The following is a 111,228-nucleotide window of genomic DNA, read 5'->3' as shown; positions in this document are numbered from 1 at the left end:
TGGTCTCCTGGACTAATAAAGGAGGTATGAGCTGCTGCACTGATGGTGTGAAGACATGATTGGAATCAAGTCTTCAAGTGGGAGAATTGTAAGGTAAGAATTTAATGAGGTGGGACCCACATTAAATTGAATAATAAAAAAAACGTATCCCACGTCGAAAGAATTTACAAAACTGAACGAATTAATCAATTATAAATATAGCTCAATTCCTTCATTTATTGCATCCCAAAATCAAAAGCTTTTCAGCTTTGATAAAAAGAGAGTACATAGGAAAAAAAAGAGTGTATTTTTTTCTTGAGTGCGGGAATTCTCTTTTGTGAGTTAGAGTAATTATTTTCTCGGTATACTCGGGGTTGGGATCAAGAGATATTGAGTGTATTGGTGTATACACTTGTTGTAGTATTTCTTCCCGTTATAAAAGTTGCAGTGCTCCGTGGACGTAGCCTATATTGGATGAACCACGTAAATCTTTGTGTTCTTGTTGATTATTTATTCCGCATATTTGGGTACTATTATCATCATTATCGGCATCGCTTCGAGATAATTCCCCAACAGATAATGGATCATATTCAGTTCCCTTAACCTTAAAAAAAAAAATTTGTAAAGATGGTTAGTTTTGAGGATGTTTTTTTTCCTGTTAACTTGGTATGTTTTTGTGTATTTCATGGCGTTAAATTTAATATTTGGCCGCTATTAATTATATCACGAACAAGATGTGTGTGATATAAACTGCACGCATGCATCACTCGTCGCATGGCTTGTTCAGGGGATCGGAAACTGCAGTGTGATTTCGGTATGATGCATGCAATTTATAACAACAAGGGGTTGGGACGACTTTGGGTAGCTGATTATGATTTCGAGACATGCTGGAACGATTAGTTTCGATCCCAACCATTCATCTTCTATTGATATTAGGATTGAGTTATGCAAATCTTAATCTTTTAACACACACTTGTACTTCGATGAATTCATATGGATTATTTCTTGTAATAAATATTCAAATTCGTCTAAAGATTTGTAAAAGTTCGATCTCTTGGGAACTGCGAGAAGAAGAAGATATGACGCATGATTTGTTTTCTAAAAATATATAATTTCCTTTTTGGGTTTCAAAGAAGGATAAAATAAAAGTTTTAGCACAACATATAATTCCTCCTCGGAAGTCTAAATTTGCAATCCTCATGCATAGATATTCGAGCCAGATTTCAGATCCCGAGATCGGAATCATTCTAGAATAACATTAAATTATTCTAAAGTGTGGGTAGATTTCGTCCCATATCTCCGATCTTAGTCTCATCCACGTCCTTCCCTACTCGAATTTATATAATATTTCTGACTCACTTCCATGGCTTTTCGATCGATTCAAAATATGTCTAATTTTTATAGAGTAGGTTTCTATCTCACGAATTTTTATCTGTGAGACGGGTTAACCTACCGATATTTACAATAAAAAATAATACTCTTAGCATAAAAAGTAATATTTTTCATTGATAACTCAAATAAGAGATCTGTATCACAAAATACGACATGTAAGAACGTCTCACACAAATTTTTGTCATTTTTATATTTAATAATTTTTTCTTTTTAATTTAATATGAAATAAAAACAAAATAGAATTTTTGTTGTAAACTTTTTTATAATTATTTTTTTAATATATATGATTTGCCACAAAATTTAAATTCGTATTATCTATAAATATAATGCGTGTAATAGTGAATACAATTAAATCTACAGGGAACATAAAATTTATTTTTTCTGAAAAAAACAATTAAAAATTGATGATTTGTTTGATAATGATTAAATAAATCATAAAACTAAATTATTGAGTAAGGAAAAATAATAATAATCTTACCAAGTTCTGATTTAAATGACTGCACTTTTTAATTATATATCATTTGTCAGTGGACGACAAATTATTAATTCATGTAGTTACGAGCAATTATCTTAGAATTATATGGATAATCGTTAAAATCTTTGTGTTTTCTTGATTTAATTGTCCAAACTTAACATCCATTTAAAACTAATAAATAATTAATCGGGCGCAATAGTGTTCCATATTAATTAAAAATATCATTTTTCGTTTTTTTGAAAATAGTTAATCTTAAAATATAACAAGCAAAATAGCTACAATTGATAAATTTTCATTTCACAACACACATAATCTATCGTTATTCATATACCAATAATTCATGACAATTACGGATCACTGAATTCATTGATAGTAGTAGAAAATTATATATCGAATTAAATTATCGGATTAATCAACATGCAACTTTCGTATAAATAAATCATAAACCAACAAATACTTGAACAAATTAAAAATATTAAATTTAAGCGCAAATACCTCACAGTGATAAAATTGAAATAATATAAATATGTCTTGAATAAAAAATAAAAATTTAGCTAAAATTATGGAAAAAAGATGGCTTCTCATTTTTCACGTTGAAGAGAGAAGTATAAAGATAAAAAAAAACTAAAATAAACCTAGTAATACTAGGAAGATATTATTTTTATAAATAAGAAAACTAGAGTTTTTATTGAGTAAAACTATATCAAATATTTCATTTTATCAATTATAAATATCTCTAACTAAAAGCCTTCAATGAATTAAATAACACAATTATGACTTCTAAAAAAATATGGTATTATCATAATAATTTTCGAGCTCTATATGAAGCACAAGATAGCTGCGAAGCAGTCACAACGAGTGATGACACCTTTTTCTGGATTCTCTTTTGTTTTGATCCTTCTGTTACAATTTCATCTTGATAACTTCAAATATGATTAAAAAAATCACTTTTTTAGCTCAAAATTGATTCAAGACTACAAAACTTCCCTCTCCAACAAAATAACACAAAAATATATCAATTAAACATGTTGGAAATAAAAACAATAAAAAATTTGATTACAAAAATACGAACTATTACGATCTTATCAATCTGAAAAACAACAAACGAGTCAAACGTCACAAAACCCTTATAAGATCGTCTCGACGATCAATTTTATGAGAAAAATCTCCAATTTGATCCGGTTCAGTAAGATCGTGTCTTGGAACCAAAATGACTGTGATAAATTATAAATTATTGTCTGGAGATTAATTTCCCTAAACGGATTTGTACCATCAAAATAAAATTAATAATGAATTATTTAAATTTCAACAATAGCAAATTGATCCTTTGGAGCTCCTGGAAAACGTGGTGGATCCCCACTCCAATTTCGTTCGATCCCTTGCCCATTGCTTATACAGTACATTCATTTATTTATTGAAATTTAATTATGGAAAAGAAAACAACAGACTGAATATAAGTAAATGATCAAAATATTCGGAATTCCCACCGACAGTCAATTAAAAAATAAAACGTAATTTTGATTCTGGTTTACATTTTAATAAGACTAAATAAAATATCGAGTTAAGTAAATAATTTCGTAAAACTCCCAAGCGACCCTATCAGGTTCGATATATTTCAAGTTAAAAATTTGTGTGAGACGGTCTCACGGGTCGTATTTGTGATAAATATATATTATTTGGATTATCTATGAAAAAGTATTACTTTTTATGCTAAAAGTATTATTTTTTATTGTGAATATGAGTAGGGTTGACCTGTCTCACAGATTATGATCCGTGAGACAGTCTCATATGAGACCCACTCATATTTCAAATATATTTTTTATTAAAAAAACAAGAATGTAAATTTCAAATTTATCATTTTCATGTTAATTCAGATTAATTATGATGTCATTTGAAATCCTATAAGTTTTCTGCAACGAACATGTAAATAAGTAAGATACGGAGTTAAAATTTAATATAATCGATGAATTTCAAATTATCTATCTAACCATTAAAGCAATATTCACAACTATTATATCGCGGGATTTTACAGTTATATCACGGGATCTTGTATTTAATATGTAGTGAGATTTTGACAAATTGAATTTTTATATTAAATTTTTTATGTCATACGAATTAATATACAAATATAAATATACACGTAGCATCACTAGTGCACCCAAACATTACTTTATTTCATTTTATCCATGGTATGTACGATGAATCTACATCATCGTATTAATTAAAAGAAAACCACAAATGGTGACCACACAAATTTTTGATGTGATTTGTTTTTCGATTCTTTTTGAAGTATCTTTTACGATAACTGCGCAATTGAAAATATTATTTAATTTCACATCAATTCCTTCGTACAACTATTTCATTTAATGAACATTATATTAAGATATAAACATCAAAAAATGACTTATTCCAAAAAATAAAAAAAATTCGCAATAATTTTGTTAAATTGTAGCTTAATATTTTGAATAAAGAAATTCTATTTTTTTGTTGGAGTTTTATGCACATACATGTGTGTGTTTGTACGTGTTAGAGTACTGAGCTAGTACAATTGATGTGAAACCAATGCGGTGTTTGAAGTCAATACGGATGTGCATAAATTGAAACTTGTGTGGAGTTGTCTCTTCTCTCTTTTATCCGTTGGTATTCTGATTATATGCTTATCCCATGTATACACACACACACACACATATATATATACAGTAGATCTTTTGTGATACGGTCTCACGAATTTTTATCTGTGAGACGATCAATTCTACCGATATTCACAATAAAAAGTAATACTTTTAGCATAAAAAATAATATTTTTTCATGAGAAACCCAAATAAGAAATATGTCTCACAAAATACGACTCGTGATATCGTCTCACACAAATTTTTGTCATATATATATGAGTTATAGACGTGGAGTTGTTGCTAACCAAGCCTTTTGATTACGATTTTGAGAATAAATCATGTATTTAATAAAATAACACATTAGGAAGTATCGATTATTTGTTTTGGCAGTGGCTAAATGTATCCTTTCAGTGTCTATTATTTGTTTTTATAAATGATGATAAGAGTGTACCGTAACCCTCACAACTTGAAATTTTTCATGTGCGATGAAGTTGCCAGCGGACCCACCAATTTTGTCCAACTTTTTCTGTACTGTACTTAGGATGACAATTTCTCCAAGGTTGGAAGACTTTTTTAAATTTTCGAAATAGTTCCATGCATATGATGATATTGTTTTTATCTCCAAACTCTCTCTCAAAATAATAATAATAATAATATAATAATTATTATTATTATTAATATTAATGTTATCATTAATATATAATAATAAATTTATGTTTAGAGAATCTCCGAACCCGCTCCAATCCATTAATATTTTTTAAACGTGGATGAGTTAGGATGTAGATTTTATCCTTGAACCCGAAAAAGCGAGGATTGAGATGTGTATGAGCATCCCACCCCCATTAATATTCATATCGAATCGAGATGAATATTAGTAAAATTTTAAAAGTCGAATTAAGTATATTCGAGTTAGATTAGAAGCTCGATTTTTTATTTTTTTGGTTCGAGTTCTCCTCGAAAGGAAGTTTGAGTTCGGTTCAATATTCATACATATTCATAAGCAATTCGAACTATTGTTCGGATAATAAGGTTCGAAAACAAAAGTTTCAAAGCTCGAAAACTTGAAATTTGTATATAATTAATATTATATCAATAAAATATTAATATTCGCGAATTATCGAACAAATAATTTGATCTCGATTTTGGCTCGAAAAAAGTTCTAACACACTCGAGTTCAGCTCGAGTTCCATAAATTCAAATACGAATTAAATATTTATCGAATCGATTCGAAACGTTCACGAACCGACTCGATTCATTTACAAGGTAAACGGAGACTATTCCCACCAATAATTTATGTTAGATTTATTATAGATATTAAAAATATGATCGTGGCTGATCATGCGTTTTGCTCTTGATCAAATTAAATACTTCTTCGTTTTAAAATTAAATTATTGATATTACAAAATGGTATCTCGATCAGCTAACTTTTTAGATCATGTATATATTTAGAATGGAATAATTCGCCCATAAGGAGGATTATCGATTATTAATTAACGGGTAGAAAACACACATATATTCGTGGTGTGTGTATGTTTGAACGTACATATGACGTGTAGGTTGCGAAGAAAATAGTATTGGATACTATTGGGACATCGTGTTCTCGCACCCAATACACAACGGAAGTTAAAAACTTTTGTTCTTGGGCATCGTGTGTTTAGATACATCATATGCGTTTAGAATTATATTTTTGTGTTCTAAACGCTGGACTCCAAACTATTCAGGATATTACGCAGAAATAATCTTTCTTGTAAATCCCTACGAATCACTCTTTAAGTTTGATAGCCTAGTTAGGTCCACGATCGAAAGCTTTGTCCTTCGCTTGAATTGCGCTAAAAATCGCAAGCTATTTGTGCGTTGAGACTATAGGCTCCGAATTTCCAAAATCCGGAGACGGTACAGCGATGGTGGCGCGGCGGTTATAGAAGGAACAAGATGGCCGAAATTTTCCCTTGATAATCTCAAGGAAGGGAATTTTGACTTTTTGTGCAAAAATTAGGTCAGTAATTATGAGTCTCAGTGGTGCGTATATAGAGCGAAACTCCTCTCCCACAAGGACTCTAATAATTTCATTATATTTAAACTCTCATCTAATTAATATATAATGTATTTATTAACCTTTAGTAATACATGATATAGATATCATATATACGTTTTATATTACCATATAAAATATAAATATGTATATGTATATTAAATTAAATAATAATTATTTTATTTATAAACTAAATTCTTGGTTAATTTAATTTAGACTCCTCTAGAACATATATGATAATTTGTGCATGCAGTCACCATTACTAGCACATTTATTTAATTAGTAAATTCCAAATTCATAAAAAAAATGATTTCGAACTCATTATAACCCTAATCGACGACCCAAGAGCACCGATGTACCAAATATATAAATCTTGTTCATATGATTAAAATTGAAAATTTCGAATTCATTTACCAAATTTGGAACTTACCATATATGGCGGTTACCATATTGACAACTATCAGCTTTGTAAACTCCTTTACTAAAACATGCAGTTCCATTCTCCTTCCTTACTTAGCAACCAAGCTAACTTCCATTTCTTCTATCCTATGAAATTGTTAGAGTAGGTGCCCGTCGAGCCAAGTGTTGGCCGAGTGTTCACAATGAAACTCTATGTATAAGCAATTTTTATTTTAATAATATTTGAAATTATTATTTTGGCAAATCTTTATCTGTATACCCATGCTAGCTGCATAGATAAAGCCCTTGAATATACAAATAGTAGAAAGAATATGAGATGCTCATATGATGAGTATCATGAAACTCATATTTGGAATACTGTATATTCTAAACCGTTCCTAGTCGATTCAGCCGCCACTAAGAAGGATAAAGGCCGCTCGAGTTAGAGACTAGTATCTGCGATGTGAGTACCATGTTTCATTGGTAGGGGACATTGTGATGTCCGAGCATGCAGATAGGTGCTCCTGGTAGAGTGCACTGAACAACCCTCCATAAAAGGACATTTCAAGTGGTTCTCACTTATCGAGTGGAAAAGTCCTGGTTTATGGTTGTACAGAATTAGTCCTTATGACCCGGGACAACATTGAGACTCTATGTGCTAGCGTTTCACTTTGACTTGTTTACCGACTCTTATGGGGTCATTAGGTGGCAAGATTGGGTGTTACGGCGAAACATATAGGAGTCGATGCATTGTAGTCGGGGATTCACCGCTTACCTTCGGGTATGGATATCCTATGTGTTTTTCATGTATATGTGGGTTGAAATCTCTGATCAGAGTATGGTGGTAATTATGAAAGGGGTTTCATAGATTACACCATCGATGCAACCACAACATGACACATAGTATCGATTCATTGACAACTCTCGATAAACCAATAGTTGTCGAATCGGTCGGGATATATGAGTTGAAGGGACCGTACTGTACGCTAACCATAATTGAATGGTTCTTGCAGGCACTATCATGTGATACCTAGGGAATCACGTAAGCGATGCTGCTAGGCGTTTAACGTGATTGGTTGGGTACTATCAGACTTGAGTTCTGACGTTCTTACTATCAAGGAGTTGATAAGTAAGAATGGAGCAATTGGGGTATGCTCGAATAAGGACATTTTTAGTCCGAATCACATAGAGATGTGAACCCACGGCTAGTTGTATCAATGAACCATTGAGGGCCACACAAGTACTAGCTTTGTAAATCCCGATGAGAAATAAAAATAGTTCAATGTGTTGAACGGCTTATAAAGGAGTTTATAAGCGTAAGGAAAATTAGAAGTATGACTTCTATAAAGGAGAAAATGGTTCAATGTGTTGAACGGCTTATAAATGTGTTTATAAGCGTAAAGAAAAATAGAAGTATGACTTCTAAGAGAGAAATATAAATTTTAATTTATGGAAGTGTTCCTAAGATTAAAATTTGGCCAAGTAAATAATGTATTTGAAAATTGTGATTTTCATAAACATTAATATGGACTAAATTAAATCAATTCAAGTGTTGAATTAATTAAACACTAGTGGGCCTAGTAGAGTCCAAATAATTAAATTAATTCAAGTGTTGGATTAATTAAATAACATTGGGCCTTGTAGAGCCCAATTGGAATTAATTATTTAACTAGTGGGCTTGAGTAAAATCAAGTAAAATATAATTGGGCTCAAATGTGTTTGAGACAATTAGAAAAGAGTCCATGGGCCTTGCAAAAGTTGCAAGTCCACTAGGGTTTGCATGCTTGGAAGATCAAGGGTCTTGAATACTTTTTAATAAAATAATGCATGGCATGTGGATCAACTTTTTGCAACCCCAAGACTCATTCTCCCTCCCTCATTCCATGAGATGGCCGAATTTTTCCTCACATTTTTTTCTCTCATTTTTCTTCTCTCTTTTGTTCTTCAAGTGTTGGAGAATAAAAGTCTTCTCATTGAAAAATCCTCTTGATTTTCTAGTGCAAATCAAGAGGGGATTTACCTAGTTGGTGGTGGGCTTAATTTTGGAGTAAGGAGGAGCTTGTAGATCTTCATCCATCAAGAGCTAAAGTGTTTACACTTTAGTTGGAGCCAAACATCAACCTCAAGAGGTTGATAGGTAAATTTCTTAAACATCATATGCATGTTTTTGGAGTTTTTGTAAATATTACACCTAAACCTAGGGTGGCCGAAATTTTAGTGATTAAATTTAAAATTTTTGACTTCCGTTGCGCTTCCGGCCACCGTAACCGGTCCGCTTTCAAGTGGTATCCGAGCTATGGTTACGGTTTTTGTGTAATATTTGCATAATATTATGTTGAGATCAATTTCTAACCGTTTGAGATTTTTGTGCAACAAAAACATCAAGGCCGAAAATTTGAAGAAGCAAAACAAAAAAAAAAAATAATTTTTCGGGCAGCATGTTGCTGCCCGAGCTGCCCTGAAATTTCGGGCAGCAAAGGGCAGCCCGAGGGGCTACCCGGAAAAAGTCCAGTTTTTAAAAATAAAAAAAAAAAAATTTTTTGTTGTTGCCGGAATCCGGCGACGGAGCTCCGGCGACGGCGATGACGGCTAGGGTTTCCAAAAGTGTTTTGGATAATCTTAGTGTCATGGGCCTTGTGTTGTTGGGCCATTAGATGGTCAACATATTTTGTGAAATTTAAATGGGCCAAAATATTTTTGGTGAAAAATGGTTTTTGGGCCTTTAATTTTAAATTTACAATTGTTGCACATATTTTCTCATCAAATAAATAATTGAAGTAGGACTTTAATTATTTATAGTAAATTGTGATTTACAAGAAATTCGATTATAAATAAATTAATTTGAAAGTAGACAAAGGTGTTTGTATACTTTGTTAATTTAATTTATAATTGTGGCGGTTAGTGATTGGATCAAGATATATAATATTAGATCAATTAATTATAGTGATAATTAATTGATGGTGTATGATATGTGATATTATGCATGAAGGATGATCAAAAGCCCAAGCCCAATTTGCTAGGTGTATGCTAGGATATTTGTGTTGTATGATTGTAATAATTATCAATTTAAAGTGGGCTTGGTTTATGGCCCGTTCCCACCCCATGAGATGTATCCCTATGTGCCATGGATATTTAATTGTAAATATTAGAATAGGGGAAGATCAAGATTGGAAGATGGTGGCCTTGGTGATTATGAAGATCGAAGACATGTAATATTGGATGCTAATGTAATAATTTAGTTGCATTGCATCCCGTGCATTTACCCTAGGATTGGACCTAGGCCCGTGTTTAGCTCACACGGGCCATTAGTACTTGGGGCGATTGATCATCCTTGTATTGTTTTCTATTTATAATATATGCATGATATGTTATAAATAATGAGTATGTGCGTTATTATTATGATAATAACAAAGTTGCATGAATCCGGCAAACATACGATCAAACATGGCGAGCTTTTAAAATAAAATTAATGATGAGACCTTTCAAAATTAAAAACCCTCATTTTGAATAAGATTCAAAATTAATATCAAGTCCGAAAAGGGGAATTATAAATTTGTTTATAATTTCCTTGTCTTCCATCGACAATGGGTGCATGATGAACGCTACCCGTACTCGGGGCTCGGCTCATATTATTGGGGGAGCTTTGGGTGCCGGAAAGCTGTGACATCCATTGACATAGTGATGTGAACTACGTGGAACTCCCATGATTTCGGCTCATATTATTGAGGGAACTCATGGCGACCGTCCATTAAGATTCAATATCGATGGGTTAGGCTTGACACGTAAAGATGAACGACGTCATATTATTGGGTCCTAATCAAACGTGAGACAAAAGTATACGTAGAGGGTTGCATGGCGATGCAATTGGAAACTACCTTTTAGGAATTGTGATGGCCGATATTATTCGAGATCACAATTCGCTAATTGGACCTTACGTACCTTCTGAGGAAAGTGTTTCCCGTTTTCACTAGAGGGTAGTGAAAATGTCAAAACAGTGGGAGCAAATATTTATGAAGTAAAAGTCCAAACTTCATATCTTACTAAATATTTAAAATAGTCATCAACATTTATCTATTTTTACTTTTCAGTACAAATCGACAATGTCTTCGATGCGCAATCCGATATCTATAATACTCGACAAACACATATTAACTGGACCTAATTACCTCACTTGGCTAAGAAACCTGAAAATCGTCTTGAATTCGGAAAATGTAGCATATACACTGACTGAGTCGCCCCCTGTTGAGGCTCCGACTGACTGCAATCCTGAGGAATTGCAGGCTTACAAGGAATGGTGTGACCATGACTTGATAGCCAGGTGTTATATGCTGACTTCTATGAATGATGAGCTGCAGAGGCGTTTTGAGGGTGCAAAGAGTGCTGCTGACATTCATTTGCACCTCAAGGAGCTCTTTGGAGAGCAAACGCGTCCTCTTAGGCATGCTACCGTCAAGGAGCTGATCACTTTGCGCATGCGAGATGGGGCCTCGGTCCATGAGCATGGCCTAAAGGTGATCGGGCTCGTGGACAAGCTCGTTGGCATGGATATGATCTTGCCTTCGGAGTTGACCACCGACGTGTTGCTGTTATCGCTGCCTAGCTTTTGATCCTTTTGTGGTGAACTTCAACATGAACAAGATGGAACCAACCCTTGAGGAGTTGGTGAATATGCTTGTTACCTTTGAGTCCACTATCAAGAAAGAGAAGTCGGTTCTTTATGTGGGTTCTTCATCTGGTACGAAGATTGATCCACATGGGAATGGAAAGAAGAGTTCTTTCCAACGTCCCAAGAAGAACGTGCCCTTGATGAGGCAATCTCCGAATCCCGTTAAGGCAGCCAGACCAGTTAAGGCTGACAAGACTGGTGATGTTTGTCATCACTGCAAGAAGCCTGGACATTGGAAGCGAAATTGCAAGGAATATCTGGCCCAGAAGTGTTCTGGAAACGGTATGTTCTAAATTTAAGTAAACATTTCAATTAACTCTACTTCTTGGGTATTAGATACCAGTTGTGACTCACATCTCTGTAATGGGTTACAGGTGATGAGAAGAAGTAGGAAGCTTAAGGAAGGTGTGACCTTCTTTAGGATGGACAATGGAGCAAGAGTTGCTGCCAAGGCTATTAAGGATGTTTACTTATTATTGAACAATAGTTTAAGTTAATTTTATGAGATGTTTTGTTTGTACCTAATTTTGTAAAAACATTGTTTCCATTTCTATGCTGATAAAAATGGATATTCTTGTTTATTTTGCAAAGGTGTTTGCAACATTTACATGAATGAATGTTTGATTGGTACTGGTGAACTTGAAAAACGATCTCTATAACTTAAAATTAAAAGATATTCCATTAAATGTCCATTCAAAGGCGGACACCATATGAGATATGGATGGGTAAGCCTCCCAAATATTCTTATCTTAGAATATGGGGAGCCCTGCTAATGTAAAGCAGGTAGTGGGAGATAAAATTGGACTGTTGATCCATTTTATGTTACTTTGTGGGATATTCAAAGAATTAAGTTGGATATTATTTCTATCATCCCCAAGAAACAAAGGTGTTTGTTTCTAGGAATGCAACCTTTTTGGAAAAAGATTTTCTATTGGATAGAAAAAGGGAGATGATAGAACTCGAAGAGGTTCGAGAGAAACCCGCAATTATAGAACCCACACCCGATGAGCCAAGAGAGGAGATAAAAGCTCCTAGCAGATACGAGAAAGTCTCGAGACCACCTATGAGGTATGGTCAGCTTCTTGAAAAGGGCCATGATGAGCCTAACCATGGATGTGATCCAAGGACCTTCAAGGAAGCATTATCTGATGCCGATTCATTCAAGTGGCTTGAAGCAATGGAATCTGAGTTGAATTCCATGCATTCGAACCAAGTATAGGATCTTGTGGATCCACCTGAGGGAACTGTTCCCACAGGGACTTGGGGCGGATGGGAAGGTATTGACCTTCAAGGCGCGATTGGTGGTAAAAGGATGTACTCAAAGACAAGGAGTTGACCTTGAGGAAACCTTTTCCCAGTCGCAATGTTCAAGTCCATAAGGATTTTGCTTGCCATAGCTGCATGGTATGCCTATGAGATATGGCAGATGGATGTTAAGACAGTCTTTCTTAAATGGGGATTTTAAGAAAGTGATTTACATGTCTCAACCTGAAGGGTTTACATCTGTCGGAAGTGAGCATTTGGTATGTAAACTTCAGAGATCTATTTATGGTTTAAAGCAGGCATCAAGGAGTTGGAACCTTAGATTCGATAGTACAATCAAAGAGTTTGATTTACTAAGAATCCTGAGGGACCCTATGTGTATAAGAAGGTCAGTGGGAGTGTTGTGACATTCCTGGTGTTGTATGTTGATGACATTCTACTCATTGGGAATGATGTAGGAATGTTGCAATCAACTAAGATATGGTTAGCGAGTAAGTTCTCGATGCAGGACTTGGGTGAAGCATCTTTTGTATTGGGATACAGATCTATAGAGATAGATCGAAAAGATGGCTTGGTCTCACCCAGTCCACATACATGATACCATCGTGAAGCAGTTCTCGATGGATGAGTCCATGAGAGGACATCTACCAATGTGTCATGGCGTGTCCCTATCCAAGTCTGTCTCCCAAGACAGATGCAGAGATAGTAGCGATGACACGCATTCCGTATGCTTCGGCAATTGGTAACATCATGTATGGGATGATATCTACACGTCCTGACGTGGCGTTTGCACTATGTGTAGTGAAAAGATATCAATCGAACCCTGGTCTTCCACACTAGAAAGCTGTGAAAGACATCCTCAAGTAGTTGAGAAGGACCAATAAATTGTTCTTGATCTATGGGGTGGAGAACTAAAATTGGAAGGTTATACCGACTTTAGCTTCCAAAGCGATATCGATGACTCGAAGTCAACCTCTGGTTTTGTATTCATGCTCTATGGTGCTGCTGTCTCTTGGAAGAGTTCCAAGCGAGACAATACTACGGATTCCAGCACAGAGGCCGAATACATTGCTGCATTAGATGCAGCAAGGGAGGCTGTTTGGATAAGAAATTTCGTCTAAGAGTCGGACGTCATTCCTAATGGAATTGCTCCTGTCCCGGTGTTGTGTGACAACACGGGAGATTTAGCTCAAGCAAAGGAGCCAAGGTCTCATCAGAAGTCCAAACATGTATTGAGAAAGTACCACATCCTCGGAGAGATTGTGGGAAAAGGAGAAGTGTCGATTGACACAGTCGGCTCCGCAGACAATGTTGTTGATCCACTAGCTAAGCCTTTACCTGGACCATTATTCGACAAGCATCGCGAATCAATGGATTTGAAAGTATATGGGTAGTTGGCTCTAGTGCAAGTGGGAGATTGTTAGAGTAGGTGCCCGTCGAGCCAAGTGTTGGCCGAGTGTTCACAATGAAACTCTATGTATAAGCAATCTTTATTTTAATAATATTTGAAATTATTATTTTGGCAAATCTTTATCTGTATACCCATGCTAGCTGCATAGATAAAGCCCTTGAATATACAAATAGTAGAAAGAATATGAGATGCTCATATGATGAGTATCATGAAACTCATATTTGGAATACTGTATATTCTAAACCGTTCCTAGTCGATTCAGCCGCCACTAAGAAGGATAAAGGCCGCTCGAGTTAGAGACTAGTATCTGCGATGTGAGTACCATGTTTCATTGGTAGGGGACATTGTGATGTCCGAGCATGCAGATATGTGCTCCTGGTAGAGTGCACTGAACAACCCTCCATAAAAGGACTTTCCAAGTGGTTCTCACTTATCGAGTGGAAAAGTCCTGGTTTATGGTTGTACAGAATTAGTCCTTATGACCCGGGACAACATTGAGACTCTATGTGCTAGCGTTTCACTTTGACTTGTTTACCGACTCTTATGGGGTCATTAGGTGGCAAGATTGGGTGTTACGGCGAAACATATAGGAGTCGATGCATTGTAGTCGGGGATTCACCGCTTACCTTCGGGTATGGATATCCTATGTGTTTTTCATGTATATGTGGGTTGAAATCTCTGATCAGAGTATGGTGGTAATTATGAAAGGGGTTTCATAGATTACACCATCGATGCAACCACAACATGACACATAGTATCGATTCATTGACAACTCTCGATAAACCAATAGTTGTTGAATCGGTCGGGATATATGAGTTGAAGGGACCGTACTGTACGCTAACCATAATTGAATGGTTCTTGCAGGCACTATCATGTGATACCTAGGGAATCACGTAAGCGATGCTGCTAGGCGTTTAACGTGATTGGTTGGGTACTATCAGACTTGAGTTCTGACGTTCTTACTATCAAGGAGTTGATAAGTAAGAATGGAGCAATTGGGGTATGCTCGAATAAGGACATGTTTAGTCCGAATCACATAGAGATGTGAACCCACGGCTAGTTGTATCAATGAACCATTGAGGGCCACACAAGTACTAGCTTTGTAAATCCCGATGAGAAATAAAAATAGTTCAATGTGTTGAACGGCTTATAAAGGAGTTTATAAGCGTAAGGAAAATTAGAAGTATGACTTCTATAAAGGAGAAAATGGTTCAATGTGTTGAACGGCTTATAAATGTGTTTATAAGCGTAAAGAAAAATAGAAGTATGACTTCTAAGAGAGAAATATAAATTTTAATTTATGAAAGTGTTCCTAAGATTAAAATTTGGCCAAGTAAATAATGTATTTGAAAATTGTGATTTTCATAAACATTAATATGGACTAAATTAAATCAATTCAAGTGTTGAATTAATTAAACACTAGTGGGCCTAGTAGAGTCCAAATAATTAAATTAATTCAAGTGTTGGATTAATTAAATAACATTGGGCCTTGTAGAGCCCAATTGGAATTAATTATTTAACTAGTGGGCTTGAGTAAAATCAAGTAAAATATAATTGGGCTCAAATGTGTTTGAGACAATTAGAAAATCATGTTTGAGTCCATGGGCCTTGCAAAAGTTGCAAGCCCACTAGGGTTTGCATGCTTGGAAGATCAAGGGTCTTGAATACTTTTTAATAAAATAATGCATGACATGTGGATCAACTTTTTGCAACCCCAAGACTCATTCTCCCTCCCTCATTCCATGAGATGGCCGAATTTTTCCTCACATTTTTTTCTCTCATTTTTCTTCTCTCTTTTGTTCTTCAAGTGTTGGAGAATAAAAGTCTTCTCATTGAAAAATCCTCTTGATTTTCTAGTGCAAATCAAGAGGGGATTTACCTAGTTGGTGGTGGGCTTAATTTTGGAGTAAGGAGGAGCTTGTAGATCTTCATCCATCAAGAGCTAAAGTGTTTACACTTTAGTTGGAGCCAAACATCAACCTCAAGAGGTTGATAGGTAAATTTCTTAAACATCCTATGCATGTTTTTGGAGTTTTTGTAAATATTACACCTAAACCTAGGGTGGCCGAAATTTTAGTGATTAAATTTAAAATTTTTGACTTCCGTTGCGCTTCCGGCCACCGTAACCGGTCCGCTTTCAGAAATAACCACATAAACTCCTTTATAGCCGTAGGTTCATATCTCCATGTGATCCAGAATAACTTTTATTCTTATTCGGGTTTACCCTAGTTAACCTCATTTTTTCATCATCTCCTTGATCAAGTATGTCAGAACTCATTTCTGATTGCACCTAACAGATCATGGTAAGAGTGTCTAGTAGCATCGCCACGCCTGCAATAATCTTTAGTCATGGTTAGCTTACAGTACAGTCCCTTTATCACATATATCCCGGTCGAATCTGCAACCACTTGTATATCGAGAGTTGCATATGAATTCGATAACGATGTCATTTCTTTGAGTACTAACAGTAGCATGGTATGTACAAATTCGATAACAATATGATTTATCTTTGAGTACTAATAGTGACATGGTATGTGCAACTAGGAAAACACATTTCCTTAGAGCACATTTCTTGCTCTGACCAGAGACTCCTTGCACTATTAAATCATCGTATCACATAGGATATCTTCACCCATAGGCGAACGATGAATCTCCGACCACAATGCATTTACTCATACGTATTTCGAAACTACATCCAACATCGATACCTGATGACTTTAAATGGAGTCGGAAAACGGATCAAAGTGCATGCTAGTATGTACAGGCTCTACATTGTCTCGGGTCAAAGGACTAATGGTGTACAACCATAACTGCGGACTAATATACTCAATGAGAACCACTTGAACAGTCTGAGGAAGGGTTGTTCAGTGCATCGTCACATGATCACTCGTCTGTGTGAATGGACATCTCCATGTCATTGCTAATGAAACATGTCGTTTACACCACAGATACTAGTCTCAAGCTCGAGTGACATTTATCCTTGTTTTAAACGGCTGATTCGACTAGGAACTTGTTTAAAATAAACGATATACTTCCTAGTGAGTTCCACGATCTTACGTTGTGACGCAGATCTCATAGTACATATTGTATATTCAATCACTTTATCTATGCAGCTTGCATGAGTATACATGTAAAGTATAATGACATAATCGAATAAAATCGTAAAATATTATTAAAATAAAGATTGGTTTACATCAGAGTCAATAAAATCAAAACCACAAGTTGACTTATCGGACACTTACTCTAACAATTTGATAGTTTATCCGAGATCAAGATTTCGAATTCGAGATGAAATATCGGATTCTGATAAAAATTTATAACAAAACCTGTCGAGAAAATAATAATCAAATTAAGGACAAATACAGATAAGTTGGTGGTGGACAACGAGGATATGAATTCGGATAAACAAGAGTTGACGTGTACGTTTTGCTTGAGATCATACGGATAAACAAGTTGACGTGTACGCTTTATGAATATATATTAATTTTTAAAAATTTAGATTCATAAATATTGCAAATTATAAGTAGGCAGGAGAGGTTGGGCTGCACGACTAGTCAAACCAAGAGAGCGTAATAGCTTATCAATTCTTTCCAAGAGTTAATCGTTTAAGGTATGCGGAATATATTAATATTTGACTTAATAATAGTAATATGTTTAGAAGAAATTATTTTTTTAGATTAAAATAAAATAACGTGTTTGACTTCATAATCATATATTACTAAAACTTGAAAAGTTTTCTTTTTTTGATTAAAAAAAGAAAAGAAAAGAAAAGAAAATTTTATTTTGTTGACATGTTTGATGAGAAGATAAAATAAAAGAAAAAAAAGAAAAATTTATTTTGTGGACAAGTTTGATGAGAAGAAAAAAAAAATGAAAAAAAAAAATTTTATTTTGTGGACAAGTTTGATGAGTAGATACAAGGAACCTATTTGGATGCTTTAAATTCAACCATTGTGATCTTGAATTGGTTTATAATCTTGATTTTGACATTTTTTGTGAAAGGAACATACCCATATCATTATGGTCACATTCTCAGATACCTTGTAAAATAAAAAAATATAAATTATTCTCTTCCATTCATAAATTATTCACTTTGGTAAGATTGATTATATGTTGTTTTAAGAAAGTTATGATAATGATAATAATGTAATTCAAATATTTTAAATTGTATAGCAGTTCAAACACTATAGTTCTATTTAAAAGAGACAATTATTGTATCCAACAATCTCTCTCAATAATTGTACTCATTCCAATCAATGAGAATCGAATCCGTGATATTGGCTGTGATACAAATTATAAGACCGAATATTTGTCGTTTTACCAAAAATTATAATCAATATTAATGATGCAATTCAAATCTTTTAAAAATATAACATATAATGTATTTAACAAAGAAAATTATTGCTCACGTCTTTTTTATTGTTATTATTCCACTTGCATCTCCAATTTTTGTTAAAAAATTGAAAGTGGGACATCCTACCAGCCTCGAAATTAATTGTGTTACATATATTTGTTAGGCTCACCAGATATGTATTTAATTTTATTATTTATGATGGGGTACATAAGTGATAAAGAAATAATTAATGCATTATAAAAAACATTAAATTTATATTTATATAAAAAGCAAATCCCCCAGGTAACATCTTAAGCTTATATTAAATTTAGAATAAAGAATTAATCACCGATCCAAAAGAATTAATTAAAATTTTATAAAAGAGCATGAAACACACTTTTTTTTTTATTTTAAAAAAAGGTTGATTAAAATAATTTTAGGTGGTCACATTAGAGTAGGTGGGGTGCTTTAACCCCGAATTCATCGTAGTTGGCAGCAAGGACCGAAATGAGCTGGACGATTAAAAATTATTTTCAGCGGGACCATTTTTCATATTAATTAATACAATAAAACTAGGAAAAGTGTATAATTAATATTTTAAAAATGTTTAAAATATAAGCAAAAAGAGTGATTTAGTCGAATTCCCCCTAGATTCTTTTAATTAAATTTTTTTAATTATAATTAACACATAAATAAATTACAAATGGGTTTTAATAAATTAGAATATGTATCTTATTAGACGGTTTTACATATTTTTATTTTCGAGAAATGCTAACTATGTTAATATTTACAATAAAAGTAATATTTTTGACATAAAAAAGTAATGTTTTTTATGATCGAGCAAAATAAATATATATGTCTCACAAAATTAATCTGTAAGATCGTCTCACATAAGTTTTGTGTTATAAATTATACTTGATGTGGATAACATTATGAAATTCCGTGTTAATTTGTACTTAAGGGTCTTAATTATAAATGTTCAGAATTATCACGGCGAGCAATATTTCTAGAAAAGGGCAATGAAATAACGTGCATAAGATTTTTTTCTACCTTATAATAATAATATTAAAAAGAAGAAAACGAGGCAAAAACGTAAAAAGATGAACGAAAATAAATCAAAATTAATCTCCAAGACACTAATTAATTTTATATATCTTAATTTAATGCATAGAGACATCATTCTACATGTGCAATAACCATCATGGTCATAATAAAGAAAACATAAAATTTGGGAATATATTACCGTCGAAAACATACGAAGAAAGTTATTTTTTAAACCAAATAATAATTTATATAAACAAATTAATAAAGATATTATATCATCATAAATTGTAAAAAAAAAAAATCAAAATAAAAAAGCTGACCCCATTCGTTGAGATAAATTCTTTTACGTGTAAAATGCGTGTATAAAGGCCATCGATTTTGACCCTTTCTTAAACAACAAAGTTATCAATCAAACTCGAAATAATTGAAAATATCAGCTGCAAAAAATTAGCTATGAATTGCGGAAATTAATTATTGATTGAGATCAATGACGGAGACATGGATACAACACTGTCCGAATTAAAATTTTAAACTCTAATTTTTTTTAATATTTTAAATTGATTTACTCGAACTAATATCAAATTTATCCAAAATTATAAATATAATTGTTTTTTTTAAAAAAAAAAATTTAGGACAATCCAAACTTTGGCAACGACTGTGGCTCCGCCACTGATCGAGACAGTTGTAAGTACAAGAAAACCAACGCACAAGTTTTAAAAAATTCATACACTGAGAAACAAACTTCACATGGACACCAACCGGCTAGATTTGCTACTCAACCATACCCAGACTAGGCTAATTAACCACACGCAAAACACGTTAGTCTTAGCCACCGATCCCCATAATTAACTCAAAGGTAAAAATTTGTGTGAGACAGTCTCACGGATAGTATTTATGAGACGGATATCTTATTTGGGTCATCCATGATAACATATTATTTTTTATGCTAAAAGTATTATTTTTTATTGTGAATATGGATAGGGTTGACCCGTCTCACAAATTAAGATCGTGAGACGGTCTCACATGAGACCTACTCCAACTCGAAATAGTCCGGAAAAAGAAAACAACTGGACTATGTGGAATGTTATTTTAAACTTAATTAATGAAATGGATTATTCATTATAAATGAATAATAAATATTAAAAGTTAGACCGAGTCACACCGCATGCAGAAAATTTTCATTAGTTTACTCCTTAATTGGATAACTAATTTCAGTCAGTTATCCGCAAATCCATGGAAGCCCTTAATCGACCAATTACTGCGCCGAACACATTTAAGAAACAACAACGGAATCGGTTAGTAAAAATTAAGAAAATGAGATACTAGAGAAAACCTCGTGAATTGTGAAAGAAAGATAGGATTCTTGACAGACGTCCATGCCCGCAGTTCCCATCAGTCTACATGTCGTAATAAATATAAACAGATAAGCATTCACCAAGAAACTAATAGGAAATTTCTCGCTTTTGTTTTTTTCTCATCTTTACTGCTACGAGTTCTTACTATAAATTGAGGTGCTCGGCTTGGTGGAAGCCATAGTCGTACATTCCTTTGTATAGGAAAAAAAGAAGCTTAAACTTTTAAAAGATCAAAGTTCTGTCCATGGCTGCATCTTTTTCAGTGCCTTCCATGGTATGATATTTGCTCTTCCAGTGCATAGAGAGGGAATATTGTCATCTTCAATTTTCTTGGTCCTTTTGGTTGTTATTAGTTATTGCTTTTGTTTCGAGTTATCTACGATTTTATAGCATTTGTGTTAGACGTCGACCGGTAAATGCATGAGGTTAATAGAAAGATATTCTTTAATGTTATATAGGACCATTTTTTAATCATCGGATTTTTCATGATATTAATAATTAATTAAGTTAAATATTTAATTATATGAGCAGATTATGGAGGAGGAGAATAGATTTGAAGCCGAAGTGGCGGAGGTGCAGGCGTGGTGGAACACCGAGAGATTCAAGCTGACTAGCCGCCCATACTCCGCTAGAGACGTGGTGGCGCTGCGAGGCAGTCTCCAAATAACGTACCCCTCCAACGAACTCGCCAAAAAACTGTGGCGAACTCTCAAAACCCACAAAGCAAACGGCACCGCCTCAAGGACCTTCGGCTCCCTGGACCCAGTTCAAGTCACCATGATGGCCAAACATTTAGACTCCATTTACGTCTCCGGTTGGCAGTGCTCGTCCACCCATACCACCAGCAACGAGCCTGGTCCTGATCTGGCCGACTATCCCTATGACACCGTTCCGAACAAAGTCGAGCACCTCTTTTTCGCGCAGCTGTACCATGACAGGAAACAAAGGGAGGCGAGAATGAGCATGAGCAGAGAAGAAAGGGCCAGAACGCCTTACATCGATTACCTGAAGCCCATTATCGCCGACGGGGACACGGGTTTCGGTGGACCCACCTCCACCGTGAAGATGTGCAAGTTATTCGTCGAGCGCGGTGCAGCCGGTGTCCATATTGAGGACCAGTCGTCTGTCACCAAGAAATGCGGCCACATGGCAGGGAAAGTGCTGGTTGCCATAAGCGAACATATCAACAGGCTTGTTGCTGCGAGGTTGCAGTTCGATGTAATGGGGGTGGAGACCCTTTTGATCGCCCGAACTGATGCGGAAGCGGCCACGTTGATTCAATCCAACGTGGATTCAAGGGATCACCAGTTTATTTTAGGTGTCACCAATCCAAATTTGAAGGGTAAGGCATTGGCTACATTGCTGGAGGAGGGTATGGCGGCGGGGAAGACGGGGCCGGAACTTGAGGCCATCGAGGACAATTGGCTCGCCATGGCTCGGTTGAAGACGTTTTCTGATTGTGTTGTTGATGCTATAATGAGCATGAATATTGGAGAAGGGGAGAAACAGCGGAAGTTGAATGAGTGGAAGAATCACTCTAGTTATGACAAGTGTCTTTCAAATGAGCAAGGGAGAGAAATTGCTGATCAGCTTGGATTATCCAATCTTTTCTGGGATTGGGACTTGCCTAGAACTAGAGAAGGTTTTTACAGGTAAAAATTACATTCAGATTTCAAAGTTCCTGCATACATAGTTGAATAATAGTATCATGAACATTGTGCTCAACTCGTTTAACAACATCGACAGGTTTAAGGGGTCTGTGAAAGCATCAATTGTTCGTGGATGGAGTTTCGCACCACACTCCGACGTTATTTGGATGGAAACCGCAAGCCCCGACTTGGCCGAGTGCACCGAATTCGCACATGGGTTGAAGTCTAAGTGCCCTGAGACCATGATGGCCTACAACTTGTCTCCATCATTTAACTGGGACGCATCGGGGATGTCTGATGAAGAGATGATGAATTTCATCCCCAAGATTGCTGAACTAGGATACTGTTGGCAGTTCATCACCCTTGCTGGCTTCCACGCAAACGCCCTGATAGTCGATACTTTCGCCAAAGACTTCGCTGCACGAGGTATGCTGGCCTATGTGGAGAAGATTCAGAGGGAGGAAAGGGCCCATGGGGTTGATACGTTGGCTCACCAGAAGTGGTCTGGCGCCAATTACTACGACAGAATCCTTAGGACTGTCCAGGGAGGGATCACATCTACCGCAGCCATGGGAAAAGGCAAATCATACTCGAAATCTCTGAATTTTCTTGAAACCAACGTAGATTATTTCATAATCATTATGCTAAATGTTTGATTCAATTTGCAGGCGTCACGGAGGTTCAGTTCCAGGAGACGTGGACCAGGACGGGGGCCGGAAATGTGGCCACCGACGCAAGTCTCGTGATTGCTAAATCACATTTATAGAATTGGATTCATGAATTGGGAACCTTCACTATTTTTTCTCTGGAGTTTTTTCTTTGTAAGAAAAATATGTGGAGTCATGTACAATAAAAAGGTTGTGTATTTTACAATAAATGTCGTATCGATGCATTCTATGATTGTTAGAACTATTGTATCAATCCGAAGGTTCCATAAGAAGAGATGAAACATATGTTGATTGCTATTTTTTTTGTAATTCCATGTGCTGGTCTTGTACAGTCTTGTAATGTTTGGAAATTGGAATACAAAAGTATTTAATGAATTCGGCATATGATATATTTAACTTTTTGGATCAGTCGAGTAAATTGTACTAAGCAAACTCTGATATTTACAAGAGAATCGAATTATCGATCAAATTTCCATCAACTCATAAACCCATCGGTCTCTTGGTTCGTATGGATGGATATTTGTTGTAATGACTTTTGAGTACCCCAATCTCGCGAGTGACCACCTTGTTAGTGCTGAGTTGCGGTTGGTTGTTGACATATTATATCTCCCAACTTTCCCGTGCGATGAAGTTAATGTTTGGACACAATTTAAATGACTAAAATAAATGTCTGATGCAGTACTATTAATAATCACAATATTAATTCACAACTTGAATGTTATTTTCAAGAACGAGAGGAGCGGCGGGGTAGGAAAAAGAGTTAATTGTTTACTTGTATCTATTTACATGTCTGAGAACGAATGCAACTTGTGCTCAAATGATTATTGTTCATATTAGAACTTGAGCCTAACTTCATATTAAGGTTTGAAGATTGGACAAGACTTAATCATAATATGATATCAGAGGTTAAATCCATCCATGTATTGGAGTCATTCACTAATAACTTGTAAACTTCACGTTCCAGTAGTGCATTTTTTAACGTGAGATAATGTGTTAGATTTCCCATATCGGCTTAATTAAGTTCTCGAGAGATATATGTATGGACAACCTAGTTCTTGGGGTGGAGTTAGTATCAAACTCTAATCTTAACATAGTAGTATCAAAGACCGGACTCATCGTTATGTGTTGGACTGTCTAATGATACACCAATTAAGCTTTTGTAAGCTTCACGATCCAATTGTTTAATCTTGAGAGTGTGTTTGATGTCTCACATCAGCTGAATCGAGTTATAATTTGAAGTTGTGTATATAAACTTGGACAATCCGATTTTTTAAATAAAATTAAACTAAAATCCATAATCTTATATCTGTAGTTTTTACCATAATGAAATGACAACTGTCATTTTACCAAATTAATTGTTAATATAACAATATCTTTCCATTATTAATGCCATAATTTATTTCAACCATCCTCGAATTAAAGGCCTTCAATTCATCCAGTTATTGGGCACAAACAATAATTGTCGGTTAATGAGATCTGAATGCAATTTTATTTAAAACAAATCTGATTGCAAATGAAGGGATGGAATTATTTAATCTCAAAGTGGCAGACGAAGGGATGGTTAAATGGTCGGAAAGTTGTGGGTGCTGGTAATATATTCCGTTAATTACGCAAGAAAACCGCTAATTTGGCGTTTCCTTTTTTTCTTTTTTGACGGAATTGTAATTATTTGGGAGAAGTTTTATCTTTTTGGCCTAGCTAAAATTGACGAAATTATTTCTTAAACCCGAGTTTTGTAGTTAAGTTAAAAGAGTACGTTTATTGTGAGACGGTCTCACGAATCTTTATCTGTGAGACGAGTCAACCCTACTGATATTCACAATAAAAAAAATAATACTCTTAGCATAAAAAGTAATAATTTTTCATTAATAACTCAAATAAGAGATCGGTATCACAAAATACGACTCGGAAGATCGTTTTATATAAATTTTTGCCAAGTTAAAAATATTACGAAGTGAAGTGTACGAGAATATATGAATTAAATAATAATGAACATGGAGAATATCTAATTATGAATTCATTATAAAGGCAATGCGTAGTCTACCAGCAATTTTCATGAACGAATTTATAAAGGCAAACGCAATTATTTTATCTTGTCTTTATTTCATTTTCTAAAAGCACATTTTTCACATCTCCAACCACTTCTGATTCTAATTTTCATCGCTCATATAAAATATCTTTATTATCTTATATCACACATGAATAATATCTTTTAAAATTTTTGATTACATGCATATAATAAAAAATCACTTACCAAATAAATGTTGTAATTTTGTATAGTGAACGAAAAATTAAATAGCTCATTTTGGTGAGTTTTTGACCATATTATGAGATGATATATAAAAAGTTGGTTTTACTATCTTTGATTTTCTGAAAAGACGTAACATTTGGTATTTCTAAAAGAGTTCATGAAAAGACAATAACTTTTGATATTTGGAAAAATCGCTAATCTTTAACATTCCTAATAGCCAAACTTTCTGTAAAAAAATATATATATATATATATATATATATATATATATATATATATATATATATATATATCATCCTCTTTTCAATCGAATAACTTTCATACATTTTACTTGATTCTATTTTCTTTTCTTAACTTCTGTCGCTGCTATTTTTAAAATCGTGATAAAGTACATGTATTGTTTAGTTAACATATATCAAACTTTGTGCTACGTTGTTGCGGGAATCACCTTTGTATTCAAGAAACAATCTTTAAAAATGATACTCGGAGCATCATAGGATGTAGTTGAATATATTTTAAGGAATTTGTAGCATATTACTGACATTGATCTGGTTTCGTTTTCTTTTAATTTTATTTTCTAAGATTGTTTTCAATATCTTATAAAGTTTAATTTATTGTATTATTCATTGTAATTTAAAATTATACTATTAGTTCACCCATAATTAATATTTCAAACATATACCTCCATTTCCCCAACAAGCTTAATGATTTATAAAATTATTTTATGTTATTGATTAATGTTTGCGTAAATTTCGTGCTTTTAATCTGGCCAATTATTTGCATGTTTGTTGTTCAATCTTGACTCGAAAGAGAATAGATTGAATTTAGCTTCAAAAACATTAATCAACGCACGGTTAAACCGACTAGAAGTAGTATTCGGTTTCAGTGTGCGATTTTAGACGACAGCTGTAATTCTATCGTTGATAAATGCATTTTTGTTTAACTAAATTCAATTAGAAATAATTGGACTGTTAAATAAAAATAGGGTTATAAATTCTAGAAATGGAATTATAATTAACTCAGAGAATTGCATCGTGACATCTAAATAATCTGTGGTTAAATAATTCCATTGCATGATATTAATCAGAGTTTGTTACCGTCGTGTGTTCCCGGTCATTTTATTTAAATCTGAAAATCCCCAAGTCCAAGCTTCTCTGAAATTTGGTTTTAGTCGTTAATTCAGCATAAATTAGTTTAAAATTTACTTAGTTTGAATAATAATCAAATCGATCGTTATTATTTGCCTAGATTAAATAGAATAATTAAATCTTGGTAATTAAATAATAGTCTCTGTGGGATCGATACTTGGACGTTTTGTTCATTTACTATAACTTGACCTAGTCCGCTTGCTAGAATTTTTCCCAACCGAAATCGTCGGTCAAACAACCTGAATGATTTTTTGCGCCTCGATAGAAAAAAAGATTTGTAAACTGGTGAAATCTTTGTATGGCTTAAAACAAGCACCAAAATAATGACATGAAAAATTCGACAAATGTGTATACGTTAAAAACATTGAAAATGAGTACGTTATTTTATGTGTTTATGTATATGACATGTTTATCACGGGGAACAATGATAAGATGATTAAATCCACTAAAATTTGAACTCGAGATTTGATATGAAAGACATGAAATTAGCTGATATGATTTTTGGAATTAAAATTCATAGAACCTCAGAAGATCTTCTTCTAACCCGGAGTCATTATGTTGATAGAATTCTTGAGAAATACAAGGATGATTTTGCATTGACTAGAATTCCGATACATACAAGTCAACATCTATCGAATAATCAAAGTGAGAGTATGTATCAATTAGAATACTTTCAAATAATTGCAAGTCTGAGATATTTAATGAGTTATATAATACCAGACATCACCTTAAGCAACAAGAAAATTGACTAAATTCACAAGTAATTCATAAACTGAACACTGGAAAGAAATTGTGATATAGCTAAGTACTTGAGGTACACTCGTAATTATGGACTGTAAAAACTACATTGATGCTAACTGGATATCTGTTATGAAAGACTTAAAGTCTACTAGCGGATTTTTATTCACACTAGAAGGTACTACAATTACAAGGAAGTCTTCTAAGCAGGATGCAATAGATATATCTAAGATGAAATCTGAATTTGTAACTTTTGAAAAATGCGCTGAAGAAGCTGAATGATTACATCTATTCTTAGAAGATATTATCGTTTGGAAAAACATGTGCAAACTATATTAATTCACCGTGATAGACCATCTGCGAGTTAAAGAACACAAAACAATATATATGATGGTAAGTCTGGACATACACATCAAAGAAATTGCAAGGCAGTTGGAACATTTTATGTTCGTAATCTTTATTTTGATGCTAACAAAACTAGTTAATTTGTTTCTAACAAGTTTATCTAGGGCGCAGAAAAGCTAAAACTGCTCAGGACCCGAACTGATCAGTTCTCATGCCAAAACTGAAGCTATCGAGACGCCAACTGATTGCCAAAACTGAACTAGTCCAACGAATATATCAAAGACCAGTTCAATTGATTGTCCAGTTAATAAGTGGTTCAACAGAAGACCTTCAGAAGTCCGGCCAGCTAATGAAGAGTCCAATTGATGAAGAACTTAACTATGCAAAACAACTGATAAAGTGAAATCAGTCCAAACTGACTTCACCAGACCAGTTCAAAGCATCAGTTGTAATTGATCAATTCACATATCACAACAAGATTATAAAATTGAATCCAGCTAAGCACAAATATACAAAGTACAAGCTACTTGACAGACAAAAGTACAATAATAGACGGTGCAGTAGAGCTAAAAGAGGAAATCTTCCAGAATAGTTGTCAGAATAAAGAGACATCATATAAGGAAGCACATGCAAATACAAGGGACATTATTATTAAGTCTTCATGTACGGTCAGCTAAGCGAGTTTAAATACTAGATCAAGACCATTGAAGAATAAGCGTTGAAAAACAAAAAAATTCTAGTGTGGGAAGAAAACAGAGGGCACACTCCTTTCATATCAGCTTACTAGAATCAATTAGCCCTGTTGTGTGAGAACACTTTCATGTTGTATTGATGAGATCAGTTTTCGTACATTCACACACAATCACTCACATATACAGAGAGTTGAGCTTATTGTTTAGCTGAATGAATCTTCATAAAAAGACATTAAATATTGTGTTTGTAGTCTTGACATAAAAGACGATAAACATTATGCGGATTGTCAGGTGCTGCCTGCAATCTTGAGTGCTAGGAGTTCTAGTTGGGTGCTGCCCTTCTGGAATGAGTTTGTACAAGGTGTTATATAAATCAAAGTCTTCTAGTGGATCCTACTTGAGGTAGTAGAAAGAGTGACGTGAAGTCTCTGAATATCCATAAACATATCTCGTGTCTTTAACTGCTTAACTATTGTTTTAAAACTGATTTGATCAGTTCAGTTCTTCCCATAACTGAACTGATACAAGCTCGAACTGATCCCCTTTATTTCAGTTATTCGATTTACACAAGCTAAAAGCTTTAAACTGTTCAATTTTCTTAACCGATGATTATTTCTAGAGTCTTCCGCTTGGTTTGAAAACTAAACTCGATTTAATTCACGGTGTATTCATTTTTAGAACACAAGCTATCGCAGCTTATGAAAAATATTGTGTTTGATGCACATTCAAAGATGTCAAAACCGATCTTTCAAAGGCGCAGTTCTAGACCCTCTCGAATAACCACAAACATGTTCATGGCCATATAGAACACAATCGTGATAACTGGACTATATTAAGGAGAATCTTGTGTGAAATATTTTTCTTACTTTACACAAAAGTCAGAATAGTTCAAAGACATCACGTCTACTGTCAGCTAGTAAATAAAAATACTTTCGCAAAGGAAGGTTCAAAGCATTACACCTATTTATCCTATGCAGGATTCAACTGTTGAACATTGTCACAATAATTTTCGTGTACTTTTTAATTTTCATTCATGTGGTAGAATATTTTAATGTTGTGTAACGAATGAAAAATTAAATAGCTCATATGGTTGGCTTTGGACAATACCATGAGATGTATATATAAAAAATTTTGTTTCACTGGTATTTGGCTTTCTAAAAGGACAATAATGTTTGGTATTTCAAAAGGTTACTAACCTTTGGAATTTCGAGGGACCGATCTTTTTCTTATATATGTACATATTTTCCTCATTTTAATTGAATACCTTTTATCTGATTCACTTTTCTTTGCTTGACTTCTGTCAATGTTATTTCTTCTAAATCGCGATAAAGTCTAAGTATTGTTCAGTTTGCCTGTATCAAATTTTGTCCTAAGTTGTTGCAGGTATCACCATTGTATCCTGATAAAAAATGGTCAACAATGAAACTCATAGCACCATGGAAGGGGAGAAACATGTTTTAAAGAAACATTAAATATAAAGAATCTCAGTTTGATTTCGTTTTGTTTTAACTTTATATCTGTATCATCGTTGTACATTGGTTCCAATATCTTATGAAGTTAAATTTATTTTATTATTCATTATGTTGTAATTGATAATTTACAAAGGCAAAAACTTGTGTGAGACGATCTCACAGGTCGTATTCGTGAGACGGATATCTTATTTGGATCATCCATGAAAAAATATTACTTTTTATGCTAAGAGTATTACTTTTTATTGTGAATATCGGTAGGGTTGACCCGTCTAACAAATTAAAATCTGTGAGACGGTCTCAAATGAGACCCAATAATTTGCAAATGTAATACAAGTTCATCTATAATAAATATTTCGAATATATACATCCATTTTCCAAATAATAAAAACTCTATATACGATTTGAAAATCATAGTTTTTTTCGCTCAGTTCGTACATTTTCAAAAGACTCGCTATCTCGCAAAACAAACATATATAAAAATTGAAAACAAAAGCAAAAACTTGTGTGAGACGGTCTCACGAGCCGTATTTTGTGAGACGAATATCTTATTTTAGTCAGTCATGAAAAATTATTGTTTTTTATGCTAAGAGTATTACTTTTTATTGTGAATATCGGCTAGAGATGGCAATTTTCCCCATGGGTTTGGGGCCCCGCGGGGAAAACCCGAAACGGGGATGGGGATCCCCGATTTTTTCGGGTTCGGGTTCGGAGATTTAAAAAAATCCCCGATGTAGTTCGGGGCGGGTATGGGATTACTATCCCCATCCCCGAAATCCCCGAACCCGCCCTGAAAATATATTATCAATAATAAAATAATAGTATTATTAGTATTAATAATATGGTAATAATATTATTTTTTAAAATATTAATAATATTATTATTAGTAATATTGATATTGATATTAATATTAAAATTATCTCTAATAATAATAGATAATAATAATTTTTGGTTTGAAAAAATCTCCGAATCCGTTATCGTCTTACCATATTAATATTTTTGAAACGGGGATGGGGGCGGGGATGGGAAGTTAATCCCTGAAGTTTCGGGTTTTGGGATTCCCCGAACCCGAAAAAGCGAGGATTGGGACGGGGATGGGGGTGGGGATGGCATTCGGGGATGGGGATGGGGATGGCAAACCCGCCCCCGCCCCGGACCATTGCCATCCCTAATATCGGCAGGGTTGACTCGTCTCACAGATAAAGATTTGTGAGACCGTCTCACAAGAGATCTACTCAGAAACAAATCCATATATACAAATATTATAGTTTTATTTATTATAGGATGGATATAAGACTTATCAGTTATTATTCGGGGTTGGGTTTTCAAAAATAATTGGTATGTTGAGAAATTATTATAAAATATCAATTTTTCTTAATCTGCAGTTTTTAATTATCATAAACTCTAATTTTTTTAGGAAAAAATTAATTAACAAAAAAACAATAATATAGTCACACACATGGTTGTAGTTTAATTAGAAAACATTAATTCCCCTAAAAGGGTTTTGTAAGATGGTTTGTAACGCCTGGTTGTTTGTGTTGCATTGTTGCACAGATAACAAAACAAAGATAATTTCCTTTGTTTTCTCGTCCGATTAATTTACCGCCGGCCAGTGCCCCCACAAACCTTGTACACACGTACTGTGCATATATCCATCCATACAGAGATACAACAAGCTACACTTCAATCACAAACGCAAACTGAGACCAACTCGATCTACTACCCATGAACGACCTCTTGACGGTCAGTGTTTGATAATATTTTTATTATGTTCAATTTAATTTGATGGTTATTATTATGACTGTTGATTTTTGTTGTCTTTTTTATGCTTTCGCATGCATTCTGATGGTGGGGATGTATATATTGATGAAAATCGTTAGATATGAATATGTTAGATACCTGTGATTCGATAGATGATATAATCACATTTTTATCGAAAAAACTGAGACTGCAGTGCACGTACGTTGGGGCGAACTTTTGTTATGTTGGTTGTCTTTCCATAATATATGATGCACTAGACAGTATAGACATATGTTTTATATGGTTGCTATCAGAATAGCCGAGGCTATGATGGTGAATTCAGCACTTTGTAGGGTCACAAATCTCTGGTTCAGCAAACACCAGAACCTTGTTTTATTTTACCAAATCTTGATGATTAAAAACCCGATTAGGCAGAAACAACATGCAAGAAAATTCAAGTTGTTGGCACTGAGATTTGTGAAATCTATACTTTCCATGTAAGTGACATCCATTTTCTATGATACAATGATTAAAGCAATGCAATTAAACACCAATTTTTACTTCACGAACAAAATACATACCTGAATGTTGTCACCATCGAACGATCAGAGGAACAGAAGAGAGAGCAGCATTCTCGTCCAATTTTTCACTATCTGATGGTTAAAAATGAGAAATGATCAAGGGCATATTCCGAGGAGTTCGAATTAAATTTAGTCATCAAGTTGATTATTTGTTTCCCAATATTTCAACCCCTTCCAGTTCTTAAGAAATATCAACTCATAACTTTCATTCACAATCTTCAAATTTTCACATGTATTTAATATAATCGTATATTGGAACGTTTCCAGGATTCGTTTGTCCGTGATGCCAACGGCAATACCCCTTCTAGACAACATGATATAGAGATGGGAACACGAGTTCCCAGGAGTAACTCGGATATGGGGATGGAATCCTTTAATAAACATGTATGCTGTATTCCTTGGTGCTTCATCAATCATCATCTATAATGCAAGTTATCTGTCGTCGTGTCCACAATATTCTAATTTATGCTTCGTCTTAGAGTGTTGAGTTTTCTTCTTAATGTAGATACAAGAGGTCGAAAAGCAGGTGGAAAAACTATATGACCTACTAGTGAAACTGAAGGTATGAGAGCCATCTGTTTAGATGATTTAAAAACCCTTTTGTCTCCACCCTGTTCAACAAATTACAAATGCTTATTTTGCCATAGCTTCTTTGAAAGATGTCGGGACGTTGGCTGATCAATATGTTCATGCAGCTAACTTCGAATTGTAGACTTACTGTATGCCGCGATTTTGTGTCAGAAAGTCTTTGTATTGCAGGAGTTTGTTATATTTGTTGGGTGATATGTTCTGACTATTTTGTTTAGGATGCCAATGAGGAGTCAAAAACAGTTATGAAAGCATCTTCTATGAAAGGTGCGATCGTTTTATTCTACTTTTTTTGCAAATGAATCCACCCATTTTACTTGTGAAGCAGTTTAATGCATGCTCTACTTTGTTTCCAGCTATTAGGAAGCGGATGGAGAAAGATATCAATGAAGTGGGGAAGGTGGCACTCAATCTAAAAGGGAAAATTGAAGCGATTAATAATGAAGTGTGTCTCTGATCACTAAGTAGAAGCTATCTACCACAAACTCCTTGTACATACTTATAAGTGATTATCTTCACTGCTTCAGAATTTAACTAACAGGAAGAAGCCCGGTTGCGGAAAAGGTACTGCTGTGGATCGGTCGAGGATGATCATGACAAAGTGAGTGTCAGTTGAACATTTAGTTGGTATCTCTATTTTATTTTGAAACACTGATTGGATTTTCATTTGCTGCAGCGCATCGACAAAAAAATTTCGAGACCTCATGAATGAATTTCAGGTCTTGTTTTCAACTGATATTCATATCCATGCCTATTTTTCCTGTTACAAATCCAAATGGTTGATTTAACTTGTTTGCTCCATCAGGCCTTGAGGCAGAAGATAGATGACGAATATCGCGAGGTTGTTGAGAGAAGGGTGATAACAGGTCTGTTCAAACTGGGATTTAAATAAAACTCTACCTCTATTGTATATAAGTCCATTTGTTTCCCATCTGTGTTATTTCATTTTATTGGATGGATGGTTTATTCTAAAATTTAATGCATCTGCAGTGACTGGAACCAGACCAGATGAAGAGGTGAGCCTACCTCTTATGCTATGTAACATTTTAGCTCTAGCCTGAACACAATGTTCATGTGGAGAATATTTACTCTGCAACTCAATGACTAACAGACCATCAACCATCTGATTGAAACTGGAAACAGGTGAACAAATATTCCACCAGGCTATCCTCGAAACGGGACGAGGGCAGGTAAATATGATGTATACTTTGTTTTGTAAGCTCCAAATCTACAGGGTGAACATGAAGATGTACAATGAAATAGTGCCACCAAATCTTATTTGCATATATATACATACATGTCTTATATGTGTGACTCGTTGCAGGTACTGAATACTGTGGAAGAAATTCAGGAAAGACATGATGCTGTCATGGAAATTGAGAAGAAGCTTCTCGACTTGCATCAGGTATCTCTCCATTTATCTACAACTCAGGCCCACGTTGGAAAGCTTCGGTTATCAAACGACTGAATCTCTCATTCTACTTGTCAGATTTACCTTGATATGGCTGTGCTGGTCGAGGCTCAAGGAGAAATCTTAGATAACATCGAGAGCCAGGTACGTTTCGGGACTCGAACTGATGTATTACTATGTCTTGTAAAGGTGAAGGACTTGTTCATTTTCAAAGTAGTTGCACTTATATCTTTGAATTTGACGCTTTTGTTTTTGCCCACAATGAATTTATAGGTGAAAAATGCAGTGGAGCACGTACATATGGGGGCAGATGCTCTTCAAACTGCGAAATCATTGCAGAAAAAATCAAGAAAGTGCATGATGATTGGAATAATTTTGGTATTGGTTATAGCTATCATCTTAATACTCTCCATTCTTAAACCATGGAATAAGTCGTAAACATGAGATAGAGAATGTGGCATCTCGATCAGCTATACCTGCGAATTTTTGATGTTTTTTTCCTATATTATATAACTTATTGCAGCAGTTGTAATATTTCACTATGGAATAATTGTCTCAGTTCTTTTTTTTTTTTTTTTTAAAGTAAGCATTTCATTGATTTAAATTAAAAGCTAATACATCATAGACTAAAGAAGTAGATGGATCATGACCAGATGTAGAACTCGTGGTCTTTGCTGAGATATGAGCTACTGATTCACTGATCGCCGTACAAACCCAAAACATAAATATAAACATTCAACAATATCATTTTAACCGAATGAATTTTTTTTTTTTTTTTTTTTTCAGTTTTCATTTGTCTATTTGCACTTTCTGCGTACTCTCAAAAGTATAAACGATAAGAAGATGATGATAATCAAATTGAAAAGAGTCTAAGAAAAATATTGAGATGCGACATTTTTTAAGAACATTCTGAAAAAAGACTTGATTTTTCAAGTCATCGATTTTGGAACATTGATTAGTCCTAAGTATAAAATTAAACAACTTTTCTGTTAGATTGAACGCGCAAACTATATTTATCCGAATCTTTAATCATATATAAATCGTTGTGCTACGATTCATATTTAATAAAAACCAAACCTTTCTTTGAGAATCAAAATCATTGACTTTTGGTACTCGGGGAAAAAAATAATTGAATTTGCAAAATCTGAAAAAGTAAAAAAAAAACGATTTTGAAATTTTGATAAGACAAAAATTAATATATATACTTTTTGCTGGATTTGGACCACTCTAATCTAATTAGACCTAGCCACGGTGCAGGTTGGATGGGTCGAGATCGTTGGATTGACCCAACGAGTTTGGTATTATTATTATTTTTTTAAAAAAATGCGAGCGATTGAGTCTTGAAATAAAGAACAAAAAAAAGATGTGTGGAGTAAGAAATGGTCACACCCTGATCACAAAGATAAGCGAAAATTATGATGATAATATCATATTTTAGGAGTCTTAATTGTGATATTTGATTAATTGAAAACTTTCTAAGAAGTGTATTTTTTTATTCATTGAAAGAAATATTTGATATAATTTTTATAAGTACAAGTCAATTGTTTTTTTTTAAATTTATATGTTTAATTGTTTATTAATTAACAAATAGTTTTTTAAAATTATTTTAAAAAATTTTGGGCTGGGCCGAGCCTACACCCGGGTCCACAACCCGGATGATAATGGTACGGTTATAGTTAAGCGACATGATTTTTCCTATCCCAATCCGTCGGACCGGACCGGACCGGAACCAGACCGGCCCTGAATTTATTTGTTATTTCCTAGGCTGGGTGATCCATACAAATTTTGAAACAAAACAACGATCGTCGTTTGAGTGGCCGGACACCCAAATGGACGGACGGCGAAAAATTCGTAGGAAGATTCTAAACAGAAGATATTTTAAAGGTTCTCTAATGGCTACAGGACCAGTTGATGTTGCCAGTTTCCGGCGATGGAAAACCTAGGATATGGGCTTCAAACCATTTTGTCATCCCCTCCCACTAAATACAGCAAAGTCTCACATAATTATGGGATATAGATAAGAGAATCCATATTAGCTAGCTATACTTCCTCTGTTTTGTTGTTGCCTCTACTCCCAATTCAAATTTCATGAAAGCGAAATAGTTAGTTCATATAATCTGCATGTTTTTTTTTTTTTTTTTTAAAAATTTCTTTTCTTCGATGGTCAATTTTGGTTCAGTTTTTGTAAGCTAAATTATGTCTACTTTTTTTTTTTTTTAGAAAAAAAGCTTTGCAGGTTCATGCTGCTTCATTTACTATGCTTTCAGTGGCAGCAGGATTTGTAGCCTTTTCACACAAGGTATTATATTATTATGTCCTTCTGGCTATTACCATGTCCAATCTAAGCGGCTTAAAGTTGAATATGTTTTTTTATTCATTTGTTTTGCAATTTATGTTATAGTGTGAATCCAGATTTATATATGTATATTATGTTACATTTAATATAATTCCTTGTATCTGTATTAACTACATGTGTCACTAAAACATAATTTAAGGAACAAGCTCAAGAAAATAATCAAAATCGATATTGAAAGGAAATATGTTTTCTTTATTTAATTGATATAATTTCTTATCTTAAATAATTTCTCTAATATTATATTTCTTTGTTGATTTGATTGCGTATAATATTTAATTGTTGTTTTGTCTTTCTAGATAATTATGTTAAGATTTTATTGTGATACAATATCATGTGGAATATTTTGTTTTACTTTTCTAGATATTATTTTTGTGATAAATATCTTCTAAATATAATATTTATGATAGTGATTTACATGATATGGTATTATTGATTTGTTTCTAATAGAATTCTTGTTTACCATATCTTATAGATTTCTTTATGGAAGATAAACTTGAGGAGAGATGAAAGATATATATAAGAGGTATCAACGTGAGGTGATGGAGAGTGAATAGAGAGAAGATTGTAGAGAGAGAGAGTTTTAGTGGAGGAGTTCACGTGTAGGATTTTCGTGGAGGTGATTTCCTTGGGAGCTTAAAAGAAAGAATTCAGAGAGTTTGTGTGTAGAATTTTCGTGGAGACGAAGTGTTTTTCGTGGAGAGTTTTCGTGAAGAGTTTTCACGTGAGGTGATTTTCGTGGGAGTTTTTCGTTGGAGATTTTCGTGGTGCTCTCCTCTCTCAATCATACATACTTACACGCACTTATGCACGCCGTGAAAAATTCAGAGAAATAATCCTTCGAGGGACATGCTGTTTTGAATAGTGCAGAAACCGGGAGTTGCCTTGAATGTTGGGAACATCTGCAGACAACATCCGTAACGAAGTTGGCTGAAGATCGTTTCTGTTACTCCAATCTTTTGGCTCACGTTTTTAGCTTTCTTGATTAATTTTTTATTATGGTTATTTGTTTTAGAAAGCATTTGTTTTCTCAACACTAGTGATAGGTTTTTGTGTAAACAATTTAATTTTTTAGTGATTAATTTTTGCCATAAGGCACCACACAAGTATTTATACTTGTGCATATTTAATCTTGTCCATCTATTTATTTAAAGTCAATTTGTGTTATTAATTTTCTGCTGCGTGTAGATGTTGTCCGAGATGTTGTAACATCTGGCACAACATTTAATTCTGATAAAACACGAATTTACTCTTTTACATCATATTCTGATATTTTCATTATTTTCGATCATCTGTCGGACAAAATAATCCTAACAGATATCATAGTGGTTGTTTTAGATTTTATAGAAATTGTTCTCCTGTGTTAGCATTGTGCATTTAGCTTTACAATGCTTAAGTTCAAATTCAATTTACTTCCGAAAATATTTTTCAGCCAGCTTCTTGTAACAAGATCAAAGTTACATGTCAAGTATATATATGGTTTATAGGAAAGGAACCTCGAGATTTCTATCATGATTTAATGAATTATTGTTGCACAGTATATCGAACGATAAAGTATAGTAAACTTTCGTAAAAAACCAGTGAACTAAATGATGAAGAAAACACAGTAGAGCAAAACTTAAAGTAAACCAAACCGAAGTCTGTATGAAGCACAATATTCTTAAAACAGATTTGTCCCCTCCTGCATGTGCTTCAAGGATCGGCTTGGATTTTTTTCGCAGGACACAATTGAACAACCAACGGTGATTTACCACGAGGCACTACTATGGAGAATTGAAAATGTACCTTCATTTATCACCAAAATTTAACGGAGGCCAAATGGAAATCTAACAATATGAAATACAAGAGAATGTTTGAAAGAGATCTTGAGTGTTTGTAAAAATCATTTTCATGTATTTGAAATGAGCACACTATTTATGAGCCCCAAAATACACACCCAGAGTTATGAAAGATTAATTAATTCAATTAAATATTCTCATTAACTCAAGAATATGAAGAGTCGAACGTCTTCAATTAACTCAAAGATGTGGAAAGTCAAAAGACACACTCACATTCATGATACATAATTTTTATTCAAACTCTAAATTTGATTCAAATTTCCAACATCACGTACGTCTAGATTTTATTGGAGTGCTCATGTGAAATCCTAAGGGGTTAAAAGGGACAGTTGCTGACTTAAAATATTTGTCATTTTCTTCTAAAATATAGCTATACATACAATAGAAGTATAGAGTATGTCCCAGTGAAGGAACTGGATCTGGTATAGTTGACATCAGGGAATCAAGTTATGTATAGATGAACAAAAAAAGAAATAAAAGATATTAATACATTTGGAAAGCCACCATTTTTTATTGATAAAGTTGCATTAAGATGTAATTCGGGTAATTTTTCTGGTCTAAATCCCCTAGTTTCCAGAGGCACATTAAACCCCGATTTGATCAGAAGTCAGGCCGGGTTGGCTCGCCAAGCACCTGTCTCTCCATTCAAAAACTTCGAAATCGTGTCTTTAGCTTGTGGTAATCAATCCTTCTGCCACTCGAACCAACAGAAGCTGGCCGTAACTTAGATGTCCTTTAATAAAGTTAAAATTTAGTATCACAAAATGAAAGAATTTGGAGGTATGAAAAGAGGAGAAAACGAAACAAGGGACTAAAGGGAAAATACAAGGACTAGACAGAAATGAGATTGTGAATATGTAATAAAGATTGAATGTAGATTATATATGCAATTTAATAGTCGAGTCAAAAGCCAGGAATACAAATATAAAAAGTTAATAACAAATTGAGGGAGATGAAAAAAGGTTGATAAAGATAGAGAGAAAGGAAAAGAAGAAAACAATGGGAAAAGTACTGAGTGTATAAAAATGAAATAGAGAATAGGCAATGGAAATTGAATGCAGATTATGCAATTTAATAATCGAATTATATATATATATATATAGACAATCTATGAAAAACAAATATTACTGTGGAAAATATATCTTCTTTGAATTGAATGACAGAAATCTTGATAAATTTTATTTCCGCTACACATTCATTTAATACATAAGTGACTCAAAATCTATGATACCATATACACTTTATTATTTAATACCGATTCTGGTATTCATTAATATAATTTTTTAATAAAAGGTAAAATTTTATAATAATCTTGTGAAACCTATCAATTACTCTATAATTTACAATCATGATAATTAAACATATGATATTGGCTTTGAATCAATTGTAAAATCGAACAATTGTCATTTTATCCAAATCATGGCTAGTAGTGATGGTCCAATTCAAACTTGCCAACCGGAAATTTCGTTTGTTCTTCTGAAATGGCAATTGTTGGCCCCAACAAATAGTTTGCCTTTAACTTCTTGTTTGGATGGTGAATTAAGTATTAGTGATTGCAATATCGTAAATTCAAGTCTCTTAATAATAATACATTTTCTCACCCCAAAAACTTTTACTTTCCGAGATTATAATAATCAAGCTATTCTCATAATAATCACACAATTCTATTCTATAAATTCTGCGATTTCAATTCTTTTTTCATTGCCAAATCATTATCTTGTTGCTTACCTTCCATCTTTCTTTTCTTCTTCTCTTTCTCTCTAAATATTGGACTTTGTATAGTCTTCTATCTCTACATTCGGTTCGTCTTTTATTTTGCTCTTCATTATTCATTGGGTTAAAGGATACTAAATTTGCAAACTTCACCGTAGCTACCTAAGGTTACAAAACATTTTTCATTTAATTGTTTGTATCTCTCAATCTGCTTGCACACAACCCAGACAATAAAACACGGATTAAACGAACGGTCAACCTGAGAATCGCGCAAAATATCGGAAGCTTTTTGATATATATATTTGTTTGCCTCTCATCAGGGGCTGACTAGCAAAATGTGGGCAGGGACATATGCCCCCTTGGCCACTTAAAGTTGCTCATAAGGGGCTGACTTGTATCCAATTCCTATATTGCCCAATTGAGCGTTGTTGTTAGATCCAGAAATATCTTGAGAACTAACTTTTTATCTTATTCTGTGATACTATTAAATTATGTTTTGAAGTGATAACTCAAATCATAATGCGAAATGACTTGCATGTTTCAGATTGTTACAAGGAGAATGGCAGACAAAGCTCTTATCCAATTTGACCTGAGCATAAATGAAGCCGAGTACATTAATTTGGTTGATGACCATCAATCAAACAGAAGGCGGCACACGCAGCACCAGATCCATAGGCTGGAAGCGTGAGATGATTTGCAAATTATTTTGATCAACACATCGAATTTTACAAGTTTGGTTGTCAACTAATATATTTTGGGTGATAAAGTTTACGATAAACGCTCCTTTTTCTCTGTCATTTTCCCTTCGAATTCTAGATCTCTAAATTTTCATGAGTTGGGACACTTTTACTTCAAAATAGTTGATACAGGTCTTTCTCTTCTGTATGTGTAGTGTCAAAATTAAATTTTACTGAATTTTAGGTATTTCAAAGATTGTCCAAACCCGGACTACAAACAAAGAAGAGCCCTGGGCCTCGAATTAGGGTTGGAGCCGCAGCAAGTGAAATTTTGGTTCCAAAATAAGCGTACACAGCTGAAAGTAAGGAACCATTTAAAAAATATATATTGTTTTGTTTTGATACGATGGTTATTTCTTGATTTCTTTTCTATTAGATGCAATATGGTCACCTAGAAAATGCAGAGCTCCGAGCAGAAAACAAAAGACTCAAAGACGAAAACATGAGTCACATGAAATATCTCGAGAATGCTGCATGCCTTAGTTGTGGCAGCCCTCTTGTTATACCAGAAATCTCTGTCGATGAACATCAATTGCGTGCGGAAAATCTGCGGTTGAGAGAAGAGGTAATGCAAATAGATCATACAAACTATTTCCAATAATATTGGAAAATATAGTTTCCTGTTATTGTTGCGTATTTATTATGCATTAAATATGATTGATTTGTTTCATGTACTTAGATCGAACGTTTGTCTGCAATAGCAGCACGATACATCGGCAAGCCTGTTACTGATTCGGACATTATTTCCCATCGAACAGCTCCATGATTCATGAATGTTGCTGCTGAATGCAGGATGGGGTTTGGTCACCGGGACCTTTGTCACTCTCTTTATTGAATGGAATATTAAGTTTATGATCATGTATTTTTTTAAAAAAAAACTAACAGTAAAATTTATTATTAAATATTTTTACAGCTTTTCGTCAACTTTTTGTCTTTCCTAATTCACATCTCTCAAATTCACTACAAGTAAAAAGTAGTGATAATATGAATATTTGATATGTTATATAACGATGTGAAAATTACGTCCACTTGTCCGACATCGAAGGAAAATGAAAACCGGTTTACTTATTTGATTAACGATTAACTATCAAAATCCATGCATCATTCTCATCCTCACGTCTATGAAACAGGGAAATAATCAACTTTCATGCTAAATTAAAACTGTCTTTAAATTTATTGTATCGATCTATTCATTTACTACTCTATTTAGCACACGATGTATAATTTATGAAACATAAAAATTCGAAAGTTTAGTGTTAATACAAAGACGTGCACTGAGAGAAGCTTTTTCATTTGAATAAATACTGAAACCTCGGGGCCAAAGAACTCAATCGTATCACTCACTCGGTTTGTTTTCGATGATGTGGATCGAAGGGGGGTAAGTAGGGACAATTAATGTAAAAGTAAGATGAAAACTTCAAAATTTTCAAGTGTAAAAAATTCGTTTCTCTTTAAAATATACGAAGCCGTCCCTTATGCAGAAGCATCGAGTATGTCCTAATGCAAGAACTGGATTGGGTACAAAAGTTGGTCATTAATTTGAATATCTTTTCATCAAGTCAAAAGTGTTGGAGAAATGAAAGTGGTTCATAAAGATAGAAAGCAGAAGAAGAAACGAGGGAATTAAGAGGGAGAGGTTAAGCAATAGATGTAGTCAATATAGTGAACAAGCAATGAAAATTGAATGCAGATTATGCAATTTAATGATCGAATTGTCAAGTTATATATATATATATATATATATATATATATATATATATATATATATATATATATGCACAATTATTAATCTATTAAAAAAAATAAAACAAATAGTCTGATGCAATTTATATTAGCAAAGTCCGTGCGTGCATTCCATCGAAAATGGGACTAAAAATGTGAAAAACAAATTTATTTCATCAAGGCCGAAATTTTAGTAACTTAATGGCCAAAATACTATTTAAGCCAATTTATAGAACCATCTGGGAATTTTTGCAAAAGAAAATGACAACAATCATGGTAGATTACATAAATTGTATCCTCTCCACATATTCATTTACTATAGGAAAATCTGTGATTTCAATCTGTATGTTTGTTTCTTTATAATTTTAGTCATCCAGGTTGTCAAATTTCAGCTTTATTAATTTATATTTTATTTTTGACAATTTTAATCACTTTACATCGTAAATACTGATGTGAACTACACATGCAATTGTTTTATAAATGTTACATCAATGTCACGTTGAATTTCAAAATGACTAAAATGACAAAAAAAACAGAGATAACATTCTAAAATTAACATTCGAGAACATACAAAATCAAAAATGGGAAAAATTGTAAGTTGAAGAACAAAAATTACAATTTTCTCATTAATATATATGTTAGTGACTCAAAATTTATAATGTCATAATTAAAGATGTCTATTACTTAATTCTATTTATTATATTTTCGTATGATTTTCGTGAGTATAATTTATCAATAAAAGGTAATTCTATAGTGATAGTTTAAAAACCGAGTGTTTGCTACTTCACAAAAAATTATATTTCGTGTTAATTGTGTAACTTAATTTTTTTTAAACTTTATAGTTCTCTAGGTGTTATATTGCGTCGTTCTTTCAATTTGGGCAATTGTTGTTTCTCACAATCCATTGCTAAGAATCACACCAATTTGCAAGCATGGTAACCGAAGATGCTACAACTCAAAATTTTCAACGAGTACAACTCAACCATCTTTCAATCATTTATTTAGTGAGGAGAATTTTTTGTTTCGAAAAAATCTTTTTTCTTTTTTTCTTTGTTAGGATGATGAATTATTACTAATTGCGATTTTGTAAATACGAAATCTCAAAATAAATGCATTCTGTCACGTTCAATATATTTTTTTTCCCGAGATTATAATAATATCGCAAATTTTTTTCTATAAATTTATGGAATTCTCGTTCACTTTTCATTATCAAATCACTATCTCCGTCGCTTGTCTTCCTCCGTTTCTTCTTCTTTCTCTATTTTCCGACCTTGTAAAATTTTCTATCTTTCTCAGGCGTTTCTTCAATAGATTAAAAGGCTATTCAAGTTACAAATCTCATCGTAGCTTCACAAGGTCATAAAATCTTTCGTTTAATTATTTTTTTCTGACTGGTGTTGATATGACACCAACGTGATACTGAAATGATTTTTGGTGTCACTCACATAATGCAGATGATGAAAAATTATTTAAATTACAAAATAAATTGAAGATTAAATCATGAATAAAGATCCAATTTGACCATATAAAAGAGTAAAATTGAAAATTTTCAATTTCTTTTTTGCAATTTCAAGTTAATAATCTGGCCCCCTCATTGACAAAATTCCCGGATAATCTTTCCCAATTCAGCATCATGAAATATATTAAATCTTTACTTATTATTATTTAAAAAGATCTATAAATATATTTACTACAATTTCTTTATCTTATTTTTGTGATATTAAAATATTATATTGACCTCCTTTAAACATTTTTTTTCTTAGTTTGCAATACTAATTATTGTATTATATTTAACTCCTTTAAATCTTGAAATGTTAACTGAAATTACCTTAAAGGAAAATGATTTGCAAGTTTCAGATTGTTTACAAGAAGGATAATGGCGGAGAAAGCTGTTCACCAATTCGACCTTAACTTGAGTGGAGAGGAAGAAGTTCAACAACCAAAAAGAAGGCGGCACAACCAGCATCAGATCCAAGAGCTGGAATCGTAAGATGATTTATAAATCTTATGTTAAATTATTTTGATCACATATAAAAATTTGGTTGAAGAACTTTCTAATAGTTTTTACTTTAAAAAAGTAGTTGAAAAGTGGTCATTCTCATCTTATGTATGTGTAGTGCTAAAATAAATGTGTTTTAGGTTTTTCAAAGATTGCCCAAACCCCGACTACAGACAAAGAAGAGCACTGGGCCTTGAGTTAGGTTTGGAGCTGCAGCAAGTGAGGTATTGGTTCCAAAACAAGCGCACGCAACTGAAGGTCAGAAACCGTATCAACTTGGATTATTTTCATATTCAAATGCTAATTTCTTGATTTCATTTTGATTAGGCTCAACATGGCCACCTAGAAAACATGCAGCTCCGTGCAGAAAACGAAAGACTCAAAGTCGAAAACTGGAGTCACATGGAGCATCTCAAGAATGCAGCATGTGCTAGTTGTGGCGGCCCTGTTTTACGAGAAATGTCCGACACAGAACGTCGACTGCGCGCAGAAAACGTGCAGTTGAGAGTAGAGGTGATGCAAATTGATCATACAAAATCGAAGCTATATATTCTATTTTTGATCTATGCGTTTAAAACTAATTTATTTGTTTAATGCATTTAGATTGATCGTTTTTCGGAAATAGCGGCGCAGTACATTGGCAAGCCCGTCGCAGCTTCCGACAACATCCCCCATTCGACAGCTCCGTAATTGGTACATGTAGCTGCTGAATATAGACATTGTTGGTTACCGGGATTGTGTCTCTCTTTCTCTATATTGAATGAATCTTAAGTTTAATTTATTTGCTGAAATAAGTTCGCCAGTTCGGTTATGTGCTTTTTATCAAGTCTCTGAATTTGATTTAACATTAGATTATATAATTCATTATTGAACAATATTAATTTTATTTCTCACAAAATTGCACGGAAAATGCACCGATACAGACTTATACACCTATCTACCATACATTTTATGATACAAAAAAAAATGAATTAATCCAACAGTAAAGCACTCCAAGCTGCATCAACTGGAACATATATAGCTTGATTTATTATAATAAAATATTGCATCACTGTGTCATCCTAACTATTGAGAGGAAAGAGTATCCACTGCGGAAGGTTGGAAATATCAGGCTATGAGATATATCACTGCTTAGCCTGCATCCATTAAAAAAAAATTGAATAGATTGTGAGCAACGATAATTTTTTCGATTATATTTTTCCACATCAAATTTAAATAAATGAATGTTTTCTTATAATTTGTATACACGATAATTAATTTTTCATCAGATGCCAGTAATTTTGTCAAGTGATGACAAAAAAATAACGACGCATGTGACAAGTTCACATGTTGTATTAAATATTATATAGTGTCCGAAGGTGTTTATTAAATATTATTATACATATTTTATTGATAAAAAATTTCGTAAATATATTTATTTATTTATTATATACCTGAGAGTAGAGGAAAGTGCCTGAAATTGCAATGGCAGCACCAAGGGCATTGATAGGTTGAAGAGGAGTGTTGAAAATTAAAATGGAGGAAACTATCACTGAAATTCTCTTCATTGTATTCCCAATGCTAAATGTCAATGGAGAAATTTCATTCAAAGACATGTACGACACTTGATTGTATAGGTGATAGAATACGCTCTGGGCCACTACCCACCTGTACCCACGACAACCACAAGTTAATATTTATTCAAAATTATAACATATACACGAAACCGTGACATTGCATGAGATGCAGAAAAATATATATTACCATACAAAATTGGGACCAATTTGAGAGACGGCTTGTTGCCATCCAATTGCCCATAGTTGGGGACCCTCCATTGCAATGGCAAAAGGAGTAAGTATTACAAGAGACAATATCGAGAGGCAAGCATAGTAGTTCATTCCTCCAACAGATTTCCCATTCATCCCCTTTTTTGAGAATATGTTTCTGAACACGAATGCCAAATTTGACACCATCGCCCCCATAAACCCTGCAAATATATATGTAATAACCAATCACTTAAACAAGCTTATAAGAAAACTCTAACAGGAAAATAATTTTGTTTTAGAAAAATAATAGTCTAGCTCCAAATGTATTTGAAGGGATCTTTAAGACTTTATTTGGTTACCAGTGAGATTGAAATTGAGTTCAGTAGCGGCAGAGAGGGCACAGCCCCCAATGATTGGCAACAGAGAAAGGTAGACAGGCATAGGGAAGGTCTCCCCCAACAGAAATCTTGAAACCAGGACACTGAAAGCTGGCTCTCCGCTCTTGATTATGTGTGTGAAAGAAACTGCAACTTTTGACATGCTCACTGTTGCAGCCACATGCCCGATTGTGTGTGCCACCGCAACCTACGAGTTCAACGATGAATTGTTTTAGAGAGATGATACCGAAAGTTCAACCATATATATGTATGTAGCGAGAGCTTACAGGCAACAAGTTTTTCCAGAACTGGAGATCAGTTTCCGGAGCCTCAGCAACCCTTGTAGCCCACGAAACCAACATGATAATAGATCCAGCCGCAAGGGAAAGAGTCGAAGTGAGCCATGGAAAAGGGAAAGCATTCAACACCTTCTTGTTATATATATTGAAAACCACATTCAAAGCCCACCAGGTGGCAAAATAAACACCAATTTTCAGCTTCTGGGCCGCATTTTCCTGGTCAAACTCGATGCTTATCGGGATCGAAAGTGCCCGACGAGCTTCATACGCGTTACATTGAATCAAGGTTTCTCGAGATTTTTTTGACTCGTCCACTTTTTCATTGACATAGCCGAATCCACTAGCAGCAGAAATGTACAGTGGCTTGTTATGTGGTATTGTGTTTATTTTCTTGGAAGGGGAAAATTTTTGAATTCTCGAAGTGGAAATGTGTTGGATTTTGCTTAAATCTTCAGCAAATGTCGACGTTCTTGAACTGGAATAGAACTGGTTTGCAGAGAACGCCATTATTTTGCAAAAGTGAAGGTGTTCTAGCGATATCAGCGAATGAGATAAATAAATTATGAACTACTTAGGATTATAGATTGCCAAGATCTCAGACAATCTAAGTATCCCTGATGTTTAAACACAGGACAGGACCCGGAAGGTATATATAGAGAAGAGAGAGGGGTTTATGCGTGTGGGTTTCCTAGTTCGACGGTAAAATGTTGCCTTAAAATATTCCATCAGTTACAGTAATTTAATTGTAAGCACGGTCTATATTCTTTTATACAATTTGTGTCGACAAAATAAAGATAAATAATCGACTGATATTTTGTTATTGCATCAAATAATTAATATTTTAAGTAATCAACTAGTAAATATTTATGTTTTGGTTAAATTTATAATCTACTCGTGAAAATTGAGTAATAAGATCAAACATGTACAAAATAATCGCTAAAATATAACTCGTCTTAGATCTAAAAATATTAATCAAAGTGTTCATTATTTTTTTTAATTGATAGAATAACCAATTCATTCAATATTTTCATGTGGTATGATTGGTTGAAGAGAAATATTTTAATGAAATCTAACTTTGAGAAATTTTTTTTTGCACTTGATAATAATCAGAAGCCCAATTATGACAAAAAAAAATTATGAGTAATGTGAGCGCGCAATTGAGAAATATTCATATATTTTCTTCAATTAATTCACTACAAAATCCCTATGAATCAGAAAATATGTTTTTATATTGACCCAATTATACTGCTAAGTAATAAATTTATAGAATAATTTTTTTTTGTTTATATTGGTCCCGATAAAAATAAATCTATAGTGAGAAAAAAAAATTATCAAGCGACATAAAAATAAAAAATTAATGTTTAGTCAAATTACATAGTACTGTGTAATAAGTTTTTGTAAAAAAAATTATGAGTCGTGAAAAAAAATAGTCTCGAGTCGAACTACTCCTTTGCCTCGGAAAAAGAACGACCCTTGCGTTGAGGTTGGGCGGGCATTGGCTGCCGCCTGTAGACAGTTCGCAAAAGGCAACCCTTCGACACTTGGAATGTGTTGTAAGTTGCCTCGAATATTCCTTTTGCGCACAAATTAGACTTTTTTTTTTTTTCTTTTTTATCGATTTATTCGATCCCGGAAATTATTTTACTTTCACATCTTACAATCATTCAATTTTCAAATATGGACTACTGTTGAATAATTTGATCATATATTAGATGACAAAATATTGGAAATTTGGTCAATTCTTCACATTTGAATTGGGAAATCGGGGCATCATTTCTTGTAAGGGTATATGCTAAACCTCTTTTATTTAATAAGACATAAAACAATTTCAATTGAAATTATTGAATCAGAGTTATAAATATTGAAAATTAATGTGTGATGATTTATGTAATGATGTATTTATTTTTCGATTATTTTTAAAGAAATTTTATAAATAGGTTTCTCAAATTTCTTACAAATACCCAAACCCGCTAGATATTCCTAAAAATTTGATAAGTTATTTCTAATTTTTCCTATTTAGATCTCACTTTCAAAGAATATCTTAAATTATTTTCTAACTTGAACGTGTTTAAACAGGACAAACTTAGTGTCATGTGTCTCTGATATTTGTTCGTGACGTAAATGATATAACTCACAATATTTGTTGTATTCTGAATAATCGATCCGATTACGAGCCAATCAAATCTTTCTACGTTGATCTACGAATGCAACCCGAGCAATTACATTATTATTATTATTATTATTATTATTATTATTATTATTATTATTATTATTATTATTATTTTTCTTTGCTATGTCCATATTGTATTCTCTGATGAAGATATTTTCTATTATTAATTTAAACTTATAAAAAAATATGTTAGAGTTAATGATGCAATATATTCAATTTGAAATTTAAAGTGTGTGACGTGTTTTATAGAGGTGTCAAAATCAAATACGATCCATCAACCCGACACGGTTCAACCCGAAAAAAATTAGGTTTGAGTTTGAGGCTTTCGGGTTCAGGTCGGATTGGATTGGATCCGATAGCTGACCAGAAAAAAATGATCGGGTTGGGTTGAGGATTGACCCGAAATTTTATTTTTTAAAAATATATATAATTAATAAATATTGCTTATATTTTTATATATTGTATATCTGAAAAAATATTTATTGTATATTTATATCATAAAGTTTCATAATTTAATATTTATTTTGAACATTTTTATTTTTAAATAATTATTTATTTGATTTAGTAAATATATTTTATTTTTCTGAAATTAGACTTTCAAATTTAAATCATACATATGAGGGAGATTTTATTGTTATGTGTTTAAATTAAAATATTAATATATATATTTTAATTTTATTTAAAAAAATTAAAAAAAATCAAAATCGGGTTATATGAGTTGATCAGGTTGATTCGGGATGAGAGTTTTCGGATTCAAGTTGGGTTCGAGTTGAGCAATTTTTTATTAGTACTATTGCTCAATCCGTCCAAATTAACACCACTACTGTTTTTAATTTTAAAAACTATTGAAAGAGATTGTTTTCAATCGTAAACGTTGAATAAATAAAAATTGTGTACATAAATAATCGAAACGTGAAAAAATTTCCATGGATTTCAGTGAAAAATAATTATATTAAAAACTCACTTAAACGTGAAAAAATTTCCATGGAATTCATACGTCTCTTTTAACGAGAAAATTTTATACCACTATTAAAACATTTGACCTACGTAGAATATTAAAATCTACAAAAATCCAAACAACTTATTAAATAATTTGAATTTAATATCTCGATGTGCGTGAATTGAGATTGAATACCAACACTCAAATAGTTGTCACGGTTCACGGTTCTGAATTATCGATGCCAAGATCTTCATTCATTCACTCGACGTCCGTGTCCTTTTCATCCATGCACATATGTTTCCTCGAATTTGGTGAAATTTTTTGGGAAATAAAGTTTTTATTTATAGAAATCAACACATTTACCGTAATTCTATAAAAGAAAGCCAAGTAAACCAGTTGTCTAAAAAAAATACGACTCGTGAGACCGTTTCACACAAATTTTTTGTATTTGATATAAATGCATATTCGATCCATCTTTAATTTTGGTCCGTCGAATATTTGTACTTGCAACACTGGGCAATTGATAGTTAGTATCCCATTCCCACCAACAAGACCATGCTCAAGATTGAGCCCTTTTTACAGAACAGAACACCTTCAGTTTGTCGGTATATATCTTCTAAGTAGAGGCAATTGACGGTAGGCGTTCATCAAATGGCCTTTTCACTTCTCTTGCAATAGTATTTCTTATTTTATTTCATTTCGCAAACTAAATATCTCATCGAGTGGCTAAAAACAACTCTATGATTTATGTAGTTTTTGTGACCTCTAAAAAAAATCTTCATAAGTTTTTAAAAGATGCATACACTCTCTTGTTGTTAAGATCAGACGGTTTTCACGGATCTTGATCGTAAGACAGGTCAATTAGGAATCTAGAAGTGTTAATTGTCCCACATCTGTTGAATAAATAACCTTAGAGTTGTATATATTGGCTTGGACAATCCTCCCCCATTGAGCTAGTTTTTGAGGTTGAGTTAGGTTTAAGTTCCAATCTTAACAAGAAGATCTATCTCATAAAATTGAGTATGAGATCGTCTCATAAGAGTTTTTGTGTATGGTTAATGTGTGATATTTTTCCTAAAATTTCTCCAAATTATAAATCCAATCCATGAAATAGTCGAGTATTAATTTTTGGTTAATCAATAAATTTTTGTGAGAGATTATATTTCTCCTCTTTGATTAGGCTTGCAAATTTCTCCAGCGAATTCTATTTTTATATACGAAAGCTTGACTTCAATTTTGCAACAAAATGTAGTGTAACCAGCTGCATATGTTGCATTTCACAGCCATCAATTACACGTTTATTTATTAATTTATTATTATTTATTATTAGTTGGTGAGATTGTTTTCCTTTTGTCAATATATGCTTTTATATTTGTGGCTCCAATTTGCCAATTGATCATTCAACGGGAAAAAAAAAATCAAGGCCGAATAATTGCATATTCAGTGAACATTACCGTGTGATTTATGAGAACTGCGATCCTACACAGGGGTAGTGCTCTCACTGTCGGGTCGAGAGAAATATGATTTCTTACATGAATGATGGACACGTATTACGTTTGTGATTATTTTTTATAATAATTGATTTCTGATGTGAATGATGGACAAGCGACGTACTGATTATTACTTGTATGAATCTGTGATTTCTGATGTGAATGATGCACAATGTGACATACTGATTATTACTTGTATGAATATATGATTTATAATAAATCGACTAAATTTGTTAGTTGTTCCACATCGATGAGATAGATAATCTAAGAGTTGTATATATGAACTTGAACAATCCTTCTCTCTTGAGCTAGTTTTTAGTTTGTGTTAGGTCCAAGACCTAATTTTAACATGGTATCAGAGCTCAGATTCCACCGTTATGTGTTGGACCACCCGTTCTGTCCATAATTAGATCATTTGTAAACTCCACGCTCTATATGTTCATTCCTGGATGTAAAAAGTATGTTAATTGTCCCACATCGGTTGGATAGATAACCCGAGAGTTGTATATATTATCTTGGACAATCCTCCTCTCTTGAACTAGCTTTTGGAGTTGAATTAGGTCCAAGTTCCAATCTTAACAAAATTCATAAAATTATGTAATAGTTTTAAATTATTATATAATATATTAAAATTTGAATTTTTAAAACGAATTAGATATCGTAGTAATTAATAAATTATAAGATAAACAATACTCATCTAAGCGGACATAGTATTGGAGTATTTTCGTAAAAACTAGTTATCTCACAAAGTCTTATCATTAAGAGCCTCAAGCTCGCGCATAGACATACATATAGGCTATATTGGTAGGACTCATACGATCGAGAGATTATCACGTACAAGCAAATTGCTATGACAAAATAGAAACAAAGAAACTCAAACCTTTCTCGTCCCAACGAAGTAATCTGGCAGAGATACCAAACACTTTGCCACATCGTTCCATTTCAAACAATACAGAAGATTTGACGACTAAGTTCACAAGAAAAGAACGAAAGAAATTCTCAATCTGAAACTCAGATTTGTGGACCTAAAGTTAGTTTCAAATGCTGATGCAGAAACTCGTTGAGAAAATCCGGTCGTTAACTAAACCGAAGACAGGCTCTTAGTCACTTACTGGAGATGCCTCATGGCTTGATTTCAAGCTCTCTTTTTTTTATTTATCGCAGGTCTCTTACCGATTGTCATGCTCTTCGCCGTCCTGTCACTCAGACCTCGCAATATAGCTAAAAGACCGAACCCCAGAAATGGGAAATACATCATCATAAGTTTATCAGATGCTCGATTTGACAATGTCATCTCAGATAGTATAGTGACCTGAATCCAAACACGAGTGAGGTGAGAAAGGTGCAAAAATTTCTACATCTGGTTCTGTGATCAGAAAAATATTATCATTTTTTTATTAATGAACTTTATGGACTATAAACATATTTAAATCCAAATAAGCAAGAAGGATTTGTAAAATTTGCGCATAGAAGCCTTGAAAAAGGTTTCATCATGTCCACCATAAGCACGAATTAAGGGAAAAAAAAATCTGTATCACCTAGCCACATTGCATGGTAAATAATCCACAAATCTCAGTTTACAAACTACTGGAGTTCTAATCTTAATATAGTAATTTATGTCATTATAACTTTAACAAATTTGCAAATAAGAAAAGGTGATATAAGCCTCAATTTCGTGGTATTAGATCGTTCGGAAATCCGTTTAAAATAATTGTCCAAAATCAGATTTATGTAGAAATACTGTTTTAAGTGATGTGATTTCGAAAAATACATGATTTGATCAAATGGAGGCCACAAAACTTTTGGATAGCGGTTAGAAAATACCAAGCAAAGGGAGACCAACCCAAACCTTCAAAGTGTATCAATTCAAATTTAAAACCTGGTGTGTGTGTGTGTGTCAATTCATGTATATAAGCTTTAGTGACTATTGTATCAAAAATCTACTTAAAGATAAAACTATTCATGTTGAAGTGATACTAGATGGCACCCAAGATTTGTTTCAACCTTGCAAGAGATCATGTTCACACATGAATAGAATAAAAAACCACCAAAGATTAAGGAACTACTCCAAATGGGATCAAGAAAATAGATAATCATTCGTGCCAAACCATACAATTCCATCAGCCAAACAAAGTGATGAATGAAGAAATACACCAACTTCCATCAAGAAAAAATACGCAGCTTCTGTTGTAGCTGGTAACCCGTCAAACAAATCCATGATAAATCACAGCCCATTGATAAATGCCACACATTTACAACAGAATAATTACAAAAAAAAAAAATTTAACAAAGAATCGCCAAAAACAAGATCAAAGGTTTGCTAGTGAGCTTATAGTAGATAATCAATTGGCTTACAAGTTTGGCGTAGATTCCCGCCAATGGCTGAAATACTTATGCACGTCAAACAGTCACATTTGATTGTTTTCTTTAATAATGCATCCAACTAACTGTAATCTAATCAATGATGAATCCGTGAATTTAGTCGAGTTTCAATTTGATGCAGCAAACATTTGGAAATTATATACGTAAAACTTGAACTTTTTTCCCTTCAATCTGGTGATCTTAAATTCCTAATCCACACAATCAGGGACCCAAACTGCGAAATAAGATATATTTCAGCATTTACTTCACGCCCCACCAAATCGAACAATTCCAACAAAGTGACAATAAGAACATTTACACTTGCACAACAGAATGACGAACAAACAACACGAAGAACTAATTTCGAAATTGTACCATTGAAGTGAAGACGGAGACCCCATAAATCAAACAGGTGGTGTTCAACCAAGATCTTCCAGCCACAATGCCGTACAAACAGGCAATCGAGAGAGGCCACTGGAAGAGAAGCTCCAGCCAAACAATCCCTACGAAGAAATGGGGTTTCTCTGAAACCAAATAATCTCCATATTCGGTAGCATACCAGCTCTTCAGCTCCACCAAAAAGGATGGGAATAGGTGTTGAGGAAGGCATGTTTGGGCATCGATAAGTGGCGCCACAATGGCTATTATGAGGAAGAAAATGAAGAGTGTTGCATCTATAAGCTTGCAGAATGCGCCCATTATTCAGTCGACGATGAATATTTCTTCAGATTCAAAATATTTCTTGTTCCTTGTATTACTTGGAAGATGGAGGATCTGAATCTGATGATGATATTTGCTGTGCGGGACTTCTTCGTTAAAAGGCAAGCCTTCCAGTTTACAAAGCAGTCCTTTTATTTTGCACTATTTCCATCTACGCACCCATGTCTTGGTGGATTGGGCTTTGGTTATTGGCCCATCCGCCTTTTTCAGTATCCCTAGCTTTCGAATCTGGCGAATCGAAGAAAACCAAAGTCGAATCTTGATAGCTGCCGCATCGCGAGGATCTTACATCGATAGCATCGTCGGAATTTTCTTCAGTTGCCCTAGCTTTTGAATCAGACGAATCGAAGCATCGCGAGGATCTTACACCAGAGGTACGGGGAAGGCTCTTTTCTTTCTGCTCAATTCTCATTATGCTCATGAATATTCTTGCCAAATCCTAGCGTCAAGCCACTAACTTTTCACCCTTTGGTGTCTGTCGCCCCTGGTCTAAGAAAGATTCAATTTTTGTTTTCTGATTTTGAGAGATTTAAGTTTCTGTAAGTAAACTAGAGGAATTGTATCTTGAGAGGAAGGCAGGTTGTTTAGGTGGTGAATTCATGTCGGCTTCTTAAAAAAAACCGTTTTTCTGGCAGTGAGCTTTTCTTGAGTACCATCTTGGGCTCGGCCGGTTTTAAGGAAGTAGTTCATCAAAAAAGTGGAAGACTTCCAGTTAATGCTAAGACGTGGGGAGAGAAGTTCATATTACAACAAACAATATTAACAATGAAAGATAAGATGAGGGCAAACACCATAGACCGCGGCCTTGTTGCTACCCTGTAGGCTGATAGTTTCATAATCAAGTCAAGAACACTCTAATTACAGTTTCAACTCGACTGATGCTTAAAGTCATTTACTTTGTAGAGTTCAAGCATATGTCCTCCTCCTAAAAATGCATGATTGTTTACATAAACCTGCAATTTTTGCATTGTCTTTAAGTCCATATGATTTCTATTTTCTTTCTTTTTCATGTTCTTTTTCAGAAAATTTGGTTACAGACCGAAATAATCGATTTTCATTCAGTTCGATTTGTTTGGTTTTTTACGAAAATTTGGTCCTTCCTATTTGATAGAATTTTTTTTTGGTTTGGTATGTTTGTTGTTAACCCGAATGCTAACCTCTACTCTAATACTAATGTATGTGATCACAAAATTATTAATTTCAAGTTAATAAAGTTTGTTGTTTCAAGTCAATTTTGTAGCTTTTTAGCATAAAGAAATTTATTAATTCACGAAATTTGTAAAATATAATATTAGATAAAAAAAATTGGGCTATGTGAGTTTTATTTTAAATAAAAAACAGATATTCTGATAGTTAAACATTAAATTTTTAACTTTTAATATATAATCAGAGCCTAGATGAGTCCCTATATATCGTCAAAATATGATGGGGCGGTTTCGCACTTTAGTGACAGCATTAGGTGTGGTTTTGAATTGTCACAAATTTGAAAATTAAAATAAAATTACTGCTTTGTATTTGGAAATCCTCAACTCATCTAGCTATTCAGAGCCTTAAATTTTAGTAGGAGCAGCAGAAATGAGTGAAAGGCCAGTGCCCAGAAGGGAGAGTCCGTGGGGAATTTCTGAGGGAAATCACAGGCAACCTAAAGCACACCGTTGCAATGACCGTGCTGAAGATGTCATTCAGGTACGAATTTTTTTCCGAAATCAATGTTTTGATTTCTGTTTACTATGCTGTAGTGTGAAATTCTATGACAAGATGTTAATGATTTGCATGGTGTTTCAACTTGCTTCTTTCTTTTCTGGTTAATTTTTCATGTTTGGGGTGGAGGATTTGTGATAATTATGTTCTCGATTATCTCTTGAGCTACAAATTTTGATGTTCGAAACTGTTACTGATTTTCGGGCCAACCAGATTGAAGGGTGTAAATTGACAACTGAACGAAGTTATGTCGAGCTTAATTCTTTAAGCTATGCATTGAAAATCAATGCATGAATATTAACTTAGTCGCAAGTAGTTATTGGATCTTTATTCAAAGACAAATACTCGTGTTTCCTTCAGTTCTATTATCATAGTTTTGCAAGATTACCGTAATACCTCGTCTGTTTCTGAAACTTTTCATCTTATATTGAGAACAGAATAGTGTTTTTATCATATTCAAGCTTTAAAAGTCGCCATGAATGATTTGACTTACATTGGCTTTAGGAAGTAGTTAAATGTTTTGAATTTCCATTTTGTAACTCTGCATTTTGTAGGCGTGTTTTGAAGGAAACCCTTTCAAAACTGTTCCTGGGCCTTTCAGGCTATTTTGGCAGTGCATGAGGTCCCAACCTGGGTATGATCGAGATAAAACTTTAATTTATCCTAGACTTTGAGAAGAAGCAATGCCTTTGCCTCATCTGACAATTGAATGATATTCTACTGATATACAGGGAAGAACCTACGCAGCCTTTCTACTACTTGGAACTAGAGCCCCCTACACGAGAAGTGAAACTCGAATAGACCAAATCAGGAGTTCATTTCTCGATATGCATTGTAGTAATTCCAGCTGTTTAGGAGAGTGATTCCTAAGTAATGTACAATCTCTTTTCGGAGGAATAAGTACACATGATGGGCTATATTCCTATCACTGCGCTTGCAAGTCTGTAGTTACTTTGAGTCGGGAATTTGGTTATCTTTTGTACGCTCGAGTTCATGTGAATTTGGTTAATTCATTTATCATGCCTTAATGCTATGCTATGAACTTTTGAATATACCAGATCTTCTGAAAATATGGCTTTGTTTGCCATTTGTACACTGGTAACTGTATCTTAGTCTGCGTAATTGAGTGCTTGACACTTTTTTTTTTTTTTTTATACTTTTCGGCTATGAACTGTAAATTTGGATTATCGAAAGTGTGATGCACATGTAAATGGATTAAAGTGGATCATACTTTTAAAAGCGAAAGCCGTGGCTGGTTTGGAGTTTCTTCGTAGTACTTCGATTTTCAGGTTCAGAATTTGATTATCGTGCAAAGATTCCACGAACAATAAGCGTATTGAGGTAACAATCATTTGAAGAAAAAATAACTAAATGAACAATTTCAAACCATTGGCAGAACAAAGCTTACACGACCAAAAACAGTATAAAATGAAGAATCAAAATTAACAACTCCTATAGCTTGTCGACAAAAATCTAATGTGCATAGACTCTAGATGAAAGATGAATAGCAGAGCAACCGAACTTTAACATGAAGATAAAACAGTATCAAACTTCAAGATCATACAAATAATCAACCTTTTCGAAATGATATCACTGAAAAATTACCGCTTTATGTCGTGTAAATTGCTATTTGCTCAGCATGAAGAAATTCATCCCTCCTATGTCATCCTTCGAACAGCCGGAACAAAACAATTATATCAACTAGAACTGTCATCTGTATTGGAGACATAGATCATCAAGAATCGTCGAAACAAAACCATATCAACTATGCTTGCTCATTGAAACTCAGACTGGCGCGCCTCTTGGAATCTCCATTATTTCTCTCAGTCATTTCATTAGTTTCGCCCTCTTTCTTATCGAAAAAACTAATCAAATCTTTGAAGCTAGAGGCTACGAAGGTACGCCTAAAAGAACTTGAAATTTCAGTTCCTTCAACATCCTGCTGCTCTCCCTCTGCATTATATCTGTTGAATTGCAGATAAACCCTCAGAAAATACACGGTTAATGCAATAAAGCAAACAACAGCACATATAAGAAACAGGCCCCAGAAGCTCTTGAGAGAGAGCCGGTTGTCATCCCCCTGTTTGATTTGACTCGCGCATTCTGTTCGCAGGAGCCATTTGTCATGGATTCTTTGGAGTTGGCCGCTTTCTGAGAGTTGGAGTATAGCCGTTGATAAATCTACTGTCAATGGTGAGTCCCTCTGGAATGCCTGGGGAGATCATTCATAAGGGGAAGTTAAAATGGCTTCTACATATATACATAGATCAAGCACCTAATATTTAAGAACAAGGGCTAGTCAAACACTTTTGAAGGATCGAGGCAACATTTATTATAGTTGGTGACGGTGGTACAAATAAATATTCTAAACTATCCATGAGCTTCAGCACCAGGTTTTTGTCCATATAGATGGCTACACAGGATGCTAGGGGCAGTTAATGCTAGCCGATCAATTGTTCTCCCAACACTTGCCCTAACTAGCAACCTATGTTGGGAACAGAAACCGTGATCTTGGTTTTGATATCATTGGTCTGGTCGATATACCAACTATTGTTGATGCTAATAGTTAAACTCGAATCTTATAAATTATGCAGCAAGCTAAGCATTCGACCTTTTTGCCAAATAAGCAGCTAAACAGGATAGAAGGGGGAACTAATGCTATCCCAACAGCTACTTTTCTCATTGGCAATTTGCCATTTCAACATGATACAAAGAGTAGAGTGCAATCCACCCTTATCACGATGCCAGTGTTTGGACAAGGATTAATGAACTATAACTTCAAATTCAAAATATACATATACTTACAAATCCCCAGCCACTTTTTGTGAATTCCTGCCCCACAATAGAGAATGCGCACTTTGTGTAGGACAAAAATAGCTCAACGTAAGCAAGCTCATCAACAATAGCAGCAACTCCACCCCCGGTTGGACCTCGTTGAAGGAAATTAACATAGTCGTCTTGGTTTTTCAGTATTCGGAGCCTCGACTCTGCTATGTTTAACTGATCAGTAAGATATCTATATGCAAAAGACCCATCCTGGACTCCTATAGGATCGGAACTTGAGATCAGGGAGCCGATTCCTTGAATTCCCATTGAAAGCTGCCGTACTGTGAGTATTGATGTCAAACTGGCGGTATAGCTTGAATTGATTATTAACACTACAAAGAGCCAGAAGAGCAGCACCAATCGTCCCAATGTGCTTACTGTGTTTTCTCCTGCTTGTATTGAGTCCATTTCAATCAAAGTTAGAGCACTGGTAAGTTCAAGCACGAGTAAGAAAATCAGCACTGATTTGAAAGAGAGAAAACTGTAACGTTCTTACTGTGGGAAGAAAACATTGTTGAGAAACTAAACCTGAAAGACGAAACACTATTTAGTAACAATCCTTTGAAAAATTAAATAGTGCTACCTGAATATCCAAATAAGCGAATATTTAAGCATGTACAACAATTTATTTTGTAATTCATGCACAGTTGCAGGGTATCAACAAAGTTTTGATAGCCAAATCTTTCACCATCAACAGAATAAAAGATAGCGTCGTTTTCGATGAGTTTTATATACAGCTTTATATACTGAAGGTTTCCTAGAAATACTAACCAAAGGATGGTAACAAGTTGTTGACGAGGAGTACCACGGAACTCAGTATTTGTCCGATGTTCGAGAATCCAAATAACTGATCCCACAAAAAGAAAAAAAACCGCAGACACAGCCCACATTTTCCAAGTAAATGGCAGGAGGAAAGACCACGGACTAGATTTATTCTCCTTAACTGGAGAAACTACGACGAGCCCAGATTCCATGTAAGGCTGTGTAAAGTCTACAATCCTTGTTCTATTTGTCGTAATAGTCACATCCCCCACAGCTGCATCATATTTCTGTGAAAGGCCCCTAAAATAAGTTTCTACTTTCCATGCCAAAAAGGATTATAAACCATAATAAAGTTCAAACAGCAGTTAACGATGTTTCGATTTGTTGTACAATATGCAGCAGAAAATTGGCAAATTGACTGAACTTTTGATTAACTTTGGTGTGAGAGTACTTACGTTTTGTGCAACGTCATTAACAAGATCTTTATATGACGGATTTCTTTGACCGTCGCCGTACAAGATATATCGATGAGGAACAGGATACGGCAACAACTGAATTGCAGCTTCAAATACATCAATGCAATATCCTTTGACCCCTAAAGCTCCATTATCTTTCGTTGAAAATTCGGTATAAGCAACCCTATAAGGCACTGCAATTCGTAAAGGATTCCCGTTATTTGGAAACACCCATCCCCGAGGCTTTGTTGTAGTTTCACCAGGCCAAATGGCAGGATAAAGTTGTTGATTGCTGGTGGAAGTGTTTGGTGGTTTTGTGTACAGATTTTCTGGAGGAACAATGGAAAGACCGGAGTATTTTGACCAATAACCAAGCCTCCGAATTCCGCTTCCACCAATGTTAAGAACATCAAATGCTGGATGAATCAAGTTCCTCTCCAAATCAAACTCAATTTGTCCTGTTACACCAGTAAAGTTGGTCGCAGCAAGAATTTGGAGCAACTGACCACCTTGATCAAAAATTTGGAGGGATGTTGAACGGAGGACACTATCATTATTGTGAACCAATCTTGGATCATCAGAAAAACTCAAAGTTCCACCACTTTTCAAGAAGACATCGAGTGCTCGGGCTAATAACCACAAAGAATCATAGGCATACAGCGCGTAGGAATTAAACATTAAGGAATGTATATTCTTTAAGTTGCGCCATTGAGAAGTAAATCTTTTTTTGAGATCAGAATCGAGAGTGTGGTGGCGAAAAGTTACAACTCCCTGCAAAAGACTGGTTGTGCCAGGATCAATGGCTTCTGCAGAATCTAGAAAACATGGAAGCCAATCAGTAGCAATCCAAACGTAACCATTGCCCATCATTTGGAGTTCCTTAGCTACTGAAAAGATATTGAGACCTGAATCCGGATTCACATGTACGACAAAAACCCGTGATTCCAACATGTTTACTCCTCCCAACAATCCGTCCAAGTCACTTCTTGAAGCTCCTGGAGGAAATGCAGCCTTGTAAGAAATCCTGGAACGCTTTTTCGCAAGTGCGTCGTCTAACACAGAAATTCCATTTCTACCATAATCATCATCGACATAGATTGCAATCACTTCTTTCCAACCAAAATATTCCACAAGATCAGCAACGGCATACATTTGGAAATAATCACTTATAGTAGTACGAAGAAAGTAGGGGTACTGCAGAGCAGAAAGACTCGGGTCCGTGGCACCAAATGACAAAAGTGGTATGTGAAGTTCGCTAACAACGCTTCCGATCGCATGAACTATCCCGGAGGACTGTGGACCTATTGCAGCAACTACTTTTCTCCCCATCAGCTGTATAGCTGCATAAGTAAGAGTGCCCTGTCATGTTCCTCATTTTCCATTATTAACAACTAAAAAATAATTCCACAATAAATTACTTTTTAAGTTTCAAAATTATTATCTTCAATGGTCCATGTTATGATGTTAAGTACTAATTAACCACAATAATTCTTCTTGATTATCAAAATTTATTCCTTAATTGTATTCAATTACATATATTGAATATCATCTATTTCAAACTATTATAACATTAAATATATTTTTATTTTTCGCAAAATTATAAGATTGATAACAGATTGTTATGATAAAGCAGCCGCACATGCGAGAGCTTGAGCACAAAGGCGCAACAGTTGAAGAAAGCTAGCATATCACAATAGTCAATGTTATAATTTAACTTCGAATTTTTTAATTTACATAATATCTAATTGGTGGTCAAGTACTGGATCATGTTAGTGACATTTGAACGGCCAAATATTATAATCAGGATCCCATAGAAAACAAGAAAACATCAAGCAAAAAGAACAAAATATATGTATATTCAATCTTGAAATACTTAAAAAAGCAAGCAAGCAAATCTCCATACAAATAAATCTCAGAAAAACAGAGAACCGATACCTTCAACAGTTCCAAGAAATGCACTGCAGTTAGTATCCTGAAAGATGAGATTGAGCTCTGTATCCTGCAGTATGCTTGCATCAGACTTGATATCTTCGATTGCAGCAACAAGGGCTGGCCTCACCGACCGCCCAATAGCTGAATTAAAAGTGAACAAAGCTCCAATATTCAACACTCTTTTCCCATCAGAAACCACTGTGGGATTTTCATCCAGACAATAGATTCCAAAGGGCACCAAAATCCAAGAAATCAACAACACAAAAGAACTCCTCCCATTTATACGGGCCTTCATTTTCCAATAAACCAAGAATTATTTTGATAACATGCAGGTATTTATTGGTGAAGAAGGCGTCTTTTGTAAACTGGAAGAAGACGGGATCAAAATGATCTTGGTAATCATTGAAAAACAAGAGGTTCTAATGAATCCTACCAACAGCAATTTTCTTTGATTTATACACTCTAATAGTTTCACATCAGTAGAGACAATACGTTTATTTGGTTTATGTTTCGATGTAGTGAAAAAAAAAATACTAGAATACTTTCAGACTGATACGGACAAACGTTCACTTGGACCCTCGTTATTTCTATATAACTTGTTATTAGCATTAACACGTGATCTATAAAAGGGAGATAGATAGAGCAAACAACACCAGCGTCACTAGCTAGTTCTATAAAGTCTCATTGACGGATTTTTCAACTTGACAATGAACACAACACGAGCACCCATTTCAAAAGTGGTAAATACGACGTTATACAATAAAACAGAAGATTATTGTCGTACCATTTCATTATTAATGTATATCGAAAAAAAGATGACTCAAACTTTTAGTATTGACTCGATTATGGAATAAGTTGATATTATAAAAACAAACATCGGAACACATCTCACGGAACCTAGTCATGAGCTTGTAGAGATAGTATATATGCTTTATGATACGTCCTTTCTAATTTTTAATGTTTTACTTTAGAGATAGACTACACTTAAAAACTAAGTGATTTTTTTTTCTCGATTTTCTTCCTTCACATGTATGGTAAATAGTACTTCACACTGGGATATTTCTAGATTAATATTAGTTTTTGCAATAATTAAAGTTTTGACTTTGGTCTATGTTTTTTGCATGATTATTCCCATAGAATATGTTGTAAACATAGACGAAATATTGAAAGTCTTAACAAAGTTGCTAGTAATTTTTAGCAATTTATTTTGAAGCAATGTTCAAGAAAGAATCATAAACAGAACTAAGCAATCCATTTCCCACATACTCTAATCCACAAAAATCTATTGTTTAAAAAATAATAAAAATCAATAAATATATAGATTGAATACACCCCAAGAAAACCGAATAGGATCACTCACTATCGTAACTAGAGAGATCTTGACTTGGTCAAATTGTTAGTAGTAATATTATTATGGTGGATGGGATACTTGTGAAATGTCAAAAGTGTGGGGTCTTGGACTTGGACCTTTTTGGATTTGTAAGTGTAATTTATACGGTTTATTTCATCCTATCCATGTGGACATTGCTCTCATGATAGAATGGATGGTCAAGATTTGTCCATGCATATATAAGACTCACTTTTTTTTTGAAATTGTATGTATAGCAATATCTTACCTGTTAAAATGAAGTGAGGTTAGTGTCGTGGTAGGATCTCATTAACCAATTTATATCAACATCATATTGAATGATCGAAAATGACATCTCCTGTCGTACTTGTGGAGAACCCTTGCCGAACATGTCTTTTGGGGGGATTAATTTAGTCCTATTTTTTAATCAGATTTTAACTGACACCAGAAAAAGCCAAACCGACCCGGTCCGACAAAGCTCCATGTGAGAAAAACAACCATGAAAAACGTGTGTTTCAACCTGCCCTCTAGGCATTTTATCTCTAATAATGTATATGTAAAAAATCATATTTATTTTTATCCTCTGGGTTCTTGAACTTGGTTATCTTTCTGGCTGAAAATCACTAATTCTGGATTGAAGAATTTGGCCTTATTGGTGAGATGAACAGGCAAATAGATTAGGTTGGACCACACTTCTTGAATAAGAAACCGAGATTGTTATGGAGTTTCTTCACAATTTCTTTGACTTTCAGGTAACAAAGATTCCATCAAAATAGGCATAATGAGCTAACAATTATTTGAAAAATAGTTAACCAAATTAAAAATTTCTAACCGAGATCAGATGTATTGGCAGAGCAACGCTTGCACGATGAGGAAAAATAAAACAGTGTAAAATAAAAGAATAAAAATAATGAACTCCCTACAACTACAACCACTCTTTATATGAAACATGAATAGCATATCCATTTAAGTAGTAAGTTTCTTCTCACGAATCTTTATTCATGCGACAGTCAACTCATATTTACAATAATAAATAATAATTTTGACATAAAAAATAATATGTTTTCATTGGTGATCCAAATAAGATATCCGTCTCATAAAATTGATTCGTGAGATAATTTCATAAAAGTTACAGTGAACATGCCGATAAAATAATATCAAACTCCGAGATCATAAGAAATGGCAACGAAATATACATTTTCCAAATATTCTCTTAAATTTTTCCTCCTTTTTAAGTGTTGCTATAAATTGCTATTTGCAATATAATGAAATCCATCCCTCCTATTTCATCCTCCAGCGGAAGGGACGGAACAATAAGATCAACTAGAATTACCATCTGTATTCAAAATGTGCATTGTAAGAAGAACATGGAGATGTCAAAAAATGAAAACAACATCAACCACGCTTGCTCCTCGAAACTCTGACTGGCACGCCTCTTTGAATCTCCATTCTTTCTTCTGAACATTCCTTCATTTCAGTCTCTTTCTTGTCAACAAAACCCATCAAATCTTTGAAGCTAGAGGCTAAGGCACGCATATCAGAACATGAAGTTTCACATTCCTCAACATTCTGCTGCTCTTCCTCTGTATTATATCTGATGTATTGCACACAAACCCTCCAAAAAAAAGATGTCTAATGCAGTAAAGCACGCCATGCCGCACATAAGAAATGAGAGAGAGCCGGTTTTCATCTACCGCATTGGTCTGACTCGAGCATCCTGCTTGTGAGAGCCATTTGTCATGGATCCTTTGGAGCTCGCCACTTTCTGAGACTTAGAGCACAGCCGTTGATAAATCTATGGCCAGTGGCAAATCCCTTTGGAACACCCTTCTACATGACCAAAGGTTTGATGCTATACCAATAGTTAATAGTACAAATCTCATTGTGTTTCAATCATTTTGCCACATTAGCAGCCAGACAGAGAAGGGAAAATTGATGCTACCCAAAAATTTTGTTTTCAAAGGGAATTTACCACGTTAACATAATACAAATAGAATATGAGATCCACCAATATCACAACGGCAGAATTTGGACAAGGATTGTGAACCCTGACCCAAATTACAAATATAGTTACAAATCCCCAACCAATCTTTGTGAACTCCTGTCCCACAATACTGAACTCGCACTTTGTGGTGGACAAGAACAGCTTATACTTGGGGATTTGTAACTATATTTGTAATTTGGGTCAGGGTTCATCAATCCTTGTCCAAATTCTGCCGTGTCCCACAATACTGAACTCGCACTTTGTGGTGGACAAGAACAGCTTATACTTGGGCTGCCCATTACTAAGGATGTAAATGAGCCGAGCTGTTCGCGAGTTTTTCGGATCTCGGCTCGTTAAAAAGCTCGTTCGGGCTCGTTCGTTAAGCTTATCGAGCCGAGCCCGAACCTTATTTTGGGCTCGACAATTTTGTTGAGCCGAGCTTGAGATTAATGATGTTCGGCTCGTTAGCTCGTGAACATGTTCGATAATAGGTTCGTGAGCTCAAAATTGAGATCGGCTCGTTTAGTTGGCTCGTGAGCTCGAGTTCGAGCTCGGCTCGTTTAGCTGGCTCGTGAGCTCGAGCTCGGCTCGTTTAAGTGGTTGATGGGCGAAAAAAACGAAAATATCAGCGACGGTTTATTATAAACCGTCGCTATATAGCGACGGTCTGCATTAAAACCGTCGCATATTAGATTTAGCGACGGTTTATTAAAACCCGTCGCTATTATAGCGACGGTTTACATCAAACGATTTTAGCCGTCGCTGATGGCAACGGTTTTGACTTTTGGGGTTTAGGTTTTAGGGTTTTAGCAAACTGTCTATAAATTGTCGCGTTTAGAGTCGTTTGTAACATTTGCACTTAGTCATCCTGAGTGTTTATTAAATAGATATATTAGTTGTCCTTACAATCGAAAAAAATGTCAGAACAAACCATATTTAGACGAAATTACAAACCATTTGTGTTTCCTAATAAAAAGTACAAAATTGTTGATGTCAATCGAAAAAAGAGTCTTGGATACTACGAACCATTTGTGTTTCCTACGCAAGCCTCGCAAGTTGTGTATTTGACTTATCCAACAACGAAGAGAGCAGAATCAGATTGGATGCACGTGAGTACTCTACGTAGGCGAGCTTATGTCACTGATGTTGAGCAAAATACTGAGCATAATCAAATTGATGCGAACGATGCATTTCAAAACAACGAAAGTGGACCTCATGACATCTCAACTCAATTTCTTTTATCGTCTCAAAATCTAGTCGATGCTAATGTTATGTACGACAACGAAATTGATTTGAACTGAAAGTGAAATAGAAGAAGTTCAATATTCGAGCGACGATGTTCGTGACATTTATTGAATTGTACTTTGGAAAAAATATATATTTCATTAATTATAAATGTTAATGTTTTACAATTATTGAATTCATTTTAGCGAGCACGACATGACAGAGATCCAACGTCATGGGAGCTATACGTTCACACACATCGACATGCAGATGGATCTTTCGTTGACACGGGATCCCGCCTGCTCCACGTAAGTTTATTAAATTTCGTTATTCTCATCAACGTTACATTAAGAAAATTTAATTTGATTCATTTAAATCAACATCACAGGAGGAGATGTAGCGCTACATGGCTGATTCATTTTGTATGAAACACTTGTATTATTATTTGCAGATTAATAATATGATTACATTTCTCAAATTTTGTTAAATTTTTTCGATTATAAAGCACAATATATTTTTATTTCAGATTTAAATAATTATAACATTTAAAAAAAAAACATTTAGCGGCGGTTTTTGTTCAAACTGTCGCGACATTAGCGTCGGGTTTTATAAAACCCGTCGCTAATGGCGACAGGTTTGACATACTGTCGCTACAATAGCGACGGTCTAAAATAACCGTCGCTTTTTGGCGACGATGTCTGTAACTAGCGCTATTTGCGACAGTTGTAGAAAAACGTCGCCGATCAGATCGGCGACGGTTATGTATAACATTCGCCGTTGGCGACGGTTTAAGAAAAACGTCGTCGATCCAGATCGGCGACGTTTTTGTAAATACCCGTCGCTATTAGCGATGCTTTTAATCAAAACCCGTCGCTATTGGCGAACCCGAGCCAGGCTTATTAAACAAGATAAACGAGCCATTAACGAGCCGAAGCTCGAGCCGAGCCTGAGCTTCATAAATTCCGAACGAGCCGAGCCCGAGCTTCAAACCCGAGGCTCGTAACGAGCTCGAGCCGAGCCCGAGCCGAGAAAATAATGAAACGAGCCGAGCCCGAGCCCGAGCCCGAGCCAGCTACTGCTCGGCTCGGCTCGGCTCGGCTCGGCTCATTTACATCCCTACCCATTACGTATTACGTCACAAGGTAAGATAGATCATATTGGAAATGTGAATAGCGTCAACTTCACATTTATAACATGTCTTGTGCTCTTCCCAAACACGTCTTAATAATTTTTGTACTGCCCTCCGAGGTGTTTATATAACTAGTATTATTTTACACGTGCGTATATATGACAAGATTTTTTTGGGTATTAAGTAATTTTTTGATATTATATTTATATAAGAAAAAATTCAAAAGTGCAGATGAAAATAAAAAAAATATTTTGTTGAGCGTTTTGTTTAGTTTCTAGTCTCGAATCAAAAACATCGTCTTAATATTGGACTTTAATGTCAAATTGACTAAAAAATTTCGTCATATATTTGTATTGAGATATTTTTATTGAAATATGATAGTTATAAGACAAAAACTTGTGTGAGACGGTGTCACCTGGTTATATTTGTGAGACGGATCTCTTATTTGGGTCATCCGTGAAAAAACATTATTTTTTATACTAAGAGTATTAATTTTTATCGTGAATATTCGTAAGGTTGACCCGTCTTACAGATTAAGATCCGTAAGATGTCTCACATGAGACTCATTCTAATTATAAATGAACTGAAGATTTACTAACCAACATCGAGGAGAATAATAATCAGAAATGAGTTCCAACATGGACCGCATAAAATGACAACCTTGTAGCCATCCCAAATACAACTACACGGTTGTCTTTTCTCTTCACAGAAAATTTTAATCTACGTTATTATTATTCTTTTTATTACAAGACGACTCACTTTTCTCGTGCCCTTTTCCTTTCTTTACTGAAGAATGTAATGAAAAACTCTAGTTAAAGGGATACTAAAAAAATAAAATTTATTTTCAAAGTTTTAAAAAGAAAGTAATGAAAACCCCCTTGGTGCCTAATGGAGCATGCTTCCTTACTGCTTACTGAGCTGTCGAATCACGTACGGAAGGATGCCGCCATGGTTGAAGTAAGCTAACTCAACCTAGAAGATGAATTACATGTGTATCAATATCACATTTTGATAACATGCAAATACAAGCTTTCTTTCGAACTCGCACATTGCCCATTAAGTTCGCTTTTTGTCTTGCAACTTACCACGAAAGTTAACTTTTCTTAAAGAGTTTACACCTGATTTTAAAACTTAGGAAAAAAATGAAGATATAAAAGAAAGATCAGTATGAGGGAGCCACCTCAGTGTCGAAACGGGCAGTGCAAGTGAACTGTTTTCCATTGTCAGTACAAACAGTGACATCTTGGCCAGGGCGGATTTCAGATATGTTGGTAGGAAGATCAATACTGTAACGTTCTTGCCCTGTCAATCCTAATGTGTCCGTGTCCTCACCAGGCTTGAAGCATAGGGGAATAATGCCCATCCCTACAAGATTGCTTCTATGAATTCTTTCAAAACTTTTAGCAATAACAGCTTTGACTCCCTGTTATATATGATAGTCCATTAGTCCATTTGTTTATTTTATACGACCTTTTCTCAGTTTCCTATCTGGGAAGTGTGAAGAAAGAGAACAATAAAACGTGAACCACAAGGACACAAACAGAAGGTAGACTCACCAACAACATGGGTCCCTTGGCCGCCCAATCACGAGAGCTTCCACTTCCATACTCTGCTCCAGCCAAAATTACAGTGTCCTGTCCGGCAGATTTGTATCTCTGAAAAGTTGTGGTTTTGTCAAAATGTAGTAGTATCAAGTGCAGAGCTCGAGGATTTGTAATTGTCGATATAATATAATATCAAAGAAAAAATATCTTCCACGTCTAATGCAAAAAAGGCCGAAAATATTACCATTGCAGCATCAAAAACATTCAACTTTTCCCCAGTGGGAACGTGAATTGTCTTTGGTCCAACTTCCCCATTCAATAACTTGTTAACAATACGAATATTTGCAAAAGTCCCTCTAGCCATTATTTCATCATTACCACGTCGACTGCCATAGGAATTGAAATCCTTCCGATCAACTCCACGCTCAATGAGAAACTTGGCTGCCGGGCTATCATTGTGGATGCTCCCAGCTGGCGAGATGTGATCTGTTGTAATACTATCTCCAAAGTTCAGTAAGCAGTAGGCATCTTTTACTCCATGTGGGCCGGGAGGATCCATGGTCATATTCTTGAAATACGGCGGCTCATGGATGTAAGTAGAACTTGGATCCCATGAGTAAAGTTTTGAAGTGGGCAAGGATAACTGGTTCCACATGGGGTTCCCCTCGGTGATGGCCTCGTATGTACTCTTGAACATTTCACGCAATACACTGGACTGAACCACCTATAAGACAATCCTTTCATAAGGCTGGAGCACAGTTTGCAAAAAAATTCAAGATCAAATATTATATTTAAATACCTCAGCGACTTCTTCAGTTGAAGGCCAGATATCCTTGAAGTATACATCTTTCCCGTCCTTGCCAACACCAATTGGCTCTCGGTCAAAGTCGATATCAACCTGCCAGGAGGTCAACCCAATACCATGAGCATGTATTAATCATTAGAATCCTATAACCAATTCACGATGCTAGGAAGTAGGAAGTATAATCGCATGTCTTTTTTAAGTTGAATACAGATGAATCATCAGTTTATTATTCTGATATTGGACAAAATATGAGGTTGATCTTCGTTTCTCCAGTCTCGAATGTTAATAGGAACTCTGTCAGTCACAGGGTTACACAAATCGTAAATAAATGCATTAAGTTTGAATCAAACACCGACCGTGCCAGCAAGGGCATATGCAACCACTAGAGGAGGTGAAGCAAGGTAGTTTGCTCTAGTCAATGGGTGGACACGGCCCTCGAAGTTACGATTTCCAGAAAGAACAGCTGCAGCAACAATGTCTGCAGAACACAACCACATCTTGATAAATTAGTTGACATGCAAAAAGTACCAAGTAAGAGAGTATCATGGATTTCAACATACCGTTTTCTGATATAGCAGCTCCAACTGATTCATCCAGTTCTCCAGAATTTCCAATGCATGTTGTGCAGCCATATCCCACAATATTGAAGCCTTGCTGATTGAAATATTTTTGTAGCCCGCTGCAACATCCAGAGAAGCAATACTTAATTGCGTTATTTGACCAACTTTTGCCTTAAAACATAAAGAAACAGACAATACCTCTTCTGCAAGTATTTCGTAACAACTCCAGAGCCTGGAGCAAGGCTTGTCTTCACCCATGGTTTTACCTAGATTATCATCATGAGGTTAGCATTCAAAACAAGTGCCTGATCGAATAAACAGCTCATCTTGTGATTAAACTAGGAACCTGAAGACCAAGCTCACAAGCCTTTTTGGCGACAAGGCCTGCCCCAAGCATGACACTAGGGTTTGATGTGTTTGTACAGCTCGTGATAGCTGCAATCACAACACTACCATGCTTAAGCTCTGCCGGCTGACCATGGAATGAAAATTTTGCCACCTTTTCTTGTGCTTCCTTTGGTACAGCAAAACCCTACATCACAGTCAGATAGACACACTGACTTTTTGATATTTCGACAGGATTGGCTTCTTTCATGTTATTTCAAAGCCAGAATAGAGCGCTTAACCCACAATTCACCAACAAGCAACAACACAAACCATAAATAGATCAATGTGAAGAGTGACCTTTAGAAAAATAGGAAAAAAAATTGATTCTAGCTTTCAAAAAGTTATTGAGTTTCTAAAACAATGAACTCAAAGCAAATAAATTTTAATCCTTTAATCCTCACCTTGAATCCAACTTTGTTATCAAGACAAGAATGCCAATCAGCTTTCATTTCTTTCAGAGGGACCCGATCATGAGGTCTGTGAGAAGCTACAATTAGCTATACCCAAAATATGCAACTTTAAACCCGAGGGTGAGTAGAAAACTCCTGTCACGAACCTCTTTGGCCCTGACATACATGGTTCAACATCTGCCAAGTCTAATTCTAAATAAGATGAGTACACTCTTTCTTGTTGAGGCTGACATGCAGACATGCAGAGAAAAATAAAATACAACGTCAGATGAAACCAAGAATTGACAATGCACCAAGTAATCTTTTCGATCAATGCTAAGCCCTACTTCATTGTAATCCACAAACATCCTGTTTGCACGCAGATAACCTTCTATCATTGCCACCTGAATGTACAAAAGAGGTTTTTGCTGATATAAATATGGAGAAACAGAATGGGAGAATCATTTCTTAATAATTTATGAAAATAAAATATGCTTACAGTTTCATTGCTTCTCCCTGTTAACTTGAGGTATAGTAAAGTTACATGATCTACAGGGAAGAACCCCATTGTAGCACCATATTCCGGAGACATGTTTGCAATGGTAGCTCTGTCAGCTAACGATATTTTACCCACACCCTCACCTGAACACAGTTACACATGGAATCACGTAATTTATCCTCTGATGGAACAAACATTACAAATGAAAGTTACCATAGAATTCGACAAATTTTCCAACAACACCGTGCTTCCTTAGCATTTGTGTGACAGTTAAAACTAAATCAGTCGCAGTGACACCATTTAGTAATTTCCCAGATAATTTGAATCCAACAACTCCGGGTAATACCATGCTCATAGGCTGTAAAAACATATAATAGCATTAGCCACACATTGTAGAAAGCACTAAATACAAGTTTCAGCATAACTGAAGAGCAATATTTATTCCCATCGTCAAGCTAATGCAAAGGTAAACTTCCAAAATCTTTATTTTTCACATTGAGAGGCCTTTGAAAAATATGGGGCTAAAGAAGAAAGTATAGATGGGCCAAAAAACACTAACAAAGATAGTTACTGAACAATAAAGTACCACTGTTATGGGAGTACGACATGAAAAACACGACAGTTTGCACAGATTTTCCACGAAGTACAGACTAGTATTTCATTGAGTTTTAAAACTCTGCACTATTTTTTTTACAGGTAGTACCTGACCAAGCATAGCAGCCTCTGCTTCAATACCTCCAACCCCCCAACCAGCAACTCCTAAACCATCAATCATGGTGGTGTGAGAATCAGTCCCGACCACGCTATCAGGGTAGAGTAAGCCCTCAGTGCTGAAGACAACTCGACCAAGATATTCAAGATTGACCTAAACAAAGAAACAACCTCTCATTAACTTGTCTGTTATCAACTCAAATCACAAAGGAAAAACATGACCTCTATTAAAATCCTTTTTTCCACAAGAGAAAACGGTTGTACAAATGAAAAATTGAGGAATATCTGATATATGATATTTCAACGACGTCAAATTTCTTAAATCTCAATGCAATTATATTTATGCTATAATACCTGGTGCACGATACCAGAACCTGGTGGAACAACAAGCATATTGTGGAAAGCAGTAGATCCCCACTTAAGGAAAGCAAATCTCTCCTTGTTCCTCCGAAATTCAAGCTCCATATTTGCTTGAACAGCATTTTCAGACCTGGCAACGTCAACTTGAACAGAGTGATCAATAACAAGGTCAACAGGAACCTGCAAGCACCAAGGATATTGGAATCAGAAACCATAGTGATAGCAGATGGACACACCAGTGAGCGAGCAACAGGAGGGTTGTGATATTAATTTAACAAGGACTGTTCCAAACTAAAATAGTCTGAAATTAGTAAACTACCCAGAGTTATCTAAATTAACACAGGAAAAAGAATACCTGGAATATGATTTTACTAAAAATGAAACCAACAAATAGAGTATTGAATTCGGGCAGAAAATTCAGTCCATGGACAAGGAGGCCATCAAATGTCTTAGCACAATTCTAGCATGACCTTTTTCTCGTTTAGAACCACAATGTAATTTATGAGAATCATTTCAACTAAATCTTTTTAAAACTTCTCGAATTCAAGTTTCATATTGTTTGAATAAGAACTGCTCCAGCAATACAAATTTGCATAAACAAGGGCTAGTTAGGCCTGCTCCCATTCTACACCAAAAGTAAATGTTCCTGGATAAAAGGGATAACAGTTAGCCCAAGTCCAGACCAAACAATCCCCAACTACAACCTTGGCTGATGGATTCCCAAGATAGATATACAAGGTCCACATGTCAACACAACATATTCTCGTCAGCAACTATCAGGTAAAGCAAGATAAAATTCCTAAACAGGTTAAGAGGGCACACAATCTTAGAAAGTATCCATTTGGGAACAAGACAACTATAAATATATGTCTTACGAGCCAATTTTAGATAACAGTTGAGCTAGAATCACTTCTGTGCACAGAAATAAAAAAAATATTCAGTATGGAGAAATCTACTGAGCACGAATTCCAATATCTAGTAACCCAAAGAGAATAAAAACCAGTGCAACATTGTGCATACCAATGGATTGATCTTGTTTGAATCACTGCCAATCTTGTTCATCGCATCTCGCATACAAGCAAGGTCAACCACAGCAGGTACACCGGTGAAATCCTAGGAATAAAACAAACAAGATCAGATGAAAACAGCATGTTATCATAATAGAAGTCAACATACTGCAATTAAAACCAGTACCTGGAGAAGTACACGGGCAGGTTTGAAAGGAATCTCAACTAGCTTTGGGGAAGTATTTTTCCAGTCAATAATCTTCTCAACATCCTCCTTTGTAACTTGGAAGCCATCACAATTACGTATAGCTGACTCAAGAAGGATTCTGATGGAGTACGGAAGCTTATCTACAGCATAAGAATAATCCCAAAAAATGATATAATATAAAAGAAAACATTAGCTTGGAACATTTTGAATATGTAGAAAAAGCATTGAAAAGAATAACATATATATGCTATAAAAAAACGAGCAGATATTGTAAACATTTTGAGAATGCAAAAGAACAGCACCAAACAGAAATGTATTATACTTTAACATCTAAAATTTTGAGTTCAATATAACAGCAACACAAAACTTTGAAGGATTTGAAATCCAATCTAAAAGCTTTAACAAATAGGAAACCTTAAAAATAATTACCAATCCTTGGATCATTTAGGGCGGGCAGGCTATAGTACTTTCCAAATTCACCACCTCCAGGCTTGGGAAGACTGGTAAAGATTCCCTTGAAAGCATTCTCGGCAGCTGAAACCCAAAAATGATGAGCAGCAGTTAAAAATCATCCTTAACCAAAAACATTTTGGAAAATCGAGACTAAAGCTCCCAGTGGAAGATTTTGCATCTAAGTCCAAGCTCATCAATTTTCTAGCATTGAGCTTTTAATGAGGATCAAGTGATTGGAGAAGTATGAGTATTTTATATTTAAAAAAAAACGAGTATTTAAAATCTACATGATGTAACAAATTCGACAATCGATTTAATTTATCCAATATTTATGGTCTAAACACGAAAGTGATCTGAATGATTTTGCAACTAAACAAGACTAGGAACTCTATCCTTCAATCTCCGAACTTCTAACCGTGGAAAAAAAATGCCAAAAAAATAATGAAGAAGAAAAAGTGGTTATAGAACAGATTAACCGAATTCAGTACAACCCCTAAAGTAAACATAATTAAAAATCCCGATGAGAATCAACTTCTATCACATATGAAGAAAAACATAAACCAATCATAGGTAAATCTCAAAAATCACTGCTCCTACCATGGCAGACGAGGACAGGTTTAAAATATTCGCGTTGAATTATGAAAAATAATAATAATCAATTATTTAAACTGTACGTGTAAATTTGTTAAACGTAACTTTCATCCCCTTGATCATTTCAACCAACGGAATAGCTAATAACCATCCGCACCTGATTCTATGATACTTAAAGCTAATTCCCGCCATACCTTCTGTTAAATGTCTATTACATCCTATTAACATAAGGGGGCGAGTGCCATTAGATCAACGTAACATGACACGTCGAAGAGTTCCGTTTGATCACATTCTTGAAAATCAAAAGAATGAATGTCATCGAACGGCAGCTGAATACAAAACTAAGCCCAGAAACTTTCATCGTTGCATATGACTGGAACACAAGAACACAAATAATAGAACACAAACCCATCGTAGCGATCTTGCGATGAAGTAAAGTTGACGAATCAGCAATAGAAGTCGTTCTGATCTGAGAAGTCAAACTCATAGGCGATTTCCACTCGCCATGGCTCCACCTTGGAACAGACCTGAAAGATCGGCAGTATTGACTCCCACCAGAACCAAAATTCCCACCAATATGATTAAAATTCGAAATGGGATTGTTGGATAAGGTCTTAAAAAGCCTTTTCCCAGCCGCAGAAGCAGTCGAAGAGGAAGATGAAGCGTGGGAGGAAGCTCTTCTCAGAAGCGTAGAAGTCCCAGTGGCAATATACATGATTATACACGGATCACATTCAATTCAATACCCAGAAAAAACAAAACAAAATCATACAATAATCAAAGGATCGGGAGGTGACGACAACGGATGAATGGCGTTTTTAGCGGGGAGGAGAAATAGAGTCTAGGGTTGTGTGCCAGCCATGCTATTGTCTCAGGTAGAGAGTTATTATGAAGAATGAAAAAGTTTTATTAATAAACATTATTTTAAATTGTAAATATTAATAATATTGACATATTTCATAGATAAAAATTTGTGAAATTGTCTGACAAAAGATCTATATTATTTTTTATATAAAAATAATATATTTATAACTCGTGAAATTGGTTTATGAAATCGTTTCATGAAAAATTTTATGTTAAAAGTTGTGCTTTATGTTTTATTTCCAAATAAGTGAGTAATGTATTATATTTATATTATAATAGTTGATTGGTACTTTTAAATTTTGGATATATATAATAGGGTGGGTACCTGCACTAGTGGAATTAAGACATAGTCATTGACCCAAACTCAATTGAATATTTACCTTTTACAAATGAAATTGGATTATTACTTTTTATGAATTTTATTTGTTCATTGACTTTTCAAAAAAATTAGCAACTATTTAATGGCTTCTGGACAAGATGAGATGAATGACACTTATCTTTAGTACAATTTCAGTCAAACATTAGATAAAATAAATATAAATATTCAATAAATATTTTACCCTTTGCACGAAACGATCTTGGCGTTTTGAGATCTTACGTTTGTCATTGTATCTACTTATTTTAAAATATTTTAAATCTAATATAACTCAAATTATTACATATATTTAGGCCAAAAAGGGGAAAAAAGTAATTTTTCTGTAAATAAAACGTGTTATTATCCATTTAAAAGGGGGGGAAAGGCGACATTATACATAGATATAATTACATGTACAACAAAGATGCATACAGAGATGGCATTCTTTGTTTTATTTGAGTGGAAAAGGGCAATTTTACTATGGCTTTTAGGACATGGGATATTTTTATAAGTTGTGAAAGTTACACGAATCTCGAACGTGTTAGTCGATTTCATCCTTTTATTCTTCCATGATGGATAAATAATATTTGCCACAAAATTAAATTAGGTCTAATAAACGAATCTACTACGAATAAATTGCGACATAACGTTTTTATGTAATGATTTGAGGTCGTAAAAGGACATGATTGGAAGAAAATGAATTGATACAGAAATATATGTATAATTGGTTTGAAATTTTAAAATAAATTTGATTATGTAATAATGGTATAAAATAAATTAATCCCACATATTGAATTATGACAGAAGTTAAAAAGGTTAAAAAGGCGCTCAAAATTAGTCATCATACACACAGACTGTTTCAATTACGTATTTAAAGGATCCCACAGGATTTAGATGGTCCAAATTTAGCCGCATTTGTGATTTTTAAAAAAAAATAGTGAACGTCATGTACTTGTGGTTAAATCTAGATCATGGATCTACACATGGAGGCACTGCCCCCACATGTAAGGTGAAATATTCCGTATTTAAGAGTGAATATTTATTGATATGTATTTTCTAAAGATAATGTCGTAAAGATAACATGAAATTTCTCCGAAATCATATATCAATCTCTTCGGATGAAAGCTCCAATTCAGATTAATTCCAAATTCAAATGATAAGGAAATAACGTATACTTTCTATTTAGAAGTAAAAATGGCACTCTTGCTGCCAGATAGAACTGCTAGGCAACAATGTCGTTTGCTTTCTCACCCATTTGAGACGACGCCAAATACTACTCTTCCGATTTCCATAGCATAGATTAGCAATAAATATAGATACAAAAGCCATTGAGAGACACAAAATAAAAAAACAAGCATTCAAGGAACTACAAGGATACTAACATAGGAGATCATCCAAACGGGTGTATCTGAAAAGGGAACAGGATCCCTCTTAGGCCAACTTCTTGTTCTTACAAATGAAGAGCAAGGCTGATTATTTCACATAAGGTGTCTAATCTTAAAACAGAACAGCTCAGAGAGACAAGAACCTACTCATCCATGTGCGGAAACGGGTCCATGCAAGCTCGATTGCAGCGTCATCTTCATCCTTCAAGCCCATACTTTTTCTTCTCTGTTTTCCATCATCAGATTTGTTCATAAAGGCATGTGAAATTCCGGGATAAATGTGTACCTCGTGTGGAACTCCTGATGCCTTGAGCTTTTCTTCTAATGCTTTTCCAGTCTGTACATAAAAATAGTACACATGCAGGTAAGATCCAGTTGCTGCCAGAAATTTCCTACCAAGCCGGGTGTGGGGTACATCCAAAAAAATTTAAATAATTTTCATGTAAGCTCCCTTGCTCAGCCATGAGAAAAGAAATTAAAAAAAAAAAGATTTCTTGGACTCTCCCTACTCCCCAGATAACCAAGACCAGAATACAGCATGACTTCCCATAACACCGGAATTAGGAAACCTGCAACATGTAAGAGATGGCTGTTTGGCCCGAAGACAAAGACAGCTAAAGCCAAACCTATCCTTTCATATAAAGACACATCATTACACTCTTTAATAACATCAACTATCACTATATGAAAAGTTTGTTCAGCCAAATTAACCAGTAACTGGTGCAAATTCTAATGTTTGACAAATGCACTAAAAGGATGACTTAAATTTATTGTATTTTTCATTTTAAAGGGATGGAAATGTAACTGATTTACGTGAAAACCGTGAAGACACAAAATTTGATCCCAGTTAGATGGTTGCCTAGGTCTCAAGATGTCTATAACTAAAGCATTTCATCTTCAAAAAGATAAAAATTGTTTTCACAGCGGAAAGATTGGGCTATGTTTTTGAGAAATTAAAAGAACAAATAATTTAACATACAGTGCAAGGATAACATTACCTTTACATCCGAAAATCCAACAAAATTGTCAAGTTCACCAAAATGAGCTTGCACTGGCGCCTTAGCATGGACAGGATCTGCAAGCTCTGAGGAAGGTACTCCATAAAAGGCTACAACTGCCTCAACCCCAGGGACCAACACAGAACTTGCAACAGCGAGAGCGCCACCCATGCAGAATCCTGTTACACCAATCTAGCAAAGCAAATATAACAGTAAATGACAAGGGTTATTTTTTTCAAACAAAAAAATAAGGATCATTAACGCAAAATTCACTATTGTTACATATCGATTTTCCATTAACTTGTCTATTGATAATGTTAACAGATACTTAAGTAAAAAAACTATATAACTTGTGCAATATAGTTAGCAACCAGCGCACACATTTCGTGCTAAATATAGTAGCCACAGCAAACGCAGCTCTGTGTGAGACACTGTGATCTTTTGGATTCCACTGAGAGGGAAAACACTTATTGATTGAAAAATAAGTGATTGCAAACTCCAAAAAAGGAAAAACGAAACAATGTTTTCGAAAAAAACCACTATAGGGCATCTCCAACCCATCTCTATTTTGGAGGAAATCTCCAAAATAGAGTATGGGTTGGTGCTCCAACCCAACTCCAAATGCAATCTCTATCTCTATTTTAGAGACTGCAACAGTGATCCTCTATTTTTGGAGGATCACTGTTCATTTGAAGATCAATATAGAGATTCCACCAAATTACTGAAATGCCATCATAACAATTACAATATAGTCCTTTTGAAAAAAAATTTAAGAAAATATCATTGTTCTTGGTCGACCAAAGCATGTGCTTTGGTGACCCAAGCACACATGCTTTGGTCGACCAAAGAAGCATGTGCTTTGGTTACAAATACTTATTATCGACTTAATTTAAATTGATAAACATGTGATATTTTTAGACATAAAAACGTAGACAATACTAAAAGTGACGTATCACCAACAATAAAAAAAACACACACACACAACAACAATAAAGATAAACATATTTTTAGTTCATTGCAATCATGAGATATAGGTTGAAAATGAAATAAATTAAAAAAATAGAGTATTTCTTAATATTTAAAGGAAACGGGTTGAAAATGAAATATTTGGTAAGATTTAAACATATTTGGTAAGATTTAAAAGATATGGGTTGAAAATGAAATAAATTAAAAAAATAGAGTATTTCTTAATATTTAAAAGAAACGGGTTGAAAATGAAATAAATTAAAGAAATAGAGTATTTGTTAATATTTAGAGGATATGAGTTGGAGAAGGTTTTTGAAAATAGAGATCATGAATCTCTATTTTAGAGGATAGAGGATGAAAAATAGAGTATATGGGTTGGAGATGGCCTAAGAGATCATCATATTATATACAGGATACACTTATACATGAGCTTTAACAAGAAGCTGAAATTGCAATACTAGTGACAATAACTCAATGAATACAAACCTTTTAAAGAAAAAGGATAATCAACAGAATAAATTCTTATTCTTGTTTAACCTAGCTCGATTGCAAACTCAAATTATAACAATTGCGGTGAACTACAAACTTACAAAAAGGTGCCCAACCATCAAATCTATACTTATGATAATATAATATTAATCCAGCACAGGAAATATATAGAAGAAACATCGAAAGATTATCAGGTACCTTTTGCGAACCATTTGCCTTCAGCCAGTTAACTGATGCTTCAATATCCTTCACAGCTCCTTGCCAATCAAGACCGTCCATTAAATGCTGTGCTTCTGCCACATCCAAACCAACCTTTCCTCGAAACAGACTAAATTCAACAAAAAGGATATGAAAAACACATCAATAATCAAATCAAACAGGAATAAATTATGACAAGAAAATGACAAATATCAGCAAAAAAATATCAAACCAAATTGCCAGATTGGATGCTATATCTTACTCTGGAATCAAAGTTTTATAGCCCGAATCAAACTGCGCAATCTTCTGGGCATGATTCTTGATTTCAAAATCAACGCCCCACCATTCCTGAAGCACAATAATGCCAGGAGCATCGTCTTTTCCAGTGACATAGGCATCAAATGCCTATTTGATCGATCAATTTCGCCAACAAGGAACATGCCAAAAACAAAAGAAAGTCAAAACAGATGCAAGACTATTTTGAAGCGCAAAACGCAACCGTTACATAATTGACTGAACATCAATCATATATCTATAAAAAAAAAAAAATCAATGAAAATTATTTTCGCTTCAAGCATTTGAAGATCTTGTTCCCGCCATTTCAATCCGTTTCCTTATCATTCTCATTTTTCTTAGGGCTACTTCACTTTAAGTAAAATGAAAGCAAGGAATCTTGATCAATCAAAACCCTACAACGTATCAGCCTCCGAGATTCCAAAAGCCCATCATTCTCCATCCACTCATAAATAAAATGAAACCCAGATAAATTAACTAAAAATCACACTACACTAATCACGCGATTGAATGAAACTGCAGTAAAATCGACAAGCAGTAACAAGCATACTAACAACGTTGTCTCTCTGAATCTGGACTTTCTTGAATGGTGAAAAGGCGGCAGAGTCAGAAGCCATTGCTCGAACGTGACGAAAGGAACTGGAAAAACCGAAACTGGTTCTCACAGTAGAAAAAGACACCGGAGAGGAGTAGCTGAAGTTCCCAAGAAGCGATCTTGTGAAGAATCTCGAAGCACAAGAAGCTACCATCACTTCCACCTGTTCTGTTTTGCCCTTCAAAATTTTTAAATTTAATGTGCTCATTGAATCAAAATTTAGCTGGAGGAACACTTGTCAAATTTGTAGAAAGATCAATGAATTCTTAAAAGCAATTTAAGAATAATTCAAAATAGAGTAGGTATCTTTTGAAACGATCTCACGAATTTTTATCGGGTGATATTCACCATAAAAAATAATACTCTTAACATAAGTAATATTTTTTCGTAGATGACTCAAATAAAATATTTGTCTCATAAAATACGACCGGTGAAACCGTCTCAAACACATTTTTACGTTCAAAATATATATCATGATTCATTTGTACAACAAATAAGAGTAGTTTTATCTGTACTTTATTTCATAGCGTGTATTTACCTTTTAAAAAGTAATATTTTTTAATATCAACAACAAATAAGAGTAGTTTTATCTGTACTTTATTTCATAGCGTGTATTTACCTTTTAAAAAGTAATATTTTTTAATATCATTCAAAATGATTTCGGATAGGTGGATTAATTAACTAAGATTTCATAATTTTAATAAATGACATGAGAACAATTCGAGATGACGAAAACACTATATATGCATGATACGGAAGAGAAATGAATATCTGTTTTCTGTTTTTGCCATTTTTCGTATATGAAGTATTAAATAATCCATTTCATTTGTCGACTCTATGTGATCGAAATCCTTTATTAACATATATATTTTTGCTAAAAAATCACAATAATATAAAAAGATATTTGCATATAATCAATTGGATAAGTGTAATGAGTGGGATATGGTCAGATGTGTGTCCTACAAACAGCTGCACTTGTGGGAAAGTCGTTTGTTGCAAGATTTTGGGGCTCGCTTTTAAGAAGAATAGGACCAATAGAAATTAAATTTGATCTAGATTCGTAACACTTCGACAAAAATTAAAGATTTTATTTGAATAATATATAATGTCTCGATGTAATGGAAATCAATTAAAAATTATCTCCAAATTACACAAAGCTTGCATGAAAGTAGGATCTTCGAAACTTCAATATCATCTACATATAACACAAGATCAAAGAGTCGACTTTTTTTATTGAGATAATGAAATAGAATAATTATTCAGAAACAATATTAAAAGGCCAAACACAGGTGAAGCTTGAAGGGGATGGGGGAACTCTCTCGTTCAATGCTACGCAACACACAGCGCGAACTTTTCTTGTGTTCGACGTTATCTAACACCGGACGATACGTTCGACACCAAAAAAGGTTCCACCAAACAAGAAAGTGTTGCATAAAATCGTTCAAGAATAGGCATTTCATTTGAAAACAGTATGGTTAAAATGTGGAGGAGATTTATTAGATTCCGGAGGCATTCTTGGCGGCATGTTCTCTACTCGTTTTATGAAAGAGAGGCCGTCGTCGTTCCTCGCCTCGAATTGGTCCATCGCCAATAGTATTCCTATACGAACACAGTTCAACTCAATATATCATACTCAATGCGCATCAAAAGATAGCAGATATTGATTCTAGTGTCATAATTTGAATGGTACTGTTTCTTTAATTAGACTGAAAATTAATCAAGAAAAGAATAGTGAATAAATAATCGCGGAATTAAAATCATTTGAAACAATAAAAATGAAAAGATCAAGTTACCTGTAGAAAAATCCCAGGGTTCTTCACAAGGTGAGAATGGTTTTTATGTTTGATAATCAGGAGGAATCATAAGTCTGCACCTGCAGTGTATATATATAACTCCAAAGGGGTTGGATGTGTCTCAGATTCATCGAACCTGGTCACCATTTCACTTGTGAAAATCGTCTGTCTTTTTCGAATTGTTAGGTCATCTCTTGCCCCCACTAAGATTGTCTTTTTCCATTCACCCTCGTTTTAAAAAAGGTTTCCTTGTGGATTGTCTTGTACTTCATGCCGATGCAAATAAAAGATCAAAAATTAGTTGATTATAAGTCTTTTGTTTCGTTCAATATTTTGTCGAGGTTATGTAAGGCACGTTGCCGTTGGTTCGTTTATCAGATGATGAATGGTGCATGATATTAATCTTTTATGGAACTTCTTTGGATAAAGTAGAAATAGAATCAATCAATGTCTTGACTGACGTACCAAGAGATGTTCAGATGAATTAGAATTATAAATAATTGTGTTACTAATATAGATTGATTTAACATATTTTATCATGGATTCGTCTCATTTTACAAGTCAAACGAAGCCCTAAAACGAAATAATATTTTTGGGAAGAAAATGCGTGATGAGAGCAAGTAGAAAACGAAGGGTAAAAAATTAAAGTAGCATTGGAGAGGAATATTGTGAATGGTCGGGAAGGGGGATGGTGGAGGCATGTCTATGGTTTAGGTAAAAGCTCAAATTGTATGGTCCCAATTGTTTATTGAAAAAGCTATATGTCCCTATATAACTATAACTTGGTTGTATTTTTAATTAAAACATTTTCCTATTTGAATATTAAATTATTTTGATTTGTGATCCATCCTTGAATCGATTCTTTAAGCATTTGAATAATTGGGTTTTTTTTATATATATATATATAATATTACTTGAGTTGTGTCCATGGAGTAGTTTGGAGTCATGAAATTTTAAAAACAATGATTATGTCCTTTGCATATAATTTGTCATCTTTAAGGTGGAGTGGGTTTCATGTGAGATCGTCTCACGGATCTTAATCTGTGAGACGGGTCAACTCTACTCATATTTATCATAAAAAGTAATACTTTTAGCATAAAAAAATAATATTTTTTTATGAATGACCCAAATAAGATATCCGTCTCACAAATACGACCCGTGAGACCGTCTCACACAAGTTTTTGCCTTTAAGGTGATGCTCAATATTCATATCATGGATTTTAAATTCTGGAAAGCTGAAAAAATGGACCCAGTCGCCGTACAATTAAGGAAAAAACTTGTATGAGACGGTCTTACGGGTCGTATTTGTGAGACATGTCTCTTATTTGGGTCAACCATGAAAAAATATTATTTTTTATGCTAAGAGTATTACTTTTTATTGTGAATATCGACAGGGTTGACCCGTCTCACAGATAAAGATTCGTGAAACCGTCTTACAAGATACCTACTCTACAATTAAATCCAAGCAGCTAGTTTTTCGTTATATTCGATTGATTGACTCACAACACGATGATCATTTGGACGGATCAAGAATGTATCGAGCCAACTTGTTTATTTGGTGGGACTAGACGGATCGATCTAACAAACCTAACTTGTTTTGACAGCTTCGAAACAATGAGGGCAATCTTATCACAAAATTTTGAGCTGTCGATCTTGTAAAAATTCCCGATCGGGTCGAATTTAATACTTTGGAATTATATTGTTTGGGCCTTTGGTCTTTCTTTTGGATTCACGATTGAGTGCCCAAATTCAAGTAGCAGCATTCAGTACTTTCTTTGACGAACCCAAAATTGTTCGAAAAACAACAAAGTTTGTGGAAATGGATAGGAACATTTCATTCCCTCCACCTCCACAGAACAAAATTACTAATTATCCAATCTTTTTCCTACATTAAACTCATCTTCGTCCTCCTCCGAGCTAATAATATTCGCCGTAGTCTTTCGGAACTCGTCAAAATGATCATAAACTTGTCATCATCCTCAACCTCCCACGCTCTTCTCAGATTTCTCAACTCCAGGACGCCGCCCATTTCAGATTTTTCTGTGAAAACTAAAGCCCATATGTTTAATCCATTAGATTCTGCTGTTTTGGGTTCATCTTGTTCAAGATTTTGCAGCAAAACCCCATTTTTATGCAAGAATTTAATATTTAGGCAAGGAAGGAGAAAGAAGTTTAGAACTTTGGCTGTATCTGGCCTGGATTTTGGTGGCTTCCAGAGCGCTCAATCGGTTCTTGAAGCAGCTGCAGTGTTAACTGCTATTATTGTTGTTCACGAAAGTGGTCATTTTTTGGCAGCTAATCTTCTGGGTATTCATGTGAGTAAATTTGCTGTTGGCTTTGGTCCAATTTTAGCTAAATTTAATTCTAAAAACGTGGAGTATTCCCTTAGAGCGTTTCCTCTTGGTGGCTTTGTTGGGTTTCCTGATAATGATCCTGATAGTGATATTCCTGTGGATGACGAGAATTTACTGAAAAATAGGCCAATGATTGATAGGGTGATGGTTATTTCTGCTGGCGTGATCGCTAATATTATCTTCGCATTTGTTATAGTTTTTGCACAAGTTGTTTTTGTTGGATTGCCTGTTCAAGAATCTTTTCCTGGTGTTCTTGTACCTGAGGTTAGGCCGCTTTCAGCTGCTTCACGAGGGGGATTATTGCCTGGTGATGTTATATTAGGTGTTAATGATATCGACCTTTCTAGTACGAGCCCGAAATTAGTTTCAGAGGTTGTTGACATCATTAGAGACAGTCCCAAAAGAAAAGTACTATTCAAGATTGAAAGAGCTGGAGAAAATGTAGAAATCAACATTACGCCGGATAAAAATTCCGATGGTACTGGTAGAATAGGAGTTCAATTATCACCAAACATCAAATTTTCAAAAGCTAAACCGAAGAATTTATGGGATGTCTTTCGTTACACGGGAAGTGAATTCTGGGGCCTAACGTCAAATGTCTTGGATGGTTTGAAGCAGACATTCTTAAATTTCTCTCAAACTGCTAGTAAGGTTTCTGGTCCGATAGCCATTATTGCTGTTGGGGCAGAAGTAGCCAAATCGAATGCCGATGGCCTTTACCAGTTTGCTACCATCTTGAATCTCAATCTGGCAGTGATAAATCTTCTTCCTCTACCAGCATTAGACGGCGGTTCTTTGGCATTGATCCTCATAGAGGCGGCCCGAGGTGGGAGAAAACTTCCTTTGGAATTAGAGCAACGAATTATGTCGTCTGGCATAACGCTGGTCCTAGTTCTGGGGATTTATCTTCTTGTCCGCGATACATTAAACCTTGAGTTTATTAAAGATTTGTTATGATGCTTTGCTTAAAGCTTGGTAATGGGGCATGTTTTTGGAGATAATTGGTTGCTCGCGTATCTTTTGAGACAAACAGAGCATATACTGGTTTCTTAAGCAGTTCTCTCTACTAAATGTTATTTTGCACTTTTCCTGGCTTCAATTTCAATCCAACGACCCTGCATTGCCCTGTTCCTGATTGACGAATCTATAATGGTAGCATCCTGCAAATTTGGAAAACTTTCAAGGTTCTGCATTAGTTGCTCCAGCTTTTATTCTGCATTCCAAATTTTCACTCCAAAGCTGATGTTGAAATCAAGGTATCACACATTATATTAGCTTTTAGTCTTAGAAGTCTATACTACTAGTATACTACTATATTGAATGAAAGACTTGCAGCAAGTTTCTTGGTCCGCTCAATTTGTGTTTCATTGGAGTGTTCAAATAAAATACTAAGATTATTAGAACTGTAAATTTGTAAACTGCACTCTTCAAATAAATTTCATATCAGTTATGTGTTGCATTCATCCATCATGTATTCGAGATCGTTGTTTCTTACATGAGAGCTGTCAACTATTTGGTGCCTGTATTTTAGTATGTTCTTTCATCTTGCAGATAATAAGAGTTGTTTAGCAAGCTGATGTTATATTATATGTACATAGTGTTAGAGATTTTTTTTGGTGTGAATGAGTCATTACAGTTAAAATTTAATATTTTCCGCCTTTCTGAAGATCTTCTTCATGGTCTAATCAACTGTTTCTGGTGAATAAGTGAGTGCTGAAATCTTACAAGACAATATATATACATATATATTTATACTCACACGCTGTAGAATAGATTTTTGTTATTATAATATCTATTTAAAATATGGAAAATAGACGAAATTAAAATCCTTCACATTCTTAATTTATTATTTATCTTACCCATTAAGTTTTAAAATGTTTTTTGAGGAAATATTACACATTAGTTTTGGATAATATAATTCTCATTACAATGATATAATTAAAAAGTGGCATAAAATGGTAGCTTCAGTGACATTATATACATTTAAATTTGTAAGAGAAACTCTGTGTGGCTATCGTCAGTGAAATGGCTACAAGGGAGACTAGTAGAACAGGCATGTTCACCGGGCTGTTCAACCTGGAATCATTCACGAACGATTCGGAACCGTAACCAGAACCGGCCTAAACCTCTAAAGGATAAGAGGGACCGATTCGAAATATATGTTACACATAAAAATTTTACTAGAATCTTACGAAAACAACACGTCAGTCGCCGCGTCAAATTTTAAGGAGGGAACCAAAGTTGAGGAGAAACATGCAAAATCAATTGCAAGTATGTGACAAAGTTAATTAATTACACATTCTTGGTGTAAGTGTTGCTTTACATTAAATTAATTCCAATGGAGGGGCATTCAACCCGGGCCGAAACGCAAGCTTCCACCTATAAAATCTCATCACACTAGCTCACACAGCCTCTATTCTCTCCCAAACTCCACTTTTCGCACACATCTCTTATTCCTTTTTCTTCTCCAAACCTCCATTTCTTATGATCTTTACACCCCTCTCTTACATATTCAAACACATTTATAAATTCAGAAGGGAAAAAAGCACTTGCCCTTTTGCTTGTTTCATCATTTCTATCCAATATTGTTCTTGCATAAAACATATACAGTCTATGAAAATTTGAAAGGGAAAATATATTTTTACTTCTTTAGTAAATCAGCCTACCCTTTTGTTTGTAACATCAATATTTCTTCCCCTTTTTCTTGCATAAAACGCTAGAATTTATAGAAATTTTAAGACAAAAACTAGTCACCTTTTCTCTAGTCAATTGACACACCGATTTTCTTCTTTCATCATTTCTTTCCATTTTAGCAAAACAAAGAGTGAGAGAGAAGAAGAAGAAAAAGAAAAAATCTTTGATGGCCACTGATGGTGCTTCATGCTCAAGGAAGTCTTCTTCAACACCCACAAATAACAGGAACGCGTTGAAGAAAGGCCCGTGGACCGTATCCGAAGATACGATTTTGGTGGAGTACGTTAAGAAGCACGGTGAAGGGAATTGGAATGCAGTTCAAAGGAATTCAGGGTTGATGAGATGTGGAAAAAGCTGTAGGCTTCGATGGGCGAACCATCTGAGGCCTAATCTCAAGAAAGGCGCCTTTTCTGCAGATGAAGAACGACTTATTGTTGAACTTCATGCTACACTTGGTAATAAATGGGCTCGCATGGCTGCTCAGGTACTTATTTTCAGAGTTCCACTCACTTTTCTTTCTCAACCAGGCTCATGATGATTTCTTTCTTCTTCTTCTTCTTCTTCTTCTTCTTCTTCATTATAGCTTCCCGGCAGAACGGACAACGAAATAAAGAATTACTGGAACACGAGATTCAAGAGACGACAACGTGCCGGATTACCAATATACCCGCAAGATCATCAAGAACATCAACATCTCGACTGTTCATCACCCCAAGTACCTTCACTGTCATCCCTTTTACCCTTGTCATCAACCAAACCTATGAACCAAACCCCCTTACTTTTCTTGGACACGTTTAAGTCTGTTCCAGCAGCTTCGGTCATCCCTCCTCATCATTACAACCATGCCAACACTCCCTATGGCAGCAACGAGTTGAGGCCTTTTCGCGACGATGGTGGTTTGTCCCTTTCATTGGCGGCCTCAAACTCATCGTTGTCGCCATCTTCATTGATGGCACAGCCTTTTTATACTCAAGGTTTTCCAAATTCACTCCTCGTGCCTTCAATTCTTGATTGCAAATATCTCGAATTCGGCATCAGCACTGGCATGGGGGTTTTAGAGCTTCCTTTAATCCAATCAACGGTGCCGCCTAACCAGGCGACGCCCGAGCTTTCTTCAAGTGAAGATGCTGATCAGCCATATAATGAAATGGAGACAGCCTTTTTTAGAGATAAAAATAGTGGTTTGTTGGAGGATATGATAGGGGAATCTGAGACTTTGAAGGATAAATTCGAAAGGAAATCTGCATGGAACAATATCGAAGGGGCTGTAGTTGGAAATTTGCATGATCAATCAGATTATAGCTTTGGGAATGGGAGTGTTTCATCTGAAAATAACTATGAAGGTATTACTGTTTTTATTCTATAGTACTACTACTTGGCAAAAAGTACTCCTTCATCTGAAAAATCCGACCTTTGAATTCTAATGAAATCCCTTTTCCTCAGTGATTAATATCATTCGAAAATCTCTCTCTAAACTTTAAGTCAAAATAGATCGATGCACATTATTGATTATGCTAAATTCAGACTTTGAACATTAAAACTAATGTAAACAACCATTTTGAGATAATATCTTTCTTGAGTTATAACCTAACAGATTACTGTTTCAGGCATCGATAACAAAGCAGAAGGTGATGTGATCATTGGTGTAGATGATGATTTGTTAATCAATCTTCTTGATAATTTCCCGATGGCTGTTCCGATGCCAAATTGGAATGAAGAGAATAATGGGCAATTAGTACCCTTTAATTTGACCCATGGTACAAGCGGAGAGATAGAAAGTCAAACCAAAGATTCAAGGTACAACCCAGATGCAGCCTCCTCTGGGCTACCAGAACAAGAAAGGAACTGTGGTCATTGCCTTTGGAATAACATGCCTAGTATTTACTAAAAATGCATGAAATTAAATGTGACTTAGGACAGCAAATTGGTTTGTTTTATGTTAATCTAGTGGGGAATTGTGTTAGAATACATGTGATATGAAGCTTGTCATAAATTATTAAATTTACTTAATAGAAATATTTCGATTTCAGATATTAACACGAAGAACAATTTTTTTTTTTTCATTTTGGGACTTCAATTCCATCATCAACCCTCAATCATTTTTATTATTAAATTTTGAATAGTCAAAATTTATATACCAAAAAAGTCCCATTCGTAACTTCCATGTTACGTTTATAATTTAATAGTTGAAATTCTATCAATAAAATATATGATTATTTATTTATTCCGCAAAATAAAGCTGCAATTGGCTTACTATATTTAGCAGTCTCCGGGGCCTAATTTTAGGTAGTCAAGGGGATCAATCACGCATGCAGCCCATCATCTTGTCCATCTTCGCAAGCTAACTTTTGTCTATCCATTTGTATCATAATAAATATACTTTGTGAAAGGAATATAAAGTAATAAAAAGTTGCGAAGCAGATTTCACGTTCCATACGATGTATTTTAGTATGTCATGCGGCCCCTAAAATCAGCTTCAAGATATATCACCCATCATGCAAATCCATCCAATGGGAATGAATCATTGAAAAATGGAAATAAATATTTATAGAGCTCGAATTTCACTCATTTCTTTTCGATTCTTTGATATAAAAAAATAAGAAAATTAAATAAAGAAATTTATTAATATATTTTTTTATTCCAAGATTTATTAACTCAGCATCGGTTCCCCTGATTAAATGCATGGCTCGCTGTGGTCGGGAGTATTTACATAATTTAAGCCCATTAACTTGTCCTCACTAAGTTTGCATGAAGGGGGAAATTACGGAGATTTATGTTTTGAGGTAATAGTGTGACTATCCCTCACTCAAGGCATGTTTACTTTATTTACGAGGCTTTGTTCCCTCACCAATTTGTGTACCGAGCTTCCCTATAACATTAAAACATTATTCGTTTTAAAACGTTGAGTAACACAATTTAGCAATGTCCCAAGTTGGTGATTATACGCCCTTGGTTGCATGGTAGCTCCTAGACTTGTCGGACACCCTAGCTGAGTCGAGTTAAAAAAAATAACATACTTTTTAATTCAAACCTAACTCAACCCGAGTTGGAAGTTGGAATGAGTAGTTAATCCTTCTATTAACATTTTCTTGGACAAGCAAGTCACAAAGAACTTGCTCGGTCCGAAAAATATCAATTGCGGATAGAGGTATCAATTCAGGTTGGTTGGTTGAGTTGGGTCAGGTTGAGCAATAATACTATTCAAAAATTGCCCAACTCGAATCCAACTCGAACCCGAGACAACCCAAAAACTCTCAGCCCGAACCTGAACTTGAAGCAACTTGATCAACCCGTATAATCTGATTTTAAATTTTTTTATAATTTTTAAAATAAAATTAAATAAGATTCAAAAATAATAATATCAATATTTTAATTTAAATACATAATAATAAAATTTCTCTCATATATATGATTTAAATTTGAAAGTCTAATAGCAGAAAAATAAAATATATTTATTAAATCAAATAAACAATTGTTTAAAAATTAAAAAAAATTCAAAATAAATATTAAATTATGAAAATTTATGATATAAATATAAAATAAATAGTTTTTTAGACATACAATATATAAAAATGTAGACAATATTTATTAATTATATTTTTTAAAAAAAATTAAAAATTTCGGATCAACCCAGACCCAACCCAATCATTTTTTTCGGATCAACTATCGGGTCCAACCCGATCTGACCCAAACCCGAAAACCTCAAACCCAAACCTGAATTTTTTCTGGTTGAACCGTGTCAAATTGGTGGGTCATATCGGATTTTGACACCCCTAATTGCGGATACTCGACGTCATCAAATAATAATAATTAAAAAAAAAGTAAAGAAATGCAATTCTATCATGAGTAGCTCTAAGACAATGGCCTGCGAAGCTCGACTGTCGGTAGGACCATACCCGAATAAAGTAAGACCCTAAACATAAGAAAATCAATTTCAGGTTATTTCATCACATCTCTCACGAACATTTTCCCTTATACAAAACGGGGTGTGGATACAAAATGCATGGTACGGTTATTCGTACACACGTAATAGTCCAAAAAATGGTACAGTTACAAAGTCCGATCTATACTGCTTCAAGTCACAAATAAAAATTTCAAATCAGCTTCTGTTAGTTTGGCTAACGCCTCCGAAGATCCGCCCACAGTCCTGCAGAAAATAGCAAGAACACACACAAACTCAGATAAATTGAGGATTACTGGTGTCTGGTAGAGTTTGTAAGGTAATACGAGAGAATTTTCCAGGAAAGTATCACTAGCTTCAAGATAATTAGTATACCTGTAATAGAGTTTAAATCTAACCCTTTGGGTTGCATTTTCGGAGATGGATTTGAAATCCATGAATTTCGATTACAGTCTTATTGTTAACAATGAAACAAAAACCTTAAATACATCACTTATTTATTTACATATTAATTTTAAAAATAAAATAATTTCAAATACAATATTACAAGGTAAACTTGAAATTCATCTTAATTAAGATAAAATTTTATATGCTCATATAAATGATCGATATGAAGTTTATGTTTTTATTTCTCTAAAACAACAAAAATACATTTGAAATCAATGCATTTAAAACCCACCGATCCAAATATAACTTTATCGTACCTGTACTTTTAAGTTCAGAGTGAGGATAAAAAGTTTCTTAGTGCGTCAATAGTTTCTCTTTCAAAATCTGAGAAAAGTTATCCGTCTAAATTATGTGACTTGTGCTATTGTTTACTATTCCATTTTCATTTGGTGTACCGACCACGTCAACTCATTGTTCCGTAACTCCACTATACAAATTTATAGTTCACAAAAATCGACACCCATGTAGAATTAAGAATTTAAAAGATAATAAACCTTACCCTTCAAAAACTAATTCCTTCTTTTCCTGCAGCTTCAATATCCTCTCCTCGATAGTGTTTTCAATGACAAACCTCACAATTCTGAGAATAAACAATAAATAAAGTATCATAATCGGAAAATATATATTACTGTGAAACGGAGATGTTGGGTCCATCGAATTACGGAAAGTAGCTAGAGAACGAATGAACCATCATCTCACCTGATTGGTTTATATTGTCCTATTCGATGTATTCGGTCCTGAGCCTGCCGCTCCACAGCAGGATTCCACCAAGGGTCCATCAAGAAAACCTGGCAAAACTCACCAACAAAGCCATTAATCAATAATCAACTCTATACAAACTAGAAAAGCGAAATGAAGCAGATCTCATCAAAATGCACAAGAATCGAAGATCCAATTACAATAATCAAAACCCCAATAATTATGAGAGAAAACAAGGATGGATGTATGACTCTATATGCGTGTTTGCTTTCTTACAGCCTTGCACACGAGGTGGGTTCTGTACAAAATCTAGGTCACAGAAAAGGGAAAAACTTTTCATATTATCATCATGCAGACAGGTTTTTCCACATTAACAAAGCTAATTTAACAAATGAAGAAAAAGGTAAGGTATTCAATAAACAGATGCATTGGAGATGATATGAACCATAGTTAAAAGAGTCCTTACATGTGATGCCACAGTGAGATTGAGGGCAACACCCCCTGCTTTCAAGCTCATTAGAAAAATTCGGCAACCAGGGTCCTCGGTAAATTTTGTGATAGCGGCGTCTCTTGCTCCCATTGACATTGACCCATCTAACTTAACACAGCTGACTCCAGACTGAAAAGAAACACAAATCATTTTATATGGTTTCTTCCTCAAGACATCTAACATGAAAAGATCCAGGGTCTTCACTTAATAGTACCTTGACAAGAGCATAATGAATGAGATCCAAAAAAGAAGTGAACTGGCTGAAGACAATTCCCTTTGCAGAACCATCTCTTTCAACCATAAATCTAATTTCTTCCCTCTGTTATTGAGTAAATTTAGAAATGAGTAAAATCAATGGATAACTTCAAAACAACATAATCCTTAACAAAAAGAATCAATAAAAACAGTATTTAAAAAAAATAGCGAAAGCACACACTTCAACACAGTTTTTGACATATCATTAAAACAAATGATAATCAATTATAAAATTTATGCTCTAGTAGAAAAGCTAGAACCACGAATAAGAGAATTTCTGCATCCAATGTGGTAGTCACTTTATCCTCATTTGATTTGGCCATGAAAATTGGGTAGGCAAAAACTACCATACCCTCCCAAAGAAGTTGGCATATGTACAAAAACAGGTTGTGCCTATCAAGTAATTTCACAAAAACAAGTCATATCTATCAAGAAATTATACGACGACGGTAAACAAGTGCAGAGAACATTATGCCTAATCATATCACGAGAGCAGTGATGGTGCCAAGGACAAGTTTAATTAAAACTTCAGCAGCAAACTCAAGTAAATGAATGGTGATCATTATAACATCTGCAGTCTAATTGAAACGCCTAAAACCACAACTAAGAGAAAATTTCTAGATCGAATATGGTAGTGAATTTAACATTATTTGATTTGACATAGAAGATTAATTAACGGAAACTACCATATCCTCCCAAATTTTTGGCATATTTAGGAAGACGGGTTATGTCTATCAAGTAATACTATGAAGATAGGATATAAGGGTGAAGGATATAATGCTTAATCATACCATAAGAGCACTGGTGATGCTAAGGACAAGTTTAATTAAAGTGGGGTAAACAGGTATAGGTTCTTGTGCTTCTCATATCATTACCAAACACTAGCTACTAATCCCTTCTCCCTTGTACTATGGTCAAGTTAACATAAAAGTATAACACAAACACAAGAAAAACCAAATAGGAAAACTTGAGCTTTTGGAGAACTAGAAGAAACAAAGAAAGAAACAGCCATTACTCTTCCTTTCTATATTCTATGATTTTTCTTGGGAAGCGTGGGGGTTTTTCAGATGATACATACCAAAGCATCTATTTTGGTACTCGTCTGAAAGTCATCCAGCTTGATTCTATTTAAAATGCTCGACGGCCTGAATCCTTCAATAGTTGTTCTATTCTGCTCCTTGGCGTCCTTTTTTGTGGTGAAGTCAACAGTAAGAGGCTTCGAACATGACGGGCAGGAGTTAAGTTCCATGCTAGCAGCAAAATCAATCAAACAAGACTTGCAGAAGACATGTCCACAGGATGTAACCTAAAGCAGCAACAAACTAAACAAATGAGAAAATAACCAAGAGATGTTATCACAACAAGACAGAGATCTGATGGTCAAAGAGCAAATTTGGCACACCTTGACAGCAAAACAGATTGGCACATAAACTATAATGAAAGGACGACAAAATAAAGAAATGCAAATGAAAAAAAAAAATCGCAAGCTGAACACATTCCTAGCTAGTAGGAGAAATGCAGACAGGCATGAGAAAAGAATGTTGATATATTATAAGCAGAATAAGAGAAACTTAAAGCATCATATTTTGTAATATATCCATCAATCATCCTGGATCAATCTCATTGACCGTTCATAGAAACATTAGTCATATTTGACAAAATGTAACTCGAGTGCAAGCATTCATCCATGTACCAGAGACTTGATATCAATCTATGTTTATGTTCAACAACCATATGTAGTGACCCACTACTATACGAAACCTCAAAAAATCATGTCCATGTGCTGCTTAACAGTAAACAATGAATGATAATATGATATCATTTATCAACTTACTAATTATCGCTCATTAACACTTCAGAAATCCAGACAAAAACACGACTTCTTAAATCTAAAGTAAAACTCTCTGAAATAGGCTTCTTATGAAACTTGAAACATTCAGAAATAAGGCAAATAGAATTGGTAGACCCTCCAGTCGAAAATATAGAACAGGTTTTCTAATGCTCTGGAATGTAAAACTTCAATACCAATAGCAAGAAATTAGCAACTCACTACAGGATCTTCTGCAGAGTCCTGGCACAAATTACATTGTTCAGCATTGCAAGTATCAACTGTTTTACCCTTTTTTCCCATTGAACTCAGAGAATATTCCACAAGGTAAGGATGATTAACAGCCTGCAATGTCGTAAGAAGAAGAGAAAAATCCAAGGCTGTGTATGATTAATTTGGTTGTCTTTTGAACCAGACATTTTGTTACAATAGATTTCATGTCATGTAAGAATGATGAAGAGTTAATCATACTGTATTTAGTTATTTAAATGTTATATGAAGTATTTTAAGATTCTAACACATACTTTATTGGATTGCAATATAATATCACTAACACATCAATTTCAGGAAGTGTTGAAAAGTAAAGTACGGAGCTGCAAGTTGGGCTGTGAATCGCGTGCACAAGCAGAACATGGAGTCGCAAATATGAGAATGTTAAGGTGGATGCAAGGATAGACGAGGATGGACAAGAAAATAAATGAGAACATTAGAGAGATGTTGGAATTGCTTTTGTTGAAGAAAAATTTCGGGAAAGGCGTTTTAGATGGTATGAGCATGTACTTAAGAGGCCAACAAATTTCCTAATTAGGCGATGTGAGACCATTACAAAAACCAAAGAAGGAAAACCAAAGAAGACTTGGTCAGGAGAGATAAAACATGATAAAATTCATTTTCATATAAATTATGATGGGGTAGAAGAGAGTGAACAATGATGTAGGAGGATCCATAAAGCCAACCCACTTAGTGTGAAAATGCTTGTTATCGTTGAAAAGCCATGTCCAAAATAATGATTATGCTAGAAATGCAAAAATTGATGAATATAAACTGTCAAAACATGAAACTGAGTTAATGTCTGGTTTAACTTCAGGAATGGAAAAGAGTGCTTGGAACATACCCTTAGCAATTTGGGATATGCTTCTCTCTTACAAGCAGTGAGGGCACTAAGTATGTGACCCTTTATTTGATCATTCTCAAAGTAAAAACTAAATCCTCCATTGGATTAAATTTTAAATTAATATAAACCTGTCGTAGGCGTGTCAGAAGATCAAAAATGTGAGCATAGTTATTCAACACAGTGCCAGCTTCCATGTATCTGCAGATAGAAATGTTTATGATATAACAACCAGATAGTACCTTAAGTAACATTGTTTGACCATACAGGAGAAGTTAAACCCACTTCGTATTAAATTATTATCCAAGAATAAAAAAGAAATAAAAGATGAGAAAACACTGTTTCAAAATATGCCTCAAGATCACAAGCACGTATCTAAATCAATAATATTCACGAGTGAAACAGATATAATTTGCATTCAAGAACAATTATGGAATGCAAGCCAACCTCAATTTCCTTTTTTAGATTACAAGAGAACTTAATCAAATGAATCAAGAACCCAAGCCAGATAAATACATAATGAACAGATTTTTGGTGTGCTGCATACGGCCCATAGAAAAGGCTAAAGCTATAAAATAAGCCATATCGGTTTATGCATCTGTAAAGCCTACCAAAACTTGTAATCCATGCTCAAGATCTTTGTAAATAGGCTCCTCTCACAAGATGATTCTCTTGTATGTACCATATGACTTTTCATGCACTTGCAGATTCAGACAACGAAAACTACAATATTATCCTCTTCACCGCTTTCTTGAATTTGAATAGGCAAAATGATCAAATAATTGCCTAAACATATAAATTACAATCACACTCTCTCTCTTTTTTTCATCCTGTTGGCTCTTGCTTAATTTTCTCAGCTACCAAGTGAACTGACATAAAACATATAAACATGTTTTCATCTAACAAGTAAAAAGGCAACTAGAAGACAATATGACATACATATCCAATTGTGCAATGCTTTCCTCTACTCTAAAAAGTTAAAAAGGCAGCTGGCAGAAAAGATGGCGTACATATTAAATTGTGCCTGACTCTCACTGTACAACGCATTGTAATAATCTTCTTCTACAACGTCCAGAGAGTCACGTCTCAAGGCAACCTGAATACCTTGGATAAGTTAAATACTATAACAAAATAAAATTATCTACACCTTTTAGCGTAAACAACAAACATACTATTCGAGGGGGGAGTGCTAGATCAGCTGCCCTGCCCTTTTTAGTACGTCTTAACACTATGCTTTTCAAAATTTTGTGCTTTAACAAAAGCATAGCATCTCTACCGCGCCCCATATTTCCAGAATCTTGTATTGGTGAGGAAATATACTGAAAAGCAAGAAAGGTCATCGCCCAGTATTGCATCTCAACAAGTGTAATACACAAAAACCGGTAGAAAGAAATAAGATCATTGAAGTGTACTTACTTTATTCCACCAGCAAAAATGTCGAACATTTCTATGAGCACAACCTGGACAATCTGCTGATGTACTGTAATGCACGAGGTTACCATAAAAAATATTGCAGTTCAATTAGAAATATGACATATCGAGGAATGGAAGGAGCTAAAAAGAAAGGAAACATTTTAAATTTAGAAGTCTCATCCATGGCAGCTTCTGTAAAACATGGACAAAGTGGTCACAGAGCTTGATAGCTATGGATCACACAAATAGATACTAGTAATAAAGAGTACAAGTTAACTAAAGGGGGAGTATCACAAACTAAATCGACTTAAAGAATCTGCTAGGCATCACAAGGGAGAGGTGGCGGAAGGGGAAGGGTAATCGGTGAAATCATCCTATGAGGAAACAATTACAAATAACTCTACATTCATTTGATATCACAAAGTAAACATACATCAATGCTTGAAAGATTCAACATACAGATAGATATATGATAGATTCTGTCTGAAAGGATTTTCGATTTGATTCACAACTAAATGGAATCTAACATATTTGTATTTCAAGTTCAATCTCTCAACTTCTCACACTCTTTACCTATAGTCTAGACAACGGCAATCACAGTCCTTGCAGAAATAATAGGAGTAAGGAACTATCTGCAAAAAGCGAACCTGCAAGAGGAATAAGTTCTTAATTTACGTCATAAACAGAAACTTGTAAGCATATATAGTCCATCGGTCCATCCGCTGAAACTTACAAGTGAGTATAGCTCTCCCACACGATTCTGAAGTGGAGTACCACTTAACGCCCATTTATATGAAGATTGTAAAGCAAAAACTGCTCTGGTTGTGTTGCTCCGCCTATCTTTTATATAATGAGCCTGAATTGAAAAAAATCTAGTCAGGCATCCAGGAATAGTAGCATGAGTACCACGCCACGCTTAACAGGATAAAAATACATTGCTTTAAGCCACAAATTTCTAACCACGGGTTGGCACAAAATCACTCTATCGAGGTACAATATAAGATATCAATTAACTAAATATGACTAAACTGTTGAAAATCTTTAAAGAAATAAATACCCAGAAAATGGGAAGAATTTAAAGGTTCCACGTTAATTGCAGAATAGAAAAGCGAATAATTCACTGTTAAAAGCTCACCTCATCCAATACGATACGATCCCACTGGAAACTGTGCAAAATAGATTTTCCAGACGATGGATTTTGTCCAATGTCAGCAGGATTATCCAAGAAATTAACACTCTTTATTTCCCCATCACTGGGGTTAACCAGCTTTGCTCTTTCATATAACCTCACTATCTTTGGAAATTTCCTCTGCTGTTTTGACTGCTTAGTAGTCCTAACAGCGTGAGGTCCACATATATATCTCAAGTGGACTTTCAACTTATTATGGTTATAGAATAATTTTCCACAGTACTGGCATTTCTCTCTGGGGGGCATGACATGTTTCCTGTATTCAGCCTCGACAATTGAATATGTAGTTATAATAAAATCATACTCAGAGAACTGATAAAGATTTTTTGCTCTGTTAGCACCGTGATAGACAAGAACCTTTGTGCTTCCTTCGGCAGTGAACCGGTCAATCTCACTAACCCATTGCATCACTGCAACAACGGGGCAAATAACCAAAGTGCCTTTTATCCCGGGTAACTTTTTTGAGAAGCAATCTGAAGATGAGGATAATTCATCCCCACGAAGTTCCCTCAGGATCTTCCTTTTGGCAAGGACAAGAGCTATTGCCTGTACAGTCTTGCCCATCCCCATCTCATCCGCAAGAATGCCTCCCCTGACAGCTGACTCTTCTTGCTTCAAGGCCCAAGCTAACCACTCTTTCTGATACCTCAGCAGTGGTATTATCAAGTCATCTGAAGGATCAACAATCTCTGTCGCCATCTCATTCTGATTAATCAAGTCCATATCTTTAGCCAAATTTTCATCAATCCATAGATCATTCTCTTGTTCCAATACTTCCCACATCAATACAGGTCTATCCTTCTTCTTACTCTTTTTCTTTCTCCCGTTTTTGTTTTCTAATGCACCAGAAACATCATATTTCGCAGGGAAGTTGCCTGCTTCTGTCTCAATATTTCCACTAAGCTCCATCCCCCCATCTTCTACTACAATCTTCTGTTTCTTGCAACTATGTCCCTTTTTGTTCTTCAAGGAATTCCTCTTTCTAGTTTTATTTCCATTATGCAGAAGTTCGTCATAGCTAATTTCAGGTGCAATTTCTAATGAATGATTTAAGTCAAAACTATCTCCTGCTCTAATCTCTTCAGGTACATTCAACAAATATTCGCCTAAATTCTCACAAAAAAGACAATAATAAACATCATCTGAAATGAAAATAAAGTCTTAACAAAAGGGGAGAGAGATTATCAAGTGTAAATAAAACCTCTTCTATACACTGACAATTAGCAATAGAAAGAACACCACCAACCAATGAAAAATCATTGTATAGGGACTATAGCAATAATAAGATAGGCAACTCCAAAACAAGTTTTAAAACCCAAGATGAGAGGTCTTGATGTTGGATAAAGCACAAGTGTCAAATTAAGTGTGCAGCCTATTCCTATCTAAGCAACATAAATAACAAAGAAGCGCCCAAAACATGATTCCATGCTTATATTTCGTTGCTGAAGATGCTCCTCCATTTCAGAAATATCATTCATTCCATCGCATCATTTTAATGCATGCCCTTTTTCCCAGAGACAATTAAACAATGCGGCGATAAAGTTAAGCAAAATACCCTCAGGGAATACTGGATGCCCGTAAAATGCAGAGTCTTGAATGATTTTTCTAAAACTGTCATTTCAATTTTCAAGTGACAGAAAGTTCACAAATAAGATTTTGGGAGGATTTTTGGGTAGGGGACTGTTCTTTCAAGGTGGGTTTTCCAGCATTATTTCGGCTATCATCTTCCCACAATATTCCTATTTCTTTCTTCGCTCAAATTGATACTGCAACTCGTGAGCATTCTTGGGATTTCCATTTCAGAAGGGGGGTGAGAGATGTAGAGTTAGAGGAGCTGTCAAGATTATTAGAAGTTTTAGAGCCAGTTAGGTTAGTCGATGGGGTTGATGATTTTGTGCGGTGGAGTGGGGATTCGTCGGGTTTGTTTTCTGTGAATTCTTTCTACGAATCTTTTTTCTCAGATAATCTTTATCCAAAATTTAGTCTTTTTGATGCTGTCTGGAAAGTTCCCGTCCCAAGCAAAATTCAGATTTTCTCTTGGACAGCCATTCTCGGTAAGATACCGACCTCGGAGATGGTTCAAAAAAGATGCCCAGGGACAGCCATTTGCCCACATTGGTGTGTTTTATGCAGAAATGATTTAGAGACTCAGGATCATCTTCTAATCCATTGTCCGTTCACTTTATCATTGTGGTTTCAAGCGTTGAGAGAGCTGAGGCTGGTTTGGAACATACCCAAATCAACAAAAGATTTATTCAGCATGAATTTGGGACTACTCACGGGAAAGAGAGGAAGAATTTTTTGGCAAGTGGTTGTTCAATGTATTTTCTGGACAGTTTGGCTTGAAAGAAATAAACGGATTTTCGAAGGAAAAGAATCAAATATTGACAAATGCTGGGAGAAGATCAAGATAAATGTAGCATCTTGGATAGGAATTCACAAAGATTTCAAGAATGTTTCTGCTTTTGATTTATTAAGGCAATGGGAATATGTGTACCATTGAAGATTTTATTGTTCTAGGATCTCGTTTTAGGGCGGTAGTATTCGATAATTATGACAGTGAACTTCTAGTCCACTGATGTAAACCTTATTACCTAAAATTTATAATATTGTTTCTTATCAAAAAAAAGAAAGTTCACAAATAAAACAAGTTTCAATCCTGGAGTGAAGTAAAATTTCCAAGCTTACAAATGCACATTTGAAGACTAATAGTGCAGGAATAATCCATTAAAATAAAAACAAAAAGAATGCAGAGAACTTCTTTATATTTGGTTAATCAAATTTCTTTCTGAACCAAATAAGAATATTCATGAACAGTCTAATAGTAACAAACTAGATTAGCAAGAACAACAATCTAAAGTCAAGCACACACAGCAGACCCAGACGATATACATAAAATTAAATGAATAACTCACTCAAATAGACAGTCACTAAAAACATTTAATCAAATCTCCTCTCACGCTCAAAACACACTATATCCAAAAACCAATGCTAAAACTAAAAATATACACATCCAATCATTAATCATATACCTTCATCGCTTGATTCGCTATAATCAGAGTCCAATGAAATCGGCCCACTGCTTTCCTCGTCCGAGCTCTCTTCGTACGTAACCTTTGCTTTCCCTGATTTCACCAACACTTGTGATCAACGGTCACACGAATTGCTAAATCACACACTCAATCACAAGTGAATCGACATGATTATGTACGTTACGAATAATAATAACAATAATAGACACGGGTGGCGAAAATTTCAGTAGTTCAAGCAAACTTTTGAATTTCTTTAAATTAATGGCAAAAAATATTTTCACGCAAAAAAAACTCCCCAAAAAACATGAAAACACGGGTACCTTTAGACGACGAAGAGCCTGCGCCTTGAGATCGAAGCTTCATGACTGAATGAAATAAAAAAAATTCAGCAGTTAGGGTTCCAACAGTTTATGACAACCAATTTGTTACTGAAGAGAGAAGAAAATTGGCGTATGAGCACTGGAGGGAGAGCGAGGGTGAAACCGTCATTCGCCGCGAGTTCACAATGAGGCTTCTCTTGTACTCTAATTTCACTGAAATGACAATTCTACCCACTGTATATTCTATCAATTAAATAAAAAGTTTATTTATAATATTTAGATAAATTAATTATTATATTAATTAAATTTAATAGTAAATAAGTGTAATCAAGTTAAGCCAACGCTTGCCAAATTATGATAAAATAAGATTGATATGTGTTAAAAAATAAAATTAAGCAGATGTCGAGTTTGAAGCTTAGAGCAAACAAGTGTATGATATAGGCAACTCGTCCCATTATATTTTGCCTATAAAAAGACCTCAATAAACAGATTTTTCCGTATCAAAGTGTAAAAATTTGTGAGTTCAGAGAGAAAAAAATTTGAGGAAAAAATTGAGCAAAATAGGAGAAAATACGGAAAACAATTAAATCATCACCAAAAATTCTGAAATTTTTACACAACACTTCAATTCCACTCAGAAACCAAATTGTATGGGAGATGTATCAAAACCATCAACCATTTTTGCCCATAAAAACAAGAATCACGGAAAACGTTTTTGGAAAAATTCCAGAAACTTGTGATTAAGATAGCTATTTTCAGTATATATTAATCCTTCTTATTAAACTATTTCACTTCGATTTTAAAATAAAAAGTGTTCGAAATATTTTCTAATTTATAATGTCTCGGCCAATCGTCCTTACAATCGATGGAAGTACAATTTTTGGTCATCGGAATTGAGCTTGATCTCAATTCTAGTTTTTCAAAATCTGGTATTGATTCGGTCTGAATTTGAAAACGTGTAAAACATAAAGTTATATATCGGACCAAGAACAACCAACTGTAAAAATTATGGCCAGGCGTGGCCGCTAGCTGAAGCTCTTCCACGTCGGCACGACGGTGCGTGAAATTCACGTGCCTCTCCATTCACTATTTTTAGACATTCCTAGAAACTTTGACAAATTTTGGACATGTATTTTATTTATTATGAATTTTTTAAGCTTTATTCAAAATTATCTGATACAAGTTTTGTATTAAAGGTTTCAACACCTGCTACGGTCTCAACCAATGTAAAATAACACAAATTATATTTTTAGTAAATTATCTTTATTTGAGATTGAGATCAAGAAAAATAAATCCAATGAAGTGATGTTTTTTACCGGTTTGATTTAATAATAGAGTTAGGAAATTTGCCTGAAATTTACAGTAAAGTTTCATAACTACTTATTTATTCATATATCATATCATATTGTGTATTTATTAATCGATTGGTCATATCATACTTTATATTGAATTTAAAGATTTGTTGGTTCTTGACCTGTTATCAATCGACTATTGTTGATTGAATGGCTGACTTAATGAATTAAGCCTGGAAAATGATATATGTATCAGACTGCTAATCCACTAGACAACACGACTTCAGCTTGAAAATGTGAGTTCAATGAACAACATATTTAAAATCTGGTATGTTCATTTGAACAACGTGAATTTGGTCCAGAAATATGAATTCAATTAGGCTCGTAAATGATCAATTGTACATAATCAACTCGAGTACGTAGGAGAAAAAGTGTTACATCGAATGTTGATGGAAGCCACCTATTTAGTCCACAATATTCACATCAGAGTCTTGAACAGTTACTGTTTTTCATTTGATAAGATATTTCTATAATTATATATTCTACTGATACATATAATCTCATATTGCATTATTTCATCGATATTTTATTGTTTGACTTGCTATAAATATATAAGCCCAAATTTATTCCATCACTAAGTCTCCAAATACTTACTTCAATTTTTTTATTGTAAATTCTATATACATAATTTCATGACCTCCAAACAGGACGAAAATTAAGAAAATAAAAACATCATATTATCAAGGCCGTGAACTTACTCTTATCTTTTATTCGAGTTCGTACTCATAAATTTGGGTTATTAGTTATAAAATCAAGGATTGTACACGCTTTTATTACTATAAATATAAATTAATGATCATGTTATGATTCGTGCCAATATAACTTATAGAATGTCATTTTATTAATAATAAAATACCGTGATATGAATATATATACACGTTAACAAAACATAGTAAATCATTTTTGTTAATCAAAAAAATATTTGTTGTTGTAAAAAATATTGCATTAGGAGTCAAAATATTATTTGAAATTTAATGTAATTGTATATATTATCGTACATAAAATAAAAAACACATATTTTTGGAAACAAAGTTTATATCATGCAAAGGAGTAAATGTGGGATTGAAATTCTAACGCTGAGAAATTTGCTATATGTAGACTGTGATGATTGGTTTTATCGTTAGATATCTAAAAGAAATTAAGCTACAAGAGGTTGAATATATTTTAACAAGAAAATCTCTTTTAAAAAAAATTAAAAATAAATTAATATCGTTCTTCTCGTGTGTGTATATATATAGTTAATAATAATAATTTTTGAAGTAAATTGGACTGGAGACTAATTAATAATACCATTCATGCATACACTATATGAAAACGTAATAACTAACAAGTGTATATGTATTAAGTAACAACAAGGTTATGTATTTCTCAATCACAAAAATGCACACAAATTTGGTTACAAAATTCTCACAGTAAAATTTATTCAACAATTAGAAGATCACCAGTATTCGTACGTAAATACACTTGACATGCATGGGAGTTTTATGAAAACAACCCCAACCTCACCTTCCCCCACCTCCACCAACTCCTGTGCCATGTCCTAGCACCCCCTCCCACTCCGATCCCGACACCGATACCGATGCCAAATCCGCCGCCGCCACCAGCCCCGCCTCCTAAGCCTCCACCAGCTCCCCCTCCACTTCCCAAACCCCCACCAGCACCTCCTCCCAAGCCTCCACCGGCACCACCACCAAAACCACCCCCTGAACCACCACCTAGACCACCTCCCCCACCTCCGCCTCCACCACCACCACCTCCCCCACCACCTACACCTCCAACACCTCCACCAACCCCAAATCCACCACCTTTGCCAGAGCCGCCTCCAACACCCCCCCCTCCGCCTCCTCCAAAACCACCCCCTCCTCCTGCCCCTCCTCCAAGACCACCACCACCACCTACACCACCTCCTGCTCCAAATCCTCCTCCTGAACCAGAACCACCCCCGACACCACCCCCACCACCACTCCCTCCTCCTCCACCTACTCCTCCCGCACCACCACCTACGCCTCCCCCAAATCCCCCTCCGTGTCCCGCACCACCACCTACACCACCACCTCCACCACCACCAAATCCGCCACCTCCTCCAAGACCACCCCCAGCAGCACCACCTCCGCCGACTCCCCCACCAGCGCCAAATCCTCCACCAGAACCGGAACCACCACCAAGTCCTCCTCCACCACCACCACCTAGCCCTCCACCTCCTCCAAGACCTCCACCAGCTCCTCCGCCAAGTCCTCCCCCACCGCCACCACCTAAACCTCCACCTCCTCCAAGACCTCCACCAGCTCCTCCGCCAAGTCCTCCCCCACTACCACCACCTAAACCACCTCCTCCTCCAAGACCTCCACCAGCTCCACCGCCAAGTCCTCCCCCACTACCACCACCTAAACCTCCTCCTCCTCCAAGACCTCCACCAGCTCCACCTCCAAGTCCTCCCCCACCTCCGGGACCTCCACCTAAACCACCGCCACCTCCAGGTCCTCCACCAAACCCTCCGCCAGGTCTGCCCCTAAATCCTCCTCTACCACCTCCAGGTTCCCCTCCAAAGCCACCTCCAGGTCCTCTACCAAAACCACCACGACCACCTCCCCGTCCGCCGAAACCTCTTCCCCGACCATAACATCCTCTCCGACTATATCGACAGTCGTCATCGCCTCTCCAATATTCTTCCTCTTCAAGCTTCCTATACCCATTGATTCTTTCACTCAAATCCAAGACCATCACTAACAAAAGAACAAACGCACACAACCATTTTTGTGAGAATCCCATTGCTTAAATTAAAGCTTCTAATTCTCACTTCACTCTGCATGCTCAGCTTCGATTGGATGGCGAACACTATATATAAGCCAAAGAAAGTCGAAAATGATGGATAAAATTTGCAAGTTGTTTCCTCAGCCATTAATGAGTGGAGGATGCATCGTCGGTAACGCGTTTAAGCAGATGGGGAAATGGCGGGACAATTAAATTAATTATATATATATATATATATATATATATATATATATATATATATATATATATATATATATTCTGACTACTTCAAAGTTCAAAGTCAAGTAAGATAAATGTCCATTAGGGCCGACTGCAGCAACCACAATTAAAATATTTTTATCTTAGTTTCAAAGTTTTTTCTATAATATATATGGTAAAATTCAATTATTTCAAAGTTTTAAATCATCCGAACCACAACATTTATTACAACATAGTTATATGGTTTCATGCAACTTGGACTTCTTGTTTAATTATATTATTTCACAATATAGATCTTGGCCCCCATCGACATTATTGCTGCTACCAATAATGAAGTATTTTACTCATCGATTTTAGGCTTGCATGCAAAAAGTTCAACGTACCCGTATATATAAATTGTTAGCCATAATCTATTAAGATCGACATTTTAATCTCACGCTAAAATAAATATTTAAACTCATAATAAAAGTTGGGTGGCAGTTAATTATAAGGTTTTGAAGTCAAAGGCAATGCTTATTAATTAGATAACCTAATTTTGTCCAAACATTGACATAACTTCTTTTGAGGCAAACGTCGGGCTATTGCCTAGTAGAAAATTCTTAGCTCAACTTGTTAGTATAGTTTTAGATTTAAAAATGGTGTGCAATTTAAATGTTTTAAAAAATTCTCTAAAATTATAACGTGAAATTAAATACTAGAATTATGTTAATGTTAATTCCGTTTGACGACTAAAACTGACTCTTCGAAGAGATTTTCAATAGAAAATTTATAAAATCATATTTCGAGTTTTTAGGAGAATCATCACTATATATACAAGTATATTTTAATTGTCCGGTATGATTTTTTTTAAAAAAATTATATGACTTGTCGAAGTTTGTCAATTTAGGAACAAATAGAAAATGTGCTCTTTATGTATATTTAATTTTGAAATTAAATGTTATTAACTAATTAAAATAAGGTAAATATATATTTTGAAACAAATTTCCCCAACTAAATTAAAAAATTCTCCTTACGTCTGAGTGTCCAAATCTACAAATTAAATGGTCAACCTAGATAAGATCAGGTACTTCACATGGCATCCAGATCTAGTTGGGTGACAACCTTACAGGTCAAACAAAGACGGTGCCAACTGGTTTTTATATTTTATTTCCTAACTGGTTTTTTATCTATTAATTTTTTACTTTTTCCATTTTTTTTTAAATTGAGAGTTTACGTGACATTAACAATATCTAGTTTCTAGTTTACAGTTTAGGAAGAAAAATGACTAAAATTAAAAATAAATGTAGATTAGGGTGTACGTAAAGACAATGAATTGATTGATAATATGACCAAAGATGAAAATATACTGGTTATGATATGTTATTCTTGTATTTTTGTCTAAAAGAATTATGATTTGACGTTATTAAAATTTAATATGTTTTTAGTTTATTATTATTTGATTCCATTCTGAATTATGATTAATACTTAGAGTATCACACCAAAATAAAAAAATAAGGTGTAATGTTAGGTCTATATCTAGTATTACATTAATATTTATACTAATAGTCTATTCTATTAAAGTTAAGTGTGCTTTATGAGCTAATTTACATCAATTTGCTGAAGCCTTGTTTAATTTTATAGAAATACTTTTAAATTCTCATTTTGTTTTAAATTTTCCTTAAATTTATCAGCAATAATATCGTCTATAACTTATCCATGGTAGTTTATAAATTAATATATCTCTAAGCAATATCATCCTCCCATTTTATGAATTTCCAAATATTTTATTTTTATCTAAATTGTTATAATTATTAATATTTTAATTAAAACAAAATTTAATAAAATAAAAATTTTATTTCACTTACTATATATATAAAAACAAAAATGTTATATAACACATGCATCCGAATACGCCAGTTTAATTAAAACAAGGGGATATTAATCATATTATGGTCAAACTTTTGATTTTTCTTTTTTCCTGAAATATCCTTGTTGCTCTTTGTATTTTATTTGTTCATTAGTACTTTGTTCCCGCAAGAATCAAAATAAAGAAACGATTATTATTATAATAAAAATTATTTATTGACATGTTTAGGTAAAATCAGTGAGATTGATGTATAGCTTTAAATTTTAACACATAATGATCTTAATTACATATGTAGACAAGAGACAAAGCCACAATATGTTTAGCAAAGCATCAAAACAGATCTCTTATTTGAGTCAACTATGAAAAATGTTATTTTGTATGTCAAAAGTATTATTTATTATTATAAATATGGCAAAATTGACTAATCTCACGGATAAAAATATGTGAGACTGTGTTTTTTTAATTTTATTTATTTTTCAACGGAGTACTAGCTTACGTGACATCGATCACTTCAGAGTTGTCAGTCTTCATCCCAATGATTTTAGTAACATGTCATCATTTTCGAGCGGTACAAAAAGTCCTTCGTTTCGGCTAGGCTCACTAGTTAAATCTACAACCATTCGGATTCTTATTCCCAGCAGCATTTGCACAAAAACATGAACATATCAATATATGTGGGAACCCCATTGCTGAAATCCAATCCTAAAAAATATTAATTCATTATACACACCCAGCTCCCACGATGATGTTTAGGGAGAATTTTTCGGTCTTACAATTTATATGTTTTTCATATTTAGTTTTTTCGTCAATTCATTTATGATTTAATTTACTACCTTGCATTTTTTCAATTTTTTTATCAAACTATTGACGTGACATTAAATATATCAAAAATATTAAAATTAAGTTAACTATTTTGATGTTATGTCAACGATTCCCAGTCAGACACGTTACACAACAAATTCTTCACCAGGGGCTAGCCCCTAGTTTCATATAGGGCTGGCAAAAATCAGAAAATTCCCGACCCTTCCCGACTTCCGACCCGGGCCCGACCCGAAACTTTCCCGACCCGAAATTTTCCCAACCCGAATGGTCGGGATTTTTCCCGACCCGCTTAGAATCGGGAAAGGGATCGGGAATATAGGATATACCCGACGAGATTCCCGACCCGACCCGAATATATTAATAAATTTAAATATTTAATTTTATTTGAAAAATAGACTAAAATACTAATTTTATTTATTGTATTAAAAAATATTTTTTAAATTTAATCTATACATAATATTTATACTTATTTGGGTTATTTTATATATATTTAAGATTTTATTAACTTATATGTATATATTCTTAAATTAGTTAATCATATTACTAGTTAGAACAAATGTAAAACGAAAAGAAAGTTAAAAAAAAATCAAGAATAGTATAGAATATATCTTTGTGCACCCATTATTTGCTTTTAAAATATATGAAAAATATTGTTTCGCTTAGGTATATTTTAGTAATTTACTTCAAATACAATCATAATACTAAAACATTTTAGTAATTTTATATTTATATTAGGTATATTTTATAATGACAAGCTACATTTGATTTTATCCGTCAAAAAAATAAAACATAAATGAATCTTATTAATTTGATTTGATTTAAAAATTATTAAATTTTATACTTAAAATATATATTTTTATAAATATAAATCGAATCAAACTCTAGGTCATATTAAAAAGTGCAAATATTTAAAACATTCTTCAAATTTAATTTCTCATATCTAACAACAATAATAATAAAATGAAATTATGAAAATAAAAAATGAACAG

General features: G+C 34.5%; 12 protein-coding genes, 1 long non-coding RNA gene and 1 pseudogene across 20 annotated transcripts; 7 read left to right on the top strand and 7 right to left on the bottom strand.

Annotated features, from left to right (window-relative positions):
- Window positions 1-20,977: 20,977 nt before the first annotated feature.
- LOC140838456 (isocitrate lyase) lies at window positions 20,978-23,653 on the top strand. Its single transcript, XM_073204771.1, has 4 exons — window positions 20,978-21,235; window positions 21,493-22,613; window positions 22,708-23,189; window positions 23,279-23,653. Exons 1-4 carry the CDS (start codon window positions 21,206-21,208, stop codon window positions 23,374-23,376), a joined length of 1,731 nt encoding a protein of 576 aa, XP_073060872.1. The 5' UTR covers window positions 20,978-21,205; the 3' UTR covers window positions 23,377-23,653.
- Window positions 23,654-31,326: 7,673 nt separating this feature from the next.
- On the top strand, window positions 31,327-34,772 carry LOC140837694 (syntaxin-132-like; annotated as a pseudogene).
- Window positions 34,773-36,403: 1,631 nt separating this feature from the next.
- On the top strand, window positions 36,404-41,728 carry LOC140837693 (homeobox-leucine zipper protein ROC2-like). The gene is made up of 5 exons (XM_073203805.1): window positions 36,404-36,539; window positions 40,689-40,828; window positions 41,066-41,183; window positions 41,258-41,446; window positions 41,561-41,728. The coding sequence occupies exons 1-5, from the start codon at window positions 36,498-36,500 to the stop codon at window positions 41,645-41,647; spliced, it is 576 nt and encodes a 191-aa protein (XP_073059906.1). The 5' UTR covers window positions 36,404-36,497; the 3' UTR covers window positions 41,648-41,728.
- Window positions 41,729-44,461: 2,733 nt separating this feature from the next.
- LOC140837692 (homeobox-leucine zipper protein ROC7-like) lies at window positions 44,462-45,391 on the top strand. Its single transcript, XM_073203804.1, has 4 exons — window positions 44,462-44,589; window positions 44,743-44,860; window positions 44,930-45,115; window positions 45,206-45,391. The coding sequence occupies exons 1-4, from the start codon at window positions 44,480-44,482 to the stop codon at window positions 45,290-45,292; spliced, it is 501 nt and encodes a 166-aa protein (XP_073059905.1). The 5' UTR covers window positions 44,462-44,479; the 3' UTR covers window positions 45,293-45,391.
- A 113-nt stretch (window positions 45,392-45,504) lies between these two features.
- On the bottom strand, window positions 45,505-47,654 carry LOC140838455 (glucose-6-phosphate/phosphate translocator 2, chloroplastic-like). Of its 2 annotated transcripts, XM_073204770.1 has the most exons (5): window positions 47,012-47,654; window positions 46,707-46,932; window positions 46,346-46,568; window positions 46,036-46,249; window positions 45,505-45,738 (listed from the first exon to the last, which is right to left on the bottom strand). In XM_073204770.1, the coding sequence occupies exons 1-5, from the start codon at window positions 47,528-47,530 to the stop codon at window positions 45,727-45,729; spliced, it is 1,194 nt and encodes a 397-aa protein (XP_073060871.1). In that variant the 5' UTR covers window positions 47,531-47,654; the 3' UTR covers window positions 45,505-45,726. The 2 variants fall into 2 exon arrangements, with proteins under 2 accessions (XP_073060871.1, XP_073060870.1); XM_073204769.1 differs by lacking the exon at window positions 45,505-45,738 and having other exon boundaries at window positions 46,021-46,249.
- Window positions 47,655-52,482: 4,828 nt separating this feature from the next.
- LOC140838452 (uncharacterized) lies at window positions 52,483-54,820 on the bottom strand. Its single transcript, XM_073204760.1, has 2 exons — window positions 54,360-54,820; window positions 52,483-52,935 (listed from the first exon to the last, which is right to left on the bottom strand). Exons 1-2 carry the CDS (start codon window positions 54,681-54,683, stop codon window positions 52,759-52,761), a joined length of 501 nt encoding a protein of 166 aa, XP_073060861.1. The 5' UTR covers window positions 54,684-54,820; the 3' UTR covers window positions 52,483-52,758.
- Window positions 54,821-54,858: 38 nt separating this feature from the next.
- Window positions 54,859-57,457, top strand: LOC140838453 (uncharacterized). 6 transcript variants are annotated; one of them, XM_073204762.1, is made up of 4 exons: window positions 54,859-55,078; window positions 56,269-56,390; window positions 56,960-57,039; window positions 57,137-57,457. In XM_073204762.1, exons 2-4 carry the CDS (start codon window positions 56,280-56,282, stop codon window positions 57,204-57,206), a joined length of 261 nt encoding a protein of 86 aa, XP_073060863.1. In that variant the 5' UTR covers window positions 54,859-55,078; window positions 56,269-56,279; the 3' UTR covers window positions 57,207-57,457. The 6 variants fall into 6 exon arrangements, with proteins under 6 accessions (XP_073060863.1, XP_073060866.1, XP_073060867.1 ...); XM_073204765.1 differs by having other exon boundaries at window positions 54,879-55,078; window positions 56,251-56,390; XM_073204766.1 differs by having other exon boundaries at window positions 54,893-55,078; window positions 56,243-56,390.
- Window positions 57,458-57,912: 455 nt separating this feature from the next.
- On the bottom strand, window positions 57,913-62,876 carry LOC140838451 (glutamate receptor 3.4-like). 2 transcript variants are annotated; one of them, XM_073204759.1, is made up of 6 exons: window positions 62,384-62,876; window positions 60,449-61,807; window positions 60,003-60,280; window positions 59,728-59,759; window positions 59,211-59,620; window positions 57,913-58,617 (listed from the first exon to the last, which is right to left on the bottom strand). In XM_073204759.1, the coding sequence occupies exons 1-6, from the start codon at window positions 62,462-62,464 to the stop codon at window positions 58,171-58,173; spliced, it is 2,607 nt and encodes an 868-aa protein (XP_073060860.1). In that variant the 5' UTR covers window positions 62,465-62,876; the 3' UTR covers window positions 57,913-58,170. The 2 variants fall into 2 exon arrangements, with proteins under 2 accessions (XP_073060860.1, XP_073060859.1); XM_073204758.1 differs by having other exon boundaries at window positions 60,449-61,788.
- Window positions 62,877-68,897: 6,021 nt separating this feature from the next.
- Window positions 68,898-76,450, bottom strand: LOC140838450 (aconitate hydratase, cytoplasmic). Its single transcript, XM_073204757.1, has 20 exons — window positions 75,988-76,450; window positions 74,965-75,069; window positions 74,515-74,675; window positions 74,341-74,433; window positions 73,315-73,500; window positions 72,953-73,114; window positions 72,463-72,607; window positions 72,250-72,392; window positions 72,098-72,154; window positions 71,918-71,997; window positions 71,763-71,838; window positions 71,321-71,506; window positions 71,173-71,240; window positions 70,975-71,093; window positions 70,771-70,892; window positions 70,409-70,507; window positions 69,854-70,333; window positions 69,622-69,720; window positions 69,246-69,488; window positions 68,898-69,037 (listed from the first exon to the last, which is right to left on the bottom strand). The coding sequence occupies exons 1-20, from the start codon at window positions 76,292-76,294 to the stop codon at window positions 68,969-68,971; spliced, it is 3,000 nt and encodes a 999-aa protein (XP_073060858.1). The 5' UTR covers window positions 76,295-76,450; the 3' UTR covers window positions 68,898-68,968.
- Window positions 76,451-78,141: 1,691 nt separating this feature from the next.
- Window positions 78,142-81,935, bottom strand: LOC140838449 (uncharacterized). The gene is made up of 5 exons (XM_073204756.1): window positions 81,683-81,935; window positions 81,097-81,239; window positions 80,835-80,964; window positions 79,182-79,373; window positions 78,142-78,520 (listed from the first exon to the last, which is right to left on the bottom strand). The coding sequence occupies exons 1-5, from the start codon at window positions 81,929-81,931 to the stop codon at window positions 78,311-78,313; spliced, it is 924 nt and encodes a 307-aa protein (XP_073060857.1). The 5' UTR covers window positions 81,932-81,935; the 3' UTR covers window positions 78,142-78,310.
- A 964-nt stretch (window positions 81,936-82,899) lies between these two features.
- On the bottom strand, window positions 82,900-83,708 carry LOC140837691 (uncharacterized). The gene is made up of 2 exons (XR_012119435.1): window positions 83,517-83,708; window positions 82,900-83,322 (listed from the first exon to the last, which is right to left on the bottom strand). It is a non-coding gene; the product is annotated as an uncharacterized lncRNA (long non-coding RNA).
- Window positions 83,709-85,290: 1,582 nt separating this feature from the next.
- LOC140838448 (probable membrane metalloprotease ARASP2, chloroplastic) lies at window positions 85,291-87,333 on the top strand. The gene has a single exon (XM_073204755.1). It carries the CDS (start codon window positions 85,472-85,474, stop codon window positions 86,825-86,827), a length of 1,356 nt encoding a protein of 451 aa, XP_073060856.1. The 5' UTR covers window positions 85,291-85,471; the 3' UTR covers window positions 86,828-87,333.
- Window positions 87,334-87,855: 522 nt separating this feature from the next.
- On the top strand, window positions 87,856-90,538 carry LOC140837690 (transcription factor MYB101-like). The gene is made up of 3 exons (XM_073203802.1): window positions 87,856-89,048; window positions 89,148-89,907; window positions 90,172-90,538. The coding sequence occupies exons 1-3, from the start codon at window positions 88,731-88,733 to the stop codon at window positions 90,450-90,452; spliced, it is 1,359 nt and encodes a 452-aa protein (XP_073059903.1). The 5' UTR covers window positions 87,856-88,730; the 3' UTR covers window positions 90,453-90,538.
- Window positions 90,539-92,484: 1,946 nt separating this feature from the next.
- Window positions 92,485-103,461, bottom strand: LOC140838447 (DNA repair protein RAD16). The gene is made up of 16 exons (XM_073204754.1): window positions 103,250-103,461; window positions 102,930-103,022; window positions 99,844-101,003; window positions 99,442-99,564; window positions 99,282-99,355; window positions 98,712-98,775; window positions 98,468-98,614; window positions 98,306-98,391; window positions 97,427-97,496; window positions 96,407-96,529; window positions 95,435-95,662; window positions 94,316-94,420; window positions 94,078-94,230; window positions 93,612-93,700; window positions 93,412-93,492; window positions 92,485-92,711 (listed from the first exon to the last, which is right to left on the bottom strand). Exons 1-16 carry the CDS (start codon window positions 103,290-103,292, stop codon window positions 92,639-92,641), a joined length of 2,712 nt encoding a protein of 903 aa, XP_073060855.1. The 5' UTR covers window positions 103,293-103,461; the 3' UTR covers window positions 92,485-92,638.
- Between the last annotated feature and the right edge of the window lie 7,767 nt (window positions 103,462-111,228).

Source organism: Primulina eburnea, chromosome 8 (genome assembly GCF_022965805.1).
Source record: "Primulina eburnea isolate SZY01 chromosome 8, ASM2296580v1, whole genome shotgun sequence".
NCBI lineage: Eukaryota > Viridiplantae > Streptophyta > Magnoliopsida > Lamiales > Gesneriaceae > Primulina > Primulina eburnea.
The sequence above is the reverse complement of the archived record's forward strand: the minus strand, read 5'-3'. Positions and strand labels throughout refer to the sequence as shown.

Bases quoted from the DNA above. Each gene is read 5' to 3' on its own strand.
- LOC140838456 (XM_073204771.1), top strand. From the start codon at position 21,206: ATGGCTGCATCTTTTTCAGTGCCTTCCATG. The intron at 21,236-21,492 runs GTATGATATTTG...TTATATGAGCAG, and splicing joins CTTTTTCAGTGCCTTCCATG to ATTATGGAGGAGGAGAATAG. The intron at 23,190-23,278 runs GCAAATCATACT...TTCAATTTGCAG, and splicing joins TACCGCAGCCATGGGAAAAG to GCGTCACGGAGGTTCAGTTC.
- LOC140837693 (XM_073203805.1), top strand. From the start codon at position 36,498: ATGCTTTCAGTGGCAGCAGGATTTGTAGCCTTTTCACACAAG. The intron at 36,540-40,688 runs GTATTATATTAT...TGCATGTTTCAG, and splicing joins TTGTAGCCTTTTCACACAAG to ATTGTTACAAGGAGAATGGC. The intron at 41,447-41,560 runs GTAATGCAAATA...TCATGTACTTAG, and splicing joins ATCTGCGGTTGAGAGAAGAG to ATCGAACGTTTGTCTGCAAT.
- LOC140837692 (XM_073203804.1), top strand. From the start codon at position 44,480: ATGGCGGAGAAAGCTGTTCACCAATTCGACCTTAACTTGAGTGGAGAG. The intron at 44,590-44,742 runs GTAAGATGATTT...AATGTGTTTTAG, and splicing joins CAGATCCAAGAGCTGGAATC to GTTTTTCAAAGATTGCCCAA. The intron at 44,861-44,929 runs GTCAGAAACCGT...CATTTTGATTAG, and splicing joins ACAAGCGCACGCAACTGAAG to GCTCAACATGGCCACCTAGA.
- LOC140838455 (XM_073204769.1), bottom strand. From the start codon at position 47,530: ATGGCGTTCTCTGCAAACCAGTTCTATTCCAGTTCAAGAACGTCGACA. The intron at 46,933-47,011 runs GTAAGCTCTCGC...TTGAACTCGTAG, and splicing joins TCTGGAAAAACTTGTTGCCT to GTTGCGGTGGCACACACAAT. The intron at 46,569-46,706 runs GTAACCAAATAA...ATATATTTGCAG, and splicing joins ACTCAATTTCAATCTCACTG to GGTTTATGGGGGCGATGGTG.
- LOC140838452 (XM_073204760.1), bottom strand. From the start codon at position 54,683: ATGGGCGCATTCTGCAAGCTTATAGATGCAACACTCTTCATTTTCTTC. The intron at 52,936-54,359 runs GTACAATTTCGA...GTTTGGATTCAG, and splicing joins TCTCCGTCTTCACTTCAATG to GTCACTATACTATCTGAGAT.
- LOC140838453 (XM_073204762.1), top strand. From the start codon at position 56,280: ATGAGTGAAAGGCCAGTGCCCAGAAGGGAGAGTCCGTGGGGAATTTCT. The intron at 56,391-56,959 runs GTACGAATTTTT...TGCATTTTGTAG, and splicing joins GTGCTGAAGATGTCATTCAG to GCGTGTTTTGAAGGAAACCC. The intron at 57,040-57,136 runs GTATGATCGAGA...ACTGATATACAG, and splicing joins TGCATGAGGTCCCAACCTGG to GGAAGAACCTACGCAGCCTT.
- LOC140838451 (XM_073204758.1), bottom strand. From the start codon at position 62,675: ATGAAGGCCCGTATAAATGGGAGGAGTTCTTTTGTGTTGTTGATTTCT. The intron at 59,760-60,002 runs GTTAGTATTTCT...TTCGTCTTTCAG, and splicing joins CAACTTGTTACCATCCTTTG to GTTTAGTTTCTCAACAATGT. The intron at 59,621-59,727 runs GTAAGAACGTTA...CAATACAAGCAG, and splicing joins AACAATGTTTTCTTCCCACA to GAGAAAACACAGTAAGCACA.
- LOC140838450 (XM_073204757.1), bottom strand. From the start codon at position 76,294: ATGTATATTGCCACTGGGACTTCTACGCTTCTGAGAAGAGCTTCCTCC. The intron at 74,676-74,964 runs GTAATTATTTTT...CTTATGCTGTAG, and splicing joins CCTAAATGATCCAAGGATTG to ATAAGCTTCCGTACTCCATC. The intron at 72,393-72,462 runs GTAACTTTCATT...AACTGTGTTCAG, and splicing joins AAAATTTGTCGAATTCTATG to GTGAGGGTGTGGGTAAAATA.
- LOC140838449 (XM_073204756.1), bottom strand. From the start codon at position 81,931: ATGAGCACATTAAATTTAAAAATTTTGAAGGGCAAAACAGAACAGGTG. The intron at 81,240-81,682 runs GTTAGTATGCTT...TCGATCAAATAG, and splicing joins AGATTCAGAGAGACAACGTT to GCATTTGATGCCTATGTCAC. The intron at 79,374-80,834 runs GTACCTGATAAT...TTGCTTTGCTAG, and splicing joins AGGCAAATGGTTCGCAAAAG to ATTGGTGTAACAGGATTCTG.
- LOC140838448 (XM_073204755.1), top strand. From the start codon at position 85,472: ATGATCATAAACTTGTCATCATCCTCAACCTCCCACGCTCTTCTCAGA.
- LOC140837690 (XM_073203802.1), top strand. From the start codon at position 88,731: ATGGCCACTGATGGTGCTTCATGCTCAAGGAAGTCTTCTTCAACACCC. The intron at 89,049-89,147 runs GTACTTATTTTC...TCTTCATTATAG, and splicing joins GGGCTCGCATGGCTGCTCAG to CTTCCCGGCAGAACGGACAA. The intron at 89,908-90,171 runs GTATTACTGTTT...TTACTGTTTCAG, and splicing joins ATCTGAAAATAACTATGAAG to GCATCGATAACAAAGCAGAA.
- LOC140838447 (XM_073204754.1), bottom strand. From the start codon at position 103,292: ATGAAGCTTCGATCTCAAGGCGCAGGCTCTTCGTCGTCTAAAG. The intron at 98,776-99,281 runs GTAAAGAGTGTG...CGTGCATTACAG, and splicing joins TGCCGTTGTCTAGACTATAG to TACATCAGCAGATTGTCCAG. The intron at 96,530-97,426 runs GTTTATATTAAT...ACGACATTGCAG, and splicing joins TTCTGACACGCCTACGACAG to GCTGTTAATCATCCTTACCT.